The sequence below is a fragment of the Bos javanicus genome, chromosome 15 (genome assembly GCF_032452875.1).
Source record: "Bos javanicus breed banteng chromosome 15, ARS-OSU_banteng_1.0, whole genome shotgun sequence".
Classification (NCBI taxonomy): Eukaryota; Metazoa; Chordata; class Mammalia; order Artiodactyla; family Bovidae; genus Bos; species Bos javanicus.
In genome coordinates, this window is record NC_083882.1 from 33,594,947 (window position 1) to 33,739,125 (window position 144,179).

Here is a 144,179-nt window from a genome sequence, read left to right on the forward strand (position 1 = left end):
TGCAAACCTTTTACCTTGGCCAGTCGCTCCTTGTTAGGCTCTGCCAGTAGAGGGCAGTAGAGAGACACTACACTTCCCCAGCGTCCTCTACCTCTCGGAATCATCCCGAGGTTTCTTCACCCACACAGCTCAGCCTGTTTCAGTAGCCACAGCTGGTGCAAGTTTTCCCACTGCTCCCAGAACCAGCTTCAAACGCCTCTTAAAGACACCAACACTCATCAGCTTGGGATCTCCTCCTTCTCCCAGCTCTGGCCCCTTCCTTCCAGCTTCCAGGCGATCATTACAAATTCTTCCCTGTGTTCTCACAGAAATAGGGGTGGTGGTTGATTCCTGTACCTACTGTTCCAAGGACACCTGGGTTCCTTTTTGCTACTTTTCAGTTAATAAATCTTCATGTTAAATTATTTCCATTAAAATTACTGCTGTTGGGCTTCCCTGGTGGCTCAGTGGTAAAGAATCCACCTGCTAATGCAAGAGATCTGCATATCTGAGGTTATTGCTATTTTTCCCGGCACTCTTGATTCCAGCTTGGCTTCTTCCAGCCCAGCATTTCTCATGATGTACTCTGCATAGAAGTTAAATAAGCAGGGTGACAATATACAGCCTTGACGTACTCCTTTTCCTATTTGGAACCAGTCTGTTGTTCCATGTCCAGTTCTAACTGTTACTTCCTGACCTGCATATAGCTTTCTCAAGAGGCAGATCAGGTGGTCTGGTATTCCCATCTCTTTCAGAATTTTCCACAGTTTATTGTGATCCACACAGTCAAAGGCTTTGGCATAGTCAATAAGGCAGAAATAGATGTTTTTCTGGAACTCTCTTGCTTTTTCCATGATCCAGCGGATATTGGCAATTTGATCTCTGGTTCTTCTGCCTTTTCTAAAACCAGCTTGAACATCTGGAAGTTCACGGTTCACATACTGCTGATGCCTGGCTTGAAGAATTTGGAGCATTACTTTACTAGCGTGTGAGATGAGTACAATTGTGCGGTAGTTTGAGCATTCTTTGGCATTGCCTTTCTTTGGGATTAGAATGAAGACTGACCTTTTCCACTCCTGTGGCCACTGCTAAGTTTTCCAAATTTGCTGGCATATTGACTGCAGCACTTTCAAAGCATCATCTTTCAGGACCTGGAACAGCTCAACTGGGATTCCATCACCTCCACTAGCTTTGTTCGTAATGATGATTTCTAAGGCCCACTTGACTTCACATTCCAGGATGTCTGGCTCTAGGTCAGTGATCACACCATCATGATTATCTGGGTCATGAAGATCTTTTTTGTACAGTTCTTCTGTGTATTCTTGCCATCTCTTCTTAATATCTTCTGCTTCTGTTAGGTCCATACCATTTCTGTCCTTTATCAAGCCCATCTTTGCATGAAATGTTCCCTTGGTATCTCTAATTTTCTTGAAGAGATCTCTAGTTTTTCCCATTCTGTTGTTTTCCTCTATTTCTTTCCGTTGATCATTGAGGGAGGCTTTCTTATCTCTCCTTGCTATTCTTTGGAACTCTGCATTCAGATGCTTATATCTTTCCTTTTCTCCTTTGCCTTTCACTTCTCTTCTTTTCAAAGCTATTTGTAAGGCCTCCTCAGACAGCCATTTGCTTTTTTACATTTCTTTTCCATGGGGATGGTCTTGATCCCTGTCTCCTGTACAATGTACAAACCTCCATCCATAGTTCATCAGGCACTCTATCTATCAGATCTAGGCCCTTAAATCTATTTCTCACTTCCACTGTATAATCATAAGGGATTTGATTTAGGTCATACCTGAATGGTCTAGTGGTTTTCCTTACTTTCTTCAATTTAAGTCTGAATTTGGTAATAAGGAGTTCATCATCTGAGCCACAATCAGTTCCTGGTCTTGTTTTTGCTGACTGTATAGAGCTTCTCCATCTTTGGCTGCAAAGAATATAATCAACCTGGTTTCGGTGTTGACCATCTGGTGATGTCCATGTATAGAGTCTTCTCTTGTGTTGTTGGAAGAGGGTGTTTGCTATGACCAGTGCGTTCTCTTGGCAAAACTCTATTAGTCTTTGCCCTGCTTCATTCCATATTCAAAGGCCAAATTTGCCTGTTACTCCAGGTGTGTCTTGACTTCCTACTTTTGCATTCCAGTCCCCTATAATGAAAAGGACATCTTTTTTGGGTGTTAGTTCTAAAAGCTCTTGTAGGTCTTCTAGAACCATTCAACTTCAGCTTCTTCAGCATTTGTGGTTGGGGCATAGGCTTGGATTACTGTGATATTGAATGGTTTGCCTTGGAAACGAACAGAGATCATTCTGTCATTTTTGAGATTGCATCCAAGTACTTCATTTCAGACTCTTTTGTTGACCATGATGGCTGCTCCATTTCTCCTAAGGGATTCCTGCCCACAGTAGTAGATATAATGGTCATCTGAGTTAAGTTCACCCATTCCAGTCCCATTTTAGTTCGCTGATTCCTAGAATGTTGACATTCACTCTTGCCATCTCCTGTTTGACCACTTCCAATTTGCCTTGATTCATGGACCTAACATTCCAGGTCCCATTACTTCATGGGAAATAGATGGGGAAACAGTGGGAACAGTGTCAGACTTTATTTTTTTTGAGCTCCAAAATCACTGCAGATGGTGACTGCAGCCATGAAATTAAAAGACGCTTACTCCTTGGAAGGAAATTTATGGCCAACCTAGATAGCATATTCAAAAGCAGAGACATTACTTTGCCAACAAAGGTCTGCCTAGTCAAGGCTATGGTTTTTCCTGTGGTCATGTATGGATATGAGAGTTGGACTGTGAAGAAAGCTGAGTGCTGAAAAATTGATGCTTTTGAATGGTGGTGTTGGAGAAGACTCTTGAGAGTCCCTTGGACTGCAAGGAGATCCAACCAGTCCATTCTAAAGGAGATCAGTCCTTGGTGTTCATTGGAAGGAATGATGCTAAAGCTGAAACTCCAGTATGTTGGCCACCTCATGCAAAGAGTTGACTCACTGGAAAAGACCCTGATGCTGGGAGGGATTGGGGGCAGGAGGAGAAGGGGACGACAGAGGATGAGATGGCTGGATGGCATCACCGACTCGATGGACATGAGTTTCAGTAAACTCCGGGAGATGATGATGGACAGGGAGGCCTGGCGTGCTGCGATTCATGGGGTCACAAAGAGTTGGACACGACTGAGCGACTGAACTGAACTGAATGCAAGAGATGCAAGTTTGACCCTTGGGTCAGGAAGATCCCCTGGAGGAGGAAATAGCAACCCACTCCAGTATTCTTGCCTGGCAAATCCCATGGACAGAGGAGCCTGGCGGGCTACAGCTACACAACTTAGCAACTAAATCACCACCAATATCAACTCTATAATATGCTGGACAGGACTATCCTTGTGGTCCAGTGGTTAAGAATACTCCTACCACTGCAGGGGACACAGGTTCAGTCCCTGGCCTGGGAAGATCCCACATGCTGTGAGGCAACTAAACCCCTGCGCTATAACTGCTGAGCCCGTGCTCTAGAGCCTGTGCTCATGAACAAGAGAAGCCACCACATCAAAACCAAGAGTAGTGCCCACCGACTGCAACCAGAGAAAGCTTGCACACAACAACAAAGACCCAGCACAACCAAAAATAAAACTAAAAGTTTTAAATGCTGGACAGAATAACACCAATGCTTTCAGCAACCTTGCTTTCATTTCTTCAAGTAACATTGAGGTCCTATTGTATACTCATTCCCTGCTGTCAAAAACATTTTGTTTTTAATCTAACTCTAATATAAAGCTGGATGGCATCACTGACTCAATGGACGTGAGTCTGAGTGAGCTCCAGAAGTTGGTGATGGACAGGGAGCCTGGCGTGCTGTGATTCATGGGGTCGCAAAGAGTCGGACACGACTGAGCAACTGAACTGAACTGAATATAAAGCAGAATAAAAAGCAGCAAAATTGAGTACTCAAGATATTTTCCAACACTCTGTGTTTGCTATCATTAATGACACCACTGTAGAAGAATTTTCACATCTTTGAAGATAGTTAATCAAATCTCTTTTTGCGTTTAACACTATTTTAATATGAATACAATCCCCAATCCTTCTTTACTCTTCTTCAAAAATTTTTAATAGTGAAACATTCTACATACACATAAATGTACAGCTTAATAAATTGCTATAAAATGAATATCTATGTAGCTAGCATTAAGTAGGAAACATAATCTCAAATTGGCAAAATGGTTGTCTGAGGAGACCTCATAAATAGCTGAGAAAAGAGGAGAAGCAAAAGGTAAAGGAGAAAAGGAAAGATATGCCCATCTGAATGCAGAGTTCTGAAGAACAGCAAGGAGAGGTAAGAAAACCTTTTTAAGTGAACAATGCAAAGAAATAGAGAAACCATACTTAATAGTTTGTAATAACCTATAATGGAAAATAATCTAAAAGAGAATATAAATATCTAGATATATGGAGATGTATAGATGTATACAAATATATATGATATATATATAACTGAATCACTTTGCTGTACACTTGAAAGTAACACAATATTGTAAATCAACTAAACTTCAAACTAATTCATTAAAAAAAATGCCCCTGTGGAGGGGTTCTCTAGTGGTCCAATAGTTAAGAATCCACCTTGCAATGCAAGGGACACAGGTTCGATCCCTGGGCTGAGACGATCCCACGTGCTGCAGAACAACTAGGCCCGTGTGCCATAACTACTGAGCTGGCAGCACTCTAGAGCCTGAGAGCCGAGACTTCTAAAGCCTGTGCGTCTAGAGCCTGTGCTCCACCAAGAGATGCCTGCACACCAACAGAGTAGCCCCCACTCGCAGCAACTAGAGAATGCCCGTGTGCAGCAACGAAGACCCACCACAGCCAAAAAGTAAATAAACAAATCTTTTTTAAATGCTACTGTTAAAATATATATATATTTCCAAATCAGTCAGGGGCCTCTCTGTCAGCTCCATCTATATTTATCTCAATAAAATACAAGAAAGTGGGAGGAAGGAAAAAAGGAGTACATCAAGGCTGTATATTGTCACCCTGTTCATTTAACTTCTATGCAGAGTACATCATGAGAAACGCTGGACTGGAAGAAACACAAGCTGGAATCAAGATTGCCGGGAGAAATATCAATAACCTCAAATATGCAGATGAGTGAAGAGGAACTAAAAAGCCTCTTGATGATAGTGAAAGTGGAGAGTGAGAAAGTTGGCTTAAAGCTCAACATTCAGAAAACGAAGATCATGGCATCCGGTCCCATCACTTCATGGCAAATAGATGGGGAAACAGTGGAAACAATGTCAGACTTTATTTTTTTGAGCTCCAAAATCACTGCAGATGGTGACTGCAGCCATGAAATTAAAAGACGCTTACTCCTTGGAAGGAAAGTTATGACCAACCTAGACAGCATGTTCAAAAGCAGAGACATTACTTTGCCAACAAAGATTCATCTAGTCAAGGCTATGGTTTTTCCTGTGGTCATGTATGGATGTGAGAGTTGGAATGTGAAGAAAGCTGAGCGCCGAAGAATTGATGCTTTTGAACTGTGGTGTTGGAGAAGACTCTTGAGAGTCCCTTGGACTGCAAGGAGATCCAACCAGTCCATTCTGAAGGAGATCAGCCCTGGGATTTCTCTGGAAGGAATGATGCTAAAGCTGAAACTCCAGTACTTTGGCCACCTCATGAGAAGAGTTGACTCATTGGAAAAGACTCCGATGCTGGGAGGGATTGGGGGCAGGAGAAGGGGACGACAGAGGATGAGATGGCTGGATGGCATCACTGACTCGATGGACGTGAGTCTGAGTGAAGTCCGGGAGTTGGTAATGGACAGGGAAGCCTGGCGTGCTGCGTTTCATGGGGTCGCAAAGAGTTGGACACGACTGAGCGACTGATCTGATCTGATCTGATCTGAATGCAATTTGACGAGCAAATAATAAATCACTGTTGAACTAAAAGTCAAAGGTGACAGGAAATAGATATTTTTTAAAATAATAATAGCATCAACCACAAGCATATGAAACAAAATTAGGATGTAGCTTTTATCTTGTCAACCATACATTCCTAAGTCATAATCAAATCAAACAAATCAAGCAGTGTTGTAGGGTTCAATTATTTTACCATAATAAAGGTTATATTTCCCTTGTCAAAAAATCTAACTCTAATAAAAAGCAGAATAAAAATAGCAAAATTGAGTACTAATGATGTTTTCCAATTCTCTGTGTTTCCTATCATTAATGAGGCAACTGGTATTGAAGAACTGAAGAATTTTTGTATCTTTGAAGACAGTTATCCAAATCTATTTGTGGTTTTAATTCTGTGTTAATATGAATATAATTCCCACCACTTCCTTTCTTTACTCATCTTTGAAGATTTTTTAAATAGTGAAATATTCTATACACACATAAGTGTATAGCTTAATGAATTGTTCTAAAATTAATATCTACGTAACCAGCATTAAAAGTCAGAAAATACAATCTCAAAGGCACTCTATCCCCAAATCCCCACACTGCCCTGCCCACTAGAACTGACCACAATCCTAAATTTATGAGATTCACTTTTTTTATATAGTTTTCTCCACTAAGTATCCCTGGAGAAGGAAATGGCAATCCACTCCAGTATTCTTGCCTGGAAAATTCCATGAACGGAGGAGCCTGGTGGGCTACAGTCCATGGGGTCACAAAGAGTTGGACACTTTCTTTTTCCACTAAGTATGTATCCATAACCATAATGCAGTTCAATTTTGCCTTTTAAAACTATTTATGTGCAAAATCATACAATGTATTGGGGTGTTTTTTTAACTCAATATTGTATTTTAATATGCCTCTGTTTTATTGCATGCAGATGTATTTCATTAATTTTTGCTATTGTATAGTATGTCAGTGTATGAAATCAGTTAAGTCGCTCAGTCATATCCAACTCTTTGTGACCCCATGGACTGCAGCACACCAGGCCTTCCTGTCCATCACCAACTCCCAGAGTTTACTCAAATTCATGTCCATTGAGTCGGTGATGCCATCCAACCATCTCATCCTCTGTTGTTCCCTTCTCCTCCCGCCTTCAATCTTTCCCAGAATTAGGGTCTTTTCAAATGAGTCAGTTCTTCACATCAGGTGGCCAAAGTATTGGAGTTTCAGCTTCAATATCAGTCCTTCCAATGAATATTCAAGACTGATTTCCTTTAGGATGGACTGCTTGGATCTCCTTGCTGTCCAAGGGACTCTCAAGAATCTTCATTAATACCACCGTTCAAAAGCATCAATTCTTTGGTGTTCAGCTTTCTTCACAATCCAACTCTCACATCATACATGACTCCGGGAAAAACCACAGCTTTGACTAGACAGACCTTTTTTTGGCAAAGTAATGTCTCTGCTTTTTAATATGCTGTCTAGGTTGGTCATAACTTTTCTTCCAAGGAGCAAGTATCTTTTAATTTCATGGCTGCAGTCACCATCTGCAGTGATTTGGGAAATACTACAATTAAATTAACTATTCTATTGTTGATGGATATTTCAGTTATTTCCAGTTTGGGTACACATAAGCATACGCAGGTGGGAGGTAAACACCTAAAATGTGAAATTGCTGAATCACAGGGTACACATCCGAGCTAATGTGTAGCCATTTTCCAAAGTATCTACACGAACTCACACTCCCGTCTGAAGTATATGTGGGATCTTTGCCAAATCATCCTCCCCAACCCTGGACGCTGTCAAGTATTAAAATGTTTGCCCACATGGTGAGTGTGGCCGGTATCCACAGTGGCTTTACTTTATCCTCTTCTGATTATTAACCTTTTCCATCCACAACATATAATTATTGGCCACTGGATTTCTTCTGTGAAATTTCTGTCCAAGTCATCTGCCCATTTTTAAATTGGATTCTTTGCTTTCTTAATTTGTAGGAGTTCTTTACATACTCCCTTCCCACTCGGTGGCCTGTCTTTCCTTGATTTTCAACTTTGGAAAAGCCAGTATGGACTGCGAGCGGCTTCATTGGGAGTTTCCGGGATCCTGGGAGCTGTGCACTAGACGCGGTCATCACAACCCGTCCCACCCTCTCCACCTGGACCGACTAGATCTGGCACTGTGTAACGGGGGATGCCGGGATGGATAGCACAGGCCCCGCCCTCTCGCTGAGGCTCCGCCCACAGCCGGGCGGCCAGAGTCGCGCGCGGGGCTGGCTCTGTTGGCCCCGGTCTCCAGGGCAGCACTGGGAGACGCAGGGCGGGACCGGGAGGCGCCAGCACTGAGGATGCGGGGCCTCCAGGGTCGCGGCAGCCAGGAACGCCCGGCAAGGTGACAGGCGGTTGCCTCCCAAACAGGGTGTGCAGTGCGCCCGAGCAGGGATTGGGGGTGGACGGTGGGACCGGGGATGGGGATAGGAGAAAACCTCTCAAGGAAAGTGATCCAGGTGGGGAGAAAAGGGAGCCCACAGGCGGGAGCACTTGGGACCCAGACAGGAAGGACAGACGGTGGCCGAGCAGGGACGGAGCCCAGGGGCCAGTGGTCGGGATCTAGGAAGACTTTGGCGCCCAGACTCCCAGAACAGCCCTAACCTGGGTTGATCAGGCCGGTCCGGGCCATCAGACCCACCGGATAACCCATCACTTCCTGGGCCTTAAAACGCCGCTGGCTGCCGAGTCTTGTCCATCAGAGAATAGGTGGAGGGAGGAAATAAATGCCACGCCCCCTTGGGCAGCTTAGGACTTGTTCCAAAACAGGGTAACTTTTCCTCTGCACTCATCTTGGTGGATGAACCCTTGAAGGAGGGCTACATTTCACCTACAGAAGGAAGTGTGTTCCTCCCAATACTAATGTAATGGGCTGGGCCCAAGGATCTTGACGGGACCCCTTGGGAACGAGGGGTTTCTTGGTGCCTCTAGTCTTGTTTACTTAGGAGATATGTCAGCCGGTCTTTGTCTGAAATTTCAGTGAAAAACTTTGTCCAGTAGGGAGCCACATTCACTGCATTTAGAAGTCCCACTTTCTAATTTATTTCAGCCATCAGCTTTTCCTTTTTTAATCCCATGCTTTTATAAAATCACCTCCACAGATGACCCAACTTGGATGGTATCTGGCTTTGCTCTCTTCATTATCTCCCAAACATCAACAACAAAAATCGTATCTTTTCCTATGAACATTTTTAATTAACTCTAAGAAACCCTAGTCTATGTCATTTAAGAAACTAAGAGAAATTGAAGGGACTGAATTATTTCATGAAGCAACAGTTCCAAATTGAAATACAATGATTATTTCAAGCTTTTTAAGATCCCAAGTACAGTGACTTGAACTCTTAAAGATGTATTATTACAAACTGTTTTGGTTAAAATGTGTTAGTATTTGAGGGATTTGCTGCTTTCTAAAAATATCCTAAAAGCGAAGGTTGATCCATTTATCAAAATTAATATAATATGGTAGAATGAAATATATATATTTTTTAAATAAGGCAATTAATACGAACAGTTTGACAAATAATATGTTAGTCTACCAAGAGGGGGGAACTTTAAGTTAAAAAGAAAACCATAGATATTTAAATATCATATGTATTTCAATATGAATGTTACCTTTGGTCTCTTTTGTTTGTTACGGTGCTTTCCTCCAAGGAGTTACCGATGTTCCATAGAAGCGTTAGCAACAAGGTCAACTAGGACTAAAAAGAAGGTTGTGTTATTTAATTAAAGAAAGGATTTGCCAAAAGAACAGGAGTAGACCATTAAAAGAAATTTTACAGTAATCTCTGATCAGAAAGGTTGTTTCTGTTATCTGACCTACAGGGGGAAAAAAATGGCATAAAGGCAGTGAGATAGAAGACAGAGCAAACAGAAATGCCAGCTAGAGATGAAAGGAAGCACAATCCAAAAACATCATTTCCTTTCAGTCGTATCTGAACTCAAAGCACCCTTTCCGTAAACCATCTCATGGGTCTTTATGACAGCCCTCTGAGACAGGGAGGGCTCACTTGGAATCATACTCTTAAGCGAGTTAGAAGGGACCCCAGCTGTATTCAGGCCAATCTTCCACCCAGCCAACATTCCTCAGGACAGCATCCCTTTCAGGTCCACGTGGATACCCAGCCTCTGCTATGAATCACTGAATGGCAGAATTCACAAGGCCATCAAATCTTTTGTTGAACAGTTTTGATCATTATCATGGGGTTTTTATTAATACTGAGCTGAAGTTGATCTCCATGTTACATCCACCTAAATTACGTATTCCTACCTGGTAGCAACCTGGACATCAAAAAGTCTTTCAAATGAAAAGTCAGCCAGTATAGGTCTAGTAACAAACTAGCTTCCATCATCTTTTCAGTTCCAACTGTGGAAACCATACTGTCTCCCCCTCCTTTATTTTCCAAAAGGCAGACCCTGAACCTGTTTTACTGTCTGTAAATACTACTGAACACGGCATATATATATATATATATATATATATATATATATATATATATATATATGTCAGTGCCCTGGGTATTGGAAATAAGGCATTGAAGTACTATCCGTAATTACCCATTTGGCTTTGTCCAATCTTATCTGTAACAGGCTCTTGGAAGCTAGAGAAAGGATTCCAGTCATTTGATTTCCTCAAAAAAGCTGCATTTGATTATTCAGACTGTTTATGAGCTCTGCAGCAAGAAGTGTTCCTATAGATGGAAAAACACAATAGTTTTTCTGATAGACCTTTCTCATACTTACAAAAGGGTGCATACAAAAGCCTGCAGATAATATAATGAGGTTCTCTTACTTATTTAATTTTTTGATTAATATTGGAATTAGAGATTTTAATTGTCACAGAATAACATAAATATAATTTTTTTAGGCAAATGCTTTTGTGAACCACAACTTTAAATATCCAGCCAGCTGCTGCCATCCACAAGAGAGAATCCCTGTTCATTTTTGTATTTTTCTCAAGATGAGTCATAGTAAATTCATTCCCAAGGTGTCTATTCAATCTCCTGTTCATCACACCAACTTAAAGGTCCAGTCCACAGAGCCATCTTTTAAGAAAGAAGACTTACATTTGATTTCAAAAGACTCTTTGGAATCTGACTCAGAAAGCCCCACTCAAAAGATCAAGTCCCAGTCTGACCTTGAAGACCAAATTCAGGACAACGACATGGAGCCTGACAGCCTAGAGGAGGAGAACTTGAGTGAGACGGAAGAGGAAGCAAGCAGAAAAGCAGCTCAGAGGGCCAAGAAGGAAAACCTCCACACCCAAGATGCTGCTGCAATTAACAGGTAAGAAATTGGCTTGTGTAAGAAACAGTGGGTTCTGAGATGCATAATTATTGGTACTGTCCCAAGTGAAAGTAAGGACAGGCTCTTGTTTTGGGATTTTTTTTTTATAGTGGATACAATTGATTTACAATGTTGTATTACTTTCAGGTATGCAAAGTGATTCAGTTATAGGTATACATATATCTAATTCTTTTTTCATTCTTGTCCCATTCTTTTCTTTTTTCAGTATTACCGAATATTGAGTAGAACTCCCTATACTATACAGTAGGTCCCTGTTTATTATCTGTTTTATTTATAGTAGTGTGTACATGTTAATTGCAAACTCTTCGTTTATCCCTCCCCCTGAACAACCTTTCCCCTTTGGCAACCAGAAGTTCATTTTCTAAGTCTATGAGTCTGTTTCTGAACAGGCTCTTGTAACGAGCTCCTTTGTAATGTGTGTGAGACAGATCTCCAAGAAGTTAAGGACAGCTTAGAGCCAAGATTTTTGATGAGAATAGTTATTAACGATAAGGACATTTGTATTTCTTATGCTCCTTACTTCCTGTCCATATTCCAAGGTGCTACGACCTCACCTTGGAGAAATCCCAGAAAGCCTAATCTAGAAAAGTGCCATGATCGTGGACTCAGATGTTCTTGAGTGGGTCGAGGCAATGGTGTTTAGTGTATAATTTGAAATAAGTCCCTTTTAGTCTTCTGCAGCTCATGTTTTCTCTCCTGTGAAATGAGCCAGCCTGCTTCTCTCACAAGACTGCCATCACGTCAGTGAAGTACATTGTTGGGGGGAACTTGAGACCTCTACCTGATCCAGGAGAGGTCTACCTTCCTGGGCTTATATAATCCCAGAGATTTAATTTCTTTAATCATTAGTATTTAGGGTGTATTCACTTTATGCTAGAAGCTACCAAAACATCTAAGAAGATATAAATGAGTGCAATATTATTCAGTTTTAATGAAAATATAAGTGACACACTACAGTATTGAAGTTCAAACCCATTGATTGGAAAGGGATCTTGAGATGGTGGTGAGTTACAAAGCATCTGAAGCAGACCAAGTGGTTTCAGATTCTGCCACCGACTAGTTGTGTGACCTTGGCCAAGCCCATTTAAACTCTCTGTGCCTCAGCTCCTCATCAGTAAAAATGGGATAATAATAGTAGTTATCTCACAGTTTATTGTAAGGCTAAAATCAGTGTGTGTGCGCGTTTCATATATATATATATATATATATATATATATATATATATAGTGCTTCAAACAGTGACTCTTAATAAGTTATGTATGTGTTAGATTTAAAAAAAAAAAAAAAACACTCTTCTACCATGTTCCCCGCCCCCCCCCCCCATAAAACCAAAGCTGAAGGGTTGAGGAGGAGCAATGATATAAAGTCAGAAGTAGGGCTTAATTTTGTTAGCCAAGTAATAAGAGTGCATGGGATTGTAGAAAATAATGCCTTACCTTACTCTCTTAAGTTTAAGGAAATAATTTTTATAAATGTGCAGTATAAACTGCTTTTATTTTTTTGAGTTGGAATATAGCTGCTTTACCATGTTGTATTAGTTTCTGCTGTACAACAAAGTGAATCAGCTATGTATACATATATCCCCTCCCTCCTGGACCCTCTTTGTGTTAGATGTTTTTTAACTTAGAGCTAAAGTAAATTGAGGAAAGTTTATTGGAAGGCTTAGAACTTGGGCAGGCAGGGTTTTGGAAACTAGGCAAGATTTTGGGAAAAAAGAACAGAATTAACATGAGTGTGTGTGGCCCATTGAGCCCCATTTGATGACAGAGGATGTTTTTTGAATGTAGGGAAATTAGAGGAGGAGCCTGCTTACAAGGGCCTTTGTGGTTACCACCAGCCCATGCCACAGATATGACATTGAACACAGAACTCAAATGATGTTTCCCAAGAGTACACTCCCGGCACAGGCTTTCATGGGAGCCAGAATGAGAGCCCAGCCCTACGTCTTTCCCCCCTTTCTTCTTTCCTTCTTTCTCTTTCACTGAAGATACCAAGTTGAATCAAGCTCGTCTGCTTCTTAGGGGCTGTTGGAGTAGAGTAAGTCCCCTATATACGAACCTTCGAGTCATGAACTTTCAAAGATATGAACATATTATAAACTCTAACAGTACAGTGCTATAAAGGCAATTTTGTTAGTTGGGTACTGAGGGTAGCTTTGTTAGACTTACAAATATATTGGACTTAACTGATCTTAACTGACTTAACCATCTTGGAATGGAACTCATTCGTATATAGGAGACTTACTGACAAGTGATAAATGCTATAACTGAGGTGCAGCCACAGAGTTAGGGGGTAAAAGAGGCTTCAGTTCAGTTCAGTTGCTCAGTCATGTCCGACTCTTTGCGACCCCATGAATCGCAGCACACCAGGCCTCCCTGTCCATCACCAACTCCCAGAGTTCACTCAGACTCACGTCCATTGAGTCAGTGATTCCATCCAGCCATCTCATCCTCTGTCGTCCCCTTCTCCTGCCCCCAATCCCTCCCAGCATCAGAGTCTTTTCCAATGAGTCAACTCTTCGCATGAGGTGGCCAAAGTACTGGAGTTTCAGCTTTAGCATCTTTCCTTCCAAAGAAATCCCAGGGCTGATCTCCTTCAGAATGGACTGGTTGGATCTCCTTGCGGTCCAAGGGACTCTCAAGAGTCTTCTCCAACACCAGAGTTCAAGAGGCTTAGGAAGGCTTTAACCAGCTCTCCGCTCCTGACTGAACGGGGTTGGATATACCCAGGGGAAAAAACACAGGTTCTTGGGGAGGACAATAAGATGAAGCAGTATTCAAGGAAGATTATTCTGCAAGCTGGTGCATTATGAATTAGACGGTAAAAACACAGTAAAGAGACCACCAGATGGTAGTAATTATAATGACAACAGTAATAGTAACATCATCTCTTTTGAAAGGCCATTGTAACTTCACTCAATTCTTCATTGCAATCTCACAAGAAAGTGCTGCTATTCCCATTTTACAGGTCAGGAAGATGAAGCTGACAGAGATGAAGTCACCTAACATCAGAGTGCTTTGTTACTGATGTTGAGGGTTTCTTTCTTTCTTTTTTTTTTTTTTAATACTTTATTTATTTACTTTGGCCATGCTGTGCAGCCTGCAGGATCTTAGTTCCCCAACCGGGGATTGAACCTGGGCCACAGCAGTGAAAGCGCCAAGTCCTAACCACTGGAACACCAGGGAATTCCCTGAGGTTTTTAATTAAGAAAAAATTCTAACCCATAGAAAAGTACAGAGAAAAATACCATCTCACCCTTACTGCCATATTTCAGATATATTTTTTAAAACAAAATGTTGAAGATAGTTTCCTTGTTCCTCTTCTCACACCCGTCTTCCTCCTCAGAGATAACCAACGCATACTTTTCTTCCGACCTTGCCGCGCAGCCCGTAGGATCTCAGTTTCCTGATCAGGGACAAGACCCTCATGGTGGAAGCGTGGAGTCTTAACCACTGGACCACCAGGGAAGTTCCAACCAATACATACTCTTATATGAGTATATTTCCTTCATAGCAATTTTTAATTCATTTCCTTCACAGCTAATGACTGGAGACATACGTATATAAAGAATTGCTAGGACTTGGTGACAATTTAGAACTGGGGCTGGAAAGAACAAGAGAAGGCAAAGATTACTTTAAGGTTCTGACAACAAAAGCATTGTCAGAATACTTGTCCTGAGCCCAATCCCTGTGCCAGACACTTGACATATATCATCTTATTTAATCCTTTTGGCAGCCCCAACAGGTGGACACTATCATGATCCCATCTTAGAGACTGCAAATAAGGCTTACAGAAGCTGGTTACTTATTTCACCAGGGGCGTGGTAGAGCAGCAAACTCCTGCAGTCTGACTCTATGCTTTCAACCATGTTTCTATTGTAGCACTAATCTAAGAGAGTCATAGTTTCCTAGGAAATAAATGGTAGTTTTATTTATAGAAACAGGGCATCAGAAAGGATAGGTATTCTTGTCTGTACTTTTACGAGGAAGAAACCAAGGCAAGGATCCATTATGTGACCTCATTTCCCCAATGTTGAGTTTTTCCTCTTAGAACAGTTTTCAGAGACCTGACTTTAACCTTGCTTTTTACCCAAGGACCAATGTAAATACTATTCAATGTATTTTTTAAATTTATTTCTTTATTGAAGGATAATTGCTTTACCAGAATTTTGTTGTTTTCTGTCAAACCTCAACATGAATCAGCCACAGGTATACATACATCCCCTCCCTTTTGAACCTCCCTCCCAACTCCCTCCCCCTCCCACCCCTCTAGGTGGATAGAGCCCATTTGAGTTTCCTGAGTCGTACAGCAAATTCCCGTTGGCTATCTATTTTACATATGGTAATGTTACTCTTTCCATACATCTCACCCTCTCCTCCCCTCTCCCCATGTCCATAAGTCTATTCTCTAAGTCTGTTCTCCATTGCTGCCCTATAAATAAATTCCTTGGTACCATTTTTCTAGATTATGTATATGTGCATTAGAATACAATATTTATCTTTCTGACTCACTTCACTCTGTATAATAAGTTCTAGGTTCATCCACCTTATCAGAACTGACTCAAATGCATTCCTTTTTATGGCCGAGTAATATTCCATTGTGTATATGTACCACAACTTCTTTATCCACTTATCTGTCGATGGACATCTAGGTTGCTTCCAGGTTGCTTCCATGTTCTAGCTACAGTAAATGGTTCTGCAATGAACAATGGGATACATGTGTCTGTTTCAATTTTGGTTTCCTCGGGGTATATGCCTAGAAGTGGGATTGCTGGGTCATATGGTGGTTTTATTCCTAGTTTTTTAAGGAATCTCCATACCGTCTTCCACAGTGGCTGTATCAATTTAAATTCCCTCCAACAGTGCAAGAGCATTCCCTTTTCTCCAAACTCTCTCCACCATTTATTGTTTGTAGACTTTTTGATGATGGCCATTCAGACTGGTGTGAGGTGGTATCTCATTGTAGTTTTGATTTGCATTTCTCTAATAATGAGCGATATTGAGCATCTTTTCATGTGTTTGTTAGCCATCTGTATGTCTTCTTTGGAGAAATGTCTGTTTAGGTCTTTTCCCCCACTTTTTGATCAGGTTGTTTTTCTGGCATTGAGTTGTATGAGCTGCTTGTATATTTTGGAAATTAATCCTTTGTCAGTTGTTTCATTTGCTATTATTTTCTCCCATTCTGAGGGTTGTCTTTTCACCTTGCTTATAGTTTCCTTTGCTGTGCAAAAGCTTTTAAATTTAATCAGGTCCCACTTGTTTACTTTTGTTTTTATTTCCATTACTCTAGGAGGTGGCTCATAGAGGATCTTGCTTAGATTTATGTCATCAAATGTTCTGCTTATGTTTTCTTCCAAGAGTTTTATAGTTTATGGTCTTACATTTAGATCTGTAATCCATTTTGAGTTCATCTTTGGGTATGGTGTTAGGAAGTGTTCTAATTTCATTCTTTTACATATAGCTGTCTAGTTTTCCCAGAACCATTTATTGAAGAGGCTATCTGTGCCCCATTGTATATTCTTGCCTCCTTTGTCAAAAATAAGGTACCCATAGGTGCAAGGGTTTATTTCTGGGCTTTCTGTCTTCTTCCATTGGTCTATATTTCTGTTTTTGCACCAGAACCATACTGTCTTGATGACTGTAGCTTTGTAGTATAATCTGAAGTCAGGAAGGTTGATTCCTCCAGCTCAATGCTTCTTTCTCAAGACTGCTTTGGCTATTTGGGGTCTTTTGTGTTTCCATAAATTGTGAAATATTTTGTTCTAGTTCTGTGAAAAATGTCATTGGTAATTTGATAAGGATTGCACTGAATCTGTAGATTGGATTTGGTAGTATACTCGTTTTCACAATATTGATTCTTCCTACCCAGGAACATGGAATATCTCTCCATCTGTTTATGTCATCTTTGATTTTTTTCATCAGTGTCTTATAATTTTCTGTATACAGTCCTTTTGTCTCCTTAGGTAAGTCTATTCCTAGATATTTTATTCTTTCTGTTGCAATGGTGAATAGGATTGATTCCTTAATTTCTCTGATTTTTCATTGTTAGTAAATAGAAATGCAAGTGATTTCTGTGTATTGATTTTGTATCCTGCAACTTTGCTAAATTCACTGATTAGCTCTAGTAATTTTCTGATAACTATCTTTAGGGTTTTCTATGTACAGTATCATGTCACCTGCAAACAGTGAGAGCTTTACTTCTTTTCCGATCTGGATTCCTTTTACTTTTCTTCTCTGACTGCTGTAGCTAGGACTTCCAGAACTATGTTGAAAAACATCAGTGAAAGTGGACACCCTTGTCTTGTTCCTGATCTTAGGGGGAATGTGTTCAATTTTCACCATTGAGAATAATGTTTGCTGAAGGTTTATCATATATGGCCTTTGCTATTTTGAGGTAGTTCCTTCTATGCCCATTTTTTGAAGAGTTTTAATCATAAATGGGTGCTGAATTTTGTCAAAGGCTTTTTCTGCATCTATTGAGACGATCATATGGTTTTTCTTTCAATTTGTTAATATGGTTGATTTGCATATATTGAAGAATCCTTACATTCCTGGAATAAATCCAACTTATTCATGGTGTATGAGCTTTTTGATGTGTTGCTGAATTCTGTTTGCTAAAATTTTTGTTGAGGAGTTTTGCATCTATGTTCATCAGTGATATTGGCCTGTTCAGTTCAGTTGCTCAGTCGTGTCCGACTCTTTGCAACCCCGTGAATCGCAGCACGCCAGGCCTCCCTGTCCATCACCAACTCCTGGAGTTCACTGAGACTCACGTCCATTGAGTCAGTGATGCCATACAGCCATTTCATCCTCTGACGTCCCCTTCTCCTCCTGCCCCCAATCCCTCCCAGCATCAGAGTCTTTTCCAATGAGTCAACTCTTCGCATGAGGTGGCCAAAGTACTGGAGTTTCAGCTTCAGCATCATTCCCTCCAAAGAAATCCCAGGGCTGATCTCCTTCAGAATGGACTGGCTGGATCTCCTTGCAGTCCAAGGGACTCTCAAGAGTCTTCTCCAACACCACAGTTCAAAAGCATCAATTCTTCGGCACTCAGCCTTCTTCACAGTCCAACTCTCACATCCAGACATGACCACAGGAAAAACCATAGCCTTGACTAGACGGACCTTTGCTGGCAAAGTAATGTCTCTGCTTTTGAATACGCTATCTAGGTTGGTCATAACTTTCCTTCCAAGGAGTAAGTGTCTTTTAATTTCATGGCTGCAGTCACCATCTGCAGTGATTTTGGAGCCCAAAAAAATAAAGTCTGACACTGTTTCCACTGTTTCCCCATCTATTTCCCATGAAGTGATGGGACCAGATGCCACGATCTTCATTTTCTGAATGTTGAGCTTTAAGCCAACTTTTTCACTCTCCTCTTTCACTTTCATCAAGAGGCTTTTGAGTTCCTCTTCACTTTCTGCCATAAGGGTGGTGTCATCTGCATATCTGAGGTTATTGATATTTCTCCTGGCAATCTTGATTCCAGCTTGTGCTTCTTCCAGCCCAGCGTTTCTCATGATGTACTCTGCATAGAAGTTAAATAAGCAGGGTGACAATATACAGCCTTGATGTACTCCTTTTTCTATTTGGAACCAGTCTGTTGTTCCATGTCCAGTTCTAACTGTTGCTTCCTGACCTGCATACAGATTTTTCTTTTTTTATGTTGTCTTTGTCTGTTTTTGTTATCAGGGTGATGGTGGCCTCGTAGAATGAGTTTGGAAGTATTCCTTCCTCTGCAATTTTTTGAAAGAGTTCTAGAAGGATAGGCATTAGCTCTTCTCTAAATGTTTGATAGAATTCTCCTGTGAAGCCATCTGGTCCTGGGCTTTTGTTTTTTGGAAGATTTTTGATCACAGCTTCAATTTCAGCCCTTATAACTAGGTTGTTCATAATTTCTATTTCTTCCTGGTTCAGTCTTGGAAGATTGAACTTTTCTAAGAATCCGTTCATTTCTTCCAGGTTATCCATTTTATTGCCATAGAGTCATTCATAATAGTCTCTTATAATCCTGTGTATTTCTTCACTGTCTATTGTAACCTCTCCTTTTTCATTTCTAATCTTGTTGATTTGATTCTTTTCTCTTTTTTTCTTGATGACTCTGGTTAAATAAAGGCTTGTCAATTTTGTTTATCTTCTCAAAGAACCAGCTTTTAGTTTTATCAATCTTTACTATTGTTTCTTTCATTTCTTTTTCATCTATTTCTGCTCAGATCTTTATGATTTCTTTCCTTCTACTAATTTTGGGGTTTTTTTGTCCTTCTTTTTTCAGTTGTTTTGGGTGTAAAGTTAGGTTGTCTATTCAATGTTTTTCCTGTTTCTTGAGGTAGGATTGTATTGCTATAAACTTCCCTCTTAGAACTGCTTTTGCTGCATCCCGTTGGTTTTGAGTTGTCGTGTTTTCATTGTCATTTGTTCCTAGAAATTTTCTGATTTCCCTTTTGATTTCTTCAGTAACCTGTTGGTTATTTGGGAACATGTTGTTTAATCTCCATGTCTTTGTGTTTCTTACAGTTTTTTTCTTGTAATTGATATATAGTCTCATACCATTGTGGTTGGAGAAGATCCTTGATATGATTTCAATTTTCTTAAATTTACTGAGGTCTGATTTGTGACCCAAGATGTGGTCTATCATGGAGAATGTTCCATGTACACTTGAGAAGAAGATGTATTCTTCTGCATTTGGATGGAATGTCCTGAAGATATCCTTCTCATCTAATATATCATTTAAGACTTGTGTTTCCTTATTAATTTTCTGTTTGATGATCTGTCCATTGGTGTGAGTGGGGTGTTAAAGTCTCCTACTGTTATTGTGTTACTGTCAATTTCTCCTTTTATGTCTGTTAGTGTTTATCTTATGTATTGAGGTGCTCTTATGTTGAGTGCATAGATATTTACAATTGTTATGTCTTCCTCTTGGATTGATCCCTTGATCATTATTTAGTGTCCTTCCTTATCTCTTGTAATATTCTTTAAGGTCTATTTTGTCGGATATGAGAATTGCTACTCCAGCTTTCTTTTCCTCACCATTTTCATGGAATATATTTTTCCAACCTCTCACTTTCAGCCTATATGTGTCTTTAGGTCTGAAGTGGGTTTCTTGTAGACAGCATATATATGGGTCTTATTTTTGTATCCATTCAGCCAGTATGTGTCTTTGGGTTGAAGCATTTAACCCATTTACATTTAAAGTAATTATTGATATATATGTTCCTATTGCCATTTTCTTAATTGTTTGGGGTTGATTTTGTAGATCTTTTTTCTTCTCTTTTATTTCTTAACTATATAAGTCCTTTTAACATTGTTGTAAAGCTGGTTTGGTGGTACTAAATTCTCTTAACTTTTGCTTGTCTGAAAACCTTTTTATTTCTCCATCAATTTTGAATGAGATCCTTGCTGGGTACAGTAACCTTGATTGTAGATTTTTCCCTTTCAGTACTTTAAGTATATCCTGCCATTCCCTTATGGCCTGAAGAGCTGAAAGACCAGCTGTTAAGCGTATGGGGTTTCCCTTGTATGGGGTTTTCCCTTGCTGCTTTTAATATTCTTTCTTTGTGTTTAGTCTTTATTAGTTTAATTAGTATGTGTCTTGGTGTTTCTTCTTGGGTTTATCCTGTATGGGACTCTTTGTGCCTCTTAGACTTGATTGACTATTTCCTTTTCCATGTTGGGGAAATTTTCAACTATAATCTCTTCAAAAACTTTCTCATACTCTTTTTTTCCTGGGACCCCTATAATTTGAATGCTAGTGCATTTGATATTGTCCCAGAGGTCTCTGAGACTGTCCTCAGTGCTTTTCATTCTTTTTACTTTATTCTGCTCTTCAGAAGTTATTTCTACCATTTTATCTTCCAGCTCACTGATTCATTCTTCTGCTTCAGATATTCTGCTAGTGATTCCTTCCAGAGTATTTTTGACTTCAGTAATTGTGTTGTTTGTCTCTGTATGTTTATTCTTTAATTCTTCTAGGTCCTTGTTAATTGATTCTTGCATTTTCTCCATTTTGTTTTCAAGGTTTTTGACCATCTTTACTATCATTATTCTGAATTGTTTTTCAGGTAGTTTGCCTATTCCCTCTTCATTTATTTGGACTTCTGTATTTCCAGTTTGTTTCTTCATTTGTGTAGTATTTCTCTACCTTTTCGTTATTTTTTTTTTAACTTATTGTGTTTGAGGTCTCCTTTTCCCAGGGTTCAAGGTTGAATTCTTTCTTCCTTTTGATTTCTGCCCTCCTAAGGTTGCTCCAGTGGTTTGTGCAAGCTTCATATAGGGTGAGATTTGTGCTGTTTTTGTTTGTTTGTTTGTTTTTCCTCTGATGGGCAAGGCTGAGTGAGGTGGTAATCCTGTCTGCTGACTGAGTAGGTATTTTTGTTTTGTTTGTTGCTTAGATGAGGCGCCCTGCACAGGGTGCTACTGGTGGTTGGGTGATGCCGGGTCTTGTATTCAAGCGGTTTCCTTTGTGTGAGTTCTCATAGCATAGGAACCTGGAATGTCAGGTCCATGAATCAAGGCAAATTGGAAGTGGTCAAACAAGAGATGGCAAGAGTGAACATCGACATTCTAGGAATCAGCAACCTAAAATGGACTGGAATGGGTGAATTTAACTCAGATGACCATTATATCTACGACTGCGGGCAGGAATCCCTTAGGAGAAATGGAGCAGCCATCATGGTCAACAAAAGAGTCCGAAATGAAGTACTTGGATGCAATCTCAAAAACAAAAGAATGATCTCTGTTTGTTTCCAAGGCAAACCATTCAATATCACAGTAATCCAAGTCTATGCCCCAACCAGTAAGGCTGAAGAAGCTGAAGTTGAACGGTTCTATGAAGATATACAAGACCTTTTAGAACTAACACCCAAAAAAGATGTCCTTTTCATTATAGGGGACTAGAATGCAAAAATAGGAAGTCAAGAAATACCTGAAGTAACAGGAAAATTTGGCCTTGGAATATGGAATGAAGCAGGGCAAAGACTAATAGAGTTTTGCCAAGAGAACGCACTGGTCATAGCAAACACCCTCTTCCAACAACACAAGAGAAGACTCTACACATGGACACCACCAGATGGTCAACACTGAAATCAGATTGATTATATTCTTTGCAGCCAAAGATGGAGAAGCTCTACACAGTCAACAAAAACAAGACCGGGTGCTGACTGTGGCTCAGATCATGAACTCCTTATTGCCAAATTCAGACTGAAATTGAAGAAAGTAGGGAAAACCACTAGACCATTCGGGTATGACCTAAATCAAATCCCTTATGATTATACAGTGGAAGTGAGAAATAGATTTAAGGGACTAGATCTGATAGATAAGAGTGCCTGATGAACTATGGACGGAGGTTTGTACATTGTACAGGAGATAGGGATCAAGACCATCCCCATGGAAAAGAAATGCAAAAAAGCAAAATGGCTGTCTGAGGAGGCATTACAAATAACTGTGAAAAGAAGAGAAGCAAAAAGCAAAGGAGAAAAGGAAAGATATAACCATCTGAATGCAGGGTTCCAAAGAATAGCAAGGAGAGATAAGAAAGCCTTCCTCAGCGATCAATGCAAAGAAACAGAGGAAAACAATAGAATGGGAAAGACTAGAGACCTCTTCAAGAAAATTAGAGATACCAAGGGAACACTTCATGCAAAGATGGGCTCTGTAAAGGACAGAAATGGTATGGACCTAACAGAAGCAGAAGATATTAAGAAGAGGTGGCAAGAATACACAGAAGAACAGTACAAAAAGATCTTCATGACCAAGATAATCACGATGGTGTGATCACTCACCTAGAGCCAGACATCCTGGAATGTGAAGTCAAGTGGGCCTTAGAAAGCATCACTACGAACAAAGCTAGTGGAGGTGATGGAATTCCAGGTGAGCTATTTCAAATCCTGAAAGATGATGCTGTGAAGTGCTGCACTCAATATGCCAGCGAATTTGGAAAACTCAGCAGTGGCCACAGGACTAGAAAAGGTCAGTTTTCATTCCAATCCCAAAGAAAGGCAATGCCAAAGAATGCTCAAACTACTGCACAATTGCACTCATCTCACACGCTAGTAAAGTAACGCTCAAAATTCTTCAAGCCAGGTTCAGCAATACATGAACCGTGAACTTCCAGATGTTCAAGCTGGTTTTAGAAAAGGCAGAGGAACCAGAGATCAAATTGCCAACATCCGCTGAATCATGGAAAAAGCAAGAGAGTCCAGAAAAACACCTATTTCTGCTTTATTGTCTATGCCAAAGCCTTTGACTGTGTGGATCACAATAAACTGGAAAATTCTGAAAGAGATGGGAATACCAGACCACCTGACCTGTCTCTTGAGAAACCTGTATGCAGGTCAGGAAGCAACAGTTAGAACTGGACATGGAACAACAGACTGGTTCCAAATAGGAAAAGTAGTACGTCAAGGCTGTATACTGTCACCCTGCTTATTTAACTTATATGCAGAGTACATCATGAGAAATGCTGGGCTGGAAGAAACACAAGCTGGAATCAAGATTGCCGGGAGAAATATCAATAACCTCAGATATGCAGATGACACCACCCTTATGGCAGAAAGTGAAGAGGAACTCAAAAGCCTCTTGATGAAAGTGAAAGAGGAGAGTGAAAAAGTTGGCTTAAAGCTCAACATTCAGAAAATGAAGATCGTGGCATCTGGTCCCATCACTTCATGGGAAATAGATGGGGAAACAGTGGAAACAGTGTCAGACTTTATTTTTTTGGGCTCCAAAATCACTGCAGATGGTGACTGCAGCCTTGAAATTAAAGGGCGCTTACTCCTTGGAAGGAAAGTTATGACCAACCTAGATAGCATATTGAAAAGGAGAGATATTACTTTGCCAGCAAAGGTCCGTCTAGTCAAGGCTATGGTTTTTCCAGTGGTCATGTCTGGATGTGAGAGTTGGACTGTGAAGAAAGCTGAGCACCGAAGAATTGATGCTTTTGAACTGTGGTGTTGGAGAAGACTCTTGAGAGTCCCTTGGACTGCAAGGAGATCCAGCCAGTCCATTCTGAAGGAGATCAGCCCTGGGATTTCTTTGGAGGGAATGATGCTAAAGCTGAAACTCCAGTACTTTGGCCACCTCATGCGAAGAGTTGACTCATTGGAAAAGACTCTGATGCTGGGAGGGATTGGGGGCAGGAGGAGATGGGGACGTCAGAAGATGAAATGGTTGGATGGCATCACCGACTCAATGGACGTGAGTCTGGGTGAACTCCAGGAGTTGGTGATGGAGAGGGAGGCCTGGCGTGCTGCGATTCACGGTGTCCCAAAAAGTCGGACACGACTGAGTGACTGAACTGACTGAGGGTTAGTTCTCTGGTAGTCTAGAGTCTTGGAGTCAGTATTCCCACTGTAAAGGCTCAGAGCTTGATCTCCTGTGTCACAAAGTAATTTAGTGGAAGAGATGAAATGGGCACTCAGCTCTCAATTTTCAATCCAGTGATCGATTTCACTACACAGGATCCCCTTAGAAGAGCCATTGGTTCTCTATTTTTTTCAGAGCACTGGAGGAAGAGACAGTCACCACTAAAGAGTAAGAAGAAAAGTAACAATTTCACAAATCCATAGTAGCCGGAAGAATGTGACACTTTTATATGCCAAGGGAGCCCCAAAAATATCAATGTATTTTTAAATAAAGAATAATATAAAGTCAAAAGCATGGTTAGGGCCTTGGTCTTCTGATTCACAGATCCTAAAATGATGGTATTTTCCTTAGACTGATTTGTCTTGGAAACATTAATGAAAGACTATAATCCCCAGGATTAGAGTGGGTTATGGCCCCGGTAGTTGTTTGGCTGTGCAATGCTTCATACATTGACTGGAGAACCAGTTCTCCACTACAAGGGAAAACACAACCAAAGCATTTAGTCAAGTAGTACCTCAAGAATATCATCCAGGGACTTCCCTGATAGTCCAGTGGCTAAGATTTTGCACTCCAATGCAGGGGGCCCAGGTTCAACCCCTGATCAGGGAACTAGAGCCAACATGCCGCAACTGAGAGATCCTGCAACTAAGGCCCCAGCATAGCCAAATAAAAATGTTTTTAAAAGCCTTAAAAAAATGTCATCCAGTTGAGCATTTCCTTACTGGCCCCTTTCTCTGTTCATCTTGGAAACTTTTCCTAGGTGTATCGTTGCTTGGATCTGAGTAGTTTATGAGTCGAGAAACAGACAAATTGATCACAGGCTCTCAATATGAAATTCAAGAGTGCTTTCATTTCTGGCAGGTAGATGGCATTCTGGGAACTGTAGTTCAAAATAATTAGTCAAAGCCTTGCCTTAAAACCAAGAAAAATCTCTTTCTTCTTGCTTTTATGGGCAACCATTTTAAAAGCTGCCTGCCAAGTCACTTGAGCTCTACTCTTGTGTTTTGATGTTACTAGAATCTCCTCAAAGCAATTACTCCCTTGTACCTCAGCAAAGCCAAGCCTCAGCTCAATGTATATGGATTAGAAAAACCTTTTACTTAATAGAAATTGGAGCAGCATTGACTGTAGTGAATGAATCAAGAGTAGAAAGAGGATCTTCACGTGATAATCCTTAAACCCCACTCCAGAACTAGCCTTATGACACTCAGGGAAAAGGAGATCAATGTAATTCCTAGAGCATTAGAAATAACCTCTTCAGCCCTGTGGCCCTCTGAAACCTCATATGATAAAAAAAAAAAAATCAGAAAGCAGCAATACAGTAACTGGTATATGTGTTTGATAAGGTTTTATTTACAAAAATACCTCAATATAATTAGCTACTATTTGGAGGACCATTTGCTTGATATATACTATCTCATTTATCACAACAAGAGGCTCTTAGACAAATTTTGCAAATGGGGAACCAAGGCTCTGACAGTTTTGTTAGGTGTATGTAGCTACTAAGTGGCTGAGCCAGAAATTGAGCTAAATGAACTGTCTTCCAACTCCAAAGTCTGTGTCTCCACTTGTATGTATCTGGATAGGTGATTAAGGACTGATCTAGTCAAGAACTCAGTTTTGCTCTCTATCAGAAATTAAAGCTGTAACAGCTTCAATATGGACTGAACTGAGGCCAGATTAAATATGCATGTAAAGTGATAAATTTTAGTTAAGTAATACAAATCTATAACGGATCCTGTGTCCTCAGAACACAATAAATATTAATGGTATTTTACTTTTGGGCAGGAGGATCATTTGTTGTTGTTCAGTCACTCAGTCATGTCCAACTGTTTGTGACCCCATGGACTGCAGCACACCAGGCTTCCCTGTCCTTCACCACCTCCCAGAGCTTGCTCAGATTCACATCCATTGAGGGTCCATATGAACAGAATCACAGTAGCCTATATTCCCCAGCAACTCTCCTGGAAAACAGAATGTTTTCCTTCAGTGAAGGTTCTCTCATCACCTGGGAAGCAGAGCCCTCACCAAATATTCCCCATTCTGTCTAAAAGACCACCTTGTGCCAGAAAGTACTTGGTGGAAGACAGGTGCGGGAAAGTATTCTTAGTTAACTTGAATATTTAGAATTGACTGAAAGTAAGAAAAGGACTCAGGAATAATCATCTGCATTTTTGTGGTAGTATATAATTTTTCCTCTCAAAAGCTTTCACATATATATATATGAAATATGTAGTATTTATATATAAATATGTAGTGTGTGTGTGTGTGTATACAGTTGATCCTTGAACAAAATGAATGTGAACTGAATGGGTTCACTTGCATGAGGATTTTTTGTTAATAAATAGTACTACAGTAGTACAAAGCCCACAGCTGGTTGAATTACTGGATGTGGTATTGTGGATACAGAGGGTGGGTCCTGCCACTTGAGCATCCACAGAATTTGGTATTCTCAGCATGTCCTCATATATACCAGGGATGACTGTATGTTGTCTCCAATTAACAATACAAGAATCAAGTGAAGTACTGAATGGTGATTTTTAAGACTTAAATATTAGTATGGGATAAGCAAAACCAAAAATACATAGAGAGACTTAGTAAAAACCCAAACTCAGAATTTTAACTTCCCCCTCCAATTTCACACATAAGATATATTTGAGCTGATGAGAGATTACTTCCTCTCATAAGTGTCATAGAGATTTATTTTTCCCCCTCTGATTGGGAGCATAAAGAAACTTGAGGCTAGGTATAATATTCTAGTTTTATCAAGAACATTCTGAGAGCTTCCAGGCATCAACTTTCATTCCTGTTGGTTTCTAGCAACATTCATCCATGTTAATTTATGTTGTCTTGATGAGATTTTCCATTTAAGGTCATTGGTTGGCCAGCCTCTTCAAATGCATTCTATTCTATACCCAAGGGCTTCCCAGGTGGCTCAGTGGTAAAGAATCTGCCTGCCAGTGCAGGAGATGCAAGAGACACAGGTTTGATCCCTGAGTGGGGAAGATCCTCCTGGAGAAGGAATTGGCAACCCACTCCAGTATTCTTGCCTGGGAAATCCCATCCACAGAGGAGCCAGGCAGGCTACAGTCCATAGTGTTGCAAAGAGTCAGACATGACTGAGCATGCATGCACATATACCCAATCCTATGGGGTTCACACAGTATTTGGCGATAGCTACTAGCATGTTGGTTATTTATTTCTGATCACATGGGTATCATCATATCAAAGAAGTGACCTGGTGTCATAGGTATTGGTCACTGCTGTCTTATGTTCACTTGCTCACAAACTATGCAGCTGTCAAACCCTGATGCGCTCCTCAGAGCAGGCATTGTGCCATCATGACAGACGAGCAGTCAGAGGAGGAAGTGAAGTGTGTGTGTGGGCATGAATTGTGTCTATTAGAGGCACAGTCCCCGCCAGAAATGCTAATGCTACCGTGACTCCTGGGGTTTTATTGCCCTCGGAGAGGACCATGAGTTCCTTTCCAGCTTATTTCCAAATGGGGATGCATTACTGTGTTAAAATAAGTAAATAAACAGTGAGTTCGAAACCTCACAATGTGTTATTGAATTTATATCACCTACAGTCCTGCCAGTCTATCAAGAGGAAGACTGTAACCAAGTAACTGAGCAGATAAGTTTAATTGACAACCTTCACTGTATTCATCTGTTTCTACTCCCTGACAAATTTGGTAATGTGGAAATCTTTGGTTACTAATTTTTTAATGTATTGAATTTAAAAATTTTCCCCAACCCCTATATACATTGGTGAGTTTCCCATGATAGGCCCAATTCAGTTTTTAAAATGGTGGATTCTTAGAGCTGTTTGGTCTTTTAAAGATCAGCCTATCCCTTACTGTATTAATAAAAGGTGGAACCTGAGGCCTAGAGTGGATAAGAAACTTACCCAAGTTCACATAACTGCTCAGTGGCAAAATCTGGATTAGGGCTCAGGTGTCAAGACCTCTCCAGTGCTCTTCCCATGACATCACAGCTACCTTGCAATTCCAATGCCATTGGTATCTGGCAGTTAAAATACAAGAGAGGACCTCCCTGGTGGTCCAGTGGTTAATATCTTGCTTTCCAATGCAAGGGATGCGGGTTCCATCTCTGGTCAGGGAGCTAAGATCCTACATACCTCTTGGCAAAAAAAAAAAAAAAAAAATATATATATATATATATATATATATATGAAACAGAAACAATATTGTAACAAATTCAATCTAGACTTTTAAAATGGTATGTGTGTGCTCAATTGTATGACTCTCTGCAATCCCATGGACTGTAGCCCACCAGGCTCCTCTGTCCATGGAATTTTCCAGGCAAGAATACTGGAGTGGATTTTCTTAAAAATGGTCCACATCAAAAAATATATATATATATTAAAAGAAAAAGTCCAAGAAACTAGCACCTGGAAGTGCTGTCAGTCTGGGTCTCTGCCTTTTAGCCACTGTTTCTGGAGAATGAAAAGAACTCCCGAGCTTTCCACAGAAAATGTCTGGCAGGAGCATTGTACACTCTCACTGAAGGAGGGGAAGGAATTATGTTTCTGAATATGTTCTGTGTCATCAGCATTTCCCTTGTGAGGATGCAGCCTTTGTTTCACATAAGATAATCTTAATGGAAACGAGGTACTGGAATTTCACGTTGCAATTACTAGCATGCCCTCTTAAGATAATTTATTTTAACTCAGAGATTGTCCATGAATCAACACTGGTACTAATAAGAACCTGGTGCAAATACTTGGTTATTTTGCAGCCAAAAGCTGTTGTCAAAAAAGGGAGATTTTGGTTGGAATTATCCAAACTGTATGACTGCAGTCAACAAAATTCACCAGATAACATAACAATCCAAGCCCTTCATTTGTGGATAGTCTTTGGCCTTTGGTTCATTAAACTACTTTTCTCCTATTAAAATGTTTAATTTTTTTTTAGCAGAATAAATTCCTGCATTAGATGAAATTTTCTGGGTTGTAAATAGCCTTCCCAAAGGATTTCAATATACTTGTGGAACCTTTTTGTTTTGTACTTACAAAAGTGATTTTTTTGATCCTTTGGATTTATTTCATTTTATTTACTTAAAAGCTGTTGATAAAAAGATTAAGATGAGCACAGAATTCAGAAATCCTTGGAAGCAATTGTCAGTTTTATTGCTCTTAAAGAAGCATTAAAAACTGTACACTTAAACAGAAATTGAATTTGCTGTTCATATCCATAAAAGATTTAATGGCATATAAATTGGGAATAATTGTTCTGTTTAAAAGGATTAAATTAAACCTAAATCAATAATAACATGTGCAGTTTCAATTTAACTGCCTACTTAAAATAAAGTGGCAAAGAAATAACTGCTAAATGATTAATAGCAATGCTTTTATTCACCTCCTTGACAGGCAAAATGGCCAGTTATTGAATATTTTATTATGAGTGCAAAGGATGTTAATTGTACTAGAAACATGCTCTAATTTTAGTAATTTTTTGATTGAATACTAAACTGAACACGAAGCTGTTTGTCAAATGGAGATTTGATTTTATTTGGACTGAAGTTGTCACAGTCAGTGCTCGAATGTGGTCCATTAGAGACAGCAAATAGGATGGCATATGCCTAGGAGACCACCCTCCCCTTCCTCTCTGCATCCGTCTCTAACCTGGGCATCTGAAGGGCAGACCTGGCATCTGTTGTCTGAATGGCAACAAAGGCATTGTGTACTCATTGTCTAACCTCCCTATCCGCTGGGGAGAAAACAAGGTGTGTGTTTTGTGTGCACATGATTACCGATGAAGGAGCACTTCACACTCATTGTGTTCCCAGTGTGTTGACCTGGACCACACAACACAAAGGAGCATCTCAGCACACAAGCTCAGAACAATGGGGTTCTTTAGTATCATGTTCTGTTTCAAGCATTAGATTTGTTTCCGTGAAGTATTACAGCTTTTCACGCTCCTGAGTTTGCAAAACATAACCTCCCATTTGTCCCTACATATGGTTTCCATCAAAAGGAAGAGAAAGGGGCGTGTTTTAAAATAGTCATTGTAGGTGTACGCGGTACAGTGTAATTAAAGCTCTTAGAAGAGCCACATTTTCTGATTCTAATCTTGTAAATACACCTTACTAGAGTGTCTCTTCAAACTATTGGTCCAAAAATATCTTTCACAGCCAGAGCAACTCAGTGTGTCTGATTTGTTTCAAAACCTTCTGAATTTTCCAGGTTTCACTCAAAACACCTGTCTTTTCCAGGGTGTGTGATGCTACTTCTGTGGGCAGTGTCTGATGGCAATTTGTTGAGGCTAGAAATTATATCTCCTTCTGAAAGTCTAAAATAATTGAAATCTCCTGGTTTCATCTTCCTCATCATCTCTCAGCAGTGCCTAAAATTTCTCATCATGTGGAAACACAGACATTTCTTAATCCCATTTTCCTAAATCACAGTTGAAACAGAGTCTCCATGATGCCTAGTTCTTGGGAAAATATTTTTTTTCTAAGATAGTGTATTCACGCTTTCAGGCCACTAAGGTGCCACTTAGTGCATCATGAGACAATGCTGTGTCCTGGAAATAACTTGGGCCTTAGGGAGAAAAGAAGCCCTTGAGATCCAATCAGCAGGAAGCACAGGACACACCAGTGCCGTGTCATGTGACAGAACACAACACACAGCCACAGACACCGTGACGGAGCTTGTCGGCACACGCTTTCAGAGCAGACCCTTCCTGGGACCCTCCTTACTTTGTGCCAAGAACATAGTTCCAGGGACTGCCCCAGTGGTCCAGTGACTAGAATCGGCCTTGCAATGCAGGGATGCAGGTTTGATCCCTAGTCAAGGAACTAAGACCCCACGTGCTGCAGGGCAACTAAGCCCTCAGGCCACAACTAGAGAAAAGCCCGCGTGCCACAGCGAAGATCCCGTGTGCCACAACTATGACCCAACACAACCAAATAAATATTTTTTAGAAAGCAAACACAGAAAATAAGAAAATTATATTTTAAAAAAGAACATAGTTCTCAGCATATATATGTATACAAATGTGCTTAATACTCTCAATGACTATGAAGTAGGTACCATTATCTTTTTTTAGGTAGGTACTATTCGCATCCTCATTTTATTGATGAGGAAACTGAAGCACAGAGAAGTACAATAACTTGCCCACACTCCCACAGTAACTGGCAGTACGAGGAATTCAGTGCAGGCAATCTGATCGCAGAAGGCAATGGCACCCCACTCCAGTACTCTTGCCTGGAAAATCCCATGGACGGAGGAGCCTGGTGGGCTGCTGTCTATGGAGTCGCTGGGAGTCGGACACGACTGAGCGACTTCACTTTCACTTTTCACTTTCATGCATTGGAGAAGGAAATGGCAACGCACTCCAGTGTTCTTGCCTGGAGAATCCCAGGGACGGGGGAGTCTGGTGGGCTGCCGTCTATGGGGTCGCACAGAGTCGGACATGACTGAAGTGACTTAGCAATCTGATCCTCACTCTCCAAACCTCAGCTTCTTCATCTATTAAACGGGCATAATGGTGACACCTCCCCATAGGGTTGCTCTGAGGTTAAAAATGGAGATTCATTATAAGCATTCCCTAGATCAGCACACCTGGAGAAGGCAATGGCACCCCACTCCAGTACTCTTGCCTGGCAAATCCCATGGACGGAGCGACCTGGTAGGCTGCAGTCCATGGGGTCGCTCAGATTCGGACATGACTGAGCAACTTCACTTTCACTTTTCACTTTCATGCATTGGAGAAGGAAATGGCAACCCACTCCAGTGTTCTTGCCTGAGAATCCCAGGGACAGGGGAGCCTGGTAGGCTGCCGTCTATGGGGTCACACAGGGTCGGACACGACTGAAGTGACTTAGCATTAGCATTAGATCAGCACAGCATAATATGTTCTATCTTCCCAAAGCCAGCACTTTACAACCCACCCTAGGAAAGCAGTGGGGCGGTGGGCCCCAATAAGATGTGTCACTTTAAAAGAATTTGTCTTTTAATTTATTTTTGCGTCGTCATTGCTGCTCGGGCTTTTCTCTAGTTGTGGATAGCAGGGACATGCTCTAGTTGCGGTGCTTATGCGTCTATTTGCAGTGGCTCCTCTGGTTGTGTAGCACACGCTCTAGGCTCACGTGCCTCAGTGGTTGCAGCCCATGGGCTCAGGAGTTGCTGCGTCCAGGCTCTAGAGCACAGGCTCAGCAGTTGTGGTCATGGGCTGAGTTGCTCCACAGCATGTGGGATCTTCCTGGACTAGAGACTGAACCCATATCTCCTGCATTGGCAGGCTGATTACCACTGAGCCACCAGAGAGGCCCAGATGTATCACTTTTAAGGTTGCCAAGCCCTGCTTTAAACAGTGCAAAGAAGAAGGCTACCTGTTCTAAAACTTTCCCCCCAAAACCATACATAAGCCGTAGATAACCGTAGATAAGCCCTTTGAACACCACATCACTGTGCCTATCCAAATATATCTGTCTTACCTTGTTCTCTAATTGAGTGATTTTGCTAAATTAAATCCAAACTTTCAAGTTAATGGAGTTAAGCCATACCCTTCATGGAATTTACAAAGCCCTGCAAAATCTCACCTCGGCTTAACCCTGACCTTCACTCCTCAACCATCCCCACTCCTACCCTCCACTTTATCCATGCAAAATTTGTCCTTTGAAAGCCCCATGTTCTCTCACCCCTCTGTTCCTTTTTACAAGTTGTTTCCTCAGCCTGGCTTAGACTCTCTGCCCTTCTTAGCCTTCGGTATCAGCTAAGCCATCAATGCCTTCAGAAAGCTCCCCTTTCTCCCAAGATGGGACTGGACGTCCCTCCTGAGTCCTGATTGGCCCTGTTCTCCTGCTCGGTGCACTCATGACTCCAGTTGTAAATCGCTCATTTCCTGGTCTGTATCCCCAACTGAGCTCACCATCATCTCCCCCTAACTTGTGTGGGGATGTGCAGTCGTGTCCGACTCTTTGTAAACCCATGGACTATAGACCACCAGGCTCCTCTGTCCATGGAATTTTCCAGGCAAGAATACTAAAGTGACTTGCCATTTCCTATTCCAGAGGATCTTACCGACCCAGGGATCGAACATCTCCTGCATTGACAGGCGTGTTCTTGACCACTAGCACCACCTCCCCCTAACTCAGTACATGCTCAGTAAACATCTATAGAATCACTGAACAAGCAAATGCATGAGGAAGGTTAAATTCTGTCGAATCAAGTGAATGAATGAATGAGGAGAGTTAAACTCACATTTTCCTTTGAATATATCATAGATATGGGGAAAATGGCACATTTCTTCATTTAAAAAAATACTTTCTATCTTTATTTACTTGAAGATGTACTTTCATCTTTTCTTCCCCATCTAAACAACCATTGCTGAACCTTATACTTGATGCAGCACAAAATAAGCCCTAAAGTCATTCACTTGTTTGGTCCAAAGAAAACAGCTTTTCTGCATGTTTAAATACTAATTTACTACTGTTGGGCTTTTTTAAAAAATATAAATATCTAATGCTCAGTTATTGATTCAGGCATCACTTTTTACCTCTTCTGTCCATAGCACAGGGCAGAGGTTAGGGAAAGGAAGGCCAGCCCTGCTGCCCAGGACCTGACCTAGGTGAGGAGATACAGTTGCCATGGTGAACAGTGAACTAAGCACAAATACAGCACATGAATTTAGCTACATTGTCTCATCTGGATTGTATGCAATCTTGAGAAATAAACAGAACAAATATAACTGATCCCTAACTTAGGGATGAGAGAAACCGGCTCAGAGATGACATGGTCTACCAGCTGAGGCACAGACAGGTAGTGACGGACCCAGGACTTGAGCCCAGGTCTGTCTAGTCCCAAGTCCAGATTATGCCCTGCTGGACCAACCCCTGCCCCTGGGACAGTAGGGGACATCGCACAGAGAGACCTCCTCAAAGCCCCAGAGGCAGGTAGCCCTGTGGAGTTTCAGGAGTGACGAGTCACACGGTTTGATGTCAGTTTCCTGACTATCATGGACCATCCATCCAGGCCCTTTGCTGGAGGAGAATATCATTTTTCTTCCCTCAGTGGAAAAGGCAGAGCAGTCTGTCCCAATAAGTTTTCCATCTTAACATGTGAAGTACAGATTCAGAGTGACGAGGGGAACTCCCCGCAGTCCAGTGGGTTAGGACTCAGGTCTTACACCAGTGTGGCCCACGCTCAGTCCTGGATCGGGGAACTGACATCCCGTCCAGCAAGCCTTGTGTCATGGTTTAAAAAAAAAAAAAACACTAAAAATTCAAAGTGACAATTTAGCAAGATATGGAAGTTGGGGCTTTCTGCTCTAGTTTCTGCTTTACATCAAATCAAAGAAATCTAGGTTCACATTAAGAAGACTAAATTAGCATTAGGGGCCCCATTAGTTTGTTTACCCAGCATAAAATTATGTCCTCTGTAAACGGGAATATCAAATAGCATAAAAAGCCCAGATGATTTACATTTTCTTTTTGATTAGAGGATTGCATCTACTGTACTCAAGGAAAATCTCTCCCATTTAGCTTTTGAAGATCAAAGAGGCCATTAAATATGCCCATATTACCAGCATTTTTTTTTCCTTTTTTGATTAAGACTAGGAGGTGCTTTACAAATTGAGATCATCATAGGGAAAAAGGGAGGACTTGATTTGGGGTCATATGTACTGATTATGGACCCATTCATATGGACCAGGCAGGACCCTATGCTTAACCTTTTATTCATATAGGGCTTTTCTACACCTTAAAACACATGCTGACCTATCTACTGAGTTTTGTGTACACAGACCTGACCCAGAGAATATGAGCTGAGAGCTTTCAGTGGCATTGTCTGATCCCAAATGTGAAGGATCTTCCCGTAGCATATTTGAAAAAAAAGACAAAATGAAGTGATGAATAAAAATCACTGATTCAGGAGGATGAACCTGTGTAGGTGTTCAGTTGGCATAAATCCTGCTTTTCTCCCACAAAGATGCAGACTGAGTCGTTGTCCAGGCAACGGTCGAATTTTCCTTCCTTGATAAACAGCTAAATGTGTATATCACCAGCTAAGTGTGAAATCCATTTTATCTGCAGCAGCTTATTACTTATGCAACTTATGGTGTGTCTAAGTAATAGCATTCCTCGCACCAAGATGATTTCGCTGGCTTAATGTTACAGACATTGGTTTTCCAGCATTTAGAAATGAACCATCCCCCTTTTTTATTCCATATTTCAATGAACTTAGATAATGACGACTTTTTGCCCTTATGTGTAGTGTGTAGGCCTGGTCTGAGCCTGAGATGTGTCTTTCACATGTTACATAGTAAAAAGGAAAATTGTAAGAGAAAGATGGAGATTGATGTCGAGTAAGATGGTCAGCTGAAGAGAATGAGTAATCTGTTTGGATGAAGGACTTGACATTTCTTTTCTGCTCTGGGCAGCCGACAACCCACAGAAGACAAATACTCACACCTCCGATACGATCCAAACTGGAAGAGTAAGAAAGAGGAGGGAAAGTTGTTGCCTGTAGAAGCGTTGCCGGAGTCTGTGGACAGCTCTACAGAAAATCTGACTCTGAACCCACTCTACCCTTCCAAGGAGCCTTCAATGGACCTCTCAGGGGGGAAAGGTGAACAGAAGAGCCCACGGAGCACAGCCTCCTTACTTGGGAGTGAATTCGTAAGCCCAAACTACGAGCTCAGCACCCACCGCACTGAGCCATTTTCCGTGCTGAGTGACAGCGACCCTGAGGAAAAGTCCAGCAACCTCTCTCGGTACTTGAAGAGTTCAAGTTCACGCAGCGAGGCATTCCTGCCAGGATCACGCGGCCCTCGGCGAAGGAAGTCCAAACAATATTTTGTGGAAAAGAACAAGCTGACTTTGGGATTACCCACTCCAAGAATGGACTCTTATCTTCAACTTCACAATAAAAAAAGGGGGGAAGGTCACCTAGAACAGGTACGTAGCGACTTCTTAAAAATCTCTTCCGGGCACTCGACTGGCATTTGCCTCTGTTTGAAACAGCTGGGTATCACTTCCTTTGGGGTGGCGATGTCATTGTAAGCACCCGGCTGAGCAAAACAAACACCCTGTACCTTGCCCCTCTTTGAAGAATTGGGGGGATTATTCCACAAATTCTTAAAAGCAAAATAGAAGTCATTAATGGCTTACAGTGCTGTAATTCAATTATTAGACCCAAAATGTTTCCATCCAAGGAACCATAGGTTTTTTTTTTTTTTAACTATAAACTCCATTAGATAAAATACAGAGCTGAGGGTTTGATTCTCTGTGTTGGCTGCCTTTGTTCCCACAAAAGCACTGGTCTTCAATCCTATTAAATCCCTCTAGTACATTGGCAGTGACATGACATACTCATTATCAGTAACAGCCACTGACAGAAGTGATTCTTAGCTCAGATTCTGTGTGTATGTGTGTGTATACATATATGTATGTGTGTGTGTATGTATATATATATATGTGTGTGTGGAGAAGGAAATGGCAACCCACTCCAGTATTCTTGCCTAGAGAATCCTGTGGACAGAGGAGCCTGGTGGGCTGCTGTCCATAGGGTCGCATAGAGTCGGACACAACTGAAGCGACTTCGCATGCATGCATGGGAGAAGAAAATGGCATCCCACTCCAGTATTCTTGCCTGGAGAATCCCAGGGATGGAGGAGCCTGGTAGTCTGCCATCTATGGGGTCTCACAGAGTCCGCCACAACTGAAGCGACTTCAGTTCAGTTCAGTTGCTCAGTCGTGTCCGATTCTGTGCGACCCCATGAATCGCTGCACGCCAGGCCTCCCTGTCCATCACCAAGTCCCAGAGTTTCCCCAAACCTGTGTCCATCAAGTCGGTGATGCCATCCAGCCATCTCATCCTCTGTCGTCCCCTTCTCCTCCTGCCCTCAATCTTTCCCAGCATCAGGGTCTTTTCAAATGAGTCAGCTCTTCGCATGAGGTGGCCAAAGTATTGGAGTTTCAGCTTTAGCATCAGTCCTTCCAATGAACACCCAGGACTGAAGCGACTTGGCAGCATATATATATATATGTGTGTGTGTGTGTGTGTGTGTGTGTGTGTATAGGGTGGTAGTGCAAGGATGGCAGGGTACAACATGGGTATTTTTTTTTATTATTATTATCCAGGTGATTCTATTATCTTTCCAACTCCCATTGATAATCACTGTTACTGTCTTTCAACCTGTGCAAATGATGTGATCTGATTATAAACTTTAGTCTCTCTGTCTATAAAATTGGAATAATATTATGTCCCCTCCCTTTCTCATCTGATCATTTTGAGGGTTTATTCTACCCCAGATGATGAATTCAAGACATATTGGAGCCAGTAAACTTAGCTCTATTTCATGGATGCACATAAAGCTCACATCAGCCCACCTCCTAGGGGACATGTTTGTGGACATGGAGAATAGAATGGCTGGATCAGTGCATCCACCACCCTTACTGGGGAAACAGCTTGAAATTCATCCCCCAACAATGTGGGATCATTTTCAAACATGAAGGAGAGGTTGTTATATTAAATAGGGATGCCCTTGGGGCTTTCTAGGTGGTGCTAGTGGTAAAGAATCTGCCTGCCAATGCAGGAGACGCCAGTTTGATCCCTGGGTGAGGAAAATCCCCTGGAGTAGTAAATGGCAACCCACTCCAGTGGGTTCTTGCCTGGAAAATTCCATAGACAGAGGAGCCTGGAGGGTTATAGTCCATGGGGCCAAGGGGAGTCAGACATGACTCAGCCACTAAGCGTGTGCACACACACATATGCACAAACACAGGGATGCTTTTCGACCTATTCAAATTCAAACTGGCATTATTTAGGGTACTCTGACCTGTTCTAACCTGTATTTTCTGAAGGAACAAGGGAAAGTGAACATTTGTGATTTTTTCTTAACTGAGGAAACTCTGTCTATGGTCTTAAAAGATTATGTCATATCCTTGCCTTCGTAACTGAAAATAAAACAAAGGAGTGGACATGTATTTTTAGTTGATTATCAAAACACTTAGCTGACTTCAAACAGAATTTTCAACATTTTTACTCAGTTCTAGTTGTGAATGTACTTTTCCATGAAACTTATGTGACATTTTAAATTTTGCTTGGTCACTCATTTTAAAATACAAATAAATTCTGTGAAAGCTGTTTATGGTCAATAGTTTCTCCTAGACTAAGGCAATATTTTTCCTTTATTTTTAAATGCATTCTCAAAAGAGAAGAGGCAAATAGTGAGGCAAAAAAGAATTAGTTATATCTCCAATAATAAAACTGAGAAAAGGTTTATTATAAGCTCCTTAACTGATTTCTTAATTGCTAATTTTTCTTAATAGTTATACTTTAATTTACAAACAATATCAGGGTGTGTTGATTGTCACTGAGTCAATAGCATAATATTCTTCCATTATGCCCAGGAGGAAACTTTAAAGCAGTTCAGCTTTGCCCAGTCTTTAAACTCTCGAATTATTCTGTGAAATGGCCATGGGTCTTTTCTTCCATTTTCTCCAGATTCAAATGTCTAAAGGATGATTGTTAATTGTATTCAAAACTGTTTCTGCACCGTTTTCCAACATACATTTCCTTCATTTTACTCCAATTCGTTAAAAAAAAAAAGATGCAAACTAGTTTGACCTAATAATGATATACAATAATAGGTGTAACTTGTTTTTTGAATTATAGTCAGTAGCACAGAATGATGTGTTCAAGTCATTATTTATGTATGAAGTATGTGCAGGTCTTTCTGCCAGTACAGATTATATATTCCCTGATGGGCAGGAACTATGCTTTGTACTTTTTTTTTTTTAAGACTTTTATTTTCTTTTTTTGGATGTAGATAATTTTTAAAGTCTTCACTGAATTTGTTACAGTACTGTTTTTGTTTTATGATTTGGTTTTTTGGCCACAAGGCATGTGGTTCTTAGCTCACCAAGCAGGGATCAAACCTGCACCCGCAGCATTGGAAGGTAAAGTCTTAACCACTGGGCCAACAGGGAAGTCCCTGTTCTTATCTTTAAATCTTCTGGCCTAACGTACTATCATGGCTCAGTACATATATGGGAAATAAAAAATGTCCATCTTCTGTCACCTCCAAACTTTATTCTCTTTACTGTGATTTGAAGTTTATGTGGGAGAAATGGTATTTCTAGGACAGTGGTTTGAAATCCTGGCTGGATTCAGTTGTGGGGGGTGGTGGAGAGAATGTGATCCTCACTACCCAGACCAGTTTACATATCTGAATGAGATCCTGAGCATCAGTATTTTTAAAAAAGACCCTCAGTGGTCCCACTCCAGTGTTCTTGCCTGGAGAATCTCAGGGACGGTGGAGCCTGATAGGCTGCCGACTATGGGGTCACACAGAGTCGGACACGACTGAAGCGACTTAGCAGCAGCAGCAGCAGCAGCGGTTTTAACATGAAGCCAGGCTTGAGAAGCATTGTTCCACACTAGAGCAGTGGTTCTCATCCTTGGCTCCACATTGCAATCACCTGGAAAAGGACAAGCGTCTTGGTTCCTGAGTCTGCAGCAACTGAAATTCTAATTTCACTTTTCTAATTTCACAATTCTAGTTCTAAATTCTAATGCTTCACTTTGGAAGCATTGTGGAGCTTCCAAAGCTTGCCAGGTGACCCTAGTATCTCAGCAAGACTGAGAGTCGATGACCTAGAGCATTGATTCACAAATATCAGGTGTATCACAGTCATCCAGTTGTTGTTTAGTTGCTCAGTTGCGTCCAGCTCTTTGTGACCCCGTGGACTGCAGCACGCCAGGCTTCCCCATCCTTCACTATTTCCCAGAGTTTGCTCAAACTCACGTCCACTGAGTTGTGTTGCCACCCAAACATCTCGTCCTCTGTCGTCCCCTTGTCCTCTTCTTGTCCTTCCTTGCCTCCTCTAGAATCATCTAGAGAGCTTGTTCAAGCAGCTTGCGGGACTAACCCAGGGATTCCTGATCCATTAGAGGTAGGGTGGGGCCCAAGGTTTGAATTTTTCTACATAGTTGCAGAGTCCACCATTTCTGCTATCAGGCCCACACTTTAAGAACCACTGATCTTCTTTCCTGCAAACTTCAAGGTATTTATGAACCCCCTTAGGGCGTGTTTAAATATAGATTTTGATCCAGTAGGTCTAGAGTAAGACTCAAGAGTCTGCATTCCTATCAAACTCCCAGGTGATGCCAAGGGTGCTGGCCCCTGGATGACCCAGAAAGAACATAAAGGGCTTTCCAGAAACCTACAGTTACGACTGTGTGAGTCCTTGCTCACTGGCCCTTGATGTTTGCAACGGCTGAGGATGTGCGGTAAGAAGTTGGGGTGGCAGGTTTAGAGGCTGTTTTAGATCAAGCCGCATCTGTTTCGAAGGTTTTCATATTTGGAAATCTGTTTTTCCCTACTCATTTCTTTGAAAGAGATAATAAACGTCTTACAACTAGAAATATTGAAAGGATAAATGATCTCTGTTGTTTAGTGAATGAATAAATGTCAATTACCACTACACAGCCAAGAAAACCCATCATTTTGTTGCAAGTCTCTATGCCCAGTGAATCAGACAGGGTCTTAAGCAGTGTATTGTTATTTGGGAAGATTTGAAATTAAGTCTAAGAAGTTCACAACACAACATCCCAGTAAAAATGTCAACCCATTAAAAAAAAAAAAGTTTAAAAGGTTAATTATTAAGTTCACATAAGAAACAGGCAAGAATAATAACACAAGCTCTGGAAATTAATGGCAAAAGCCATCACAATATTGTAAAGTAATTATACAATTAAAATAAAATTTTTTAAAAGAGTCGTGAAAGAATGTAGCCCCACTAGATAACAGAGTATACATAAACCCTCAATAATTAAATAATAAAGTTTTGTTTAATGCATTTATAGACACATAGAATAGAAAGTCTAGAATTAGGACCAAATTAGTGTGAGAATATATGATCTGACATAATTATTTGGTAAAGGCAAGACCTCAAATCTGTGACAAAATGATGAGTTCTCCAAGAAGACAACTGGATAGACATTTGGGAAAAAATTAAGTTGTATACATACCCCATATCATATAACAAGATAAATCCCAAGTGGGTCAAATATTTAATTTTTAGAAATTAAACCATTGTATACACATGGCTGATTTATACTGTAGTACAGCAGAAACTAACACAACATTGTAAAGAAAGTATACTCTAAAAAAAAAAAAATTAAACCATAAAATACTAGAGGGAAAACAAGAAAATTCTCATATAACTTTGAAATTATTCAAAATCCAGAATCTACAAAACATAGATAAATTTGACTACACTTCCCCCTTGAGCAACATGGGTTTGATCGCACAGGTCCACTTACTTGTGGTTTTTTAAAAATAAATAAATACTACAGTACTCCACAATGTTTAGTTGGTTGAATTCAGAGCTACAGAACTGAAGATATGGAGGGCTGACTGTAAAGTTATACATGGATTTTCTGGAGGGTCAGTACCCCTAACCCTCACTTTGTACAAGGGTAAACTGTATATAAATATCAAAAGCTTCTGCAAGAAAGAAAAGCATAAGAAAATTAAGATACAAAGAACTAGAAAAATATGTCTAATTCATGTCACAAAGTAATAGCTCTAATATGTAAAGAGCTCCTAGAAGTCAATAAGAAAGAGACCAACAGACAGTATCTTTTGTGAATATAAAAATTTATAAAATATAGGAATATATAGTTCACAGAAAAATTAATACATGTGGCTATTAAACATATGAAAACATATCCAACTTTGGTCATTTAGGAGAAATGCAAATTAATACTATATTGGGATTCCATTTTTCATCTATAATTAAACCAATAAAATTCCCAATTTTTTATTAACCTCTGGGCAAAAAAAGTACAGTCGAGCTGGTGAGAGAATAAATTGGACTAACTAGTATGGAGGACAAATTGCTAATATCCACTTAAAATACAAATACTACACACACTCCTGAGAAAGCAACGCATAATGGCCAAGAATACAGGCTTTCAAGCCACGTTGGTTAACACTGCCACCTGCTAGCTGTCTGACCTTGGGCAGGCTGTGCAGCCTCTCTATGCCTTAGTTTTCCTCATCTTTAAAATGGGGATAATAATAGCACCTTCTTTCCTCAAAGGATTATTAAAAAGATTAAGTAAATTAATATATGGAGAGTGCTTAACTTGATGCCTGGCTTATAGTAAATGCTCTATAAGTGTTAGTAATTATTATTTTTTAAATTTGACCCAACATCTTCCTCTCCCCGGACTGTATCCTTGTTATATGTGTGCAGTTTTGAAATAACCCTGTATAAAATCATTCATTTCATCCTTACTTCTAATAGCAAAAGATTGGAAGGTACCCAGATGTCTATTATTTGGAAAATCTGTAATAAACTATGGTACGTCCATATACCAGAGCATCCTATAGCTTTAAAAAAAAAAAAAAAAAAAGATGTTCCCCATGAACCGTTATGGACAACCTATCAGGATTTATTATTACTAAGACAGAAGTTAAAGTTGTAGAAAAGTGTATATAGTGCAAAAAAAGTGGGAAGGAATAAAAATATACATATTTTCTTGATATGTTTTTAAAATAGTGAGAAAGAATACATAGGTGGTTAATTGTAGAGGATGGGGCAGAAGTAGAGTGGGAGCATAATTCTTCACTTCATGCCTTTACATATGTCTTACTTTTGAACCATGCTTACGTGGTTGCAATATCTAGTGTTTTGTGGGAACCCTGGTAACTTTATACTCCCTGATTGCTCAGGGTCACCTAAATTGCACTTCTGCTTGAAAATAATGGCTCAGAGTAGAACCACTGATTTTTTTAATTTGATTTCTCCATGACCTTTTCACCATTTTTCATAGATCTGTTTATCTTACATTAAAAAGCACTGGAAAAATCACCTTTAGAATGCATTATGAGATCTCAGTCACATGATGTACAAGACAAGGAATTGATATAAAAACCAACACACGCTAGAGGGCACCTAAGTATCACAGTCAGCCAATACTTCGCTAGTGAATATTCAGTGCTTGCTTTTATTCAAGACTTGTTCAGTAGCCAGAGGTATTTGTCTGAAACTCACTAGAATTAAGTCAATTTATGATCTACCATTAAAGGAAATTGTCTCTTGAAAAGTGAGCTACCTTTCTATCTTGATTCTAAAGTGTGACTTTGAAGACTGATGAAGGTGAAATTTATTATGGGCTCAGAAAACAGCAGGAAGTGCTTTATACATATTATTCTGTCTTTCCCTTATAATTTCTTCAAGAAATTACAGATACTTTGCAGTGTGCATATAGAAAGGTTATTCCATTACCTATGGCCTTCAAAACAATATAAGGTCCCTACATAGAATCCACTACCCATTCTGAGCACCAGCACATCTTTGAGGCTGTTGCTGAGGCAGCAGGTCACTCAACCAAACGTATCTTTATTGAGTACCAGCTGTATGCTAAGTACTCTCCTCAGTGCTAGTGCTATCACAGGAAATAAGAGATGTAGAGTCCAGTCTTCAGGAAACTTACATCCAATCACCTGATGAGAAACATCTAACAAAATAATTTTGGGTAGGATTCAATACCTCAAAGGATATTGAATCAACTTTCTTTAATAAAGGTATAACTGGGATGTTTAAAGAGGTGCTTAGGGAAACTTTCACTTTCTGAGAAGATATGGTTTGAGACGTGAATGGGTAAGAAAGAGAAGCCCTGGGTAAAGCCCTGGGCAAAGAGCTTTGGTTGGTCCCAGCCTTGGAAGGGGCTACACAATATAGTGGGAAAGGGGATGAAACCAAAACAGATCACTGGTTTGGGAGTCAGACTATCACAGGTTAGATGCTGGCTCTTCAATGTACTAGGTCGTACCATTAACTAGACATTTGAGTAAGTGACTCTTTAAACCTTAGCTTCTTCACCTGTCATAGGGGGTTCATTTCTGCCTTGGAGGGCTACTGGAAGAATGTATACAAAGCTCCTGACACATGGCAGACACTCAGTGAAGGGAAGCTGTTATTAAACGGGTCATTCCTTAAGTCATGAGAAAGGAAAGGAATCCACCCTGAAACCAGGTCCTTCTAAACGGCTTTTTTTTTCAGGCTACAGTGTCTGAAAATGAAAAGCATATGACTTCAGGTAGAGTAAGAACAAAATGTTGCCAAAAGGATCACATCTGTAGACCTTAGCTTCCTAGGTGGTACTAGTGGTAAAAAAAAAACCCACCTGCCAACGCAGGAGATGCAGTGAGGTTTGATCCCTGGGTCAGGAAGGTCTCCTGGAGAAGGAAAAGGCAACCCACTCCAGTATTCCTGCCTGGAGAATCCCATGGTAAGAGGAGCCCGGCAAGCAACAGTCCACAGAAGCACACAGAGTCAGACACGACTGAATGGACTTAGCACGCACACAGACTCTAGAAGCCCATTCTATGATGTGACTCCCAAAAGACTGTCCACTAACCAGGCTGTCTCCTGAAGGTCCCCCCATCAATCAAACACTGCCCCGGGGATTACAGGACCCTATAGTCTTGTACTCATTGGCAATATTTCTTTAAGAAGTTGCATTTGGCCTCAGTTAATGTTTCAGACATTTACACTTGGTGACAAGGAACTTAGTGAATATTTGACGCTTTGGTCTCGAAGTGCAACTTCATATCACAGCTCTTGAAAATCTAACTTCTCCACTGCAGTCACAAGTGTTCTTCTTGGATACAAATCTGATCATATCAACCAGCTGCTTAATGAGGGTCCCTGTTAATTTCAAGATAAGAGTCAAACCCTCAGAGTGGTACTCGAGGCCCTTTGTGAGCTGGCCCCTTCTGCCAGTTTAGCCTCATCCTTTGTCACTCCTCCCCTGCATCCTATGCCCCAGCCGTACTCTGGGAACTCACGGCTCCCTGAACCCAGCATTTCCCCTGGCCCTCGGTCCAGGCTGATGAATTACCCTTCCCTGTCCTGTTTCCTTGGGAAAATCTCACCCTCCATTTTGAGATTCAGCCCAAACTCATCCTTGAACACCCACCATAAAACCCCTGACACCACGCGGCACTATTTAATGTTTGTGTCTGTATGTCTTTACATGACTCTGAGCTCCTGAAGGCAAGGACTGGCTCATCTCTGAATTCCTAGAGCATGGCATACAGTAAGCACTTTCTACATCTTTTATGAAGGAATGTAATTTTTAAATACTTGAGGGGAGGTGGTTCAGGTTTTTATCACTCTCAAGTGAAAAAAATTTTCACAACTGAGGAGTTCATGCTTCTGACTTAAATAATGGAATTTGGCACTGAAAGACCACATTTGAGCGCCATTATTATTACAGCCAGTTATTACCTTTGGTAAATTAAGTCTTGAATGTTTACCTTCTTCTACAGATCCAGTTATTTAGATGGCCAAATAAGATGTTATATGTGAATGCTCTGCATAATTATATAGGCTTATATAAATGTTACATTTATTACTGAATGTTTGTTCTGAATTTAGTCCCCTGTTGGATAAAATTAATATCTAATTGATATAATGATCTCCTTTTCTGTGGTTTTGAATATCATGGTTTAAGAAATCTTTGGTTGTCTATAAAATTAAACTTCTATTTAAATTATGATCATCTTTTTCTAATTATATTTGGTCAGAAACACAGAATGCTTTTTTATAGAATTCTTCCAGTTTGGTGGTGTTTTTGAGTCCTACGTCTCATACTGACAAAAAAAATATTCTTCTATAGAGTAGGTACTTTGTGTATGTTCATTGATAGATTTTTTTTTTAATTTGCCCTATGCAACCACAACAAGAGCACTTACTTATAACAGCATAATTTAAATTGAACTTTATGGTTTTTCAATACAAGACGTTTCTTAAGGCATCTTTCTTGTATGTGCTAGTCAGCACTTATTTGTCTGATCTATAGAACGACACTTCATTAATTCAGCATTACTGAGGAGGGACCCATGAAGAGACAACTTTCCTCATAACTGAAGCATGCCCTTTCAAAAACCAGAACTTTAACAGAATTAATCATGTCTAAGGATAACTTTGAAAAAAACGTGTCTGGACTATTTGCAGGAATAGAGATGCAGACATAGAAAACAGACATGTGGACACCAAAGGGGCAGGAGGAGGGTGGGAAGAACTGAGAAAGCAGCGCTGACATATATACACTGCTGCTGCTGCTGAGTCGCTTGTCGTGTCCGACTCTGTGCAACCCCATAGACGGCAGCCCACCAGGCTCCTCTGTCCATGGGATTCTCCAGGCAAGAACACTGGAGTGGGTTGCCATTTCCTCCTCCAATGCATGAAAGTGAAAAGTGAAAGTGAAGTTGCTCAGTCGTGCCCGACTCTTAGCGACCCCATGGACTACCATGTGTAAATTGGCCAGCTCGTGGGGCGCTGGTACATAGCACAGGGGACTCATTGAAGTACTCTCTGATGACCTAGAGGAGTGGAATGGGGTGGGAGGTTCAAGAGAGAGGAGATATGTGTACACATACAGCTGATTCGCTTTGCAGTACAACAGAAATTGAAACAATAGTGTGAAGCAGTTGTCCTCTAATTAAAAAGAAATAATGTGATAATGTGAGAATAATGGAGAATGTGATAATTCTGTGCTCTCTTACCCAGGTCACAGTGCCCTGTTCTGCAGTAAAGTCGAGAGCCATGGTGATGGGCACCATCCTTTGCCTCTTTGCCAGATGCCATGTTTCTGTGGTCATTTTTGCCACTCTCAGAGTACATCCTCTTTAGGAGCTTCTGGCCAAGCAGGAAGCAGACATGTAAACAGGACCAAGTGATAACTACTGTCCTAGAGACACATGTGGCCCCAAAAGAACCCAGAAAAAAAATGCCCAGGTCTGTCTGGAGAAGTCAAAGGGGGCTTCATGGAAGAGGCAGTCATTGAACTGAGTCTTTAAGGAGAAGAAGGTAACACCGAGAAGGCAATGGCACCCCACTCCAGTACTCTTGCCTGGAAAATCCCAAGGACGGAGGAGCCTGGTAGGCTGCAGTCCATGCGGTCGCTAAGAGTCGGACATGACTGAGCAACTTCACTTTCACTTTTCACTTTCATGCATTGGAGAAGGAAATGGCAACCCACTCCAGTGTTCTTGCCTGGAGAATCCCAGGGACGGGAGAGCCTGGTGGGCTGCCGTCTATGGGGTCGCACAGAGTCGGACACGACTGAAGTGACTTAGCAGCAGCAGCAGCAGAAGGTAACAGGCGGAGGCGGGCAGCAAAGAGACCTCAGGCAAAGGGAGCACGTGGGGTGCTAAGAAGGTGCGAGAGGACACTGCTAAGTGGAGACCTGTGAGTATAGGAGGAACCACTATGGTGCTGGGCAGGAACTGGCAGTCCATCAAGTCAAGTGGTTAAAGCAGTCGGACAAATGATGTAAAATATCTCACTTTCACTCTGCTACTGATAAGTCACTTCAGTCGTGTCCGACTCTGTGCGACCCCATAGACCGCAGCCCACCAGGCTCCCCCGTCCCTGGGATTCTCCAGGCAAGGACACTGGAGTGGGTTGCCATTTCCTTCTCCAACTTTCACTCTAAGTATATAAATATACATTAACTCACGAATTTATTTTTTCCCCACTAAGGGGCCTAGTGCGTATTCTATGGACTGGAGTTTTGCGACATCTTTCTCACATCAGTTTGAAAGATCTATGGTTTCCACTTCCGATTTCTTGAAAGCAAAGTATTAATAAAAACTTAGCAAGTGCTGAGAAACAATCTAAGAACATAACCTTTTTAGATTTTTGTGACTGTGTCCCCTAGTCTCTTACACACACAGACACACACCTCACCTGGTTGTGATATTGGGTCATTCTAAATTATTCAACTCAGTCTTTGTGAAAACAGCTCTCTGTTCACACTCAGATTTCTCCAGATTATCTGATCTTTAAATCAAATTCATAATTTTAACAACATATACAATAGGAATAAACAAGTAAAAGACTCTTGGTAAACACGTAACTCAACTAGTGGAAACAGACATATCAAGGCATAATATGAGTGTTTGCCTATGGGCTTAAGTTAGGCTGTCTTAAGAAAGGACTGGAGAGTGTTACTTAATCAAGTGAGTTAGTGGAGGAGGAGGACTAGATTGTATTGTGGATGACTGGATTGTGAGGATGGAGGTCCATATTTAGGCTAGAGAAATGGGCATGGGCCTTTCACGTGGGCCCTTAGGTGCCATTTTAAAGGAAGAACTGTCAGAATATGGTCCCTGACCAGCAGCATCAGGACCATTAGAATTGCAAACTGGGAACTCAGAAATGCAAAGTCTCAGGCCCCAGCCCAGATCTCCCAAACTGGAAACACCAGGGTGAGGCCTTTACATCTGTGTTTTTGTTTTGGTTTAGGGGCTGTTTTGGCTGTGCCGTGAGGTACGTGGGATCTTAGTTCCCTGATCAGGGATCGAACCCGTACCCTGGCAGTGAAGGTACTGGGTTGTAACCACTGGACCACCAGGGAATTCCCTACATCTGTGTTTGGTTTTTTTTTTAAAGGTTTATTTATTTGGCTGCATCAGGTCTTTGTTATGGCAGGCCAGCTTAGATGCTCTGTGTCATGTGGGGTCTTAGGTCCCTGACAAGGGATCGAACCCAAGTCCTCTGCTTTGCAAGGAAGATTCTTAACCACTGCACCACTAGGGAAGTCCCTACATCTGTGTTTTAACAAGCCCTCCAAGTGATTCTGACATGTGCTCAAGTTTAAGAACTACCGTGCTGAAGAGTTAGGCCTTTCCTTTATGTGACATGGAATCACCAAAGGGTTTTAGTCACAGAGCAATCTGAATCCTGTGACGGTCCAGAGGTCACACTTACATATCCTTAGCTGTGTTATAGGGAGTTCAGGTTGCTAATCAACCCTCGCTTACGTTTCATGCCACATTCCTAAAAATCTCTTTCACATTCTTGAAAATGGTTGTTGGCGTCATTCATTTGCATACAATTATTAAGAGCTTCTTACGTGCCAGGCTTTATCCCAAGTGCTTGGATATATCAGTGAACAAAACTGACAAAAATAAGGGCCAACTTCCTATTAGGAGGAGGCAGACAATAGACAAAATAGATAATCAGCGTATTAGCAGGTGATGTAAGTGGTGAGGAGAGACAGGAAGCAGAGCAGGGACAGGGAATGCTGGGGGTGGGGGTCACCATTGTAGACAGGTCACGGAGGCAGGAGAGCAGAGCTTTCTTGGGAGAGGAAACAGCAAATGCAAAGCGCTGAAGAGAGGAAGGGCTAACGGGCCTGGAGCCAAGCCAGCAAGGGAAAGGACAGACAGGGGATCCTAGCTTCTACCTTGTATCGCTGACAGCCGCCACCTGGCTTTAATCGAAAACCACAAATCTAGGCAGAGAAACAATAGATTAGATGTGTTCTGATGTAAATGGAGCAACCAGTGAGCAATGTAGATGAATCTTCTCACTCAGTAACGTTTACTGAGCACGTATGTGCCAGGCACATCCAGCGTCACCACATAGCTCATGGGAGTAGTGCCCCTGCAGCCCTACAGCCCGGCACAGAGTCCCTCCTTTTCCTGCCCTTGTGGGACTTAACATCTAGAGGCGAGGCAAACATAACGACCAGGGTGAAACTTGTCACACACAGAAAAGGACAGAACTCTAAGGCGGTGGTACATCTGTTATAACCTCCTAGGGGTATCAGGGAAGGCTTCCTGGAGGAAGTTATATTTTGGCCAAGAGTAGACCAGTGAATGGGATTGGTCAGAGTAGGTAAAGTGAAGAGTTTCCAGGCCAAGAATGGCGTGTGCATGGACCCAGAGCATGTGGCCCAACAAAAACCTGAAAACATACAGTCTAACGAGAGCAGGAGGAACTAAAGAGGCAGAAAACAAAGAGGAAGTAAAGAGCCTCTGATGAGGGTGAAAGAGGAGAATGAAAATGTTAGCTTAAAACGCAACATTCAAAAAACGAAGATCATGGTTCCATCACTTCATGGCAAATAGAAGGGGGAAAAGTGGAAGCAGTGACAAATTTTATTTTCTTGGGCTCCAAAATCACTGCAGATGGTGACTGCAGCCATGAAATTAAAAGATGATTGCTCCTTGGAAAGAAAGCTATGACAAACATAGACCGCATAGAAATAAGCAGGGATATCACTTTGCTGACAAAAGTCTGCTATGGTTTTTCCAGTAGTCATGTATGGATATGAGAGTTGGACCACAAAGAAGGCTGAAGAATTGATGCTTTTGAACTGTGGTGCTGGAGAAGACTCCTGAGTGTCCCCTGGACAGCAAGGAGATCAAACCAGTCAATCCTAAAGGAAATAAATCCTTAATATTCATTGGAAGGACTGATCCTGAAACTGAAGCTCCAATATTCCGGCCACCTGATGCAAAGACCTGACTCACTGGAAAAGATCCTGATGCTTGGAAAGTTTGAGGGCAGGAGGAGAAGGGGATGACAGAGAATGAGATGGTTGGATGGCATCACCGACTCGATGGACATGAGTTTGAGCGAACTCTGGGAGATAGTGAAGGACAGGGAAGCCTGGTGTGCTGCAGTCCAGTGGGTCACAGAGTCGGACACGACTTAGTGACTAAACAACAACAATGAGAGCAGGGAGGAGAGGCTGAGTATAGAGGATGTGGGAGCTTATAAACCTTTTAAAGGTTAAGGGCAAAGGAAGTGCACTGAAGGCTCTTTAAGTAGGTGACTGGCATAATTCATGTAGGGTTGTAAGAAGCTCAAGAGTCTTATACAGAAATTTAATGTAAAAATAATATATTCGGAGATCTCAGTGTCATCAGTTTCTCAGTAGATGCATGCTAAATACATTATGAAGTGATCTATAGCAGCAGTCCCCAACCTTTTTGGCACCAGGGATTGGTTTCGTGGAAGACAGTTTTTCCAGAGACCGAGGGTGGTGGATGATTTCAGGATGATTCAAGCATTACATTTATTGTGCACTTTATGTCTATTATTATTACATCAGCTCCACCACAGATCCCGGAGGTTGGGGACTCCCTGTTCTATAGGATAGAGAAAGTGGCCAGCGGCAGAGCCAAAACATTTCAGGTGTTTTGTCTCTAAATAGCTGAATAATTATTACAAACGCCCAGATAACTCAAACTTCAAACAACTGTACTAAATACCCTTGTTGGAGCCCAACAGCCTGACGTCCCTGCCTCTTCTGCCAGCCACAGAAGAAGATATGTAATACAGGCAGCAGCAGTGCTGACCTTAGCAGGTCCAAACCGACACAGAGCAGTACGGATTAGAAACAGGACAAGTTAACACTGCACATCATTCATCGGCCAAGTTCACAAACAGACGCACGCTCAGTCCACTGATTACGCTCCTAAGGGAGGGATTCAATAACAGATGTGCTGGAATGATGCTAAGCAAACAGCAACTTTGGAAAAATAGGACCCTCTGGCCGATTTTAATCTGGATATATGCTTGTCATATATCATAAATACCATCAAGGAATGAGAATAACAGGGAACCTAATAAATTCACACGAGACTCCCCCACAATAACTAAACACAAGGTTATTACCAGAATATAACGGAAAGGGGAAAAAAGGCCCCAAACCTTCAGCGATGCAGGACCTCACAGTGATACTGTATTTAAACACGTTTCAGTGCGTGTCTCTGTGGGTACACGCGGATCCACATAGGGCTCTCGGTAAAGCATCAACTTGTTTTGTGGTGCCGATTCCCTAAGAACCTGATGAGTTTCTTTGAGACAGAAGTAGCCAGCCCAATCTAGCTCAGCTGTACTCAATCTGAGTTGCTCTCCTACATACAAACCCTCACTTCAAAGCCAGGAACATAATGTACAATTTTTTAATGGCTCTAGACCCAGGCACTCAGGCGCTCTGCTCTGCGCCTTACCTCAGTGTAAACACCTAATCAAGATTGCCCGAGCTTCAACAATAGCAGCCAAATGCAATTCGAGAACCACAGGCCTTTGAAGTCCTCCCAGCAAAGGCCGGTTTTCTAGTCCGGGATAATGACATGGCATGATTGCTGTCTTTGTTGTATCTTTTCAGTAGAGAAGCAATTATAGGTCCCAATTTAACAGAATAGACATTACACAGCTTATGATGCTCAAAATGCAATTTCATTTGATCATTTTCTCGATTTGATTGGTATTAATAGAATGGCTCACCAAGGGGAAAAAAAAAAGAAATAGCTAGCAGAGGTTGTGTCCCATTCCACTTTCAAAGAGATAATGTAGAAGTATGCTTTATCCACCCGGAGACTCACTGGGGGGATTCACACACCGAGTTCTACCAAAACAGCCTGTGGATGGAAATACTGTACATCTTACATTCTCTGGGGAAGGCAGTGTAGGACAATGCCTGTATATTTTTTCATCTATAAACTTTTTATCAGAGCTCCATTAAGGGACCCCATGGTTGTTTACCAAATAATATCACCAGTGAAAAACCAAATTAACGAAGTCCCCTTTACAAAAGCTAGGGCATCAGATCTCCTCGTGGCAGATCTAGGAATAAACCCAGCCTCTCCCAGGCTCCAGCTTGTCCAAGACATTGCGTGTTTGAGACTGAAAACAGGATTATTTCCTCGCCTGCTTAGGCAGCCTATTTAAGATTTTTTTTCCCCCCCCTGTCCCGACTGTCATTTCTCCTCCCTGACAGAGTTGATCTCTCTTTCAAATGAGTTGTGTTTCTGTTTCACATCACGGCAGTAAGGGATTGAAGCCTTGGAGAAAACAATGACAAAAGTTGCAAAATCTTAATACTTTTATTGTCATCCCGGGTTTCTGGATACAGTGAAGGGCTGAGAGATTGAAACACGAGAAAGCGGCTCCTGACCTTGAGCTCTATTATAGCATTTTAACTCCAAACTTCCCATCTTAGCACAAGTTCAACTGTTGCATGGTATCCTGAAGTTTTCCACTTGCACAGTAGGTAATTACTCAAAACCTATTGATTACTTCCATTTGTAATAAAAACAAAAAACAAAAACTCCATGATCCAACAGTACATTGTGTTCCTGTGTTAGCAGTGAGAATTCAAACATGAAAAAAGTTTTACTTTCATTTTTTTCCCTTTTTACAGATCAACCTTTTAAACATTGAAACTTTCACACTATTTGAGTTGGGCAGTTGTGATCAGGAGGCATTCAGATAGAAGGCTGCACCCCAAACAAACAAACAAAAAACAAGTTGTCTTTCTTGTGCCTTGAATAAGGAGTGAGGTTATCATCACTGTCAAACGCTTTGTTGTTCATATTGCATTTGCATTCCCACCAACAGTGTAAGAGGGTTCCCTTTTCTCCGCACCCTCTCCAGCATTTATTGTTTGTAGACTTTTTGATAACAGCCATTCTGACCAATGTGAGATGGTACCTCATTGTGGTTTTGATCTGCATTTCTCTGATAATGAATGATGTTGATCATCTTTTCATGTGTTTGTTAGCCATCTGATGTCTTCTTTGGAGAAATGTCTGTTTAGTTCTTTGGCCCGTTTTTTGATTGGGTCATTTATTTTTCTGGAATTGAGCTGCAGGAGTTGCTCGTATATTTTTGAGATTAGTTGTTTGTCAGTTGCTTCATATGCTATTATTTTCTCCCATTCTGAAGGCTGTCTTTTCACCTTGCTTAGAGTTTCCTTCGTTGTGCAAAAGCTTTTAAGTTTAATTAGGTCCCATTTGTTTATTTTTGTTCGTTCGCTTGGTCATGTCTGACTCTCTGCGACCCCACGGACTGCAGCACACCAGGCTCCCCTGTCCTTCATCTCCCAGTACTTACTCAAACTCATGTCCATTGAGTCAATGATGCCTGCTTACTAGTTAATAGTTAACAAGTATTTTTGCCTTTCTGCACTGAATACTAGTCTGCTTGTGTAAGTATGAAGTAAAAGTCAGCCACACAGGGAGAATTTAAATGCAACCATGCAGATCCTAAACCCCAATGCACTTTCTGAAAGACGGATTGAGTTATTCTGTGTTATTTCAAAGGGCAGAGGGATAGAAATTACAAACATATCACTGCTCTTATAAGGAACAGCCTAATAGAATCTGGGCTTCCCTGGTGGCTCTGACAATAAAGAATCTGCCTGCAATTTGGGAGACCCGGGTTCGACCCCTGGATTGAGACAATCCCCTGGAGAAGGAAATGGCTTTCCACTCCAGTATTCTTACCTGGGGAATTCCATGGACAGGGGAGCCTGGCGGGCTACAGTCCATGGGGTGGCAAAGGGCCAGACACGACTGAGTGACTAACACTTTCATTCATAGCAGTTAGGTTTCTCGAAGATGGAAAAGAATGTTCATCATTAATGAAACAGAGATTCAGAGATCTAACATTTTATTACTCCAGCGGGTGGTTGGAAGGACTGGATCTCCCACAGCAAGGGATATTCACAAGCCACCTTACTCTGCCTTCCTCTCTCCATCTATACAAATACTGACAAGCAGATTCTCCCGCCTGTTGAAGTGGCATGTGATTAGGCAGTGAGGGGAGGAAGGTCGACCAGGGATGCATGGAAACACCAGAGGGTGTGCTGGGTTATCTTCAGAATCTCTGCCACCTTTAAGATTGCGGAACTTTAAGTCTGTTCTCTGAAATGCTACCCAGTGGCTAGAATTCCATATAGCGCAAAGACAACCTAATTTCTCGACTTAAAACAGGTAGCTAGGGGCTTTCCCTGGTGGCTCAGTGGTAAGGAATCTGCCTGCAATTCAAGAGCCACAGGAGACCTGGGTTCAATCCCTGGGTCGGGAAGATCCCCTGGAAGAAGGCATGGCAACCCACTCCAGTGTTTTTTTTTTTTTTTCTTTTTATGGTTTTCCTTTTTATTTAATCAAAGACAGTGGATAAATATAAATACAGCTAATTACTTCAGATCATTCTTTATATTGTATACACACAGGCCAATGAACATAATCTTAAAAGAAACCTGCAGTCAGCAATGAAATGCATACAGCTTTCCCTTCCCTCGCTCAAAAAAATTTAAAAACACACAGACTTAGAATTGCATCCCTGGTGGCTCAGATGGTAAAGTGTCTGCCTGCAATGCGGGAGACCTGGGTTCAATCCCTGGGTCGGGAAGATCCCCTGGAGAAGGAAATGGCAATCCACTCCAGTATTCCTGCCTGGAAAATTCCATGGATGGAGGAGCCTGGTAGGCTACAGTCCATGGGATCTCAAAGAGTCAGACACAACTGAGCAACTTCACTAAAATTGTATCAACACACGCTCTCCTGTGGCAAATGATCCAGACATAAATACTAGGTACAAAGAAACTATATGCTAACATATGTATAACCTTTGTCAGTGAACATCAGAAGCAGCCATAATGATTAATATATATTCAGTTACTGATAACTAGCTGTGCCCTAAAGGGCATTATCAAGACAAAAATTGTGCTGCAGAGAAAAGCTATACACAATGAGAAAATAAACTGCAAGATTAAAGCATGCATGTTTAATACTGGGGAAAATCACAGCCCTCCAAAATTTCTCCACATTTCTTATAAAAGCCCTCTGCACTCAACTAAAATTAAAATGATATTAAAAGGATAATATTCGCAGAGTTTACTTAAGTCGTTTCAGCCACAGAAACTGCATTGGAAACAAATGTTCAGAGTAATTTTCAAAACAAAAACAAAAATCTATGATGACATTCATGATTAAAGGTCTGTGCAAGATACATTGTTCTACGTTCCCAAGGACTAGGGAAAAAAAACCTCGTCAGTTTTTAGTTTGCAGATAATCAAAGGATTTTGTATCCCAGCAGTTCAAATCTTCTGGATCTTTTCACCAACAAGTACTGGATTTTCTTTTCTGATTGTCTCAGCAGCCATCAGTCTTTAATTGTAAGAGCAGTTGTGTACATCTGAGTAATGGTGTACACTGCAGTAAACATTTCCACCTGGCATTCAAACCCAGTAAGTCCCACTTTCTTCCTGCACATGAAACAAAGACTCTTTTTCTGTTTTGGTTTTTCAAGAGACTTGGTTTTCTCTTCAGACGGCTGCTATGCTGTTTCTGATACTGCAGTTTGCAGGTCATCTGTTTCCAGTATTGCTTTGTCCATAGATGTACTGTCCACTTGGGGAAGACACTACAGATTCTGATAAAAGTGACTGATGTGATACAGGGCTTGGCTACATGGATGAAGATGTAGCGTCTAGCGCTGACTGAGCTTCTGGGACACTGCCATCTGTGCTCTGGGCTGGTAAAGACTCAGACAGACTAGAGACAGAAAGTACAGGGGGGCTTATTCTACCATCACTATTCTGAACTACTATTTGAAGATGTTCTTTATTGCGCACTGAACACATGCCATTCGTACTAGGGTTGCCATAAAATCTGCAGCCAGCAGAACAAAGCACAGGCACTTGGCTGTGATTAGTTTCTTAAGCCACGTTCCCCTGTTGCCCACCTGGTGATGGCTCGCTCTGCCTGACACGCTGCCCACTGCCACCGATAGCCACCTCTGAATGGGGACAGGTGAGGTCGCCGAACCCTGCTCACTCCAGGCCCACTGCCACCGGCCCCTCGCTACTCCAGTGTTCTTGCCTGGAGAATTCCATGGACAGAGGAGCCTAGAGGGCTACAGTCCATAGGGTGGCAGAAGAGTAGGACATGACTTAGCGACTAAACAACAACAACAAAATTTGACTTCAAAACACCAATTCTCACATCATCCCTACAAGAGAAAACATTATTTATTCCTATTTTCCTTGGGAATAATCCGGGTACCTAAGCTACCTGAGATGAATGATTGAAATGAACCATAGGTAAAATGTAACACTGCAGGACCTCTTTCGAGAGTACAGACTAAAATGAATCCAGTTAACATGCTGTCTGTGTTTTACCCCTGCAGATCTCCTACCCCGTCAGAGTAACTGACAAGACGTCTATTCAGAATGCCAGAGAGACTGGAAATGTCGCTATAGACCCTGAAGACAAATGGCATCAAAGAGCCCAACAGCTAAAGGTCACTTGCTAGATTGAATTTTAAGTGTGTTTCAAGAGTTACTGCTGGATCTAAGTGATGGTCTGTGGCTGACATCTTATCACTTAAGGGTTTATTCTTATGCCTGAGAATAGTTACCTACCTTCTGATGGGTAAGACGACTTCTGCCCAGATGGGCCATTACTTGCTCAGACAGCCAACCCTACCCACTTTCCCAAAGTTCTCCTTCCTAGAGGAAAATCATTACATCACTCTGCAGATATTCAGAGGAATGGCCTGGAAACAATACGGCAGGTCCAAAACACTGTCCGATCCTATACTGTTCCCAAGTCTGTTTCCTGGGGACTTCCCTGGCAGTCTAGTGATTAAGATTCCATGCTTCCATTGCAGGGGGCCTGGGTTTGATCCCTGGTCAGGAAATAAGGTCCCATATGCCACACAGCATGGCAAGATTAAAAAAAAAAAAAAAAAACAGGTCTATTTCCTTTTGGAGTTATCAGTCACATAGTATCCCTATGTGATGGCGGGGGGAGGGGCACAGTCCTTAAAAATGGATGGGAAACCCCAGAGCCTCAATAAACCTTCACTGGCATAACATGACAGCCTATTACCTAGTAATTTAGCATGATGACATCCCTTTGAGGGCCATGGGTTTACTACTTTGAAATCACAATGTTGTTTCAGGGAAGATTTTCACGAAACTGTCCTCACTGACTGTTTTTCTAGAAGAATCAAGAAAAGGTCTAGCAGCTGATTTCTTCTTGAACCAGTATATAGTGTTATGTGTAGTAGTGATTCTTGGACCTCCCTGGTAGCTCAGACAGTAAAGAAGCCACCTACAATGCAGGAGACCCCAGTTCGATCCCTGGGTTGGGAAGATCCCCTGGAGAAGGAAATGGCAACCCACTCTAGTATTCTTGCCTGGGAAACCTGATGGACAGAGGAGTCTGGCAGGCTACAGTCCATTGGGTCGGAAAGAGTCAGACACGACTAAGCAACAAACGTTTTCAGAAGGAGAAGCCCTTTGAAATCACCCAGCCTACAGAGCCTGTTGACATCATTAGTTAGAATCATGTTCAAAGGAAAAGCAATAATAAGAATAAAGCGCATTCCTGGGACTTCCCTGGTGATACAGTGGTTAAGACTCTGTGCTTTCAATGTAGGGGGCATGGGTTCAATCCCTGGTCAGGGAACTACGATCCCACATGTTAGGTAATGCGGGGGTGGAGGGGTGGGGGGGTGGGGGGCGGGAAGAAGAAGAAAGCTCATTCCAGTTTCAGAAACATTAGAGAAGAGGGACAGCTCAAATCATCTTTTTTTTTTTTTTTCCCCCGCTACAGTGGCCTCCAGGCTACTTTCAGAGTTGCAGAAAAAGAAATGAACTACAAGGGCCATCCCAGCTGCAAAATGCTATGAATCTAAGATCCTTTATCTCTAGTTAACTTAAATTACTATGGAAAACACACTTGAAGCATGTAAGATTCTCACAACCTCTAGTTTTCACACTTGTCACTATGAAAAATTGGAGGCATCTCAGCCAATGATAAAAGAATCAAGGTAAAATTGGGGTGCTTGATGCATGGCATGACCCTAGGCAGAGACAAGAAAAAACTTTGTAAGAAAAAAATCAGAAGAAAGCTGTTTCATCTCTGAGTGCCCTAGACTTACTTGGTTCTAACCCACTCCTGAGTGAAGACAGTAAGAAGAGAAACATCTAAAGATTGTTGGACCCAGAAAGATGGCTACACAGAGCGGCCCAAGGAATGTTTCCCTTTATTTAGAAAGGATTTCCTAGCTGCCCGCTGCACCCAACACGCTGACTGGATACTCAATGTACAAACCTCCAGGCTGCCTTCCTTATTTTTTTCCCTTTGGCCCCACAGCATATGGGATCTTAGTACCCCGACCAGGGACTGAACCCATGCACCATGAATTCAAACTGCAGTGTCTTAACCACTGGGCTGCCAGGAAGGTCCCCAGGATGCCTGCCTTTCTTCTCTCCAATTACCCAGCTCCACTGCCTTTGCTCTGGTTCCCCTCCTCCTGCCTCTCCCACCGCATCCTGTCATGCCTGTGGTCAGGACCACTCCTCCAGGGTTTACCCCGTTTGACCTTTGTCCCATTAGCTGCTGTCTGTGTTTCTTTTGTACCAGCTACTCTCTAAGTTCCTTGATAATTCCCGTAATTTTGTATGAACTTTTCTCTCCACTTCCTAGGACATTGCTTTGCCCAAAGCTGATACTTGATATTTAATGGTGTACTCAGTCACTCAGTCGTATATCACTCTTTGCCATCCTGTGGACTGTAGCCCACCAGGCTCCCCTGTCCATGGGATTTTCCAGGCAAGAATACCGGAGTGGGTTGCTATTTCCTTCTCCAGGGGATCTTCCTGACCCAGGGATCGAACCCACATCACTTGCGTCTCCCGCATTGGCAGGTGGATCTCTTACCACTGTGCCACCCAGGAAGCCCAGTGGTGGATTAGAAAACCATTTATAGGTCATTTACTGAATCTTAAGTGAAAATGGGCCTCATTTTAAATCTGTTTCTTAAAAGGTGACTTTCAAAGAATCTACACATCCTTTAATAAACATACTCTAACCATGAGCAACTCTTACTATCATAGAGATACCTCTATATGAAATCAAAATAATTCAGACAATAAATAATTATTGAATACCTACTATGTTCCAACCAGCAGCTTTTAGGTGCCTGGCCCCAAAGATATAGGTTTTTTAAAACTCTTCAGAAAAAAATAGAAATAAAACTTAACAAAAGACCCTTTTAAAAATGGTTCCTACCCTTAAGGAGCTCAAAACAGTTATGTAGTCATCAGAATTCAGTGATATGAAAGTCAGCATAAAATGCAGTATAACTAAAAGAGCACCTAATTCTGCCCTAAAAAGATGGGAAAAACCTCTCGAAAAGGCATGGCATCTAAGCTGACCCTGGAAAGTGAAAGTGAAACTGAAAGTGAAGTCCGACTTTTTGTGACCCCATGGACTGTAGCCTACCAGGCTCCTCTGTCCGTGGGATTTTCCAGGCAAGAGTACTGGATTGGATTGCCATTTCCTTCTCCAGGGGAACTTCCCAACCCAGGGATTGAACCCGGGTCTCCCGCATTGTAGACAGACGCTTTACCCTCTGAGCCATGCCAAGCAGACAGATGAGAGCAGAGGAATGAAAGTGGGGGGAGTCTAGTCTGCCCTGAGAGTTTTGCCTGGAGTTCAGTGACTAAAGGGGAAAGGTGTGAGGAGGGGACAGAGGCTGGGCAGGCTAGCCGGGGGCCAGGAAAGGCTCTCTATGTCAATTAAAAGATTTTTGGCAACTAAACACTTGTGCCACAACTACTGAGCCTGTGCTCCTGAGCCCAGGAGCTGCAGCTACTGACGCCTGAACTTCTACAGCCTGTGCTTCTCAGCAAGAGAAGCCACCACAGTGAGAAGCCTGTGCACATGTGCCACGAAAAGGGAGGAATGTATCCAACTCACAGATGCAAGTCTCAAATGATTCAGACCAACTAAGTGATGATGGGACCAGCAATAACAGTTTAAATGACAGAATGTGTATTTGTGTGTCTGTCTACATATGGAGAGTGAGTGACCCACAGAGAGAGAGAATGATGAAACGTGCCAAAATGTTAAAAAGTGAATCAGTGAAGATATCTAGGAGTTCTCTGTGCTATTCTTGCCATTTTTTTCTGTAAGTTTGAAATAATAGTGTAAGTGTGAAAAAACATAAAGTTAAAGAAAGTGGTACCATAGGATTTAGCAACTAAGAGGTGGTTGGTGGCCTGAGCAGAGCAGTTTCCCTGGGGCGGTGAGAGTAAGGGTCCACGTGCAGTGTACAGGGGTCAGGATGACAGCGGGGAAGATGAAGACCAACCTGCAGTTTAAGATGCTTGGCGATGGATTACAAGATGAGATGTTTGGGGATTTTTTTGTTTGTTTTTTAATTTTTACTGGAGTAGTTGCTTTTTCAATATTATAGACAACTTTGCCGACAAAGGTCCGTATAGTCAAAGCTCTGGCTTTTCCAGTAGTCATGTACAGATGTGAGAGTCGGACCATAAAGAAGGCTTAGCACTGAAGAATTGATTCTTTTGAATTATGGTGCCGGAGAAGACTCTTGAGAGTCCCTTGGACTACAAGATCAAACCAGTCAATCCTAAAGAATCAACCCTGAATATTCATTGGTAGGACTGATGCTGAAGCTCCAGTACTCTGGCCACCTGTTACGAAGAGCTGACTCATCGGAAAAGACACTGATGCTGGGAAAGATTGAAGGCAAAAGGAGAAGAGGGCAGCAGAGGATGAAACGTTTAGGTAACATCACCAACTCAATGGACATGTCTGAGCAAACTCCGGGAGATAGTGAAGGACAAGGAAGCCTGGCGTGCTACAGTCCATGGGGTCGAAGAGTCGGGCTTGACTTAGTGACTGACCAACAACAATAGTTACTGTACGATGTTGTGTTAGCTCCTGCTGCACAGCAAAGTGAATCAGCTATTGTGTACATGTATCCCCTTCTTGGGGGGATTTCCTCCCCATTTAGGTTACCCCAGAGCACGGAGTAGAGTTCCCTGTGCTATACAGTAGGTTCTCAAAAAGAATCATCTGTTTTCTAGATAGTAGTATATGCGTCAATCCCAATTTATCCCCCACTCCCACTGAAGAGATGAAGTTTAACCAGAGAATGAGGTCAAGTAAGGAATTGTTTCTTTTTTTTTCTTTCTTTCTTAATAGAAGAGCTTTAAACATTTACTTGCTTGCTTCCCTGGTGGCTTTACAAGGTCTTTACCAGATGGTAAAGAATATGCCCACAATTCAGGAGACCTGGGTTTGATTCCTGGGTTGGGAAGGTCCCCTGAAGAAGGGAACGGCTACCCACTCCAGTATTCTTGCATGGAGAATTCCATGTACAGAGGAGCCTGGCAGGCTATAGTCTATGGGGTCGCAAAGAGCTGGACACAACTGAGTGACTAACACTTTCACATGCTAGAAAGGATAAGAAACTAGAGATATAGGACCAGAAAAAGAAAGGTGATATGCTGGAAACAAGGTCCCTGAGACCATTTAAGCCTGTGTATTTTCACTTTAAAAATGAGAAGGTCATTCTCATTATTTTCTGTATAAGGCCTTACCCATGCTTGACATCTTTATCTCGAGTAATCCATCGTCCTTTACCTGTCCATGAGGTTCTATCACCCTGAATTGTTTTGTGCTCTCCTGTGAATCTTTTCCAGATCCCATTTCTGTTGTGTACTCAGAAATGTACAGAATACTTAGCCAAGAGTCGGAGCCCAGGGGGCCAGTGTAAGAGGGCACACTTTCACCTGCAGAAGAACCTTCCCAGGAGAGAAGCATGTGGTCAAAAGGAAAAGACGAACGTTCCCCGGTTAAGGAAGGCTTCAAAGGGATGAAATAGGATGTTTTCCTTCTTCTCTCTAAAATAAAATAACTCTTGCCTCTCTAGATAAGAAATGACGGTGTGAAAGATATGTAGCATCTTTGACTTGTTAACGTCAAAGTTCTCGTAATCCCACCCTAAGTTATCTTTCCACCTTTCCAAAGAGCTATTCATCGGGTTTTGCCTCCAATGCTTTCAGCAGAACTATGATGCATTTATTCATCCAAACACAAAAAATTAGAGCCAGTTAATGTCTTCTCTAAATTTTATTAATATTATTGGATGGAATGTATAACCCAGACTCAAAGAATATGTGTTTTGTTGTTAAGAAACACAGCACACTTGGAGAACAGATGTAGAGAATGGACCTGTGGCCACAGTGGGGGAAGGAGAGGGTGGAACAAATTGAGAAAGTAGCACTGACATTTACAGACTACCCTGTGTAAAGTAGACAGCTAGTGGGAAGCTACTACAGAGCACAGGGAGCCCAGCCTGGTGCTCTGTGATGACCGAGAGGGGCAGGATGAGGGGTGGGTGGGAGGGAGGCGACATACATATGTATAGTTATGATTGATTTGCGATGTTGTACAGCAGAAACCAACACAACATTGTAAAGCAATTATCCTCCAATTAAAAATCAAATAATAAAAAAGACAACACAAACTTCAGAGCTAATCTTGGAGTCCAGGCATAGCCCTCAGGACTCTCGGGTTGATCAGGGTGGTTAAGAATAAGAATGGCTTTTGTTTTAAAGCAGATGAACATTCCGCTTTTGCTGAGATCGAAGTGTGCATTCTCCCCTCTGCTTATGTCATGTAAACCGGAAAGTCATGAAAAAGAGTCAGCTGCTGCCCTTCTCAGGGTTGGTGGCAAACTTTCCTTGGATGGCACAATACGGAGGAGCATTAAAAACTGAGTACAGATCTTACTAAGAAGCTATCATCCTAGCATCAGGCATCAGGAGACTCTGGTGCTAATGTCCCAGCCACAGGACTCTGCTGTGTGTGTGCTGGAAAAACCTACTGCCATTAAGCAGTTATTCTGAGTGCATGTAGTCTGGACTGATTGTGAGTGTTGCTAACAAAAGAATCCCAGGGAGAGGGGGATGCAGTAGAGGATTTCAGTGCTGATGGAGATTAAATAGCCTGAGAATGGCTTTGTATATTAACTTCAGGGAACTCAGGTCTTGCCCTAAAGAGTGACACCTGATGCCTCAATTGTAGGTAATACATCTTTAGTAAACCTCAGATTTCAAGTAGGCTGCTCGGAAGGTGAGACAAATCACATCCAGCCCATAAATGTCTTTCTTTACGGAGACTGAAATGCCATCCCTGGGTACTCACATTTACGTGAATAGCAGATTTAACACTTGAGACAATTGAAGTTTCTCACGAAATGATGAGTCCTTGGCCTTGTTGACAAAGCGCCCCGTGAAGAGCACTGCTGTCGTCTGAATTGTCAGCAGAAAAGGTATAACGTGATTAAGACCAAGTGGTAAGCCAAGACTTCGGGTCTGGTACTCATTGGTGGAATGACTTCAGGTCATTTCTCATTGGTGGAAATGAGAGAGAGAACTGGACCAAGCACAGTCAGATGGTAGCAGAAGAAGAACTCCTGGTCACTTATTTTTCCAGCAGTTAAAAAGCTGAACAAACATGGATGGACCTAGAGATTAGCATACTAAGTGAAGTCAGGAAGACAGATACCATCTGATACCAGTCACATGTGGAATTTAAAATATGTCACAAATGAACTAATCTATGAAACAGAAACAGACTCACAGACACAGAGAACAGACTTGAGGTTGCCAAGAGGGAGGAGGAGTGGAGGGATGGCTGGGCAATCTGGGATTAGCAGATGCAAACTGTCATAGATAGGGTGGATAAACAGCAAGGTCTTACACTGTCTAGTACAGGTAACTATATTCTTGTGATAAACCAGAATGGAAAAGGATATTTAAAAGCATGTACACAAAACACACACACACACACACACAAAAAAGGCATGTACATATGTATATGATTCATTTTGCTGTACAGCAGAAATTGACACAACATTAAAAGTCAACAAAAAAGGCTAAACAAATACTGAAAAGAATAACATCAGCATCAGTAAATATCTATAGATCATCGCAAAAGTGGATCTTTCTTGACCTTCAAGAACAGTGATAATAGCCATAAAAAGAGCCACTGTGTTTCATGAACACACCTGTAAGAGTCAAAATAATTTTCTTCTGGATGCATTACAAGCAAGGATGCTCTTAGGCTGTGCACTGGCAGAGCCTTCTTGCCCACATTGTGTCCATGCAGCTCAGTATACTGCATGGAAGGAAGGACCCTTTCAACTGAAATACAGAGAAGGAAGTTTTTCTTTTTTGGACACTGCAGGTAAAAACTTTAAGGAGCTAATCAGAACAATCTTCCAGAAAGTTCAAAATCTAAGGAGAACGTACTCTAAATTTCAAATTATAAGTCACTCTTACATGAAAATCTGATATAAGAATATTATATATTACTATTTTAAATTCAAAAATCTCAACCTTATTATAATGAGATATCATGAGAAATAGAATGGCACTAAATGATATTATACAAGAGTAGTATTATACAGTAGTAGTATATTTTACAGGATTCTTGGCAATTATATCAAAAAAGTGAAATATCCCTAAAACAATTTGAGCAAAAACATGATTTATTCATTTCAAGGTTTTTTTTTCTTGAACAATCTGTGTAATTTGCGCTTTTTCCATTAACCTTGCATAGATACAGGCCACAGAGGCTTTTTATATGTGTGTTCAGATGGGAAGAAATATGTTGCAGTTACACAGCACATGGGGGCATATGGTTCTCTGACTGTTTTCAGTAAGCATATAATCATTCTTTCCAGAGGCCTCTTAACTCAGCTAGTTTTTCACAAAGTAATGAGTGCTTTATTCCTTGGGAAATATGTCTAAATGGCTTAGTGCAATATAGTTACATAGTGTATCTATTATACCAGGAGTACATTGTGTTGTTACAAGACTTTGGAAAGCATAAAGACTGTTCTGAAATTGAAATATTTCCCCCAGATGTTTGATTGCCTAAGTACAGGCTATATTAAGGAACAGAAGCAAAACAACCCTTGTGGTTTCACAGATGTCCCATCACCATGCAGACTCTTTTATAATCCTCTGAATAAAATCTAATTTGTTTCATCTGGTGAAGAGGTCATTTCTGGCTTCTGACCTATATGACTAAGATCTGATAATGTGAATTGTATTTCATACTAAACTTGTATTTAGTGGGTAAAGTAAATCGTTGATGTTCTTTCTGGTTGAGATTTTTAATATTTTTCTTAGTTAAGACAAATGTGCGTATTTTGACGCTGATTTGCACTTCCTCTGTATGCAGCTCTTTAGAGAAAAAGCTGCTTTCTCCCCCTATGTGGTAATACTTCATTTTACAACATTTTAAGTCAAAGACTTGCCCTTAATATAATGCCCTTTCTAAGCTATTTTTTTTTCTAGAAATTGCCAAGAGGAAGCACTCAGCTAATCACCCTCTCGTTACCTGAAATGAGGAAAGCCCCCTGTGTTCTCTTTATCTCCTTTCAATCCCATGATCACCTTCCTAGAAGTCTCAAAACTCCCAGTTTGAGAAACACTAAAATTTTTGTCTTTTAACTTTACATTAAATTCAGTCTTTTAACTTTACATTAACAAAAAATATCTTTTTAGGATTACCAGGAACACTGGTCTCAATATGAACATGAAAAGTCAAGCAGTGGACCCAGAGGTCAATCTTCAGAAACAACCAATGGCCAGCAACCTTCCAGAAAACCAGCCAAGCACAAGATTCGAAAACAGCGTAGACACCGGCATGGCCCAAAGTCTTTGGTGACTGAAGAGCTGGTTGTCAGTCAAGGAAACCAGAATAACACTCCCAGACATCAGCAAAACCCAAATAAGCCTATTGATACTGAAGTAACACAGGAAACAGTTGTGATTATGAATGCCACCAACGATGATTTACAATACTCAAGTGTACTGAGAAGCCAGGATCCCACAGTAACCACCAATCAATTTGCTCCACTACACCAGGTTTCTGACAAAGTATTATATAAAAATCCTGCCAGGTATTACCCAGTGATGAACGCTAATAGAGAAAGAGGACACAACGACCAAGAAGAGAAAAGGTTTTCCTACCAGCAGCTACACATCGACACTCTATCCGATATGCACTTGAACTATCTTCATGAACTTAACAAGAAACACCCATCCGGTAGCCAGAAAGGCTCTCAGTCTGTTTCTAACATAAACAGGCAAGCATCAACCGAAAAGAAGAAGCAACCCCAACTGGCTTATACAGAGACAAAGTATAAGAACTTAGAAATATTATGGTAAGAATTCCCTGTTCTCAGGTGGTTTTCTGGAGAAATGAGAGGCTAGAAGAGGGAGGGATGGGATGCTGGACAGAGGGGTGGGTTCATGACAGTGGTCAGGCAAGAGGAGAAATTCACCTAACGGCGTCCTTAGCTCTGGCCTTCTACCTAAAATAGTCCACTTTTCATGTATTTATTTTCTTCTTCCCTGTCTCTAGCTTTTCCACTGTAGTTAAACCAGAGACTAGCGGGGAGAAGGACAGAGGGACCCTATCAAAAAAGATACAGTTTAAAAAAAAAGATACAGTATATCTTGAGAACTGCAAGTAATATTTGGAGGAAACAAATTATCTCCAACCCTGTAATGGTCAATCTTAAGAAAATAATCTAAAATGCAGAAAAAATTATGTATGTGCAAAAATATCACCATTTACAGAAATGACAATAATTGAATAAAGAAATGTTTAAGTAAATTATATTAAATATCATGGAATTATTTAAATGGGCTTCCTTGGTAGCTCAGACTGTAAAGATTTCACCTTCATTTTCCTCTGGGGAAGGGAATAGCTACCCACTCCAGTATTCTTGCCTGAAGAATCCCATGCACAGAGGAGCCTCGCATGCTACAGTCCACGGGGTTGCAAAGAGTCAGACATGACTTAGTGACTGAAAAACAATACACCCTTTAAAATTATGCTTCTATAGGGAGAAAATGTTGTTATTGTTGTTTAGCTGCTAAGTCATGTCTGACTCTTGGCGACCCCCATGGACTATGGCCCACCAGGCTTCTCTGTTCATGGGATTCTCCAGGCAAGAATACTGGAGTGGGCAGCCATTTCCTCCTCCAGGGGATCTTCCCCACTCAGGGATCAAACTCTTATCTCCTGCATTGCCAGATGGATTCTTTACCACTGAGTCACCTGGGAAGTCCTTATAGAGAGAAAATAGTGAGGTACAAAATTTTACCTAAAAGAGTATGAGCTTCACATATGTGTTAAAATGTACACAGAAGATGGAAAATCATCCAAAACATCAATAATGTTTTCCTCTGGCAAAAGAGTTTGGGATTATTTTTAATTTCTTCTTTATATATTCTGAGCTGTCCAAATTCCCTACAATGTATATGCATTACTTCTGTAATTAGAGAAATGAAAAGTTATTTTTAAAATCAAGGGGGATTTCTTGATGCCATTCAATCAAATGTATTTATTACATGCCTGATACAACTGAATATAGGACTGAAATGTTATAGAAGATACAAAAGTAGTATGATGCATGGGAACCCTCAAGGAGCTTATTTTCAAAGTAGAGAGACAATTTTAACACGTATGAATTAATCAGCAGACATTTCAGTGCTCCACTTGGAGGTGTGGAATGTACATTTAACAAGATTTAGAATTCACTTCCTAGAAGAGATAGTGATAGATAGATAGCAGGCATTTTTGTCTTTTTTTCCCCGACTTTAGAGGGAGTGCTTCTAACATTTTGCCATTAAAAATATTTAATTTTTAGTACTTAGGGAGATATAGAGGAAACGTCCTATTTTTTTGCAAAAATCTATCATAAATAGATGCTTAATGTTATCAAATACTTTTTCTGCATCAATTGAAAATTTTTCTCCTTTAATTCTTTAATGTGGCTAAATGTATTAACAGATTTTCTACCCTTCCACCAACCTTTTACTCCTAGGACAATCCCACCTTGTCATACTATTTTAATAAACTGCTTGATTTGATTTGTTAATGCTATTTAGGATTTAACATTCACATGTAGGAAGTGAGACTGGCTTAAAATTCTCCAATCTGTCACTGGCCTTGTCTGGATGTGTTATCAATTATACTAAGATTATACCAGCCTTAGAATAATTCCCTCATTTCACATCCTCTGGGATACACAATTGGAACTGTCCCTTGAAAGTTACATAGAATTTTTCAGTAAATCTATTTAGTTCACATGTGTTTTTTTGTTTGGCCTTTCTTTTGTTGTTGTTTGTGGGCAGATTTTAAACTTTAGACTACTTATATTTTTTGTGATACTCAAATCTTATTTCCACTATCTTAATTTGTCCTAACCACCCTACTTTTTTCTCATATCATCTTTTAAAAAAAATATTATCTATTAAACTGATAGAACTTTATTACCTTTCCCCTCTACTGATTTAGAAATGCATATTTTCTTTCTATTCTTTTTTTTTAACTTACATACTTAACTAGTCTAGTGTTAAATCAATATTTCTATTATCCTGCAGACACGTTCAAAATCATTGGATTGTTCTAATCCAGTCACCCTTTGTGTCATACATACTCTTCTCATTCAGCATCTTATATCTCCTAATTGCTGTTTTATTATTGTTGGATAGAGTCCATGCTGTTTTAGATTTAACTGATTGTTTGTTAATATCTTTGCTTTCCATCTTTCTCCCATTTCACTCTTCCTTCTTCAAGTAGATCCTTCAGAAGTTCTTTCAGCAAGTACATTTCACTGGTAAACTTACCTGAAATTCCTTTACTTTATTCTCTTAAATTACTGTTTAACTCGGTAAAGAATTACACTCTTTGAAAAACACTGTTTCTCTATTTCCTGGCTTCTGTATTTCTTTGAAAAGACTTTTATCAATGTATTTATCATTCTTTTTGTCTTTTATTCTCTTGTTGGTTTTGCGGTCTCTCCTTTGCTTTTTGTTTTCAAGCTTCACTATGACGTATTTAGTTTGAAATTTATAATCTTGCTTGTGACTTTTCTGGGCTTCCTAAATCTGAAGGTTCATCTTTTTCATAAATTCTGGAAAATCATCACACATCTTCCCTTTGAATAGTATGTCTCCCAAATTTGCTCTATTTTCCCTTCAGGAACACACAATAGATATATATTTGATCCTCTTATTCTAGACTCCATGTCTTTTTAACTGTTTCTTATTTCCCATCTCATATCTCTCTGTGCTTCTTTCTGAGAAATTTCCTGTTTATAAGTCTCTGGCTGTGTCCAATATGGTCTTTAACGTGTCCATTGGTTGTAAATTTCAGTGATGGTGCTTTTCATGTCTAGAACTTCTGTATGGTTCTGATTAAAACCTTCCTGTTGCTTTTTCAGAATATATCTCTCAGAGTTTGTATTTCTTATTTCATGTCTTTAATCATTATACACATGCTTGCTTACAAATGCTTTCTAATATTCAGTTATCCTAAATTCTTAGAAATCTACTACTGCTTTGTATGTGAGTTTGCATGTGTGTCTGAACTCTCTTATTTGGTAGGTTATTTCCTTACATGTTCTAAAATTTTGGATTGTGAACTTATGTGTAACCACCTTATCTGTAGACACCTAGGCAGGTTTGGGTGGGGATGTATCCTTCCAGAGAACTTTTATTTCATACTCTTTTCTACTGTAATTTATTACAGGATACTGAATATAGTCACCTATGATATACAATGCTGTTTATACATTCTGTATACAATAGTTTGGGCCTTCCCTAGTGGCTTAGATGGTAAAGAACCTGCCTGGAATATGGGAGACCCAGGTTCAATCCCTGAGTTGGGAAGATCCCCTGGAGAAGGAAATGGCAACCGTCTCCAGCATTGTTGCTATGGACAGAGGAGCCTGGCAGGCTACAGTTCATGGGGTTGCAAAGAGTCAGACATGACTGAGTACAACTAACACATATAATAGTTTGCATCTGCTAGTCCCAAACTCCCAGTCCAAGCCTCCCCCCACCCCTTGGCAACCACAAGTCTGTCCTCTCTGTCTGTGGGTCTGTTCCTGTTTCATAGATAAGTTCATTTGTGTCATATTTTAGATTCCACATATAAGTGATATGGTATTTGTCTCTCTCTTTCTGACTTACTTCATTTAGTATGATAACCTCCAGGTCCATCCATGTAGCTGCAAATGGCATTCTTTCATTCTTTTCCATGGCTGAGTAATATTCCATTGTGTGTATGCACCATACCTTATTTATCTGTTGATGGGCATTTAGGTTGTTTCCATGTCTTGGCTACTGTAAATACTGCTTCTATAAACATAGGGATGCATAGTTATCTTTTCAAATTATACTTTTGTCTGGAGATATGCCCAGGAGTGGAATTGCTGTGTCATATGGCAACTTTATATTCAGTTTTTTGAGCAATCTCTGTACTGTTCTCCATAGTGGCTGTACCAATGTACATTCCCACCAACAGTGTAGGAGGCTTCCCTTTTCTCCACACCCTCTCCAGCCTTTCTTATTTGTAGACTTTTTAATGATGGCCTTTCTGACTGATGTAAGGTAGTGGCTCATTGTCGTTTTGATTTGCATTTTTCCAGAGAACTTTAGTATCTGCTTCTGCCACCTACAGAGGTATCCTTCCTCCAGTATCATTTTTATGTTAATTTCTTGGTGTTGGAGTTCCATGGTTATGTAGGTAAGGTAAATTTGAACCCCAAATATTGCCCCAAATTCCCAGGGAATTTTTTTCCCCCCTAGTTCAGAGCCTAGACAAAGATAGTGTTGCTCTGTTGTTTCTCAAGGCTGGTGAATGAGTTTTTTACTAATCTGCCTTTTTATTGAGGCTGTATCTCTTCAGGGTTTCCCTGGTGGCTCAGATAGTAAAAAATCTGCCTGCAATGCAGGAGACCTGGGTTCGAGCCCTTGGTCGCAAAGATCCCCTGGAGAATGGGATCTTCAAGGGTAAGAGCCTTAGTGTAGGTATCTCACTTCTGATTCCCTGCCCCACACAAGGCCAAGGTCTGACATATCTAACCCCAGTGTTAAATGGTAAAATGCAAGCACTTAGGTTCAAAATCCCCTCCAAGAGAGCTATAGCTTCAGCTCATCCAAAATCTGCTTTAGTTTTAGTTCCTGTTTAGTTTGTGGTCTTTGAAGATTCCCCATCTCTCTTACAAATTATACAATTAAAAGGATATTTATTTAATTTAATACACCACATCCAGGTATTTTGTGGTGGGAAGGCCTTTGATTTTTCAGAATGGTGTTGTTTCCATTCTGAATGCAGTAAATGAAAGTTCTAAGTAAGAGCTAGAATATCCTAAAGAAAAAAATAGGACAATATGGATAATAATATAATTATGAAAAGATTAAACTAAAGGACATTAATTTGATTGTCATGCATGTTAAGTCCAGTCCACTTCAGTCAAGTCCTACCCTTTGCAACCCCAGGGACTATAGCCCACCAGGCTCCTCTGTCCATGGGATTCTCCAAGCAAGAATACCGGACTGGGTTGCCACTTCCTCCTCCAGGGGATCTTCCCAATCCAAGGATGGAACCTGCGTCTCTTATGTCTCCTGCATTGGCGGTGGGTTCTTTGGGAGTGGTAAATACAGTAAATCAATGGTTCATGAAGACTTTTATGCTAAGTCTTATGTATCTACATTTTAACAGATTTGTGCTTTTTTTGTTTTTCCTTTAAGGAAATTCCATTCCTCCTCTGAGGAACAACCTGCTAAGGCTTCCCCAGATTCCCGGCTCTCCCAGATAATGGAGCAGCATCAGCAAGCCCTGCTGCAGCTGACAGAGGTGCAGCCCCACGAAGGGGCCTCACCCGGCCTCACCCTTCCACCCATACTGCCAAGGGTGGAGAGTGAATCTCAACTCAGTTCAGAGAGAAGCCAAAGAAACCAAGTGAAAATCAGCCGCAGCAATTCTGAAAGCTATCTGTTTCAACTGGAAAAGGGGAAAAAGCATAGGAAAAGCAGCAGCATTAAGGTAATAACAGCATCTTACTTAACCTTCCATTTTGATAATACGCATGGTCCTTGACTTTCATTCCCCTTATCATAGGCCTGGAATAGGGATGCTCCTCTTCTTCCTCTTTCTCTTCTTCCTGCCCCAGTCCCCTAAGAACTCTTCCCTTGACTCTCATCTCAACCTCAGCTCCTGCAGTAAACACCCAGGACAGCCAATGACTGCGCTTTTCTTCTGAAATGTTTGCTTTACTGAGTTCTGTGTTTACTATAACTCGATACTATCTATAAGATTCATCATGGGGTGCGGGGTGGGGTGGGAGCGGGGTTCAAGAGGGAGGGGACATATGTATACCTTTGGCTGATTTATGTTGATGTATGGCAGAGACCAATATAACACTGTAAAGCAATTAGCCTCCAATGAAAATATTTTTAAAACAACAAAAACATTCACCATCATTAGCACCTTTGTGCACTGAAGTCTTCCCCATCGGGTCTGCTTTGCTAAATAAAGGAAATGGGGGTGGGAGGCAAAAAAGGAAGGTTTCCAGGAAGAAATGAAGGAGTCTTTTTATGTCCTTTATGTTTCTCCACTGTTCCAAATAAAAACTCCTCAGGAGAGACCACTTGTTTTCTAGTGTCAAATAGTAAGGGAAAAAGCTGGAAAATGCTTTAAGGGGCAACAGGGAAAGACCTGGTTGGAAGATGGGCCCTCCCAGGAACAGACTCTGAAATGGAGATTTATGAGCTGGAGCCCTCCTCCAGAACCACCCCTGGGAAGGAGGGAGCAGGCAGGGCCGGGTGAGGGAGAGGCGGCAGCTTTGAGGCTGAAAGTGGAAGCTTCAGCCAAGCCCACGAGGGTTCTGAAGCTGGGATGGCCCTTCAGAGGCAAGGCACCAGCTGTTCCCTGTCACGGATCAGCCACTGGCTGTTGCCTGTCTGTGGGGAAGGGTAGTAACTTTGGGCACAGCTCCTGTGGGCTACTACTTTGTTACTTTGGTAGTAACTTTGGGCTACTCCATCTGGGTGAGGGCAGTTCTCAGGGAGGGACTCGACTGTGAGCCACGGAACACAACACTCAGCAGCTGGGGGCACAAGAGTCTGGGTCCAGGGGAGCGTCCACTCTCAGGCAGATTTAGGGAGCCATCCTCAGTTCAACTCAACACATAGGTTGAGGACATATGTGTCCTTCCAGGACCCGGAGTCAGGTGCTGGGGGATGTATAGTGAATGAGCAGCAGGAGTGGACAATTACCTGGAACTGGGGAAGGCATGCAGGCACGTGGCTTCAGTATCATATTGAAATAAAAAAGAGAGATGCAGGGTGAACACGGAGCACCAAGGGGGCACACATCCCCACCTGGGGGTCATGCAGAGTTTCACAGGTGATCGTGAGTTGTCTCAGAGGACGTTCATGAATTAACAGAAGAAGAAAGATTGAAAGCATTTCAGGCAGAGGGACCAGCGTGAGCAAATATTCTGAAGCGCGCGAGAACACAAAGCATGCTGGGAACTGAAGCAATTCAAGGCTGCTGTCACTCAAACTGGGGCTGCCTTGGTGGCTCAGACGGTAAAGAAGTGGGCATGGCAACTCATTCCAGAATTGTTGCCTGGAGAATCCCATGGACAGAGGAGCCTGGCAGGCTACAGTCCATGGGGTTGCAGAGAGTCGGACACAACTGAGCGACTAAGCACAGCGCAGTCCCTCAAAACTAGGAGGCCTGAATGTTCAGAGATGACAGTGGAGAAATAGGTGAGGGAGTTGAGGGGGTTGGGTAGGTCTGCCAGTATCTTGCTTGTCATTGGTGGAAGAAGGGCTCTAATCTCTAGGCTGGAGGGTAGAGGTGCGGGTTGGCGGGAGGCACTGAAGAATTTTAACCACAATTAGCTTAGTCTTTTTATTTTATGGGATTAACATTGACCTTTATTTTCTGTTTGTAATTGTTCATATTTTCTGATTTTTTTTTTGAACTGAGCATGCATTACTTTTATAACCAGAAGGTTAATAAAACAACTGAAAAGAAGAGATGAGACAAAAAGGGCTAGGATGAAAAATTGGGGTATAGTCACAAGACATCAAAAGATATGAATGAAAAGTTTCATGTCAAAGACATTCAAATAAGGTGACAGTTTTAATTAGAATGGTTTGCATCCTTAGCATTTCTTGAGTTCAGAGGGAAGAAATACTTTTCAATGAAGTATTACTTCATTGAAATTGAAAAGAAATACTTTTCAATAAAGGTCTCCGTAAAAACCAGGCTTTCATTTATTCTTTCTCTATTGCTTATGTTTTTCTGTCCTCCATTTATTATTAACCAGTTATATTTCCCAAGTAACTATTCTATTACTAGTCCTGCTTCAGATACATTATCAGATTCAATATCAGGAACAGGGATAATATGCTTTACAGTCAAATATGAGGAATTTCAGTCATGGGTGGTTAATTGAGGGCTTTATTTCTCTTCTGTTTTATTGTGCTTTTGATGATGTTATTGCTCATTAGTCTGTTTTCTGGTGTGTGGATAAGTGAAAAGATACAGACACAAAATTAAGTGTCAGTTCAGTCACATACTGATCAAATGAGGGTCTTGCAAAGAAATTACAGTAAATCCCCTGACACGTTAGCTGCTCATTTTTGGCCAGAATGTGTATGTGTTCATCAGATGATTTATGGATTAACAGATAGCTAGTGGTTTAAATGGCTCTTTCCCCTTAGTCAGCAGTTTACATGGAAACACTAAAGCATGTGATGACAAAACTGCAGGTGGTTTTCTGGTTAGCAGTAATCAGATTTAGAACCTTATTCTTAGCCTCTGTAGTAGAGAGCTAGATCCTACTAACATTCCTTTTTATTTTTATTATTTATTTTTTTAATTTAATTGGAGGCTAATTACTTTACAATATTGTGGTGGTTTCTGCCATACATTCACATGAATCAGCCATGGGTGTACATGTGTTCCCCAATCTGAACCCCACTCCCACCTCCCTCCCCATCCCATCCCTCAGGGTCATCCCAGTGTACCAGCCGTGAGCACTCTGTCTCATGCATTGAACCTGGACTGGCGATCTGTTTCACATATGATAATATACATGTTTCAATGCTATTCTCTCAAAATATCCCACCCTTGCCTTCTCCCACAGAGTCCAAAAGTCTGTTTTTTACATCTGTGTCTCTTTTGCTGTCTCACATATAGGATCATCGTTACCATCTTTCTAAATTCCATATATACGTATTAATATACTGTATTGGTGTTTTTCTTTCTGACCTACTTCACTCTGTATAATAGGCTCCAGTTTCATCCACCTCATTAAAACTGATTCAAATACATTCTTTTTAATAGCTGAGTAATATTGTATATATGTACCACAGCTTTCTTATCCATTCATCTGCCAATGGACATCTAGGTTACCTCCATGTCCTGGCTATTGTAAACAGTGCTGTGCTAAACATTGGGGTACATGTATCTCTTTCAGTTCTAGTTTCCTCTGTGTGTATGCTTGGCAGTGGGACTGCTGGGTCGTAAGGCAGTTCTATTTCCAGTTTTTTAAGGAATCTCCACACTGTTCTCCATAGTGGCTGTTCTAGTTTGCATTCCCACCAACAGTGTAAGAGGGTTCCCTTTTCTCCGCACCCTCTCCTGCATTTATTGTTTGTAGACTTTTTGATAACAGCCATTCTGACCAATGTGAGATGGTACCTCATTGTGGTTTTGATCTGCATTTCTCTGATAATGAATGATGTTGATCATCTTTTCATGTGTTTGTTAGCCATCTGATGTCTTCTTTGGAGAAATGTCTGTTTAGTTCTTTGGCCCATTTTTTGATTGGGTCATTTATTTTTCTGGAATTGAGCTGCAGGAGTTGCTCGTATATTTTTGAGATTAGTTGTTTGTCAGTTGCTTCATATGCTATTATTTTCTCCCATTCTGAAGGCTGTCTTTTCACCTTGCTTAGAGTTTCCTTCGTTGTGCAAAAGCTTTTAAGTTTAATTAGGTCCCATTTGTTTATTTTTGCTTTTATTTCCATTACTCTGGGAGGAGGGTCATAGAGGATCCTTCTATGATTTACATCAGAGAGTGTTTTGCCTATGTTTTCCTCTAGGAGTTTTATAGTTTCTGGTCTTACATTTAGACCTTTAATCCATTTTGAGTTTATTTTTGTGTATGGTGTTAGAAAGTGTTCTAGTTTCATTCTTTTACAAGTGGTTGACCAGTTTTCCCAGCACCACTTGTTAAAGAGATTGTCTTTTCTCCATTGTATATTCTTGCCTCCTTTGTCAAAGATAAGGGGTCTATAGGTGCGTGGATTTATCTCTGGGCTTTCTATTTTGTTCCACTGATCTATGTTTCTGTCTTTGTGCCAGTACCATACTGTCTTGATGACTGTAGCTTTATAGCATAGCCTGAAGTCACGCAGGTTGATTCCTCCAGTTCCATTCTTCTTTCTCAAGATTGCTTTGGCTAGTCAAGGTTTTTTGTATTTCCATACAAATTGTGAAATTATTTGTTCTAGCTCTGTGAAGAATACTGTTGGTAGCTTGATAGGGATTGCATTGAATCTATAGATTCCTTTGGGTAGTATACTCATTTTCACTATATTGATTCTTCCAATCCATGAACATGGTATATTTCTCCATCTATTTGTGTCCTCTTTGATTTCTTTCATCAGTGTTTTATAGTTTTCTATATATAGGTCTTTTGTTTCTTTAGGTAGCTTTATTCCTAAGTATTTTATTCTTTTCGTTGCAATGGTGAGTGGAATTGTTTCCTTAATTTCTCTTCCTGTTTTCTCATTGTTAGTGTATAGGAATGCAAGGGATTTCTGTGTGTTAATTTTATATCCTGCAACTTTACTATATTCAGCTTAGCCTTTTTAGAAAGACTGTTCTGGCTATGTCGTGCAGAGCACACCAGGAATAGGGGGTCGTGAGCTAAAAACTCATGTGGGAGCCTCAGAAAAAAAAGAAAGGGTGACCTTAAAGAAAACAAGGGAAAGTAGACTAGAATGACAGTTCTATATTACAGAGAAGGAAAGGAAGACTGGCTTGCTGTGTCCTCCTAAGAGAGGACCTCAGAGGTTGATGGACATGAAACACCTCAGCCCACTGCCACAGCCCCCACCCCAAGAGCCCACGCAGCCCAGGTCTTCAGCTTGCTCACAACCCAGGGTCCTTACCACCACCCCTTCCTATACCCCCACCCAAGGGCTCCTTGAGCTCCTTGTCTGACCTTCCCTCACATCCTCTGTCCTAATTCTTACCCAGGCCATGGAGACCACTACCAGTTGTTTGGAGCTGGGATAATCCCCAGTTTTACTGTATTAAGAAGAAATGTGTTCCTGGGACCATCAGTAACTTATTTTTCCACCAAAACATCATTATATGCTTAGGTTACATTACAGTTAGGTTCTGAGGTACAATTAGTACTGTTTTCAAGTACTTCATAAACAGAATAGAGTTTGTACACTGGACTAGGAAGCCAGACACCATGTGTATTATTACTTCTATGGGGAAATGTATTCAGAGCTTAGGAACCAGCACATTCTCAAGATGAGGATGCCCTGTCCCTCTAGAACTTATGAGTTATCAGAGCCTAAGAAAGAGTTCAAACACACCACTTTGGATGAGAACCTTCTGGGTTAGGGTTCCTACCAACTGTGGATTATTTTAGCTCAATTTCTAGTGAGCAGGGATCAGTGGAAGTCACACACTTGGCCATTTCTAAATTTCCATCACCTAATCTCTGCATAACTTGGCAAGTTATTAATTCACCTGAGCCCCTAGTTCCCCATTTGTGCAATTAGAGTGGTTATTTTGGTAGATTTCATTTGACAGTTAAATGAAATACCATATTAAAACCTTAGCTTGTTATTGTTGTTTTAGTCACTAAGTCATGTTCAACTCCATGGACTGTAGCCTGCCAGACTCCTCTGTCCATGGGATTCTCCAGGCAAGAATACTAGAGTGGGTTGCCATTTCCTCCTCCAGGGAATCTTCCTGACCCAGGGATCAAACCCCTGTCTCCTGCATCTCCTACACTTGCAGATGGATTCTTTACCACTGAGCCACCAAGGAAACCCCAAAACCTTAGCTTAGTACCTAGTGAAGAATAGATGCAACTAGATGTTCATTTCCCTTCCCTTCCTTCTCCTCCTATAGTCTGAATTTGCATTTTACCTGGGAGGGTAGAGGATAGGCCCAGGTAATGGTGGGTATCACCAGACATCTAAGATCTGGAAGAGAGGGAAGAGGAAGAAAGAGAACTTCCACTTACTGCTTCCCAAGCCCTCTTTAAACTTGGGAAATCCCTCTCCTCCTGCTCTCTCTAGGGGATGTTACAATCTTCTTGTGACCATTTTCTCCATCCAAGACCTTCAGCCTACATCCGACAAAGAAGCAGTCTTTGTCCGGAGAGCCATTCCAGAAGCTACAATGATTGAGAACCAAGCTATTTGTATAGGACAGCAGGTAGCCGGGGCCCCAGACACAGGGACTCATTACCCAGATCAGGCCCATTTCCCAGTCAAAACAAATCTCTTGGTCTCCAAGGGAATTGACTTGAATCACAGTAAAAATCTGAGGATTTGTCAAGATAATAGGCCTGAGCACCGTCCCTCTTCTCCTGGCAGTTGTATTGTGACTGATTTATGAATACTCAGCATTGTCCATGCCACTGAATCCAGACATCAGGCAGTGAGAGATTAACCCAGCGCAAGGGATGACAAACAGTATAAGAATATCCACTGCGACCTGCACAGAATAACTGCCTAAGGAGTTCTCTGACAGCTGTGCAGAGCTGAGCCATAGTAATTAACTCGTGTGTTTGTTGTCACAGACAATCTGGGTATTGCTGCTCGACTGCTTCTAAGAAGAGGTTTATTTGGATTAAATTTAGTAACCGCAGAGCAAATTTCCTTCCCTTGCTGTTCCCCAGTATTGGAGACATTGTTTTCTATCCCATCACTAAGTAACTCTCTCACCCTTACACATCTGAGGAATGTTCTGGGGGAAAGTCCTGCAGTGTCCCCCCACATCGGGGCATGACCTCTCAGAGTTGACACAAGTCCTCCCGGGGACAGTTGATGTCATTTTCAGCTCAGGCAGCTCTTGCCCCAAGTTTACAGTAAAAGTCCGTCTTCTAGCTTGAAAAGCATGGTGGATGGCTGGCAGAAACCTTCCACCAGGAAATCCTATGCCAAACTCTGCCAAAGTCATGACCCATGGACACCAGTTCTGAGGGACAGGTCTGGCCTGGTCAGTCATCAACTAGAGCCAGGGTTGGCTAATGTCAGCCCATGGGCATCTCACACAAAGACTAGCGGTGAACCCCACTGGAGATTTGTTGAAAACGTGCTTTTATTTTCCTCATGTTTGGAGACCTAATGAGACTATATTGTTGATGTAATTTTAAAAAATTTGAGGGCATCACGCTGTCGTGACCCTTTGGTCTTGTAACAGCCAAAGAGAGGTAAATCAAAGTAAATTCTAGGGATTATTTGCTCATGACAGCCTTTTGAAGAGACAGAAAGTAGATTAGTGGTTGCCTAGGGCTGGAGGGAGAGAGGGGAGGGGAGTGATTGCTAATGGGTATGGGGTCTCTTTTTAGGATAATGAAAATGTTTTAAAACTGGATTGTGGTGACTCTTGCACAGCTTGACAGCTACACTAAAAACTACTGACTTGTACAACTTCAAATGGGTGAATGTGGTGGTGTGTGAATTTTATCTCAATAAAGCTGTTAAAAAGATTTTTGATGGAAAGGGATCAAACAAAATTACAGCACTGAGAACCAATCAAGATTACTTTAGGCTAACAAGTGAATCCAGGATTTTTCATTGCCGGTCACCCAGAACAAACTCTGTCAGGAGCCCTGGAGCTCCCTTGAGAAATGTCCCTTCTTATTTTCGCTGGCAGCAGCTCAGCCTGTCAAGGGGTCAGTGGCGTTTGGAGATGCCCCTTTCCGTCCACACTCTCTCTTTCGCATCAGTCTGAGTACTGGACCCTCAGTTGTGTCTTCCTGTGACCGCCATGACGTCCAATCCAGGTGATATTAAGAACTTGGACGGGGCAGCAATAAGCAATTACTCATGCTTCACAATCTGTCTTTTGTGAATCGGTGGGATGATTAAGGCTAAGCTGCTTCAGACTAAGGCTGTGATTTCTAGGCACTAATCATTTCTTTCTCTCAGTTTTGGACAAATTGGATTTGTGACTTGGACATGAGTGGGTTCCCTCTTTTTTCATCTTTGATTTACTTTGGCAAATAGATATGCTGAAAACAATGGCACAGGTGGCATAGGCCAGGTAAAGAACAAATCCGCAGTTGCCAAGAATAGGATATCTGAGCTCATTTACCAATAACAAATCAGCAGAGGTTTTAAAATGTAATAATACTCAGTGTCATCAAGATCTGCACAAAAGGAGCATTCTTCTGCCTCCTTAACGGAAGTGTTCATGAATGGCCCTGAATACGTTCACAATTCTGTTTCAATAATCTCACTTCTCTTCAGAGAAGCGAAGAAATAATTCAGAAGTGAGAAGAGAAGAAATACTTGTGAAGAAATAATGAGTGGCCTACAAACAGTGCTCATCCCTGTGTGCATGTGCATGCATGTGTCAGTCGCTCAGTTGTGTCTGACTCCGTGAACCCATGGACTGTAGCCCACCAGACTCCTCTGTCCAAGGGATTTCCAGGCAAGAGCACTGAAGTGGGTTGCCATTTCCTTCTCCAGGGGATGTTCCCAACCCAGGGATCTAACCCACGTTTCCTGCATTGCAGGTGGACTCTTACTGTCTGAGCCACCAGGGTAGTCCCCTCAGTTTTCAGATATTATAAAAAATTCTGTTGTTGGGGAGGAAATTGAGGCACACTGACCCCCTACCCCAGGCTTCTATTTGCCAGTCCAACGTCTAGCATACACCCTCCTACTCTCCACCCCCAGCAGAATCAGCTGCACACAGACAGCCTTTTGCCGGGGGCAGGGTCTCAGGAGCCCATCTGGTGGCCTGTTCTGGGGGAGGCTGGCCAGGGTCAAGGGCTGTGGGTGGGGGAGCAGGAGGAGGGGTGTGGTTGGAGGAGCAGCTGCTGTGTGTGTGCATGGGGGGCAGTCAGTGCTGAATAGGGGACCCCAGCTGGGGTTCCACAATGATCTATACAGTCTATGGAATTCTCCAGGCCAGAATACTGGAGTGGGTAGCCTTTCCCTCCTCTAGGGGATCTTCCCAACCCAGGGATCAAACCCAGGTCTCCCACACGGCAGGCAGATTTTTTACCAGCTGAGTCACAGGGGAGGCCTGTGCTCCTCCCTAGGACACCTTAAATGTTCAACATTTGGAGAAAGCACTAAATAATTCAACTACAAAGAGACAATAGCATGTTAAACACAGAAAATATTCAGTGGCAGGGAAATACAGTGTCATGCTAACCTCAGTGAAAAATAAAATAATTTGTAGCATAGGGACAATTTTAGAAAAGTAGGAGCAAACACATCTAAGGGCAGGAAGCAGCTGTAGTGGTTTTTCTGGGTGATGACTCCATTCTCTTAAAGGAGATTTATGATTTTTAGGTGGCTTCAATGAACACTGTTTCTTCTATATACTTAACATTATTAATGTTCTAGTCATTTTAGTCCAAAGCCTTCTTTGACCCTGATGCTGGGAAAGATTGAGGGCAGGAGGAGAAGGGGGCAACAGAGGATGAGATGGTTGGATGGCATCACAGATTCAGCAGACATGAGTTTGAGTAAACTCTGGGAGAAGTGAAGGACAGGGAAGCCTGGTGTGCTGCCATCCATGGGGGTCGCAAAAAGTTGGACACAACTGAGCAACTGAACAACAACAAAGCCTTCTTTAAGAAAGGATCTTCTTTGATCTTTTAGGATTAGATGCACTGAAAGAGTTTTGACTATAAATGTCATTATATAATATAATGTTATATTAACATTCTAATAAGGCAAATACTATTTACAGAACTTTCATCCTTGCAGTGTAGAACTATTGCCTAAATGGCACATGACTTTGGCCCTTTGAAGCCCCAAGATGCACTACAAAAATTCTGTAGGACCATAGAAATATTGCCTTCAGCTACAAGCCATAGAATTGCTATTTACAACAACTCAAAAAATTATTGAGTTCATTCTTCTTACATATAGTTAATTCACAAGTAGGTGGTTGCACTGGTGGTTCCAGAGCTCAAAACATCAGAACCAGTATTTATGATTCTCTTGTTCTTTTTTCCCTTTCCTGGCCTTAAGACTGCTGTTAGCTCCAGAAATTACATCCATGTTCAAGACAAGATCAAGGGAAAGGGGAGGGGCTGTCGCAGTTTAAATAAAAGTTTTCCAAGATGCACCCTCTAGCTCACACCTCAAAGCCCAGAGCTCAGTGCTGGGATCTGGGGAAGAGAGAATTTGGCTCTAAGCCTGGGAAATAGCAATGGAGAAGCTAAGTGATCTGACCTCCAGGTAGTCAGTCAATAGTCCCTGTGAGTAGTAACAGTTGATCCATGTGTATATGTAAATTCACTGTTAAGAGTTGAGAATTATATGCAGTAACTATATGACGAAATGTTCCATTTTTAAAGTTTCTTGACTATCTCTGCCAAATTCTCTCTTAGGAAAGAACACATTAGGTATAGTGTATATACCCACTCCAGTATTCTTGGGCTTCCCTTGTGGTAAATGTGGGAGATCTCGGTTCAATCCCTGGGTTGGAAAGATCCCCTGGACAAGGGAAAAGCTACCCACTCCAGTATTCTGGTCTGGAGAATTCCATGGACTGTATAATCCATGGGGCCACAGAGTCAGACTTGACTGAGCTACTTTCGCTTTCACTTTTCAATAATTAACAGGAACTTTCAACATTTAGAAAAATGCCTTGTCATTAGCATATAAATAGGTGGTACCATGTACAGTTCAGAACTGTACTCCAGAACCTCCACGGTATGGCTGTTTATTCTAAGCACCAATTTCGATGTGCCCCAAGATCATTACTGTCACCCAAACCATATCTTTGGCATCATCCTTCCTACCCTTCCCAGGTGGCACTAGTGGTAAAGAACCTGCCTGCCAGTGCAGGAGATGTTAGGAGACGGGGCTCAATCCCTGGCTTCGGACAATCCTCTGGAGGAGGGCATGGCAACCCACTCCAGTATTCTTGCCTCTGGAGAGTCCCAAGGACAGAAGAGTCTGAGGGGCTACAGTCCATAGAGTTGCAAAGAGTTGGACATGACTCAAGTGACTTAGCACGCATGCACCCTTCCCAAGGAAGACAACCAAAGGAGCTCACAAATTAAAGGACATGGTTTACCACAAGGGCATCTGCTGCAAATAACAAGTCAGATTTCCCGTCAAAAGCAGGAATTTGGGGAAAATCTCAATCTATCCCACAATCAGGAACACCTTAGTATTTTTCCTGCCTACTACTGTGCTCGTGTCATAATTTAATAATTAAATGGCCTTGTTTTGTATCATCCCTTTAAATATGCAATGGTGATAATAGTTATCTTATAAAATTACCTGTGAAGTGAAGTGAAAGTTGCTCAGTTGTGTCCGACTCTTTGTGATCCCATGGACTATACAGCCCATGGAATTCTCCAGGCCAGAATACTGGAGTGGGTAGTCTTTCCCTTCTCCAGGGGATCTTCCCAACCCAGGTCTCCTGCATTGCAGGCGGATTTTTTAACAGCTGAGACACAAGGGAATCAAAATTACCCGTACCCTTCAACATATCCAGAATCACACTGAATACAATGAATTTCTCAGTGGGTCTTCCTTAGACTCTTTAAGCTTTACATGTTTCCGTTCTTTTGAATTTTAACATCAGACAGGGCACTCTGCCTTTGAAGCAGTGTGCTTACCTGAGTCATTTATTGATAGATAGCCTCTTCCAGGGAGATCATTTGGTTCAGTGAATGGTACAAAACTAGACACACTTGTCATAGTAGCAGCAAAGTAGGAATGTGTCTGTCATGTGAATGTGTCTGTCATGTTAAAAATATTAATAACAAATCTACCATATGACCCAGCAACCCCATTACCGATCATGTACCCTGAGGAAACCATAACTGAAAAAGACACATGTACCCCAATGTTCAAAGCAGCACTGTTTACAATAGCCAGGACACAGAAGCAACCTAAATGTCCATCGACAGATGAATAGATAAGGATGATGTGGTACACATACACAATGGAATATTACTCAGCCATAAAAAGAATGAATTTGAGCCAGTTCTAGTGAGGTGGATGAACCTAGAGCCTATTATACAGAGTGAAGTCAGAAGGAGAAAAATAAATATAGTGTATTAACACATATATATGGAATCTAGAAAAATTATGTTGACGAACCTATTTTCAGGGAAGGAATGGAGACACGGATGTAGAGAATGGATATGTGGACACAGTGAGGGAGGGAGAGAGTGGCATCAACATATATATACTATCAGGTATAAGATGGATAGCTGGTGAGGAGTTGCTATGCAGCACAGGAAGCCCAGTCTGGTGCTCTGTGATGACCTGGAGGGATGAGATGAGGGGAGAAGAGGAAGGCTAGGGAGGGAGGGAATGCATTTATAATTAGGGTTGATTCCCATTGTTGTATGGCAGAAACCAACACAACATCGTAAAAAAGTGTTTAAATATTTAAACTAAAAAAATAGGGGAAAAAGTTTTAAAAAAAAGTTAATAACAAAGCAGCACTTTACTCACTTGAAATTTTTTATTTATAATTTTCAGAATTTCAGTGTTTTTTATTGCAGAAGTGGAAAAGTCCACACACGTCAGCCCAGCAGCTACAAATTACCGAGGACACTGTTATCAATGACAACCATTTAAATGGAAGAACTGTCAGGACACACCCACTCCCCCGAGGCCCACACAGGCCACCATTCTTCATTTCGCCTCTCCCCTTTCTCACGTGGCTGTGACAACTCGGAAGGGGCGGGGGGGAACATACAAGTCTCTAAAAGAAACTCTCTCTTTGATTGTATTTTCAAGAGCTCCAAGCTGAAAGGTTATCAGAACAGAGACGTGAAACTTGGAGGCCTGGGACCTGACCTTGAGTCCATCAGAGACAAAGTGAGTGGGAGGTACCTACAGCATTTCCAGGCTCAGATCTGCCCTTTGTCTTCCAGCAGAACTGTAGAGAGAGACCCCCAGAACCAAGTTCTAATTCAAACATCTCGCTCTGAATAGAGACCCCTCTGAAATAGCATTGGTATTAATAATAAGCCCCGGGCACTCCTTCTACCATGAAATAAAATTACTCAGCCAATGTTGTTTTATGTATCCAGCTTTTAAGTTAGTTTTAAAGGCCCAAGCAGAAAAGTGGGCACATGCCCATGAAAAGAGATGTGTGTGTTATGTGGTTGTTGGGCTTTCCCAATAGAGTTATCTTTATAATACTGAAGAGTGGCTACAGAGAAGACACTCAGGGTAAGAGTTTCCCCCATGAAAAGTGCATCCACTTTATTCTCTTTCCTCTAGTGAAAGGAGATCTTCATTTAATGTGTTTTAACTGCAGTTGCACTCAAGGCATAACAAGAGAGTAGAGTTCAAAGTTGGACGCAAGAATGAAAATAAATTGGGTAAATGCAACAAAGCAGAGGCTGGATGCGATTTAGCCCCTGTTAAAGGAACACTGGGTGTATTAGTCCCTCCTTGAGAGAGAATGATTTCTAGGAGAAACATTAATTTAACCATTTCACTGCTGTCACACGTGGTAATCCTATTTCCCCTGTGCTAATGATACTGTATGCCCAGCTCACCAAAATTAGTGTCACTTGAAAGAGAACACAGCAATCTACCAGGACCTGTGAGTCACTCTCCCTGCGCTTCTCTGAACAGATGCAGAAATTAATACAGCAAAAGGAATATGCTAAACAAGTGAAGGAATACAACATGAAGGCACTATCCATCCCCTCAAAGCCACAAACAGCAATTACTGAAAATAAATCTGCTGTCCCGCGGCAGAAGGTAAGAAACTCACCAAGGCAGTTCTCTGTTCCATTAGAATTAAAAGGAAATCTGTGTGACCTCATGACTTAAATTCCCCACATCTTTTGAACACAGAGGATGTTTTAGCTACTACCATTCCTGCAGCACCCCATCATTCACAGATATTGATGTAAAAGTGATATACCCACATATGCTGCTGGAAGGTTAGAGTCTTTTTCCCCTGAGGGTCACTATCATTTTTAGTCCTCCATGTGTTCTCCTCCTAGTATTTCAAGTTTGTCACACAAGAATTGAATGCTTAGGTGGTTTTCTTTCTAAAAGAAACTAGTAATCCTGATTAACCATCAATTTCCTTTTCTACCACTAAATAAGTTTTAAGAAATTAGCATCTTCTTGCCATCTCTGGGTGCCAGTGTCAGAGGAAAGTCCTTGATTGTTTCAAGTTCACTCCCTACATTTTTCCTAAGGGATGGTACAACAGGTATAGGTTCCTCTACCTAAGAAAATACTTTGGCCACTTGATGCAGAGTTGACTCATTGGAAAAGACCTTGATGCTGGGAAAGGTTGAGGGCAGGAGGAGGAGGATGAGATGGTTGGATGGCATCACTGATTCAATGGACATGAGTTTGAGCAGACTCTGGGAGATAGTGAAGGACAGGGAGGCCTGGTGTGCTGCAGTCCATGGGGTCGCAAAGAGTCAGACATGACTGAGCAACTGAACAACAACCCAAGAAAAATGATTTCATAAAATACAGAATGTTCTCCCTCTCAGAAGTCATCCAACTCTAAGTTGTGATATGAATGAAATACTTTCTATGGGGACACCGAGCTTTGCAGTGCAAGTCTCTGCCTCAGTCCCAGCAAGGACGTGGGACCCTTTGCATGAGGGACAAGTGACCCTTTGGTGCTTTTAGGTATTTGTACTTCGTGTTCTCTTTCACAGACTCTCATATTTTCTATCTATTGCCTTTCTTCCTCAGACCTTGAAGACCTCAGTCCTCTTGATTGAGTTTCCATGGTGCCACTTTTTCTTTTTTCTCCAAACCATTATTTTTTTCATGAAAAATTCAAGGCAGCAAGTCTATAATTAGAAATTCCAACAGAAGTCACCTACACACACAGAGAAGTCTGGAGTTTTCTGTTTGGGGAATTTTACCCCTTCCAGAACTTACATATATTGTATCTATCCCCATTTCAGCTCTCAGGAAACTCTTAGTAAAATGTAAAACTAGGGAGGGGAGATAAATTAGGAGTTTGGGATTAACATATACACCCTTCTACATATGAAATAGATAAACAACAAGGAGCTACTATATAGCACAGGGAACTATATTCAGTATCTTGTAATAACCCATAATGGGGAAGAATCTGAAAAAGTGTGTGTGTGTGTGTGTGTGCATGTATATATGTATATATATATAAACAGAATCACTTTGCTATATACCTGAAACTAAAATAACATTGTAAATTAACTATACTTCAATTTTTTAATTTTAAAAAAGTATTAAAACATATAAAGGCAGATTTAGAAATCATATTTAGTGATCTCATTTTTATTGTAATGCCTTTCAGAACAGCCCTGAATAAAAGACTGCCTTTTTTCAGTATCCAGGTTTCTATAGGTATACTAAAAAAAAAAAAGAAAAAAGAATTTTCAACCTCTAAAGAATACTTGCTAGAGGTCTAAGAGCCAGAAACAAGAATAGTTGGTATAATAATGGAGGCTCAATTTTCTCTCAACTACAGTGATGTCTTTGGTCTCAAGCTATAACAAGTCCTCTTTGGATGGAAAGGTCTGTTAATATCGCCTTAATAGAGGTTTGGTTTTAATAAGACTGCCAGAAGCTAAATAGATCAAACACATAAGAAATCTATTTTCAAGCACTTTAATAAAGCTCAGTTTTATAAAGAAAACATCCAAAGGCACAACTGTATGTATCAGTCTTCAACTCTTTTTCTTCCACAGCATTTTGTTACATGGTTCATTTTATTTAATCTGTGTGTTATATTGCATTATTTGTATTTTCCATTTGGTCTCCATTTCCACCTATGTCTTAGTATATTACCTGTAGCAACAGTCTTCATTTATATTATCAATAAACCTTTTCTAAGACTAGATTTAAGGAATCCAGGGCTCCCTTCCCATCTCAAATAAACTTTTATATGCTTTTAGGCTTTGGAATATGCTAAGACCATCCCCAAACCCAAACCTTCAAATCTGAGTGATCAAGCCTCAAAAGAAAAGAAAACTCCAACCCATGCTGGAAAAGAAGACACCTTACCTGAAATCTCACTGCTGGAAGTGCTGCAGAACAGACACGAAAGGGAAAAACAGGCCGTGGCTGCTTTTAAAGTCCTTCACATTGTATAGACAACATATGTGTTGGAGACCAGAGACACTCGGGGAATGCACATGGAGGAGAGAAACTCCAACTTTAACTGCTCTGCATTAAGTGATGACCTCACGTCATCATGTAACTGCAATCCATGTTTGCTTTGTATAGGATTTAAAATATGGAGCCCTAATTACAATGCGGTGCCATATTTTACTTTTCAGGAAGAAAAACTATTTTAATTATTTATTTTCAAAATCAGTTAAAACTGGGGCTGAATAAGAACTAGGGAATAAAACCTTCTAGTTTTCTATCAGCTCTTCGAATTTCTAAAATGATGGCTACCCTTTCTCAGCATAATGAAACTCTTGAAGTTACCCAGAAATAAATGTATCTACTTGTGTTTATTTCTCATTTTTCTGATAAGAAAAAAAAAAAAGTATGAACACTTCAGTTTCTGTTGAAAAGAACTCAAATGGGACTAAACACAGGTAAATTTTGAGATGTCGTTTCCAAAATATTTCTAACATCTCTCAATATTTTAAAGGATAAAATCTTTTAAATGAAAGTGCTTCAGATGTGCTCACTCAAGTAAAACCAATCTCAATGCTGTTCTAACAGAGCATCAAGACATTAATCAGAAATCTACCAAGGCCAGGAACGCTCAAGTTAGGCAACTCTGAGATACTTTTTCTCAAAGCTACTTACTCAAGTCTATAAATGCGCTGACCATCTTGCCATCACAAAGATCTTAAAATATCCTCAGGTGTTTGCTTTCACATAAAAACACTGGGTAAGACAAAAACATCCCACTGTGTACTACTGAATGTCAATATTCATAAATATTTTTTTACTTTTTAAAAAATCTTTTGAAACTCAATACACACTGTAAAATTCCCAGGTCTTAATTTACTGGAGGATTTAATTTTTCTGACTTGCTTGTACTAGGTGGGCATTGCATTCTTAGATGGCTATATCTAGAAATGGACACATTTAACAATAGTACAGTATGGTGTTAATCACTCAGTCATGTCCATCTCTGCAACCCCATGGGCTGCAGCCCACCAAGCTCCTCTGTCCATGAAATTCTCCAGGCAAATCTGTTTCTCTCTACAGGTGGCATAAGGACTAGCTTTGGAGATTTATTCCTATGTTGTATACATCTACATATACTACAACATGGTAGAAAGACTGTACAAAATTTAATTTCCTACTGGAAATAGAATTGAAGGTCTGGAACGATAACAAGTATCTGAAGATAAACAGTAAGTTGGAGCACCCTGGTTCAGTAGTATTGGGGAAATCAGAGCATATATGAGGAGTTAGTTCAGGAAAATCATAGCCCAAGCTCCTCCTAAAATGTATTTATAAAAGAAGCAGACCCTTCAGGTTACATGTTCAAAGATTTTTCTAAAAACATGAACTAGAATGATTATTTTTTTTAATTTAAACTTGCTCTGGAAGATAAAGGAAATAATGCATATAAAGACATTTCCATATTTCCATATGTAAAGGGACAGGGTAAGTTATTTAAATGTTCCATTTCTATTAAATTATCTTAAAGGAATTTAGAGCTTGGAAGGGGTTTATCTTGTTCAAGTGTCGATTTTTCGGAAGAGGCAATGATGATCAAGAAAGGGTGTGCCTCTGAAACCCTTCAGTCCTACAATGGGAGAGCAGGCAGGTCTAAACTCCAGTCTTTGAACAGCCAGGGCGGCATTGTTGGATTGATTGATTGTGATAAGAGAGAGCCCTTGTTTCTCTGTGTGAGCAAAGAGGAATTAGCTATATATTTCAATTTGGGATGTGAACTTCCACCATTAAGTTCCATTTTTAGAAATATGCATTATTATCTATCTTGCCTTTTTAACATGCACAATCTGGCAACTTCATTACTAAAGTTGTAAGAGACGTCTACAATACAACTCAAATATTGACCAATAAATGAAATGCTATTACAGTTTTTTTTTTTTTCCCAGAACATTTAAAAACCTCCCCTAACCATTTCTCTCAGCCTAAGCATTAAATCCTTCAGTCATGTTCACACATATCAATGCCATTTAGAACCCACACTCCACTGAAGCAGGCTCAATGAATCAGTTGATACCAACATTTCCCAGAGACTGTACATCCAAGGCAAGGCTTTACCATCCACTAAGTATGACCCTGCTGCTGCTAAGTCACTTCAGTCGTGTCTGACTCTGTGCGACCCCATAGACGGCAACCCACCAGGCTCCCCCATCCCTGGGATTCTCCAGGCAAGAACACTGGAGTGGGTTGCCATTTCCTTCTCCAATGCATGAAAGTGGAAAGTGAAAGTGAAGTCGCTCAGTCGTGTCCGACTCTCAGCGACCCCATGGACTGCAGCCCACCAGGCTCCTCCGTCCATGGGATTTTCCAGGCAAGAGTACTGGAGTGGGGTGCCATTGCCTTCTCCAAAGTATGACCCTAGGACAATTAAAATTCTTTGTACACAGGGGCTTCCCTGGTGGCTCAGTGGTAAAGAATCCGCCTGCCAATGCAGAAGAAATGATTTCAGGAAGATCTCACATACCCCAGAGTAATTAAGCCTATGCAAATAAGCAACAACTATTGAGCCTGTGCTCTAGAGCCTGTGTGCCCCAACTACTGAAGCCTGCGTGTCTAAAGCCCACGCTCCCCAAGAAGAGAAGCCACTGCAATGAGAAGCTCACACACCACAACTAGAGAGCAGCCCCCACTCTCTGCAACTAGACAAAAGCCTGCACAGCAACAAAAGACCCAGCACAGCCACAAATAACTTTTTAAAAATGGGACGCTTGCTTTTTTAAAAAGTTCTTTGTACCCAAATACTCAAAGTGACAGGTAGCATCTAAAATGACTTTAGCTAAAAAAAAAAAAAAGAACATATTTGCTGAAAGTTTGGGGGTTGAAATCAAAGAATAGCTCAAAGTAGGCTTCCTCTGACCCCAAGTCATCCCACAACCATAAGATCCAGCAGAACGTCTCTAACGTCTAAGCAGGATGTCATGACACTAGCACAGGACAGAGATTCCGCAAGAACAGTGGGTGATGAACACTTGTTGGCTCCTCTCAAGAAAACTGTACTAATAACACTGATCTTCTATAGACCCAGTCGGATCAGTCATCAATTTTTACAGTATTTCTGTTTCAGATATTTAGGAAATAAAAAGAACCTGCCTATCAGAGGGCACAAAACTATAAACCTGAGTGATAAAATGATGGAGGGCCTGGATTTGACCAGATGTTAGATAAGCCACTGAAAGGTCTAGTGTCTAATCTGCCTAATCTCTATGCTGCTGCTGTGAGCTGGTATAAATAAAGGACCTTTAAATCATGTATGTTCTCTTATTATAGCTCCTTTTGTGACGTTTTTCCATCTTGAGTTTCCAACAAGAGCATCCTCCTAGAGGGAGCTTTTGGACAAGTAGCTGAATTTAATGACAGCTGTCTTCATGATATTGTTCTGTATGGTAAGGAGTCTCCTGGGAGTTATCTAGAAACCAACTCAAGAAAAGACAATATTGAGGAATAAAATAAAAGGTAAGCGTAGCAAAAGCACCAAAGTCTAATGGTTCCAATCGGGGCCTTATTATTGGTTAATGAATCATTGTCAAAACATCACAGCAAACATGAGCATGCACAGCCTACTCTAGTGAGAAAACGACTCTTCATCCCAACAGTTATTAGCTGGGAGTTGTTTGAAAACACATCCAGTAATTAGAACAACACTGGAGCTAATTGAGAACTTTGAGTTGATAGCAAATAGTCTATAATATCAGACAGGATAAATTCAGGGGGGATTCTTTTTTAACTACTGATTGAAAAATTGCATAAAAAATGAATTGAATTTGGGTGACAGCCTGCACATATCAGGACAAGTTTAACTAATTCTAAGATGTGCTTCCAAACATATATTACTATTAGATTAGAAGTTGCACTTGAAAACATAAAGTTCTTAAGGAAAAGTTAAGGTTGCTTTCCTAAACATGCCTTTTTAAAGATTATCTTTTCCTATCAAGAATAAACCTTGAATGGGAGAGATGGTGAAGGCCAGGGAGCCTGGCGTGCTGCAGTCCATGGGGTCACAAAGAATCGGGCACCAACTTAACGACTGAACAACAATAATACATATTTCATCTAACTCTCAAGTATTCTACAGGAGGACTATAGGACTTATCCCTAATGCTAACTACATTTTCATAACTTCTATTCCTAATGGGTAAAAACAGAAAGACAAAAAGATACAGGAGTGCTCCATTTACTTAGCTCTTTTCCTAGTGAAAAAGGATTTGAAACAATAGCATGAGGTGATGTTTTTTCATTATTGCAGATTTTGTTTATCCAATGTCTCACTCCCATTCTATATCCTTGATTATAAGAAATTTTTTACATTGTCAGACAAAATTTCTGTACTATAAAGGCAAAAAAAGGAGAAATACGTATTCTAATAAAATGTTCACTTAGATATTCATTCCACTTTTTAAAGCATATGGAAGTAGGATTCAGAGTAACTAAAATCTGATATTCAGAACCGTCCCCTCAACCCACAGCCTCCAGACTAAGTACAGTATTTGTTTCTACTCCCCCTCGCACTTCATTAAGCAAAACCACATATCTTTCTCACAAAGGTACTGAGAAAACACAAAATGTCTCCATTTCCCAGGCAAACATCCATCCAATGGAAAGCAAAAGGGCTTGGATAGCAGATTTTTCTTTCATTCATCAATTTACTCATTCTTTCGTCTGTTCATTTCATTTCCCCATCTGTCTTAAAGATTCCCATTCTTCATGTTTTGTTACTTGATTTTGATTTAGTGGAACAGCTGGAAAGTTGAGGCTTTCCCAAAAGGTTATGAAAATATCACAGTGTGAGATGCAATAAGATGCAAAGTGCACAGATTTTTCAGCTCTCTCCACCACGTAATATAGGGCCTCTTTGGGTAAAATGAAGAGAAGAAAAAAGAATTTGGCGGCAAGGTTTATCTCCCCTGCTGCCTCTCTACTGCCTTTTCATTGTACCCTTGCAAACCCGAGCCATGTAAGTAATTAATTTTCAATAAGCTGAATAAATGATCTTCCACTATTAAGCAACTCTAACAGGTCGAGAGGATTACAATGATGTGACTATCTCAGGCAAATATATTTAGTGACGCCCTGGAAATACCTGATAAGATGTCAGAAATTTTCTTTAATGAGCTCAGAGAGACCCAACCGGATATGGAGGCTGCCAGACTGGCTTTTCAGAGCATCTCTTGTCGCTGGAGTCCCAAGCGTTTGCAAGAGATGCTTAAACTGTAGGTATCCTAAGGGCACAAATTTGACAGTGGGAGAAATAACCTTCAGAAATTTAAAATCCACCAAGTATACCTGTTATCCTTTGAGAAGCTGTTTATACAGGAGAAGGAAGAAGAAAATGAATGTCCAGTGAGTAAAATCCCTGTAGATATCTACACTAAATAATTTGGGCTCCAAATGGACTCTTTCCTCTGTGGCAAATTTGCCTCCTAAATTAATCCTTACACTTTCTTTTTTGCCATCCACACAATGATCGAAATCACTCTCATGAAACCTGATTGGCCTTACCCCGGATCTCCAACCCGTCACCTGGCAGCAATGTCTTTTCCCATTTCCCCTGCTTCCACACAATGGTGACACTTTGAAGCAGTACCAAGGATGCCGTCTCTACTTAAAATTGATAATCTAGCATACAAACCTCAAGCACCCATTTTTAATGAAACCTTTAGATGAATATCAAAGAACTATTTGCCATGTCTAATGTTTTAATTAGATTATATTCTCAATTTAACCCATTAAACCTCCTTTGATGATCCCCATATTTAGTGTTTAGCCTCAGATGCACGAGGTAATGAATACTGGACCTTTTGATTTAATGAGAATTTCGGCTCTTCCAGCCTGCGCCTCTTTGTATACCTTTTATTTTGCCAGCTATAGAATTCAGTTAATTGAAGGGGTCTCCTACCATCACACATTAAGGAGTATAAATTAGCATGTCCATTCTGATTGGAAAATGCAAGCAGACAGTTTTGCTTTGATCTGAGGACTGAGCTGAAGAAGGCAGCAGCCCTCTGAAAACGAGCTGATGGCCTTGTTATCAGGGCAAAATGTAGATGCGTCCGTGTGTCACAAAACACTTAATGTCTTAATTGATCACCTTCCAATTCTCCCTGTCCTGTGTGCAGCATTCTCTTTGTGAGCCTGTGCGCGCATGTGTGCGCACATGTATTTGTGTGTCTGTGGCTCTGTTTTGCTGTCTCTATTTATCTTTTCCGTTTCTCTGTTCAGAGATCAGGGACCCAGGTTTCAAATTAATCCGAAACCAAGAAAAATGAAATAACAAATCCTTTCACCTTGAAATTTCTAAGAATACCCTGTAAAACTATTCAGGACCTTTCACAGACAAAGATTCTTCAGGACTAACTAACTTCCAGTACTTTCAAATGGGTAGATCCCAAGCCATTGGTACTACATTACTGAATATGAGGTAAGAGGGGATATTCTGTGCTTTGGCAACGAAGTCAACCTTTTAGTCTGTTGTAATGATAATGCTACTCCTGAATTTAACAAATTCAGTTACATAAAAGAAACATCAAGATAAAAGATCAGTACCTCCATTGTAAAAGCCAGAAAAAACAAACATTAAATTCAAATTATGAGAAATCTGGATAAATACAGTAGATTGAACACACACACACGTGCCCATGTGCATATCTGTTTCACTCCTTTGGCAAGCTCCCACTAAAATCACAGTAACAGCTTTTTGTTTTTTAATGGCATAAACATATAAGAACAGGGAGAACGGGAAGAGGGATACCAGTAGCAACTTTTGTAAAACTAGAAAAGGGATGAATAGATTGTAAAATAATAATACTAATTAAAAGCCTCAAAAAATAAGAAATCGTAACCAAGCAATGGGGAAATCCAAGAATCAATCTGATTTACACTACAGAATGCCCCCAAATGCTCAGGAACTGATGAGGTCAATTACCACTGGAAGTAGTGGGGAAAGGGGGTGGGGTGAAATGAAGGACAACTGACCCTCCTCCACCCCAGTAAAAGGCTGCTGGACCCTCTGCAGAGGGTAGGACAGTGTCTCAGGAGTGAGAAACGACTTGCTGTTAGAAGGCACCATTCCAAGAACAGGGTCAACAGTGAGCACAGGTGTTCTAAATACACAGACCTCTGCTCCTCCTTTGCCACTAGGCTCCCAGAAAGTTAGGCCTTCATCCTACAAGCAGAGATTTGGAAATTCTTCTCTGGGAATCTGACCAGCCCAGCAGAAAAGAGCTAAAGATTCTGACCTCAGAGGTTCTCCAAGTGAAGGAGTCAACCATGATATCCTACAGGACAGCTCACAGCCAGCAGGTCTCACTGGGTATTCAGAGCTTCCTATCAGCTTTCTGTCTCTCCTACTTAAATATGAGCAGACAATCAAGGTTTTCCAAATATCTGAGGATATTATACGGCTACTGCTAAATATTACTAGATATTATACTACTAAAAAGGAGAGGGAAATTAAAGAGATCTTGAGAGTTAGAAAAAGGATAGCTGAAATTAAAAATTCAAAGGTTATAAAGTAAAACTGAAGAATTTTTTTCAAAAAGCAGAGCAAAAAAGGCAAAAATATAGAAAAGTAGGAAAGGAATAAGTTTAGAGGATAAATTTGGAAGGTTGAAAAAAATCAAAATAATAGGAGTTCCATAAAGAACAAATATAGAAAAAAAAAGAGAGAAATCATCAAAAAATTAATTCAAGAAATTTTCCCATAATTGAAAAAAAAGAGTTTTCATATTGAAAGGGCCTATTGAGCATCTGAAAAAGTGTGTGAAAACAGACCTCCAACACAGGCCTATCACTGTAAAATTTCAGCACACTGGCTCCAAAGAGAGGACCCTACAAGCTTCCCAAGAGGAAAACAAATGAATAAATAAGACAGGATATATCAAGAATCAAAATGGCATTAGACTTCACAGCAGCAACTGGAAGCCAAAACACGATTGAATGATGCCTTCAAAATTATTCAAACGTATTCAAAATGATTTCCAATTGAGAATTCTATACTTACCCAAAATACTAAGAAACTAGAATAAAGATGTTTTTACACAAGAATGATCTCAAAACATTGACCTTTCACTACCAACCAGGAAGCTAGAGGAGCCTGTGCTCCACCAAATAGAGTAAACCAAGAATGAGGAAGAAAGAGGAAACAAGAGTGAAGTGAAAGGCAGCCATGGGATAAAGGGGAAGAAAGACGCATTGACACAGAATTCAGGGTGGACAGGCTAGAGACTGTGGGAGAGCCTGGTTCAGGAAAATGAAATGTTAAGAATACACGCACAGGGACTTCCCTGCTGGTCCAGTGTTTAGGACTCTACGCTTCCACTGCAGGGATGCAAGTTTGATCCCTGTACTAGAGTCACAGGCAATTCTTTCTCTCTTAAGAGGGTTCCCAAGAATTTGAATTCTAACTTCCCTCTTTACAGAGCATCATGTCTGTTACTAAGGAAGATAACAGAAACCTGGGACAGAAGGGGGCTGGGCTAGGTAAGGGGGAGGAAAAGGAGCATTCTGGATAAAGCATCCCCAGTGACACTTTCTATTTCATCCAGGCTGTCTGATCCTCTCAGTCCACACATGAGGTCAACAACAGAAATTAAGATGAAGTTATAAAAAAACAATTCCTTGGAAAGAGACATAAAATCCCCTTTTTAATGATGGTGCTGGCACACAAAACTAATACTGACCTTTTGGTACCATATTGCTACAGCCGATGTCCTCTGCAGTTTAGTATCAAAGACCAAACTGATACCTTCAATGTATGCTGTAGTTCAGTCGCCAAGTGGTGTCCAGCTCTTCAAGACCCCATAGACTACAGCATGCCAGGCCTCCCTGTCCTCAGATGTATGTTGTAATTCATTATCTTTCTCTAGCACGTTTCTTCCAAGATACCACAGTATGTATTTTTATAACTGTTATCTCACATCCCCTCCCATTCTCAACTGATTTACAGGGTACTCTCCCCGTTTTTCAGATACCAAGTAAGAAAAATTTTTAGCAAAGTAATAATTTACAGATGCCAAGTGATCATTAGCCAAAGAAATGATTAGAATTGAAGTCTCTAAGCCATCTAGCTAGTGGCCAAATCAGCTATGGTTCCACAATAATACAAACAGTAATAAGAGAAAACTGGAACCGCTGAGAAAGATTGAAGGCAAAAGTAGAAGGGAGCGGCAGAGGATGAGATGGTAAGACAGCATCACTGACTCAGTGGGCATATATCTGAGCAAACCCTGGGAGACAGTGGAGGACAGAGGAGCCTGAAGTGCTGCAGTCCATGGAGTCGCAGAGAGTCGGACACAACTTGGCAACTGAGCAACAACAAAAATGAAATCACGGAGGGAAGGTTCTCAGTGTACACACAGGGAATTCTGCGAGAAGGAGAAATGTGTCTTTGGGAGGCAGGATTAAAACTAGAAAATACAACAGAGAATCTGAAGAGAAAACATAAACGTCCTTCCAAATTTTTATCTCCTAAATATTTACTGGAATGTTCTCTGACCTCTACATGTATTAATTCTATAATTTACCAAATTAATAGCCTGTGTGACATGAGGCAAGTCAGTCTCTCTCAGTTGCTTTGTCTGCAATTAAAGGAGATTTAGGCCAAAATTTTTAGAAGACTATGGGGATTTGAAGCAGCTTAGTGTTCTTGCCTGGAGAATCCCAGGGACGGGGAGCCTGGTGGGCTGCCATCTATGAGGTCGCACAGAATCGGACATGACTGAAGCGACATAGCAGCAGCAGCAGACATATCTAGCTCATCCTCCTGGACACACAAACATCTTCTAAAACATCCCACCCAGCAAATTGTTATTCCCCTGTGGCTTGGAGAAAAAACAGGGCTAAGGGACTCAGTACCTCCTAGGAATGTCAATTTAAGTTTCAGATTGCTCTTAATTAGGTGTACCATAAATTGATCTAAGAATCTGCTAGATAATTTCCAGCTATTTTTTAAAATTTTTACATCTAAAATTACTATGCAAAATCCTTTCCTCCACATAATAGAATGATAATAACCCCTCTGCCACTTTTATCACAATATGAATTAGTGGTAAGGTATAATTAAAATTGACTTCTAGTCTTAATTCCACCACTGTCTATTTGACATTGGCCCGTAATTTGTTATATCTGGATTTTAATGTCTTCCTTTATAAAATGAAGGACTTAGATTTTGTCAAATGTCTCTTGTAATACGGACAATTCCTTCCTAATCATATTTTTGTCTTTAACTCACAGGAACATCACTTAGTTTTCACTTACTTTTTAGAGTGAGGTTCTGGGACTTCTTTAATGAATAAACGAATATCCTTTTCTTCTTTTTCTCGTTTTTGTTAACTCTTCTATTTATTTAGAGTGTACGAACTAAAATCTTATTCTTAGTAAGATGACAAATAATTTTAAATGTTTTGCCTGCCAGCTTCTGATCACACTTTTCTAGTGAAAAGTATTTAGTGTTTTGTGGATTTAGCCTGTTCAACTGATGGTCAACACAATACCTGTCTTACAGAAGTTACTCAAATGTTGTTCCAAGATCTACTTCCCTGGAACCACCCAATGGCTCTGGTTCTGCCCACCCCAGTAGAGCAGACTAGACATGCCCTCGTGATATGTAATCCCTCTGCAGCCACTGAAACACAACTAACACAGCCTTTCCCAACCCTCCCCAAAGCTTTGCTTCTCCAAGCTAAAAAGTTCACATTTCTTTGTTTCCTATATCTTTTACTATCTAGGTTCCTGTATTCATTCCTGGATGAATTTAACCTTTGTCAATATCCTCTTTAAAATGTGATGTCAAGAACATAACATAAATATAATATATTTCATTAGTTTTGCACACACTGAGCCCAATTCAAGACCAGGAAGTTATTGATTCAATTAAATATGTTTATTGCACGTTTCTCTTAGCACCAGAAAGCATTCTGCTTGCTCTGTGCCTTCATACCTCTTTATCTCTAGTTATCAAATCCATCGATAAAAGCCAGTCCTCTGTCTTTTGAAGTGGTGTCATGGATTTCAATTAATCACTTCTTAGTGCCACTATGAGCTAATACTAGGCTAAGTGACGTATTGTCAATTTCTTGCGTTCTTATGTCATATGAGTAGAAATATTATTGAGTCCCTCTCTGAGAGGCTATAAAATGCTGTCCATCAGAAACAACATTGAGAACAAATACCGAACAAATTATTTACTACATTTAGGATTACAAGTAGGATGACTTGTCCACCAGGGCTATTTTAAGATGGTTTTGACCCTTCAGAACCAGATCTGTGTATATCTCTCTTTAATATATCATAATGAGCGTGGTTTTGTCAGATCTTCACCACCAAGTGAAACTGAGTTGAAGCAAAAGCCTGCGTAATTCAGACAAAATATCTTTTCAGCCTATGGAGGCTTTGATCAGTATTGAAGGCCCAAAACGAAAAGTACTACCATGTTACATTAAATTGAGACTAAATTGTGTCTATCCTCTACCATCATCACTAACTCGCTGTATATAAAAAAGGGGGGAAAAAGAAAAAGGAAAGAAAATCTAGGAGAACTTTGCTATTGAACTGTTTGCATCAATTTCAGGGAATACTGTCTGATGTGGAAATGGTGCCACAGGTTCTGCTGGTGCTGCAGGTCTGAGCTTTTCCCTTCCCAACTAAGCCACCCATTGAGGGAAAGCCACAGAGGGAGACCTGGATGAGGCAAAGTGAACATCTTCTTGTGTTGATGCTCATGAATGAAAGACACAGCTACTTCCTAGCTCCAGGATTCATTCTGCCTCCAGTCAAGCAATGTTGTGCCTATGCTAACAGTGTTTCCTATTTATCTGTCTTTTCAAGGCAAAAAAGTTTTTAAAATGTAGCTAATCTGTTACTCTTAGAGCCAAAATAACCCCTGCCATCTTCTTGTGAAGACAAGAGAAGAAAGAAATGTTTGGTGCTTTGGGGTTTGTGTTAACCATCTAATTTTTTTAAAATTTCCCCCTAAACACAGTATTTCTACTCGCTTCAAAGATTCTCCCCCAAAATCCCTCTTAGTAGTTGCTCTTCCTGGGATTAGAAGAATTTGAGATTTATTTCCCATTGTGTAATAAATAGGATCTACTTTCTCTTCCCAGTTACCAAGAACATTCTTATTCACAAATTGCTTTCTTTCTATAAACAAGTCTTCCTTAAAGCATTTGTCAAAAACTTGCTTAAAATGGTACCGTCATTATCTGAACAGGGAGAGAGAGAGAGGAGGAATCTGAACCTAGACTTGCATTTGTATAGCACATCTACAAGATCTAAATAAATGAGAGGGGTGTCCTTACGAAGTGTTAGAAGCAAAATGCCAACCAATGCATTGTTATCGGAAGAAAAAGTGTTTGAGGCAAAGAAGTGATCAAGGAGTCAGAAGAGATTTTCTATCCTGCTTTGGCGCCTAGCTAGTCCTGATTTCATGAGTAAATCCTTCAACCTTGCCAAGCCTCAATTTCCTTATTTATGAATGGAAAAACAATCCCTTCTTGCCAAGACTCACTGATTGTTAACTGATGAAGAGCATTTGGAAAATCCAGATAGTATATACAATGCTTGTGTTTTTAAAGCAATAGTTTTGCTCCTAAATAATATAGACTGGATAAAGGTCTCACTCTGATACTTATCTCTGCTTAAGTTAGTATTTCCCCAAACAAGCTTATTTAAAAAAAAAAAAAAGTCTGCTGCTACATTCATAGAATCATAGAACTTAGACCCAGAAGGATCTTTACGGTTCATCCTCTTATTAGAGAAATAAGGAGCCAAAAAGTGTAATTAAATGGAACCCAAGGTCATAGAGCTGTAATTCATGTAATTAACGTTAGTCATTAGGACCCAAGAGTCAGGACTCGACATAGCCTCTTTTCCAGGTTTCCTGGGCTCTTTTACCTAAATACACAACCAGAACGAAAGGAAGGTAGGAAACTGAGGTCGCCTCTGGCACGGGTGCTATATCTGATAAGTGTACTGGGTATGTAGTGTCGTCACACAATTCATTTAGCACAATTTCAAACTCCTAGTATCAAGAGACCGCTGTCCTTTCAGCATTTGAGAGTCAAAAATACCATCTGCAGAGACCTTTTTCATGTAGGTGGAACCCGAGACTATTAAACGATTCAAAACAGAAAAATCGGCGTTGGGGAGATGGGAATCTGTTAAGTAAAAGTTATTAGCCCTGCTCAGTCCTGCCGAGGACAGGAAATTGCCCAGGGCTGAGCGGAGGGGGCGTGCGCGCAGGAGGTCGCGGTAACAAACGATTCCCGGAAACTCGTGTTCGTTCCCAGTTTTGCCCGGCGAGCCCTTTATTATCTACAGAGAGTGCAAACCCGGGAAAAGAATAGGAGACCTCCCAGGGGAAAGGAAAGGGGAGCGACGGGCAGGGCCAACCTGATTCCTGCCCCCACCTCAAAAGTCCCCAAAAAACAGACAGGCACGCCTGGTAGGGGATGCGCATTCTCCTTTAGGCTTCATCTTGCTAAGATTCCCTAAAATGCAATGAGAACGAGCATTTCCATATAGAACCCGAGAGACACTCAGTTTTAAAATATCAATAGCCGGCGGGGTGTGGAAGAGTTGCGGGGCAGGCGCGCAACAAGGTGGGGAGCCGGAATTGCTCGATGGGTTTTCTCCGCCCAAGTGTCTCGCCTCCCAGTACGGGGGCCGGAGTCACCAGAGTGAAGACCGCGGGGGCCTAGGGGACCACAAGCTCAAAAAGGGTTCTGGGTGCAGAACCAAGAGATCTTGAGAACCGTGGAGAGAGAGGATGGAAGCGCCGCCCTGAGAAGAGGAGGGACTCGGGGGAGAGTGGGAGCGTGGCGGCGAGCAGCGCGAGAGTCTGTCCCGGAGTGGATGTGAGCGGAACACCCGGTCCCTTACCTGCAGCCCATCGGTCTGCCCAAGGAAAGGCAAGGGGTCCGGTGGAGAGGCCGCAGCGCCTGGACAACGAGCGGGGAAAGGTGGCTGAGGGCGAGGGCCGAGGGGTCTGCAGTCGCGGCAGGGAAGAGGTTCCCGCACCGAATTAGGGCGCCGAGAGCCCAAGCTCCCGTGGGCGCTGCCGAAGGCGCGGGACGCGCGGACAAGCGAAGCAGGCGCACTCCCGCCCAGGCGGCGCGGGCTCTGGCGGGCGGGTGGGCGGGGGAAGGGGGCGGGAGGCCGGGCGCACCGGCCCGCACGGGTTGGAGGGCTAACAGGTGTGTAGCATTTGTGTTCCCGAAGCCGATCTCCCAGGCCCGCCCCGCCGCGTCCTTCCCGCCTCGCCGGCCCCGCGGCTCAGAGCACGTGCGGCCCTGAGCCCAGCTCCGCCTCGTCCCCAATGTCCACCTCGTCCTCCGGCTCAGTCAGCACGAAGGAGCCGGCAGGCAGGCCCAGCCGAGCCTCGGCGGGTGCGGCCTCGGGGCCGCGGGGGCTGCCCTCGGGGCTCTCGGGCCCATCAGGCGCTTTGGGTTCATCTTGACTTTTCCTCAGCTGCTTTTTATGCTTCATCCGCCGGTTCTGGAACCACGTTTTCACCTGATTCCGGGGAGAAAGACAGAAAAGCACGTCATTCCTTCAGACTCAGCGAAGATAAAAGCGATTGCTGGGGTTTGAGAAAATAGACTTCAACCCACTGACGAATTATCCAGAAGCCATTGACTGTCTCACCCTTGGGTTAGGTCACACCTGAACGGCTCACAAGTTGTCGTCTTAGCTTGAATGGGAACCAGATATCCTAGAGCTCTCAGAAGTAATTGCCCCAAAATAACAACGAGGCTCAATATGGTGTGCTTAGTACATACTAATACTGCTATTAATTAGAACCTCTAACAGTAAGTGCTGCGTGGGTGAGCTTCCTTTCCGTTCAACTCACGTTTCTCTGACTGTGACATCTAAATACCTTGTCCAGCAAGACTCCTGGACAGGAAGAGAAGAGAAGCAGAGTTGCTGCTTCTCATCAGAGAGAAAAATCACTGGGGCCTGGCAGGCCTGCGCTTTCACAGCAAGTTGGGTTTCAGAGAACAGAGGAGAGGGAGTGGAGCCAGGCGTTTTGAGGTTGCAGGTGAAAAGCATCTGGAAGAAAATGAAAACAATTCTCCCACTCAGGACAGGGAAATAGGAAGAAGGCTCATATTTGTGCATGTGTGTGAGAGTGTGTTAGGGAGAGGGTGGATATGAAGACTTGTGGCTGTGAGAAACATTAAGGAGGGGGGGGTGGATCCTTATGTGGACTTCTCTCGGGTCAAGAACCCTCTTTATTTCTTATTGATTTGCCTCTGACCCGGGCTACTGCCCTGATGGGAAAGGAGTGGGGGAAGGCGCAGAAATGGTAGTCCTCAAACAGGACATGATCATCGGAATCATTCGAGGGGGTTTTCCTCCGTGTCCGGAACCCGCTCGAGAGATTTTGCTTCAGTGACTCAGACAAGAGATTGGAAGTGTCGGTAGTCTTCCTACGGGTCTTTGGAGAAGTCTAGAATAAAGCGGGAGCTCTGCGGCCCGCCCAGAGGCGTTAGGGAGAGGAGCGAGCGGAGAAGGGGCCTCCCCCTCTTCCGGCCCACCTGCGTCTCCGACAGGCTGAGGGCCGTGGCCAGCTCCACCCGCTCCGGCGTGGACAGGTAGCGCTGGATCTCGAATCTCTTCTCCAGGCCCGAGAGCTGCGAGTCCGAGAAAACTGTGCGAGCTTTGCGGCGGCGGCAGTGCTTCCCCGGCAGCTCCGGGTGCTGGGGGTGCGGGAACAGCGCGGGGACCGGCACCCCTGCGGAGAGAAGAGCGGTCAAGTGGGCAGACAGCGCCCGCCCCACTCCCACCCTAGTTCCCCGGCTGCCCCTCCGCCTCGCGCCCCCACCGGTCCCGCCCCACGTCCCCAAAGCTTCTCCTAGGAATCGCAGGGCAGGGGAGAACAAATTGCAAGAATAGCGCTTGGAGATCTTTATCAGAAAGGCCATTTATAAATACAAACAGTAAACAGTAAGTAAAACGGAAAAGAAAATTATCAAATAGATCCGGAGGTCTTTGAAAATGTCCTCTTGGAGAAAAACTTATGGTCGCGCCTACCAAAATATTCTTGCAAACGTCGAGTGGTCCAGCAGCTATTTCTCCCCACCCGCCCCCACCCGATCCTTCCAGTCTTCTCTGGACACTCAGTGACAATCAGTGATTTCCTGGGGCTGATGGAAGCAGTGAATGTGATCCTGCTTCACAACCTTACTTAAAAAGCACCTTTCTCTTCACTGAGCCGCCCCGGTTCTCCCGCCTGCAACCAAAGGGAATAGACCAACAGTCAGATGCAAGTAAAACTCCTGAGCGAAAACGGAGCAGTAATTTCCGTCTCGCACGTTTCCTGTCAGTTTCGGGGAAGCGCTGGGGACCCCGCTCTCTGATCTGGTTCTCATTCTTTTTCTCGTTCTTTCCCTCCAACCCCACGCAGAAGAATTGAAGCGCCTTGCCTCGGGACACTTCTTGAGTCTTTCCTGACCCTCGCAGGCTTTACCGTGTCTGAGACGCGCCAAGCGGACCAGCCGCCACAGACATCAATATTGACTGATTCCAGAGAGAAAAAGCAGAAACAGAAAACAAGTAGTTCCTGTATCTCGGGCTTTGTCCACTATTTTCTATTTGCGGGGAACATGGGTGCAGCGATAAGAGCTGTCTCCGGCCCGTGGTGAAGCAAAAACCAAAAGGCGAGCTCGGACACAAGTTTTAAAATTGCCCCTCCAACCCAGTGCCCCTAAGTCTGGGTTTTACCGCTTCACAAACGCTTTAACTTTTGTCGTGGATTCCAGCGCCCACATTTCACAGACTGTCTCCCGTCTTTCCAGACCCCACCCCGACCGGGATTGTTTTTCCCGCTACGCTCTGCATCTGGACTCAACGAATCAACGAATTCGGGCTGTAATGAAGAGGCCGGAAAAGAAAGTGTGAATGTGGCCTTTCGGAGAGAAGCAGAAAAAAAACTGGGTATTTCCCCCACATATCCCTGTCCCAGCCAGACTTTGCTGGTCTCTGCTCTTTGCCATGCCTCGGAAATCAAATTACTTTGGTTGGGGCTCCAGAGACGCCAGCAACTGGGGCAGGGGAGGGCAGCCCAGCCCTAGACTGTGAATTAAATGATGGATGTTGGAAGTGAAGAGGGTTAACGAACAGCCTCCTCTCTCTCTCTTTTTTCTTACCTTTTCTCCCTTATTCAGGCCAGTCCAAACCTTCAGTCCTTAAAATATCCCAAACCCTCCTTTACTTCTAAACCCCTGAAGTATCTGCGAATGCTCAGCACCTGGAAGGAGAGAGCTGGCCCCACTGGAGACTTTTGAGCTTCTGGGCTGAAAAGTTGAGTTCCCTTCCATGGGGTGGGATAGTCAGGGGTCCCCCTCAGAGTGAAAGAGATAGCGATGGGGACAGAGATGGACCAAAGTGACCAAGACCAAGAAAAAGGAAACCGAACACTGTGCATCAAGCATATCACCCAAACCTACAGCCACTTCTTGGCTAGGCATGTTTCCTTCATAATAAAAAGTACAGTTACCACCCTGGGTTGGCATGCCTCAAGGGGGCTCCCTGTGTTCTCAGCTGTATCCCCAACATTCTTTCCCTGTTACTTAGAGAAGGAGGCCACCAAGCCAGGCCCAGGCATCTCTGGCCTTTCCTCCGCTCCATCACAGGCTCAGAGTCTGCTGGAAGACCTGTTCTTGCTCCCCATTCCATGAGACCCCTGTTACTTACCCGAGGTGGTGAGGAAATAAGGGTGGTGGTGGTCTCCCTTATGTAGTGGGTGATGGGGGTGAGGAGCCAGGAGGGTGGGTGTGGGCATGAGTGGGTAGCCATAGTCTAGCAGAGGCACCCGGGAGGCCAGAGTGCTGGTGAAATGGTCAGGGGCCACCTCTCTCAGCGGCTTGGGCTTGTGTAGCAGGATATCCTCGATGAAGAAGGACGTGGGCCTCTGAGATGATGCCGGGTGTAGAGGGGAGGTGAAGTTGAGATTCATCTTGAACCGAGCGCCTGCCACAGGGCGAGGGCCGGGGACGAAGTGTAGGAAGCAGGCGGCGTCTCACCACGCCTGGTCGAGAGCCAACCACCCTCGAGCTCGGATCCCTGATGCTCTCTTCTCGGCCTCGGGCTACCCCCGGAGCTGGAGAAGCGAGAAGATAAGCTCCTGGGTAGACTGGGTCTACGTGTAGGAGAATTGGCAGCTTGGAGAGGGGAGCCGGGAGAGCCAATGGCAAGGCTGCCAGAGGCAGAGGGGAGGGTGCGGTGGGCGCGGGGCGGAGCGGGGCGGGGCGGGGAGCTGTCCGCGGTGCTGAATGCGACCGGCCAGGCCCGGAAAGAGTGAAGCAGAGAGAACTGGATTCTTGCTCTTGCCAGGTTTCTGGACCTCGATTTCTGCCTGGCCACTGCAGGAGCTGCCTAGCTCCCAGTCGTCTTTTAAAGAAAGCGAAAGAGAAAAGGTCTCTACCGTCGGACAAACTCCTCTTTAGAGAGCAGAGGGCATTTAAAGGGCCCTGAAGCAACAGGAATAAAGTATGTACTTCAGCTTTGGGGTCTGGGCACTTTAGAACAATGGTTGCAGAAGGGGAAGAGAAGTGAGGAGAGAGCCTATACCTGCTGACCCAACTTAAGTTGATGGCTAAGGGATGACTGGATTGTGGAGGTAAATAAATGATCAAAACATTATTTACCTCAGTTTTAGAGGGTGGTGTGAGGAAAGTTATATCTACATTAGTCAAGTAATCTGATCTGTATAAATATGTCCAGAACTACCTCTTAATGCCAGCCTCCTCCTCCTCTCAAATTTCCACTACTTTCTCATTCCACTCACATGACTTGCAATTCCTACTATACCATCACTTGTCAACCAACCCTAGCCTGCAAAATAATTGTACTGTGTTTTTGTCTCCCATTCCCTTTTGCAACCTTTCTTTTCATTTTCCTCCCTCCCAATCTTTTGGGGTTTTTTTTTTTTCTTTCTGTTTGTCTTTTTCTAAACTGTCACATTTATTTCCCTGGAGTCAATTTGCTAAAATTAAGGTGATCATCTACAACACAGCAGGGGTAATTTCAGCTCACATCTCCGAAAATTGCTCTAATTATTGATGTTAAACTCAGGGAAATTAAAAGAAGCCACTTCTCTTCCATCTCTCCATTTTTAAGCTCTAATTTGTTGAAATCTAGTCATCATCACAATTCCAATCACTACTGCTAATAGTAAAAGTGTTTTAATAGAGACTGAGTCCACACAACCCATGCTATTAGATAATTAGAGGAGGTGTTAGAAAGCCAAGTGCTAATCCTTGGGCGCACGGGTAGGATTTCCATCTGATCTAGCAGGTAGAACAAATTAATTACCAGAATCAATTAGGCCCCAAACTACAGCACTCCAAGAAGTGGGAGCGTCGTATTCCATACGGATGAACTGGTAAATGGTAAATAGATGAGGAGAGTGAGAGGAAGGAGAAAGAAGGGGGAAATAACTTTAAAATAAGATCTTGGAAAGTAAGCCTCTAAATGAAGTCAGAACTCATGTCCTGGAGCCTGAACTATGATCTTTTTAAAGTTTACAATGGTAAGAACTGAAAACCCCAAACAGGTGGTCTCAGAGAGGGAATACAGCAGACTTCTGGGAGTCAATGCTTGGTCTTAGCTCTGGTCCAGAGGAAGACAAATTCGTGAAGAGGTGGTGGGGGTGACAGTCCACACTTGATGCACATCTACCAGCTCCCAGTGAGAGCTGAGGCATCTTGTCTACTGAGACTCTAGAGGCAGAGTGGCCATTGAGGGAATGGCGCATATACAAACAGCAGTAGCCATTGTAAAGAGCCTTTGGGTCTGCACACCTACACTGCATCCCTACACGGAGCAGACTCACATCCACCCTTGAGGGTGAGATTTCAGCTTCACCTGGGGGCGGTGACTAACTTCAGCCTCAGAAACGACAAGATTTCTGAAAGTCCCTTGGGAGTAGGGGCAGTAAAACACTCTGTTGGATAGCAGTTACCTTGGAGCCAAGGTGCTGCAAACCCTGTCTCAGAATTCAACCGTACACCTCTCCTGGGATGTTTGCATGATCCAAAGAGGGAAGGGAGAGGGCGAGGTATGCAGCCTGCTCAGTCCTTACTGCCTCCTTACTTTATATACTTTTATTTCATACTCCCTGTTCTCCCTCCAAGCTAAGGCTATCTCCCCAGGCCCTGCCCACACTCCCCTCTCTCTACTGCTCACACCGCACCCGCCTGCCCAAGAGCTCAGCCCCATGGAGAAGCGCTTGAAGGCCTTTTCCCCAGGAGTCCAGCCCTCCCTCCTCTGCCTCCGCAGAACCTGGGAACCTGGGAAATGACAGATGGAGGGAGGAAACCGGACAGCTCTGAGAAAGGGCAGGACCTCCAAGACTGCCGAAGTTTTCCTTGCCTTTCCCCTTTCAGCAGTGCTGGGAAGCAAAGCTCTGTGGCTGAGAGAGTGGACCCACTGTCCACACTAATGCAGGCCCCTGGAGGCTCAGAGGTAGAAATTGGGGATCGGAAGTGGAGGCCGAGAGAGGGATTCCTCCATCATCACCCCTTTCCATTAAGGATACACCTTTCTCCCAGGGTGCTCAGGTAATCTCAGCTGGGACCCCACTAGGGGCTGTAGGGCCTGAGTCCAGTATGAGGGTAGGCTGTCCTGGCAGGGCTTGTCCCACGAAAGTTCCTTTTTTCTCTTAGATAGAGTTATTACAACCCAGACTCTTGGAAAATCGGGAGGTGAAGAAAGCTGACAAGTTTCTCTGTGATGCTGGGGCTCTGGTCTGACCCATCCTACTTCCCAGGTTGGGTGAAGGAGGCCCCCTGAGGTGCCCAGCCCCTTCTTGAGATTAAATTTTGGGGTAAGGCTCAGGGTGGGCTTCCCAGGTGACTCAATGGTAAAGAATCCGCCTTCCAATGCAAGAGACACAGATTCAACCCCTAGGTGGGAAAGATCCCCTGGAGAAGGGAATGGCCACCCACTCCAGCATTCTTACCTGGAGAATTCCATGGACAGAGGAGTCTGATAGGCTACAGTCCATGGGGTTGTCAAAGAATCGGATAGGGCTGAGCGACTGAGCCTGCCTGCATGATGAAGGCTCAGGTCTGAAGGAAGAGGCATTCCAGAGTCAACAGGCTTCCCTCTCCCCTCCTCTCCCACCAGTCTACCTAAGGAGAAAAGTAGTCATATAGTTACATAGCTTGCAAGTTGGCCCTTAAAAGCAGAGATATTTCACTGCCTACATTATCTCCAAAGTCCAGACCAGCATCATCTAATTAAAGTATAATGCAAACCACATAAGTAATTTAAAATTTTCTATCAGTCACATTTGAAAAGTAGAAAGAGAGAGGTAAAATAGTAATGTATTTCATTTAACCCCAATATATAAAAAATATTATTCAACATGTAATCAGTATGGGTATCATTGAGGTTTTTTGCATTCCTTTCTTTATACTAAATCTTCAAAATCCAGGGTGTATTTTATACTTGGTGCACATCTCTGTTCACAGTTCAGACTAGCCACATTTCAGATGCTCACTAAACACATATGGCTAGTGGTTACCTACTGAACAGTGCACGCTTAGTTAATTGCCGTAATTCCTTTTGCCCTTTTCCAATGTAGGTATTCACAAACAGGAAATGGAAAGAAGCTGTTGAAGCCAGCCTCCAACATTCTCAATGCTTGCCTTTCATCCATCTATGATATTCTATTATTGTGAGCATTCATTGAGCATCTACTATCTGAGAGGGTACTCCCTACCCATCTTTGCAAGCTTTCCCCAAGCCTTAGGAGATTAAAGAAATGCATTCACATTACATTTATTTTTTTATTCTCTTTTGACCAAAATTGATCTACCCAGAGTCAGCAGGCTGTAATTGTATGCCAGGCTGACACATACATTCAGATCCTATTTACTATCTGAGCAAAAAAATAAAGATCAAAAAAATCCCCGCCCCACCCCACCTCAACCCACAAGACCTGATCAAGCTCCTGTTTATGGCTTCAGCTGAAGAATTATTAATCTAAAGAGAGAGAATGCATGTTTCTCAGGGAGCTAATAATTAAAAAATCCTTCTCTCTTTCATGTCAGCCTCATCTAAGACTGTCATCTGAACTGAGACTTGGTTTCCCGAAAAGATAACCCTACTGATGATCAAAGGAAGAGACTGGTTCCATTAGTCAAGATGCCTATACCGTGGCCTTCAAAATAGAGAGAAACGTATTTTAGAAGGATCTGAGTAACACACTTTACTCATAACATTTTGTATTATATTGCTTGTTGTCTGTTTCAACTTACCTTCTATCTGAGTACTTTATTTTAAGCACTACCAAAGTGGATGACATGCCGAGAAAAAGAACAAGAATCACCGAATGCTTCCTGCAAATGTATCTTCAAATAATGCTTTTACACTGAAAATTAGGATGTGAACTCTTATGAGAACACATTCAAGGATAGGGTATTTAAATCATAGTATTCCTAACCTAAGGAGAAATAACTCTATCCAGTTTGCTCATTGAGGATAAAATCTGAACAGTTAAAAACTTCCATTTCTCTTTTGAAGTTTTCTGTGCTGACTTTGGCCTCTCAATTCAAAACAAGCTTCACAAAGTGACAGGAAAAAAAAAAAAACCTGACGTTAAAGGTTTGAAATGTGAGCGATTACACATCATTTTTTAATCCTCTAAGAAGTATATAGTAGAATAAGAATGAGGTTTGAATAAGTTTCTTATTAGTATTCCACCATTTTCTCATCAAAACCCCAAAAGACATCAAGACCCCAAAACTAAGTATATTACCAGAGGGGGAAAAAACCTAATAAGCTTACAAAATGCCTTTTAAGTATTCTTTTCTTCCATTCTAAACCATTTAAATTCTATGTCAGATTTAAAACTTAGCACCTACTAGCACAATGTACTTTAAACAACAATACAAAATTAGTATGCATAGTTTCAAAAATAATGAGTTGTTACCATAATACTTACTATGTGATTTTCTAATATCAGAGATTATAAGATCCTTTCAAGCTCTATCACTGGGTACAGAAATTTGTAAACATTTTCCAAAAGGACTATGTTCATAGAACTAAATATTGAGTATGTTTTTTTTAAATGCTGGATTGTTTATATTTTTTTGAGACTATTGTTCATGAAGCAAACTGATTTTTATTCTTTAAACTCTCATTAAGAATGCAACCAAGTTAGGTGGACCAAAAACATGGGAGGTACAAATGTTGCTGTAAGAGAACAATATTGGGTTTGTCCTCCAATAACCAACACAGTACATAATCTTCAAAGAAAACAGGAGGAAAAGTATTGGGGAAGTTTTTTAAAACTTAAAATAGGAAAAATCATTCTGTGTATAACATAAAAATTTGGAAGTCACAGAATAAAACATTGATAAAAATTAATTTTTAAAAATTCTGCATGACAAAAATTACCATAAGCAAAGGAAAAAGACAAGAAACTGGGAGAAAGTATTTGCAATTTGTATCCCAGACACAAGGATAATTTCTTATACATAAAAAGCTCCTACAAATCAATTTTAAAAAATCAAGAGCACCATTTAAGGGCTTTCCCTGGTGGCCCAGTGGTAAGAACTCCACCTTCCCAGTGCTGGAGCCCCGGGTTTTGATCCCGGTCAGGGAACTGGATCCTCCATGCTAGGATGAGGAGTTCACATGCTGCAACCAAAGACCAGGCATGCTCCAACTAAGACCCAGCACAACCAATTTACCATTTATAAATAAATAAATAAAAATAAATATTGTTTTTAAAAAAGAGTACAATTTAAAAACGGGCATAGGATAGAAAGAGATCACCTAAAAGAAAATATAAATAAATGGCTGTCAAGCATTTTAAAAGATGCTAATAATGATAACTACCAAAAATAAGACTAATGAAAGAGAACAGTGAGACATTAACCTGTTGAATAAAAAAAATTTAAAAATCTAATTACTCATTCTGTTGGCAAGGCTGTGCAAGAAAGAATCACTCTCATATATTGATGCAAAGAATGCAAATTTGTACAATCTCTATGGAGAACAACTTAGTAATATATGTCAAAATTACAAATGCACATTGAAATTTATCCAACAGATATGATTTGCGCAGCACGACTAAATTATACAAACCCAGAACAAAAGGAACTCCAGGAGGTATTAGCATTAGTTGCCTTCAGGGACTGAGGCGCCAGGGACTTCATGGGAAGTAGGTTTCTCCCTAAACGCCCTTTTGAATTTTTTCTGTAAGAATCATATGAATGTAATATTTATTCAAAAATAATTTTAAGATTAAAATATAAAAGAAAAAAAAGTTATTATACTTCAACCCCAGAATGTTCCAGTCAAAATTCACTCTATTATTTTTATTATGATTTTAGCTTTTCTCTGTAAGTTACTGGACCCAAATTAGTACACTGTTGTGTTTAATTGATATTTGCCTATAAGGGACATTAAACGTTAATTCCTTAGTAAAAGTTCTTCAAGTCTTTATTGTCATATAAAATATGTGATTTCAAAAAGTTGATCACACACTTCACTTTCATCCAGAAATTAAGAATACTATGGATTTAGTCACTTCAAGTCTTTGAAGAATGCTTTTTAACTATTTCAATGATGACATTATGGATCATGAGGTGAATTTCCTGCATTTATATTATTTATCATACATTTGGCTCTGCCTTCTCATTTGAGTATCACAGCTCTTCCTTTTTACATACTAAGAAATGGAAGATCACGTAGGCAGAGCCGCTCAGCTTTGTACACCAGGACTTGAACTCAGGTTTATCTGACCCCAGGGTCCATACTCTGTTCATTGCGACCACATTACTATGGACAAGCAAAACAATAATAGATGCTGCCTGTTTCCCATCTGGAATGGAACTTGAAACTACTGCCCTAGATTTAAGAGGACAGTCTCCCCAGTTCTTCTCGTTGGAGGATTATAAATCCTCCAATTTATAACTTTATAAAATTTATAAAATTCATATCATGACCTGTAATAACCAGAACTTAAAATAACAGGTTGTTTTAAAGTTTTAACTTTGCAATATGAATACACACACACGCACGCTTCAAGATGATGAGAGCAGTATACATTGCCAGTTGAAAATCGAGCAAGGTTAGAGTCAAGCAGACTAAGAGTAGAGATCTGGCTCCATCACCTTTCCATACTAGCTGTATGATAATGGACATTTTGTTTAATTCCTCTAAGCCCTATTGTTCTCAGTAGTAAAATCGAGACTATTTAAGGTAATATATATGTGTCAATTATATCTCAAATTTTGGGGGGATTGGGGGTATACCACTCAGCTTGCAGGATCTTAGTTCCCTGACCAGGGATCCAACCAGAGCCCTGGAAGTAAAAGCACCAAGTCCTAACCACTGGACTGCCAGGGAATTTCTTATATCTAAAATGTTAAAAGATAATATATGTAATGCATTTTGCTCAGCGCTTAGTAAGCATTAACACAGTTAATGCTTAGTAAGTGGCCCTGCTACTGGTGCTTCTGCTGGTGATAGAGATGGAGCTGATGGTGGTGGTAGTGGTGTTGGTGGCCCAACTAACTGATAAAAGCAAGCCCAATGATCAATATCACAGACACGAGGGATTAATGAATCTGACACCATGTTGCTACACGAAGGCAGGCTTATATAATTGCAGAAAGAGTTTTTTGTCAAGAAAAAAAAAAGAATATACTGAGAAGGTGGAGTCATCTCTTGGATCCAAGTAGGGAATAGCTATTTAGCTCTAGAAGATACTTTGAAGATGATTTTAAGAAAGATGACAACTTCTTATTGGATGGCTGCATTATTCATGTTCCCTACTTTCCCCCAGACAGAGTTCAAAAACATTAATTTAGAAAATAGTATCAAGGACTTCCCTGAAGGTCCAGTGGTTAAGAATCTGCCTTACAAAGCAGGGGACATTGATCTGCTTCCACTTTTTCCTCATCTGTTTGCCATGAAGTGATGGGACTGGATGCCAAGATCTTAGTTTTTTGAATGTTGAGTTTTAAGCCAACTTTTTCACTCTCCTCTTTTGTACTCTGAGGTCTTAGCCTCACAAAACTTGATTATTAAAACTTGCTTCCATCTATCTCTTTCAGGAAGGTTGATCCATATCACCTCCCATCTACATAGAAAATTTCCATCCAAATCTAGATCCAGTTCATACCCTTGTCCCTGAGAAAACTATCCCTGTCCACAGCACTTAGTCACCATAGTATTAGCAGATGTTCCACTCACTGTGCTTTTAGAATAGGCTAATTACAACAATGATATGTTTTATCTCTTTACATGGCCATGTTCTGTTTCTCCAACTAGACTATGTGTTATTTTTTCTACAGGAAAAATATTCAAATCATTCAAGGTGAAAAACCATAAAAGTTATGAAGTGAAAAATCTTCCCATCCCACTCTTCCAACTTTAAGAGGCTTAGTTACTCTATCTGCAAAGTGGGGATAATGTCACTTACCTCAGAGACCCACTGTAGGACTATTTTATGAGGAAAATATGCAAAAGATCTTTCAAAGCTGTCCAGCAGCATGAAAATGCTAATTATTATTAAGGATAATAGATTAGAGCACTTACTCTCTGATAGCATTGTGTTGTTGTTGTTTAGTTGCTAAGTTCCCCCTAGACTGTAGCGCACCAGGCTCCTCTGTCCATGGGATTTTCCAGGCAAGAGTACTGGAGTGGATCGCCATTTCCTCCTCCAGGGGATCTTCCCCACCCAGGGATCGAACCCCAGTCTCCTGCATTGCAGATGATCTCCTGCATCACAGGCAGGTTCTTTACTACTGAGCCACAACAGAAGCCCAACAAATGTTTATTAGTCACTTTCTGTGGACGTCCGCCATGATAGTAGTAGCTTGTGAAGTCAAAGTTGCTCAATCGTGTCTGACTCTTCGCGGCCCCATGGACTATACAATCCATGAAATTCTCCAGGCAAGAATACGGGAGTGGGTAGACTATCCCTTCTCCAAAGGATCTTCCTGACCCAGGAATTGAACCGGAGTCTCCTGCATAGCAGGCGGATTCTTTACTAACTAACCTATCAGGGAAGCCCAGCAGTAGCTTGCTGCTGCTGCTGCTAAGTTGCTTCAGTCGTGTCCGACTCTGTGTGACCCCATAGACGGCAGCCCACCAGGCTCCCCGTCCCTGGGATTCTCCAGGCAAGAACACTGGAATGGGTTGCCATTTCCTTCTACAATGCATGAAATTGAAAAGTGAAAGTGAAGACACTCAGTCGTGTCTGACTCTTAGGGACCCCATGGACTGCAGCCTACCAGGCTCCTCTGTCCATGGGATTTTCCAGGCAAGAGTACTGGAGTGGGGTGCCATTGCCCTCTCTGAGCAGTAGCTTAGAAAATGTAAATACAACATCATCTGCTTTTAAGACTTTCAAACCTCATGATATTGGCATGATGTTAGATGCTAATAGTCTCTGTGTCCCTCTTCTGTCACTCCCTCCAATCCTTTCTTCACTAGCCAATGTGATGATTCAAAAGTACAAATCTGATTGTTAGTCCATGCTTAAAATCCTTTGGCAGTAGGTTAAGTTACCCTCTCTGCCAGGAACATTCATTGCTCTTGCCACTTCTCATTCTGGCGCTGGCTTCCAGTTTTCAGCTAAAACAAATCACTTCCTCCTGGAAGCCTTCCCCTGATGCCCCCAGGTGGATTAGGAGCCCTGCCCTTGTGCTACCATACTTCTGACATCATCATAGTTTTCTCACTACATTGCAAGTGCCTCTTTAATCATTTGTCTCCCTCTCTAGGGGCTTCCCTTGTGGCTCAGTCAGTAAAGAATCTGCCTGCAATGCAGGAGATCGCCTGTAATGCAGGAGACCCCGGTTCAATTCCTGGGTCGGGAAGATCCCCCGGAGAAGGAAATGGCAACCCGCTCCAGTATTCTTGCCTGGGAAATCCCATGGACCCCAGGGAAGCCTGGTGGGCTACAGTCCCTGGAGTCGCAAAGAGTCAGACACCACTTAGCAACTAAACCACCATCACTCCCTCTCTCAACTGTAAACTCCACAGAAAGGAGGACCAATGATCTTTCAAGCATCGAGTTCAATGTCTGGCACATAGTAAGGTCTCAACTATTGAGTAAGTGAATAAATAAGAGCATACGTGAAAGAAGAGCCATTCAGATGATCAAGCCTGGAAGATTTTTCTTGGCTTGGGAAAGAAGTGTTTTCCACTGCGTATAAAATGGCATGAAAGTCAATCAACGCCTGGTCACCTTTCCAATTCACTATCAAATGGGGCAGAGAGCCGACCTGGCAATCAGATAATAAGCTATGGGGAGGGCGGTGGTTGCTATGACAACCTGTAAGCTTATTAAATACCACAAATCTCTGGTGCAAGAAGGGGCTGGTGGTTTGCAGATTCAAGGAGGTTCAAGATCTGCAGGCTCCAACCACCTGGTCCAAATAGTTCATCATGTTTTTTAGAATTCTAAGGCTGGTAGAAACTTAGAGATTTCTTTTTATTTCTAGTTATGTCCTGCAGCATGTGGGAATCTTAGTTCCCCAACTGGGGGTCAAACCATCACCCCCCGCACTGGAAGCACAGAGTCTTAACAACTAGACTGCCAAGAAGTCCCAGATTTCTTCTTTTTGTAGTCCTTGTTTTACACATCAGTTCCAGAGAAGGTAAGTGATTTGCCCAAAGTCACACAGCAAACTGTTGGCCGAGCTGAGGCTAGGAAACCTGAGTCTCTCCACATCCAGTGAAGTGTTAGTGTTTCATGACTCCCAAAGCTGTTGAGCCCTTTGACCAATGTATCAGTCACAGGAGGGTATACAGAATTTCTCATTAAGTTTTTTATTCTCTCAAAACCAATCACTTTTTGAATTGTTACCATATCAGTTACACAACTAGGTGCTGCAGGAAACAGGAAACTTTCTAATGCAAGGTTCTTGGCCCTCATTTGCTGGGAAATGGGGAAACTGATTTTTTTTTTTTTTATGACACCAAAGTACCACCCCACAGATTACTTGCTGTCTACAGACAAGAAACTATAACTCTATATTGGTGCAATCAGGCGGTCAACTCTTCAATTCAGTGATCAATTTTAACATCCCTAATGGTGGGACAACTAGACATTACCTGTGTCCTTGCTGTGATGTCCTGCCAAATGCTTAACCTGAATTCAACCAGGTTTAGATCCGACTTTAAGTTTCAGAAGATACAAAAGGACCCAAAGGTAAGCTAAACCATACTGCATAGAAGTGAGATAAATCCAGGTGATTCAGCATTCCATGGGACAATTCCCCATTTCCTTCAACAAAACAATGCCATGAGGAAAATAAAAATAAAATGAGTACTGAAAACTTAAGACACAAACACGATGTGTGGTCCTTGATTAGATCCTGCTTTGAACATACCAAGCATAAAAAACTCTTTTAGAATAATGGAAAAAGGTAACTAAGTCTTGGAGACCAGGGCAGGGAAGAAGAAATAAATATGACAAAAGGCTAATAACCAGTAAAATTTAGTGCGCAATATATGGAAATTCCTTATAGTTTTCTTTGTTCTAGTTGTTGAAAATTTCCATAATAAAAAGAAAGAAGAGCAAAAATACCATTCAACCATAAAAAGAAAGTTAGACAACAGTAAAAGTTGTGTATGTTCAGTATTCAGTGTCCAGAAAGCATCACAAAAACATAGACCAAAAGCTATCTAGGAGTCCTCTAGACTCCTAGGGGGGAAAAATAAATCTCTTGGCCTGAGGTAGTCAAGGAATACTTCCTGGAGGAGGTGGGACTTTGGATGACTGAAACTGAAACATACAAGAAGGTCAGTAATCCTAGCATAACCAAGACAATGGTGAGTTTAAAGATACATTCACCGCCACTCTCCTCCCACTGTGGGCTACAGGCGGGGTGCTGGCAAGTCTAATCCTCAGAGGTGCCAAGCCCTATTGCCTAATTTGATATTAAAAGCCCATACACTGTTGGTCCACAGCAAGAGCCAGAGCCAGACCTCCTGCTGTGCACCTCGGCGGGCCCCTAGCCGAATAATCAAAGCTAATTACAAACACAAAGGGATGCTCATTTGCAAAGAAATGACCTCCAGCTACTTGTTGCACCAGCCAGAGGTCATCTCGGCCCAACCCAATTAGTGCTTTCCCGAGAGATTCCCAGGGTGTCCTTGCCCATCCAACCAGCAGGTCCCGCTGAAGCCCCGGCCAAACCACCCAGAAGCCTTTGAAAGCCAGAGGGGTATATTTTCTCTGAAGCTCAATGTCAACTGGTTTTACCAACCCTTATCCCTTAAGAACAAACTCAGTGAAGCCGCATCAAGCAAAACAACAGGCGACTGGATGATGCTGCCATTTAAATGCTCTGACTAATGCAGTTTCTGATTTCCCTTCCAAATTAAATGCATTTCACTCGGTACGTTTTCAACAGACGTTACTCATCTGCCCGATTAATGAGTTGCTGTGAAAGCTACTTCGCGAGCAATTTAAAACAAAAGCACCTCAACGTGACTGCGGCTCCGCTTCCCCTTCTCTCTCCGTCCTCGCCTCCCTTTCTCCCTCTCCCTCCCCAGGGCAAATGCATCACCGCCTGAAGACGGGAAGCTGGAGTCTGTGAGGGTTCTCTTTTGTGTCACTACGCTACATTAGGAATAAAACCTTCCACTTAAACACTTAAATGAAAACATCGAGAAACTAATTTACTATTTGCAATCACATGATTTAAGCCGAAGCTGCCTTAATTTCCTTCCCATTTTGCTTCATATTCAATGTGAGCGCACACTAGATTGGTCTATGAAAAGGCTGTCTTCAAATCACAACACTTAAGACCTCTTTCATTTTCTTTTTGATTAAATAATTGAAATTCCTGTCAGGGCCTGCACTTTACCGATGCACAGATTTGGTGTGTGAGGATAAAGACCACTTTTTCTTTGCTGCCTGGCTCTTAAAAGCCGGCGGGCTTTACTTCATTAAGGGGCTGATAAAATGGACACACGCTATTCACCCATTTCGCAGAAATTTCCTGTGCCCATTAAGTGATTGTTTGAGACAAACTGTGAAAAGCATCTCCTCTCATTTAACCATCCTCATTCATCGGGGAGGCTTCCCTTCTGGTACAGAGAGCTCAGCTTCTGCCAACTTCATCCATTAGGAAAATAAAAGCAAAAGCCCATGTGTACAGGTACATATGGACACAAAACACACAAAAACCAAAGTGAAATAAGGCACAGAAATTTTCATTTGCTTCAACTAAAGAAATGTGAGGTTATTTCCATTCTGTGACGGGGCCATGGCAGGGAAACCCCAGACCAACAGCATGGCCCAGGCTGGCCATGAGCTCCTTGAGGTTGAAGTACACGGATCCTGAAGGAAGAAGGGAGCCCGTCACTCAGAAGAGAAGCTACCCCCCCGCCTCTGCAGTCCCATCCTGCAGTGAGACAGAGACTGACCCGGACAGCAGCAGCTATTTATGTGGTCTCCATGATAAATGCCCAGTCTTAGAATGTGTGTCTGTCTTTAAACACAAATCACACATCCTCTTTCATGAGGCTGATCATCAGACACACCTGGACGTTCAACCCAGCTCTCCCTTCTTGTGTGCCCTTGGGTATGTTATCTGGGACCTCTCAGAGTCTATGTCTCATCTGTAAAATGGGGACATAAATAAATGGTCCCATCTCTTCACAGGATGGTTGGGAGATTTAAATGAGACAGTGCACAGAAAGTGGTTGGTGGGTCCAGTGCCTAATAAAAATTAGACAATACTGTTATGTACTTCTGTATATGCATATCAATGTAAGGCCATGTTCACATTCACTCAAATAATGTACTTTCAGAGAACAGATGATCTTAGTCACATTTACCCATAATAAAAGACAAGCAAAAACCTATGTCTGGGTACAGGAGAAGAACCATATGCTACACACACACACGTGTGTGTGCCAAGTAGCTTCAGTTGTGTCTTGCTCTGTGTGACCCTATGGACTGTAGCCCGCCAGACTCCTCTGTCCAAGGGATTCTCCAGGCAAGAACACTGGAGTGAGTAGCCATGCCCTCCTCCAGGGGATCTTCCCAACTCAGGGATCCAATCCAAGTTTCTTGCATCTTCTGCATTAGCAGGCAGGTTCTTTACCACAGTGCCTCCTGGGAAGCCCATGTATATACATATATGTAATATGAACGCAATGGCACCCCACTCCAGTACTCTTGCCTGGAAAAGCCCATGGATGGAGGAGCCTGGTAGGCTGCAGTCCATGGGGTCGCTGAGTCGGACACGACTGAGAGACTTCACTTTCCTGCATTGAAGAAGGAAATGGCAACCCACTCCAGTATTCTTGCCTAGAGAATCCCAGGGACGGGGGATTCTGGTGGGCTGCCGTCTATGGGGTCACACAGAGTCAGACATGACTGCAGCAACTTAGCAGCAGCAGCAGTATAATTTTATAGCAGGAAAGGGCCTTAGCAGACATTTGTCCAAACTCTACCCAGAGTAGGCCTTCCACCTAAAAGACGTGAGACAGTGTAACAACTCCCTCCTATGAAGTCTCAATTTACTTCTGTGTAACCTGTAAACTGATTCCTGTTCTGAGCATAGAATCACATAGAGGAAAACTGCTACAGAAAAGCTTTTCAAATATTAAACAAACAAAAAAAAAATTAAAAGCTCTACTGTTTTCTCTGAGTATTCTCCTTCCCAGAATAAATATCTCAGAACCAGCGCTGCTCCTTGTAACATCATTTTTTAGCCATCTCACCGCTATGGAGCTCTGAACTTTAAAACAGAACCTGCCTTGAATTGAACATAATATTCCAAATGTGGTATGAATAATGCTGTATAGAAATATACATTGTATTCATTTATTGATAAACTAATTAATCCAATACTTATTGGCAAAAAGTCAATCCAAATCCTATTGACTAGCAGAAACTAAACTAGTCACATATTTGGACATACTGAGTTAGCCAAAAACTTCATTTGGGTTTTTCCATAACCTCTTAGAAAACCCCAACAAACTTTTTGGCCAACCCAATAAATATTAAACAGCATAATAAATGCTATATGTAAAAGATCACCTCTTAGCATGTTGTCTATAGTTAATAATATTGTTTTGTGTCTTTGAAAATTGCTAAGACAGGAGATCTTAAAAGTTCTCATCGCAAGAGAAAAATCGTCACGAATTGTGGCAGTGGGTGCTAACTGGACCTGTTGTGGTGATCACTCTGCAATATATACAAATATGGAATCATTTCATTGTACACCTGAAGCTAATGTTATATGTCTATTCTATTTCAATGAAAATATAATAAAATATTCTACAAAACATAAAGGTTGCCTCTTGGTCGTGCATGTTGAGATCTTCCATGGCCAAGCACTCATTGTGCGGATGTTGCTCTCAACCCAACCATGCTTCCTGGGTTTCCTCACTTTGTTTGCAGTTGCTATGGGCTCAGGAACCACAGACTCATTTTTAGTCTCCGCCCAAAGAATAAAACAGAAAGAGATGCATGTCTCTCAAGAAGTTCCTCCACACTTCTCAGCGCCATTCAGAAAGATCTCAGTGCCAGGCACTGCTTTGTACTGTTGCCCAGTCATCCTTCTCCGTGGCAACAGCACCAGCAACTGAGAATGAATTCCAGAGTTAAAGAAGAAAGTGGAGCGAGCATGAACAAGTGAGACCTGTGCAGGCCCACACTCTCACCAGCCAAGGAAGCTTCTGTGGGAAGTGACTGGGAAGGGCAGGCGTTCGGATGGAGGGCAGAGGGCTTGCACAGCCTGGCAGGAGGGAGGGGCATACGGCCCAGTGGCAGCCACCAGGGGTGGTACCAATGTAGGCCTGCCTGGAGGCCAGAGGAGAGATCAGATGCTACTTAAAGATCCAGCAGGAATTTCCTTTCTCTAAAGCAAAACTAGAGGCTTCCCTGGCAGCTCAGTTGGTAAAGAATCCGCTGCAATGTAGGCGATGCAGTTTCAGTCCCTGGGTCAGGGAGATCCCCTGAAGAAGGAAATGGCAACCCACCCCAGTATTCTTGCCTGGAAAATCCCATGGACAGAGGACCCTGAAGGGTGACAGTCCCTGGGGTCTCAAATGAGTCAGACAGGACTTGACCAAACAAGGACAACAAAAGCAAAACTAAACCAAGCTCATGCAGAGTAAGGGAAGCTCACTGTTTATTTTCCAGCTGTCAAGTTCAGGCAAGGACCCTGGCCTTCTCACTTCCACCCTGAAGCCTGGGGAACACCCTGAACAGCCTTCCAGCCTCAGACCTCAGGCCTGCTTCTCCCCCTATGCTCTTCCTCTTTACTGTGCCCTCTCTCAAGGACACGTCTCAGTGTGTACATCATTGTATTGCCATTTCTGAGCCTGCTGCACAGCTCAGCAAGTAAGAGATACTAGCCATGCAGACCCATTGCCGTGAATTCTGAGGTCACTGCTTCAGGCAACAGAGAAGACTCTAGTTTGTCCCATGAATAGATCCATGGAGGAAAAGCAGAAGAGCCAGGATTGGTCCTAAAGCCACCTCTGCCTTGCCAGGTGACCTCTTCCTGAGGCTCAGTTTCCCTGTGAGGGAAATGAACCTAACCTCCCAGCGCTGTACATGAGCTGCAATGAACTGGGAGATGGAAAGGTGCTTGGAATGCTTTGAAGGGTCTCCAGGCACACCAGTGAGCGTATAGAAAAAGCAGGCAAAGTAAGGTGACGTGGACACTGCCACTTAACCAGTGGAACCAAAGCACCGGAAGTTGCACTCAGAAAAAACTGGCTCCTGCCACCCCAGTGTACAAGGCCACAGCCGATTTCCCTGTGAGCCCTGTGACACTATCTAAAATTTGATCTGATTTCCTTCTATCTGAGATGACTTCAGGGCTCTGTCCTTGGAAACAGATAAATGCATTAGATACAGAGTTCCCAAATGCTGTGGACCAGCATTTAGGAACACAAGGATTTTACTAATCCCACCACACAAGGATTGTACTAATTAAGATGAAAAGATAACAATAGGTACCCTGGAATGAATCTTTCACAGAGTTTAATTTCTTTTACTTAAAGAGTTGAGTTATATTATTGGCACATCAGCTCCAAGAGGACAAGGACTCTGATGTTCTCATTTTCTGTTTTTTTCACCAACGCCTAGAATACAAGTATGAAATGGGCACTTGATAAATACTCACTGAATGAAGGAAGGAAGGAATTACTTCCTTTCTATTCTCCTAGCATCAAAATATCCTTTCTTGGGCTTCCCTCGTGGCTCAGTGGTAAAGAATCCACCTGCCAATGCAAGAGACACGGGTTCAATCCCTGATCTGGGAAGATCCTACATGCCAAGAAGCAACTAAGCCCATATGCCACAACTATTGAGCCTATGCTGTAGAGCCCAGGAGCTGCATTTACTGAGCCCTCAAGCCAGTATACATAGAGTCCATGCTCTGGAACAAGAGAAACCACCATGATGAGAAGCCTGTGCATTGCAATGAAGAGTAGCCCCTACTCACTGCAACTAAAGAAAAGCTTGCACAGCAACAAAGACCCAGCACAGCCAAAAATAAATAATAAAGATAAATAAATAAAATTATTTTTTAAAATATACTTTCTTCAATGAAATGGCATGAGTAGTGTCAGAGTATTTTTAAAATATTTTTCCTTGGAAAAAAATCAAAGTATATAATTATCTTTAAAAGGTTCATGAGACTTCCCTAGTGGTCCAGTGGTTAAGAATCTGCCTGCCAATGCAGAACACATGGTTCAATCCCTGGTCCAGGAAGATCCCACATGCCATAGAGTGACTAAGCCTGTGCCATAACCACTGAAGCCCGAGTGCCATAGAGCCCAAGAGCCACAAGAGAAGCCACCACAAAGAGAAGCCTGGGCATGGCAATGAAGAGCAGCCCCCACTTGCTGCAACTAGAGAAAGCCCACACCCAGCAATGAAGACCCAGAGCAGCCAAAAATAAATGAAACTTTAAAAAAATTTTCTTTAAAGGTTCATGGATCTATTATAAGGTTGGGAATCTCTGGACCAGATGATCCACCAAAGAATATTCAATCCTATGCTCCGTCAGATGCTGAGTGGATACATACCCACCATCCTTAGGTCACATCCCAGCAGAGATGTTTCCTTTCTGAGATCTTAGAGGTGGGGGGATCCGCGTTCAGATACGGAAAACTCATACTAGCCTTATGACAATGAACAAGCTGCTGAAGGCTGTTTTCTCCTCTGTAGAACGGGAGTCATGCTACTTGGTTTTTGTTTCGTTGAGAGAGTTCGTGGGTTTTCAGCCCTGTGAAGGAAGGGCTTCTCTTCCTGTGCTGGCCTCTCCTGTTGCAGAGCACAGGCTCTAGGGCGCTCAGGCTTCAGTGGTTGCAGCTCCCGGGCTCTAGAGCACAAGCTCAGTAGTCGTGCACAGGCTTAGTTGTTCCTGGGCATGTGGGATCTTCCCGGATCAGGGACCGAATCTGTGTCTCCTGAATTGGCAGGCAGGTTCTTTATCACTGAGCCACTAGGGAAGCCCTTAGATCATTTCTTAATCGAATCCAGGCAGCCAGATCCTGTACAAGTTTCTTAAAATTTGACGAGGCAAAATTCTGGGCCTGTTCTGAACCGTGTAGGCCATTGGGCTACAAGTTGTTCATCCATGACAATGCCTCGTCAGTATTTCTAACCAATCCACAATATCTTGAACATCACTCATTTCTCCAGTAAAAAAGTCATTTCTGACACCAACTGTGCGTATTAACAAAACTCTGATGTTAATAGGAGTTAAAGATCATTAAAGTGCTTGTAGCGACCACTTCAGGGGTACGGATTTGTGATTAGAGATTTTCAAATGCTAACTAACCAACTAAAGAGTGCGAGATATACCATATTCTTCATCCTGAAGTAATTTTCAATAAAGACAATGTAATAGCTTAACACAACATCTACTTAGATATCCCAAACCTTTCATTATTATTATTATTGAAGATGTTATTGATCCATGAAATCCAAAAGGCTGAAAACCACTCCCTCACAATGCTCTTTGTGCAAGGCTATGTAGGTGGACTCAAGTCCCTCCAAAGGGAAACAGGTCTCTGGCATTCAGACTGTTCCTGCATGTGATCTGTGGCCAAATTTTAATGAAAACTAAAGTTTCCAACCACTTTTCCCAACTGACAGAGGATGGGTTAGAACAGAAGTCAGCCTAGAGTCCAGCCTGGGGGTGAGCTGCATGATTGCCAACCAGAGTTTGTTCTTCGGCGAGTTTGTGTGTATAAGAATGCACAAGTTGCAATTAATTCCCAGCGAAGTCACTCCTCAAGTTAATTAGAAATGCAAAGTGTGAGTCTAAATGTTATGAGATTATAAAATGGCTTAATAATGGGAACAATGAGATTGAAGCATATGCATTCTGGCCATGTAAATATTTCATAACAGTGCCAATCTGATTTCATTTGCCTAATCATGCCATTGATATGCAGTCACCAGCCTGCAAATAGAAAGGCTGAATTGCAGCAGATCACCCCTCTAATGTCATAATTATTAATATTGGAGGGAAATGGAGCTGCTACCCTCCGATGGAAACCGCTGGGCCTTTGGAATTGAGATGGGGACGGCCCTGCTGGGAAGAGGAGGAAGGTGATGGATACACCAGCCCCAGCATCCCCTTCCTGCTTCTTGGCCAGAAGTATTTAGGTAATTAGGCAGCTCAACAAATTAAAGTGATGAGAATGCTGGGGAAAAGGGTTGTAGGGCATAAATCTTCCATCCCTCAATCGAAATCATAATGAAACATGCAGGCAACTCGAGGAAAGGAAAAGGAAGAGACATTTTGTGGCCACAAAAGATTCTGCATGCTGCGATTCAGCTGGGTGCCAGATGATGGGGCTAAGGCTTGAGCAAGGCAGCAACCTCTCTCTCCTCCTCCCTTTTGGTCTCCTCTGTTGGGTCAGCACGTTCTATATACTTTGTGCACACATCTCTCTTCTATGCACAGGACCCGACTTCCTCCCGGCACAAGTTTGACTCCTGTGTCTGCACTGAACTTCAGCATGTCACCCAGCCCCTCCTAGTTTCAGTTGCCCCACTTATAGAATGAGAATCTCACAACTGTTGCAGAGGTTTCTTCAAGAAAAGAATGTGGGACTTCCCTGGCAGTCCAGTGGCTAAGATTCTGTGCTCCCAAGCCTGGGTTCCATCTCTGGTTGGGGAACTGTATCACACACGCCACGACTAAGAACTGGCACAACCAAATAAATAAACACTAAAAAGAGAGAGGGGATTTCCCTGGTGGTCCAGTGGTTAAGAATCCACCTGCCAGGAGGCACAGCTTGGCTCCCCAATCTGGGAAGATCCCACATGCCTTGGGGCAACTAACCTGGTGCACCACAACTGCTGAGCCCGCTCTCTAGAGGCTGCGCTCTACAACGAGAGAAGCCACTGCAGTGAGAAGCCCGTGCAGCACAGCTAGAGAGCAGCTTCCACTCGTTACAACTAGAGAAAGCCCATGCCCAGCTACGAAGACTCAGCACAGTGACAAAGAAAACCAACCAAACAAAAAATAATGTGACATCCCTATTTAGTTACATAATGCCTTGTTTCAAAAACAATCCAGAGCAACCAGAAGGCACTCAATAAAATGCCAAATGCTGTGCACATTTTCCCAATTTCACTTTTGCACAGTTTAAATTGTACATCTTCAGCCTTGAGTTTCTCTGCTTCCTTTTACTCCAAGCTATCTCCTCCTAGCCTAACAGGTCACTACCTGGAAACAGCACAAGAAGAATTCCTTTTAAAGAATAATTCTGGGAATTCCTTGGTGATCCAGTGGCTAGGGCCAAGTTCAATCCTTGGTCAGGGAACTTTCTTTTGACGCAGCATGGCCGAAAAAAAAAAAAGCTCTTACCTCCAGAATTTCTTGTCCATAAGTTTTATAGACACTGACATAGTTCAGTTCAGTCCAGTCATTCAGTTGTGTCCATGGATTATTTGTGATCCCATGGACTGCAGCATGCCAGGCCTCCCTGTCCATCACCAACTCCCAGAGCTTACTCAAACTCATGTCCATCGGGTCGGTGATGCCATCCAACCATCTCATCCTCTGTTGCCCCCTTCTCCTCCTGCCTTCAATCTTTCCCAGTATCAGGGTCTTTTCCAAAGAGTCAGTTCTTTGCATTAGGTGGCCAAAGTATTGGAGCTTCAGCTTCAGCATCAGCCCTAGCAATGAATATTCAGGACTGATTTCCTTTAGGATGGACTGGTTTGATCTCCTTGCTGTCCAAGGGACTCTCAAAAGTCTTCTCCAACACCACAGTTCTAGGTATCAATTCTTTGGCGCTCAGCCTTCTTTATGGTCCAACTCTCACATCCATACATGACTACTGGAAAAACCATAGCCTTGACTAGATGGACTTTGTCAGAAAAATAATGTCTCTGTTTTTTAATATGCTGGATAGGTTGGTCATAGCTTTTCTTCCAAGGAGCAAGCATCTTTTAATTTCATGGCTGAAGTCACCATCTGCAGTGATTTTGGAGCCCCCAAAAATAAAGTCTGTCATTGTTTCCACTGTTTCCCCATCTATTTGCCATGAAGTGATGGGACTGGATGCCATGATCTTAGTTTTCTGAATGTTGAGTTTTAAGCCAGCTTTTTCACTCTCCTCTTTCACTTTTATCAAGAGGCTCTTCAGTTCTTTACTTTCTGCCATAAGGGTGGTGTCATCTGCATATCTGAGGTTATTGATATTTCTCCCGGCAATTTTGATTCCAGCTTGTGTTCATCCAGTCCAGCATTTCCCATGATGTACTCTGCATATAAGTTAAATAAGCAGGGTGACAGTATACAGCCTTGACGTACTCCTTGCCCAATTTGAAACCAGTCTGTTGTTCCATGTCCGGTTCTAACTGTTATTTCTTGACCTGCATACAGATTTCTCAGGAGGCAGTCCAGGTGGTCTGGTATTGCCATCTCTTGAAGAATTTTCCACAGTTTGTTGTGATCCACATAATTAAAGACTTTAACGTAGTCAATGAAGCAGAAGTAGATGTTTTTCTGGAATTCTCTTGTTTTTTCTATGATCCAGCGGATGTTGGCAATTTGATTTCTGGTTCCTCTACCTTTTCTAAATCCAGCTTGAATATCTGGAAGCTCTCAGTTCAGGAACTGTTGAAGCCTAGCTTGGAGAATTTTGAGTATTACTTTGCGTGAAATGAGTGCAATTGTGGGGTAATTTGAACCCTCTTTGGCATTGCCTTTCTTTGGGATTGGAATGAAAACTGACCTTTTCCAGTCCTGTGAAAAAAGATATTGACATAGGATTATATTAAATTGAGGCAGCTTTATAAAAATTGACTAAGTAAAAAAAAAAAATTGACTAAGTAATTTAGTTAACTTTTGTAAACCTCAGGAACCTCATCTGTAAAATGAAGATAATAATAGTCCTTGTCATGTACAACTTACATGAAAACTGAAATGATACATAGAAAACAATTAGTGTGGTATCCAACTAATAGAAAATTCTCTATATGTAGGCTTCCCAGGTGGTGCTAGTAATAAAGAATCCACCTGCCAATGCAGGAGATGAAGAGATGGGGGTTCCATCCCTGAGTTGGGAAGATCCCCTGGAGAAGGAAATGGAAATCACTCCAGTATTCTTGCCCGGAGAATCCCATGGACAGAGGAACCCTGTTACTTTTAGTTAATTTTATTATTATTAAAACACTGTATTATATAATAAATAATACTATTACTAATTATTATTAATAATTATAAAATAATGAGTGACGTAATGGTGACCTCCAGGGAACCTGGTAAATTAGAGATATTGTGACATATATGGGGTTTCCCAGGTATGGTGAAGGACAGGGAAGCCTGGTGTGCTGCAGTCCATGGGGTCGCAAAGAGCTGGACACAACTAAGTGACTGGACAACAACAACAGGCAGCGCTAGTGGTAAAGAACCTGCTCGCCAGTGCAGGAGACATAAGAGACACAGGTTCAATCCCTGGGCCAGGTAGATCCGGGAGGAAGGCATGGCAAGCCACTCCAGGATTCTTGCCTGGAAGAATCCTATGGACAGAGGAGCCTGACAGGCTATAGTCCATGGGATCACAAAGAGTCAGACACAACTGAAGTGACTTAGCACGCATGCACACGTGACATATATACCTTCTTGCTGTCAGGCTGCACACAGAACTGTAGGTTGTCGTTGTATGTCCACAGCATCCAGAACTTGTGAGATGTGCACTATAGAAATAATCATTGCTGACACTTATATGGCACCAAAGAGGGGCCAGACACTGTTCTAAGCAGTCTACATGTAACTCATTTAATTCTTACAACAGCTCTCATGAAGTGGGTCCTACCATTTTCCCTATTTTACAGATGAAGACATGGAGGCCAAGGGAGGTATATGAGTTTGTCCCAGGTCACACAGGTAATAAATAGTAGAGCTGGGGTCAAAATGACATAATCTGGCTTCGAAGTCCATGCATGCCTTTACAATGCAGAGGAATCACACCACGCTGCTTCCTTACTATTAGGAATTCACAGGAAAGGAGAAATTCTAGGTTCACTCCCATCCCTCCTCCCGCTGGGGAGCCAAGAGCCCTGAACTGCTCAGCAGTGTTTTTTATGTTTTTATCCTGAAAGCTTTTAGGCAAAATGCTTGCTTTTAAGGTTAAGGCAGGAGGCACCACTCACTCACTATTGAGTTATACCTCCTTTATTTACCAAGGATATTTGAACATGTAACTCTGCTCTGAGAAACAGATTGGAGCCTGGCATGTGGATTTGAACCCAAGCAATTCTTCTGCAGTCAGGGGGATGCTGGGCTTGGCCAGTAGGGTGGCAATGAGAAGACACTGCAACAGGAGAGAGGGATTTCCTCTTCTCAGTCTTCATCCAAAACAAGTACCTGAGGCTACGAGCTTGGCAGAAGCCACGAGGTGAGGGGCCTGTGGTGCTTTACTAGAGAGTTTGGGCTTTGTGTTTCAGGCCATGGCCCCAGTGGCAGGTGTTAATTTGCTTTTGCTTGTCTCAACCTGTTGCATATCCTGTTTCCTTGATAGCCCTAATGGATGTTCCCGCTCAGTCATGTCCAGCTTTTTGCGACACCATGGACTGTAGCCTGCCAGACTCCTCTGTCCATGGGATTTCCCAGGTAAGACTACTGGAAGAGAAAGAAATGGCAACCCACTACAGTATTCTTGCCTGGAGAATCCCATGGACAGAGGAGCCTGGCAGACTACAGTCATGGGGTGGCAAAAAAGTTGGATACAACTTAGTGACTAAACAACAACAATAATAGTTACTCAACTTAGCAAATATATTAAAAGCCACTGAATTGTATATTTTAAATGAGTGGATTTTATGGTATGTTGCTGCTGCTGCTGCTGCTGCTAAGTCGCTTCAGTCGTGTCCAACTCTGTGCAACCCCATAGACGGCAGCCCACCAGGCTCCCCTGTCCCTGGGATTCTCCAGGCAAGAACACTGGAGTGGGTTGCCATTTCCTTTTCCAATGCATGAAAGTGAAAAGTGAAAGTGAAGCCCCTCAGTCGTGTCCAACTCTTAGCGACCTCATGGACTGCAGCCCACCAGGCTCCTCCATCCATGGGATTATCCAGGCAAGAGTACTGGAGTGGGGTGCCATTGCCTTCTACGTTATGGTATGTTAATCATAATAAAACTTTAAAAATTCCAATTATATGAATAAAAAACTCATTAGTCCAAACAAACAAACAAAAAAAATACTGGAGTGGGTTGCCATTTCCTCCTCCAGTGAATCTTCCCAATCCAGGGACTGAACCCATGTCTACTGTGTCTCCTGAATTGGCACGTGGATTCTTTACCACTGAACCATTTGGGAAGTCCACCTAGTGTCCCCAAACACTACCTGTTTCCTCTGTATCCAGGTCAGAGCTCTACATCGAGGAGGCACCTCCATCTGCTGCTCATCCAGGCTCTCTTGGCAGATAACTGGGAGATCACAGAGACCTAGGCTTGATGATTCTCAGCAGCAGCACCTGTAGTTGAGTCTTTGCTCTGATGCTGCTGCTGGCTCAGCTCTCTGACAGCAGCCAAGGGGTGACCTTGGGGAGAAGCCAAGCAGTGCAGTGGTTAGAGCACAGAGGCAGCAGCAGGAGCACTGAGGCCCAATCTTGGTTTCTCTTCAATTTAGTCATGGCCTTGGGCAAATACTTAACTTTTTAGTGCCCCCATTTTCCCCATTTTTTAAATGAGAATTAACAACTACACCTAACTTGGAGAGTGCATATGTGCATGCTAAGTTGCTTCAGTCATGTCTGATTCTGGGACCCTATGGACTGTAGCCCACCAGGCTCCTCTGTCCATGGGATTCTCCAGGCAAGAATACTGGAGTGGGTGGCTGTGATCTCCTCCAGGGGATCTTCCCCACCCAGGGATCCAACCTGCATCTCTTACATCTCTTGCAATGCAGGCAGGTTCTTAACCACTTGGGGCTTCCCTGATGGCTCAGATGGTAAAGAATCTGTCTGCAATGCAAGAGACCCAGGTTCAATCCCTGGGTCAGGAAGATCCACTGCAGAAGGAAATGGCAATATAAAACAGCTCACAGTTTTTCTCTGCAACGTACTTTAAAGTGTTTCTCTGTTACTTCTGGAAACACAATATATATTGTTTTTTTTAACTTCTTGAAAAGGCTAATTTTTTTTTTCTTTTGCCTACTTCCCTCCCAAAATACCACCTTGGTCCCTTTAACTTATGTTCTGAACTTTGATATAAATGGTGGTTTCTAGCATGCTAGTAGTTAGATTTATTTCGATGCCATATCTGGTGACACGGTTTTAATTTTTACTATATTAGTTTTTTGGAGGTTTATTTGTTTACCCCACTATGCTCAAAACACACTCGGGTTTTTTGTTTTGCTTTGTTTTTTTTGAGCCTGGGAGGAGAGAGGAAGGGAGTAAAATCACAGAAGTCCTGTTGTTCGTTTGTCCTTCAATATAGTTGCTAGTAGGTTTATATTTACCTGGTGAAGAAGTCAGTGACCTGAACTACCTATAAAAGTAGGTAGTTAGCATTGCTGCAGTGTTGATTGAAACCCTTTGGCTATCTAGTAGTTCTTACGCTACTGAACCTTGGATTACTATATGATACTCAGCTTATATTTTGGACTCTCTATGTAGAGAAAAACATTGTATTCATAATAGAATTGTATACTAGCCTGTTTTTATAACATTGAAATATGAACAACCACTGCTTTCAGTGTGACTTAGTAGGGTTGTTTTGAAGCAGGAAATAACCATTTATATTTGCACCTGTGTATATTGCATATCAACTATAACATACTTGGCAAGCGCTTTTCTTTTACCTGTGAAAATTCTGAAAACTGGTCCAAACAACACTGCATACCAAATTGTGCTCTTATATATCACTGCATTGTGTCCCTTTATAGTCAAATAGCATGTTTTAGTTTTATTATAGTGGCTTGCTGTAAGAATGCCACTTGCTTATCTTTTATTGTACTTGAATTCTTAATCATGCTTTTAACATTTTATTTAACATCATTTCATTAGGTTCCATTAAAAATGTCATTCCTTTGAAAATGCAAGGATTCCCACTTTCAAAATTTTGAAGTAAAGATAACATTTATTCAAAGAAGGAAAATAGTTCAGACGGTATTATGAAATAAGTGAAGGTTTCAGAAAAGGATTTGTTTAGATTTGCACAGATGATGATGGCACCTTTTATTAAAAAACAATCAACAGTGCTAAGGAAAATTTACACAAAAGTACTAGGTTTAAGTGTGAAAATGTGTGCCTTTCAGTGTATGTACTCTTTTTTTTTTTTTTTTTTTGGTGGTCATTTGGATAATCAGACCATTTGAATGGCTGAGAGCACATTTAAATTCTGTGGAGTGCCACATTTGGCTAAAACAACTCTAATGTGCAATTAGTTTCTGGACTAACATGTCTGTTATATGAGGGGGATCTTTATATTGGGCTTTTATATTTTTTTAAATGTTCACATTTCTTTCTATTAAATGCCATCATAGCACCACATTTATATTGTTGCCTCTCTTAAAATCAAAGCCACCTTGATGATGTTCTTTTTGGTATGCATCAAGATTTGAGCAGTGTGTATAGCGATTAAAATGTGTTCTTGAAGAGCATAGTCTAATAGACTCTGGTTTAGACTGCAAGAACATAAAAATAAAAGTATAATAGCTTTTGTATAAAGATTTTCTTTTGCTACATGAAAATCAAGGATTTGGTTTGCTTTTTTTCTGGCTTTTATGGAGGAATGAAAAGTGTTATCTCCTTCTAAGAGTAATTTTTGATTATCTTATAGCAAAATGTCACCATTCTTTTCAGAAATAAATAAACCTTGTATAAGAAATCAGACATAATTTTCTTGGGAGCTCCTTTTATATCTTAGCTTTTTCTTCTTCTTAAGAAAATTCCTGTATTTTCAGATTATTTCATCTTGAACTTTTTTGAGCTTTTGTGCAATGTAATATTTTATTGATCCACCTTTGTACATTTTCATTTTATTTCATACATCTATCTATCTCCCACCTATCCATCTGAATCAGCTGTTTCCGGTTTTTAATTCATTGGTTAAAAAATAGTTGCTTTATGTATTTCCTCATGGGTTTATGTTAAATAGTTTTGCATTTTAATCTATTATGCTATGGAAATTATTCTGAAGTTTGTATTCCCTTTTTAAGTCTGCCTTAGTCTATTTTTTGTCATTTTTTATGGTTTAAGGAAGAACACACAGAACTTGATATTTTTATTTTGAGGAACAAGAAAAATTGTTTTTTCTTTTAGGAGAAGAACTACACTGAGTTATTAACTACTATTTCAAGTTAAGTTTCCTTAAATCATCCGGTATGCTTCAGGGCTACAATTTGGGGGGAGGAGCTAATTCTTTTTGCTGTTCTGAGCTACTATTGTCAACTGCTGTTGTACATACTGTTATGTGTAAGGGCGTAAATATATTTATTATGTTTGTAAAATTCATTCTGTACAATTGCAGATCAAGGTTGCTCTTCTGTGATATACGGGATATTATGTTTTAAAGACCATCTTGGAATACAATTAGAGAACTTAGTATTTTGATGTACTAAGACCTATTTTAAGTTTAATATTTTACCTTTGCAAAAACTTTAATTAAAGATGTTATTTAAAAAAAAAAAAAGAAGAAGGAAATGGCAACCCACTCCAGTATTCTTGCCTGGAGAATCCCTTGGATAGAGGAGCCTAGTGCGCCACAGGCCATGGGTCGCAAAGAGTGGGACACGACTGAGCAGCGAACACTTTTTCTTTACCACTACCACCACCTGGGAAGCAACTTGGAGAGTTGTTGTGATTAAATCTGTTAATTCATAAGTAGCATTTAGAATGGTGCTTGGTCAGAGCTCCCTGGCAGTCCAGTGGTTAGGACTCAGCGCTTTCACCGCTGGGGGCCTGGGTTCAATCCCTGGTTGGGGAGCTAAGATCCTGCAAGTCCCATGGCATATCTAAAAAAAAAAAGTTCCTGGTGCATAATTAATGAAATTCAAAAAATTGTTCAAAAAAGGATTTTTATCCTTTTTTATTGCATGTAAATCAGTCACTAATGTGTCTAGGTAGTTCCTCCATCTTTGACCTCTGACCCCTCTGGCCAACCACCTTCTGTCTTGATTGTCTTTTTCTAGGCTGGAGACAAAGGAAGGAGCGAGTCCCTTCTCTCCCTCCCTCCGTCCCTCCCTCTGCCTTTTCTCTTGGGGACACAATTAACACATGATAACGGCACAGGTTGGACTCAATTAGGACCAGATCCCAAAGCAGATGCTCCTTCAGTGCAGAGAAAGGAGTAAAAAAATTGGCTCCAGAAGGCTTGGGACCTGCTCGTAGAAGATACTAATTGGTTTCTTGCTGGTAATTTTTCACCCCTAAGTGAACAAGAAAAAGGGCATTTCAGAGGCTCATCTGCTTTGCAGGTGATCAGGCAAAAGAATATCTGTGTCCAGGGAGAGGTGAAGACTGTCTTTTTTTTTTTTCTTCTCCAGAGGGAACATAATCTCATTTGTCCCAGGACTTAATTCCTGTAGATCTGCTGAGCTTGACAGAGATAAAGGTCACCTCCAGAATTATATGGGGGTCTCTGACTCCCACACACTCGTGGGAAGTCTAACATTCTGGATGCTGGGGAAGAGTGGATAGTCATTTTGTCACTGAGGAGTTTGAGAGATATAAAGAGAACTTGACTGTCAGGGGCAAGGATCCAGTTAAACAATAGAGAAGTAATCACAAGAATCACTCACCTTTAATCAATGAAATATTATTACAATAGTGCTATTTGAAGCACTATTTACTATTTACTTTGCTATTTGAAGCACTGAAGCACTATTTACAATAGTCAAAACATGCAAGAAACCTAAATGTTTATCAACAACAGAGGAAAGATAAAAAAGAGGTGGTATATGTGTATATATACATATACATACAAACGCACACACATATATAATGCAATACTACTCAACCATAAAAAAGAATGGAATAATGCCATTTGCAACAACATGGATGGTCCTAGAGTTTATCATACTAAGTGAAGTAGCAGAGAAAGACAAATACCATATGATATCACTTTTTTGTGGAATCTAAAATAAAAGATACAAATGAACTTATACACAAAACAGAAATAGACTCACAGACATAAAAAACAAGGTTACCAAAGGGGAAAGAGGGGAAAGATAAATTAGGAGTTTGAGATTAACATATATTTACTATTATATATAAAATAGGTAACCAACAAGGACCCACTGTATACCACAGGTCACTATACTCAATATTTTGTAAAAACCTAAGAGGGGGAAAAACCTTGTAGGTTTTTTCCACAAGTTAAGTCGCTTCAGTCGTGTCCGAATCTGTGCAACCCCATAGATGGCAGCCCACCAGGCTCCCCCGTCCCTGGGATTCTCCAGGCAACAACACTGGAGTGGGTTGCCATTTCCTCCTCCAGTGCATGAAAGTGAAAACTGAAAGTGAAGTCGCTCAGTCGTGTCCGACTCTTAGCGACCCCATGGACTGCAGCCCACCAGGCTCCTCCGTCCATGGGATCTTCCAGGCAAGAGTACTGGAGTGGGGTGCCATTACCTTCTCCAAGGTTTTTCCCACAAGTTAAAAAATAGATACAGATTTTAAAAATAGATATGTATATATAATTGAATCGCTTTGTTGTATACCTGAAACTAACATAACAGTGTAAATCAACAATACTCCAATAAAATTTTTTTTTAAAAAACCACTCCCAGGACTTCAGGACTCTATGCTTTGAATCGAGGAGTGCAGGTTCAGCCCCTGGTGGGGGAACTAAGATCTTACATACTGCATGCCAGCCAAAAAGCAAATTAGTAAATAAATAATTTTTTCAAAAATCACTCCCCTTTAGAACTCTTTCTGACCCTTGTGTCTATACCTGTTACTGCAGTGTCTTGCTAGACTGGATGAATACAGTTATATGATGCTGTCCTTGAGGGGAGGGGCTTTGTCTTACACATCACATTAGCAAACACCAATCACTTGCCACTACTACTACAGTCACTTGCATTTCTCCTATAATTAGGCACTGTTCTATTTGCTTAACCTATATTAGCTCATTGAATCCTCACAGCACAGTAAGATAGGTGGGATTATTTTTCTCATTTTACAGCTGAAGAAACTGAAAGGAGGAGTTACATATAGACTGAACGGGGAAGCCTAATCGAGTCCCACATGTCTCCTCTCATCGTATCTCCAAACCCTAGGACAGTACAGCCTTAATGCATGTTATTGACCTAAGCCCAAAGTGCAAAAGCAGTACTAACGCTGAGGCTGTGAACAGATCATTCTAAGTGCTCCATAAATATTTGCGAGGGAAATGGCTGGCCATAGGCTCTGCCCAGATGACTGGTAAAAGCTGTGGTCCTACAGAGGCTGCTGCCCACCTGGACATAGGAGGGGGGAGGAGACCATTCATACCAGCCACCTCACCCACCTGTCAATGCAAATCCCTATCTGAGCTTTATCTTGGTCCCTCATTGGGTCATCTGAGTCTACTCTGACACCATCCTTCCTTTCCATTCTTACTGTCACCACCTCCATTCAATTACTGAATCTCCCTCAACTGAAGAATTAATGACCCTGGTCATCTCTCATCTCCCTAAAATCCTAACCTCCCTGTTCACTGCTTCTAATCTTTCTAAAACATGATTCCAACCAAGTCAAAAGTCTGTGTTACCCAGTGCCTTTCCAGGGCTTCCCCAGTGGCTCAAGGGTACAGGGTCCACCTGCAATGCAGGAGTTACAGGAGACTCGGGTTTAATTCCAGGGCTGGGAAGATCCTCTGGAGGAGGGCATGGCAACCCACTCCAGTATTCTTGCCTGGAGAATCCAATGGACAGAGGAGCCTGGTGGGCTATAGTCCACGGGGTCACAAAGAGTCAGACACGACTGAAGCGACTTGGCACCACACGCACAAGTGCTTTCCCAATCCAGTCAAGGTCTTCTGCCCAGTGTATCGGCCTTCCACATTAACACACGATGCAGCCTCATTCCCCACTCCTTTCCTGACCCGGAACCCTGGCCACTCCCCCTGCTTCAACCCTCTTTTACACATGTCTCATTTCAGGGCTTCCCAACATAGTGTGCCTGTCTTCAGGCCTCTCTGGCAGAAGAACAGAATGACAGGAGCACTTTTATTTTTACTTAAAAAAAATTTTTTTTTAATTTATTTATTGGAGGGCTTCCTTTGTGATCCAGTGGTTAATAATCTGCCTTGCAATGCAGGGGACATGGGTTTGATCCCTGATTGGGGAACTAAGATTCCACATTCTGCAGGGCAGCTGAGACTGTGTGCCTTAACTAGAGAACCCCATGTGCTGCAACTAAGACTCGACACAGCCAAATAAATAAATATTTTAAAAATTGTTATTTATTATTTATTTGGCTGCACTGTGTCTTAGTTGCAGCCTGCAGGATCTTTTTAGCTGTGGCATGTGGACTCTTAGTTGTAGCATGTGGGATCTAGTTCGCTGCCCAGGGATCAAACCCAGGCCCCCTTAATTGGGAGTGCTGAGTCTTAGCCACTGGACCACAAGGGAAGTCCTGAGAGGAGCACTTTTAAAGTCAGACAGATGTGAGATTTAAACCCTTGCCCTGTCACCTGGAGTTGCACGGACTTGAGCAGCTTATTCAATCTCGGAGTAGATTGCTCAGCAGTGAAAGAAAATGAATCACAACCACCTTGCAGGTTGTTAGACTTGAATTAATTCCTGAGCTCAGTCCAGCTAGTATTTGTTGAACACCTACTCTGCATCACTGTGGGTACTGGAGACACAGCAATGATCAAAACATGAAGCTTGTATTCGAGTGTGGGTGGAAGGAGACATGAATGAATAAAACCACACCTATAGAAAGCACCCAATGTGTGCCTGGCACAGAGCTGTCTCTCAGTAAATGGTAGTCGTTTTCCTTTTCAAATATTTCAAAAGGCCTAATAACAGAAGTACCCAAGATAGTATGGGACAGAACTGTCCAGTTAGAAAACTCAGAATTGAAGAAGCATAGTGACTTATCTATCGATGTATTTCAAGTACCAGACACAGGACTATATACATAGAAGGTGCTGAATACCTCTTTGTTGAGTACATACTGGCTAGTAAGTGATGATCAGGAGCTTTAATCAACAGTTTTATTGATTTAAGTATAAAAATATACTACTTAATAAATCTGTTTTGATAGCACAGTCTTACAGATGCAGGGCCATTGCAAAAAGGAAAGTTTAGGTATCACAACTGTCAGTTCAGCTCAGTTCAGTCACTCAGTCGTGTCTCTTTGTGACCCCATGGACTGCAGCATGCCAGGCTTCCCTGTCCATCACCAACTCCTGGAGCTTACTCAGACTCACATCCATCGGGTCCATGATGCCATCCAACCATCTCATCCTCTGTTGCCCCCTTCTCCTCCTGCCTTCAATCTTTCCCAACATCAGGGTCTTTTCCAATGAGTCAGTTCTTCGCATCAGGTGGCCAAAGTATTGGAGTTTCATCATCAGTCCTTCCAGTGAATATTCAGGACTGATTTCCTTTAGGATGGACTGCTTGGATCGCCTTGCTGTCCAAGAGACTCTCAAGAATCTTCTCCAACACCACCGTTCAAAAGCATCAAATCTTCGGCACTCAGCTTTCTTTATAGTCCAACTCTCACATCCATACGTGACTGCTGGAAAAACCATAGCCTTGACTAGATGGACATTTGTTGGCAAAGTAATGTCTCTGCTTTTTAATATGCTGGCTAGGTTGGTCATAGCTTTTATTCCAAGGAGCAAGCATGTTTTAATTTCATGGCTGCAGTCACCATCTGCAGTGATTTTGGAACCCCCAAAAATAAAGTCTGTCACTGTCTCCATTGTTTCCCTATCTATTTGCTATGAAGTGATGGGATCAGATGCCATGATCTCTGTTTTCTGAATGTTGAGTTTTAAGCCAGCTTTTTCACTCTCTTCTTTCTCTTTCATCAAGAGGCTCGTTAGTTCTTCACTTTCTGCCATGAGGGTGGTGTCATCTGCATATCTGAGGTTATTGATATAACTCCCGGCAATCTTGATTCCAGCTTGTGCTTCTTCCAGCCCAGTGTTTCTCATGATGTACTCTGCATATAAGTTAAATAAGCAGGGTGACAACATACATCCTTGACACACTCCTTTCCCGATTTGGAAACAGTCTGTTGTTCCATGTCCAGTTCTAACTGTTGCTTCTTGAACTGCATACAGATTTTTCAAGAGGCAGGTCAGGTGGTCTGGTATTGCCATCTCTTCAAGAATTTTCCACAGTTTGTTGTGATCCACACAGTCAAAAGGTTTGCCATAGTCAATGAAGCAGGAGTAGTTGTTTTTCTGGAATTCTCTTGCTTTTTCTATGATCCAGTGGATGTTGGCAATTTGATCTCTGGTTCCTCTGCTTTTTCTAAAACCAGCTTGAACATCTGGAAGTTCATGGTTCACATATTGTTGAAGCCTGGCTTGGAGGATTTTGAGCATTACTTTGCTAGCGTGTGAGTGTAATTGTGCAGTAGTTTGAACATTCTTTGCATCGCCTTTCTTTGGGATTGGAATGAAAACTGACCTTTTCCAGTCCTGTGGCCACTGCTGAGCTTTCCAGATTTGCTAGTGTATTGACTGCAGCACTTTAACAACATCATCTTTTAGGATTTGAAATAGCTCAGCTAGAATTCCATCACCTCCACTAGCTTTGTTCATAGTGATGCTTCCTAAGGCCCACTTGATTTTGCATTCCAGGATGTCTGGCTCTAGGTAAGTGATCACATCATCGTGGTTATCTGGGCCAGGAAGATCTTTTTTTTATAGTTCTTCACAACTGTAGGACCTGGAAATCCCCTCCCCAGCTTTCTTCATTCACTGGTATCTTCTCTTCCCTTCAAGACCCAGGTCAAGGGGGACTTCCTTGGCAGTCTGATGGTTAAGATTCCACACTTCCACTGCAGGGGCATGGATTCAATCCATGGTTGGAGAAATAAGATCGTGAAGGCTGTGCAGCCACGGAAAAAAAAAGACCCAGGTCAAATTCCTCCTTATCCTATCTGATTCCATCTACCATATGCACATCTCTATGATGAACCTCCAAAGCACGTGTCTTCAACATGTAAGCCTTATAACCCAATCATTTGAGTATTAGTTCTGTGCCACCTCTAGGCCACAAACAGTTTGGAGGCCTGCATCATCTTTTCACCCCAAAGAGACTAAGATATCTTGCTTTTAGAAGACATATTGTCAACACCTTTCTCCTTCCCTGTTCCTCCTTCTGCCCTCACACCATAACCTGCTCAGTCCCTCCTCTACATCCATGGTGTGCATCCATCAGACTTTTCTCTTCTTAGAACAAGACTAGCTTAACCACAAAGAATCATTCTTCCAGCTTCAACAACAGAGGTGGCTGCTTTTGCAAAGTAATTGCAAAATATCATGAGGTTTAGGATATAGGCTCTGAGTCAGACTAACAAAGTTCCAACTTTAACTCTACAGGCACACCTCAAAAATATTGCAAGTTTGACTCCAGACCTGTAATAAAGAGACTATCTCAATAAAGTCACATGAGTTTTTTGCTTCCCAACACATATAAAGATTGTTTATTAACCGAGGAGGTGAAAGTCCTATATGCTAAAAACTGTAAAACATTGATAAAGGAAACTGAAGATGACTCAAAGAGATGGAAAGATATCCCATGCTATTTGACTGGAAGAATTAATCTTGTTAAAATGGTTACAAGACTCAAAGCAATCTATACTCCCTATCAAAATACCAATGACCCTTTTCACAGAACTAGAGCAAATAATTCTAAAATTCATATGGAACCACAAAAGACTCAGAATTGTCAAAGCAATCCTGAAGATAAATAATAAAGCTGGAGGTATAACCCTTCCAGACATCACACTATATTACAAAGCCACAGTAATGAAAACAGCATGGTATTGGCACAAAAACAGATATACTGATCAAAGGAACAGAATAGGAAACTCAGAAATAAACCCATGCGCATACTGTTAATCAGTCTATGACAAAGGCGGCAAGAATATACAATGGAGATAAGATAGTCTTTTCAAGTGGTGTTGGGGAAACTGGACAGCTACATGTAAATCAATGAAACTAGAACATTCCCTCACATCATATACAAAAATAAACTCAAAATGGTTTAAAGACCTAAAAATAAGATGAGATACCATAAAACTCCTTGACGAGAACATAGGCAAAACATTCTCAGAAATAAATCATAGCAATATTTTCTTAATCAGTCACTCAAGGCAAAAGAAATAAAGGCAAAAATAAACAAATGGGACCTAACCAAGAGTTTTTGCACAGCAAAGGAAACCATCAACAAAACAAAAAGACAACCTACAGAATGGGAGAACATATTTGAGAACGAAGTGACCAACAAGAAGTTAATATCCAAAATATACAAATAGCTCACAAAACAATGTCCAAAAAAAATACAACTCAATTAGAAAATTGGCAGAGGGAACTTCCCTGGTGGTGCAGTGGTTAAGAATCTACCTTCCAGTGCAGGAAACATGGGTTTGATCCTTGGTAGGGGAACTAAGATCTCACACGCTGCCAGGCAACTACTGAGCCCATGTACCACAACTAGAGAGAAGCCCATGTGCTACAACCAAGACCCAATGCAGCCAAAAATGATAATTTTTTTAAAAAGATAGCCCATGTTTAAAAAAAGTTGGCAGAGGACATAAACAGACATTTCTCCGAAGAAAACATAGACGGCCAACAGACACATGAAAAGACGTTCAAAATCACTAATTATTCGAGAACTACAAAGCAAAACTACAATGCAGGCTTCCCTGGTGGCTCAGTGGTAGAAAAAACCTGCCTGCCAATGCAGGAAACACAGGATTGATCCTTGATCTGGGAAGATCCCACATGCCACAGAGCAACTAAGCCCGTGAGCCACAACCACTGAGCTTATGCTCTAGAGCCTGGAAATTGCAATTACTGAAGCCCCCGTGCCCAAGAGCCTATGATCCACAAAGACAAGCCATTGCAAAGAGCAGCCCATGCACCCCAAGTAGAGAGTAGCCCCTTCTCCCCACAACTAGAAAAAACACCTGTGCAGCAACGAAGACCCAGAACAGCCAAAAATTATATGAACTTTAGAAATTTATATAAAATTAAAGAAAATTATAATGAGGTATCACCTCACACTGGTCAGAATGGCCATCATCAAAAATTCTACAAATAATTTCCCCAGTGTTCCAGTGGTTAAGACTCTGCATTACCAATGTATGAAACACATCCCACGTGGTATGTGGCCAAAAATTAAAAATAAAGAAATGAAAGCGTTTTTTTTTTTTTAATAGTAAATGCCAGAGAGGGTTTGAAGAAAAGGAAATCCTCCTACACTATTGGTGGGAATGTAGATTAGTGCAGCCACTATGGAGAACAGTATGAAGATTCCACAAAAAGCTA

At 41.7% G+C, this 144,179-nt stretch overlaps 2 protein-coding genes and 1 pseudogene across 5 annotated transcripts; 1 reads left to right on the forward strand and 2 right to left on the reverse strand.

Annotated features, from left to right (window-relative positions):
- The first annotated feature begins 8,111 nt into the window (after nucleotides 1-8,111).
- On the forward strand, nucleotides 8,112-89,563 carry JHY (junctional cadherin complex regulator). Of its 4 annotated transcripts, none has more exons than XM_061440632.1 (9): nucleotides 8,116-8,283; nucleotides 10,777-11,195; nucleotides 35,976-36,492; nucleotides 57,340-57,453; nucleotides 66,557-67,218; nucleotides 72,605-72,899; nucleotides 85,867-85,947; nucleotides 86,716-86,844; nucleotides 89,001-89,563. In XM_061440632.1, the coding sequence occupies exons 2-9, from the start codon at nucleotides 10,870-10,872 to the stop codon at nucleotides 89,196-89,198; spliced, it is 2,322 nt and encodes a 773-aa protein (XP_061296616.1). In that variant the 5' UTR covers nucleotides 8,116-8,283; nucleotides 10,777-10,869; the 3' UTR covers nucleotides 89,199-89,563. The 4 variants fall into 4 exon arrangements, with proteins under 4 accessions (XP_061296618.1, XP_061296616.1, XP_061296615.1 ...); XM_061440631.1 differs by having other exon boundaries at nucleotides 8,116-8,256; XM_061440633.1 differs by lacking the exon at nucleotides 57,340-57,453 and having other exon boundaries at nucleotides 8,116-8,256.
- On the reverse strand, nucleotides 56,178-56,879 carry LOC133261874 (AN1-type zinc finger protein 6-like; annotated as a pseudogene).
- Nucleotides 89,564-103,518: 13,955 nt separating the features above from the next.
- Nucleotides 103,519-107,587, reverse strand: BSX (brain specific homeobox). Its single transcript, XM_061440635.1, has 3 exons — nucleotides 106,942-107,587; nucleotides 104,784-104,980; nucleotides 103,519-103,758 (listed from the first exon to the last, which is right to left on the reverse strand). The coding sequence occupies exons 1-3, from the start codon at nucleotides 107,201-107,203 to the stop codon at nucleotides 103,519-103,521; spliced, it is 699 nt and encodes a 232-aa protein (XP_061296619.1). The 5' UTR covers nucleotides 107,204-107,587.
- Between the last annotated feature and the right edge of the window lie 36,592 nt (nucleotides 107,588-144,179).

Coding starts and splice junctions, on each gene's coding strand:
- JHY (XM_061440632.1), top strand. CDS start 10,870: ATGAGTCATAGTAAATTCATTCCCAAGGTGTCTATTCAATCTCCTGTT. Junction 11,196..35,975: donor GATGCTGCTGCAATTAACAG/GTAAGAAATTGG, acceptor TGCTCTGGGCAG/CCGACAACCCACAGAAGACA. Junction 67,219..72,604: donor AAGAACTTAGAAATATTATG/GTAAGAATTCCC, acceptor TTTTCCTTTAAG/GAAATTCCATTCCTCCTCTG.
- BSX (XM_061440635.1), bottom strand. CDS start 107,203: ATGAATCTCAACTTCACCTCCCCTCTACACCCGGCATCATCTCAGAGG. Junction 104,981..106,941: donor TTATTTCCTCACCACCTCGG/GTAAGTAACAGG, acceptor TTCTCTCCGCAG/GGGTGCCGGTCCCCGCGCTG. Junction 103,759..104,783: donor TCAGCCTGTCGGAGACGCAG/GTGGGCCGGAAG, acceptor CCCCGGAATCAG/GTGAAAACGTGGTTCCAGAA.